Genomic DNA, 144,179 nt, shown 5'->3' with positions numbered 1-144,179 from the left:
CTGCTGCTCCTGCTCCTGTAACAATGCAAATGGAGCTGCTGCTTCCAGAGTTGGGTCGGACAAGTGTTGCCCAATCTGAGATGGGTTTTGGTAATCGAAAGCAAATGAAACGTCGGAGTGGTCCATAATATGATATTGATGGGTGGAGGAGAAGTCTTGAGAATAAATATGGGTTGCAGAAACAGAAACAGTCGGGTAGGGTTGTTCATAAAATGATGATAATAATGATGATGATGATGATGATGAGAAGAAGAGGGGGGCAGCAGAGTTAGCAGGGAATGGAGAAGAAGTCGACAACAAAACAGAAGAAGAAGAAGAATATGTAGTAGTACTAGTAGTACTACTAGTAGTAGAAGAAGCACCTTTCATAAAAGGTTCAAGTGCTTCCATGAGCTCATCTCCCATGAAATGGGTTGAATTATTCCAAAAGTCCATTGTTGCTGCCATTTTTTATGAAGAAAAAAAAGAAAAGAAGAAAAACTGCTTGTTGTTTCTTATATTAAAAAAAAAAAAACAAGATTTTTAAGGATCAAAGTGGATTTTGTTATAAAAATATAAATCCTCCAGAGATCGATCAACCAACCAACCTAGAGGCAACAAAAACAAGCCTCTGAGGTGATTTTGATAATAAAAAAATTAAGAAGAAGAAATAGCAATACTACTACTACTATACATAATGATAATGATGGTAATAAAAGAAAACATGGTAGCTAGCTAATTATTAAAATGAAATACTTTTTCTTTTATATATATATATATGTTACACCTGAATTCCTCCTTCCTAGAAACCTTTGTCTAATTTTGTCCCATTTCAAATAATAATTAAATGTTTTGTTTTGTTTTGGGTGAGTAACAGATGATTTGCAGAGTAAGATGTTTCAGAACAGAACAGAACAGAACGGGGATTAGAATCAAAGAAGAAGGAGAAGAAAGAAAGAAAGAATGAAACACAATAATAATATTAGAAATCAGAATAATATCGGAATTGGAGCTCTTTCTCTCTCTCTCTCTCACACACTCACACCTCTATCTCTCTTATCTCTTTCTCACACCTCCCTCTCTCTCTATTTCTCTCTCCCTCTCTCTCTCTCCCTCTCTCTCTTTCTCTCTTTCTCTTGTTTGATCAGGTGTGGCGAAAGGCTGTCCCCATTAAGTGCCATATATAGAAGAAGAAGAAGAACCCAGGTTCATTATTTATTTATTTATCAAATCTCTTTCCCGTCTCTCTCTTTTTCCATTTGCATTATTATTTTTATTTTTTTATGTCCAGTCAGCTCCAATGGGTTGTGACGTCACCCCATCCATGCTGGAAATAGATCACTATTATCATTATTATTATTATTATTATTATTATTATTATTATTGATTGCATATTCCGGCTTTATGTTTACAATTTCCTCTATCCATGTCTAACTTATTTCATCTTGCCTTATTTACATTTTTTTATATTATTTCATTAAAACCTAATTAAATTTTATTTTCTTTGAATTATTTTCATTTTATAAAAATAAATTAATTATTATTTTAATTAATTGAGTGATTAAATAGTTTGAAAAAATTAAGACATCATATATATATATATATATATAAAAAAAAAATTTATATTTTAAATATTAAATTTTTTCCGACAAGACTATACCTAGTTCTAACGGGGAATTAATTAAGATGGTCTTAATTAGGGTGGTGGTTAATTAGTTGGTTTATTTTACATTCTAATAATTAGAAAGAAAGACGTCTTTCTAAAATTAGGTGCTCTTTTTATCTAATAATAATAATAATAATAATAATAATAATAATAATAATAATAATAATAATAACACTCAAGTGATTTTGCAAATTTTACAAAAGAATGTTGTACGTATGTTCAGAATGGGTAAGAGCATCTCCAGCGCCTGTGCCCGCATGGGACAGTGTGGAAAAGAGTAGGTCATTGATTTTTTTCATTTTTTGCATTGTAGATAAAAGCAAAAAGAGGGCAGTGCCCTCTATGCCGGTCATGCCCTCCTCTGACTTTTTCATCATTATATAATATAATATATTATATAATATAGGAATATTAGTTATATATTTAATTATAATATTTTTTCTTACTATTTTTAAGTAACATTATAATAACATTAAATAAATATATATTCTAAAGTTTTACTATAAAATAGGAATATTAATTATAAATTAAATAATAATAATATTAATTATATATTTAATTATAAAAATATTATAATATTTTATTATAATATAAAAATATTAATTATATATTCTCAAATTTTCCTATAATATAGGAATATATGTTATATATTCTCAAATTTATTCGTTTTTAATATTATAATATATTTTAAATTATAAAAATACTTTATATTTTCTATTAATTATATTAATATGTCTTAAGGGTGAAATTTTAAATTCTCCTATAATATATATAATACAGGAATATTACTTATAAATATATCTAATTAATAAATATATTTTTTAAATAAATTAATATATTTTTTATTAATTATATTAACACGTGAGTTTAAAATCTCAAATTTTCCTATAATATAGCTATAATATAGGAATATTAGTTATAATATTCCTATATTATAAATTAGTTATTTATTTAAAATATTATAAATAAAATTTATTATTTAGATAAGAGGGCGGGCGGGTGGAAGCATTGGAGTGTTTTGGACAACTACAATGTGTGTCCGTTTTCTGCTGATGTGGAATATTGATTTCACAAAATAAGAGGGCAGAGGTCCTGTGCGCTGTTGATGCTCTAATAGTTTGGTTATTTTGGGATTATGTAAATAATAATAATTTTGACTGTTTTGCCCTAGGAGAACCGTAAGTAGATCTTGTTATCCACGTAACATTGAGATCTTTCTGATAAATTAAATGTTCAATCATAGCTTTCCATATATATATATATATATATATATATATATATATATATATATATATATATATATATATATATTTTAATTTTATAGCTTTTGGAGTATATAAATATCTTATGTAATTTCTTTTTGATGAACTTCTATTATTTTTGTCATCACTTAATTTGTAATCATTCTAAGATGGCATATCACATATGTGATTTTTACATTATTGTCGTTAATGACAAAATAATTGTTTTTATAAAATCAAAATAATAATAGAAAAAAAAACAGAGAGTTTGAGGTGAAGAAAAATGTTGATACTATAATTGTTCTCTTGAAAAACATCGATTTAAACTTATTATATTTTGTTTTCACTTAGTGGCAATAAATAATTCTATAATTTTTTAAAACTATTTTTATATATAGAGTATGATCATGAGAATTGGGTTCCATCACAATATCGTTCCTCTTTCAATCTCTTAAATAAACAACCAAAAAACATACTGTCTGTCTCGTGCATTTTGATAATTTTTGTTCGGCTAGATAACACATAGATTTATTTAGCGTCATTGAATTGACCCGAACAAAAAAATTAATATTCTTTATTCATTGATACAGAAATGCAAACAAAGATCTCTTTTATTTCGGATGAAGCATCCTTTTTTATGGCATTCGTAGAAGATATTTATGCAAAATGTTGTGTTTGTCTCAAGGTTAGGCCCCTTCGTCTCTCTTAGATTGTTTCATTATGTCTTTTCATGGGCAATCATTAAGGCCTCATCTTGACTATGCTTAGTCTTGCTTGGTTTAATTTAATTTCCTAATTTAATTGTTTATGAGATGGATTGATTTATTATATGTAATTGGAAAAGAATTATCAGCATTCTCAAAAATCTTGATCTTAATTAGACGAGCTTAGACATCATTAACCCATCTTTATATATGACTAGCATGAATCCCGTGCATTTGCACGGATGAGAATATATATAAAATATTATTTATTTATAAATATTTTAGATAAAATTAAGTTTCATTTTAAACTTAAGATTAACTTATATTTATCCGTTCGACACTCACTTAACCCCTCAATTGACCATCATATTGTGACCTCACACTTTTTAATACTCGTCAAATCAACCATTAATTTCAACCTCACACTCGACAAACTACCCACCACCCGACCTCCATCTCGTGACCTCACACATTCAAATGCTCATCACACCAACCTTTAATTCCTACCTCACATTCGACAAACAACCCACCACCCGACCTCCATCTCGTGACCTCAAACTTTCAAATGCTCACCAAACCAACCACTAATTCCGACCTCACACTTTCAGATGCCCAAACCAACCACTAATTCTGACCTCACACTTTCAGATGCTTATCATTTGTTTAAAAGTTGCGCCACCATATATTATAGTCAAGAATACATCGTTGAAAATATAAATTTGCATATTTTGGGATTCGAAAGTTGGTCTTCCACATGAAATGTGAATACTTAAACCGCTAGATTACTTAAGATTGTTGAAATAATTTTATTATTTTGTGTATGCATATATATTTTGTATTTAATATTTATTAACAATTAGTTAACCACCACCCGACCTCCATCTCGTGATCTCACACTTTTAAATGCTCGTCAAACCAACCAATAATTATGACTTCACACTCGACAAACCACCCACCACCCGACCTTCATCTTGTGACCTCACACTTTCAAATACTCGTCAACCCAACCACTAATTCCGACATCATACTCGACAAACCACCCACCACCCAATAATTTCGACTTCACACTCGACAAACCACCCACCACCCAATAATTCCGACTTCACACTCGACAAACCATCCACCACCCGACCTTCATCTTATGACCTCACACTTTCAAATGCTCGCCAACCCAACCACTAATTCCGACATCACACTTGACAAACCACCCACCACCAAATAATTCCGACTTCACACTCGACAAACCACCCACCACCCAATAATTCTGTTTCACACTCGACAAACCACCCACCACCCGACCTTCATCTTGTGACCTCACACTTTCAAATGCTCGTCACCCAACCACTAATTCCGACATCACACTCAAAAAAACACCCACCACCCAATAATTCCGACTTCACACTCGACAAACCATCCACCACCCGACATTCATCTTGTGACCTCACACTTTCAAATGCTCGCCAACCCAACCACTAATTCCGACATCACACTCGACAAACCACCCACCACCAAATAATTCCGACTTCACACTCGACAAACCACCCACCACCCGACCTTCATCTTGTGACCTCACACTTTCAAATGCTCGCCAACCCAACCACTAATTCCGACATCACACTCGAAAAACCACCCATCACCCGACTTCTATCTCGTGACCTCACACTTTCAAATTCTCTTCAAACCAACCATTAATTCCAACCTCACACTCGACAAACCACTCACCACCCGACCTCCATCTCGTGACCTTACACTTTCAAATGCTTGCCAAACCAACCACTAATTCTGACCTCACACTCGAAAAACCACCCACCACCCGACCTCCATTTCGTGACCTCACAATTTTAAATGCTCGTCATACCAACCACTAATTATGATATCATACTCGACAAACCACTGACCACCCAACCTCCATCTCGTGACCTTAAACATTTAAAATTTTGCATGTTCTGGGATTCGAACCCTGATCTTTCGCATGAAATATGAACACTTAAACCGCTAGACCACTTATGATTGTTGAAATAATTTTATTATTTTGTGTATGCATATATATTTTGTATTTAATATTTATTACCAATTAGTTAATTTTTATATTAACATAAAAATTATTTATATTATTATATATATGATGAGTGAAAAAATGTATGATAAAAAATAAAATGTATTTATATAAAATTAATGATGAAAACTAATATAATATATATATATATATATATTTATATATATATATATAAAAGGTAACCAATAAATATAAAATTATGAAGGTAGGTGCATTTATAAAAATATAAAAAAGTTGTTTATATTTATATATAAATAAAATAAATATAAAAATTATGAAGTTAAGATTCATTTATAACCAATTTTTTTTTTATATTTTGAATTAATATTAATATAGATAATGTTTTAGATAATATCTGATAATGAAATATATATTATATATAATATATATAATAATAGAAAAACAAAATTTAATTAAGAAATGAAGAGGAAGGAGAGAGGAGAGAGAAAATATTTAATGATATAGATTATATATGGATTAATGTGGTGCTTGACTTTATAGATTATTATATATATATATATATATATATATATATATATATATATATATATATATATATATATATATATATATATATAGATAGAGATTGTTATTATTAAATATAAAAATAAATATGTTATATAATATTATATATTTTAATATAACATTATTGATAAAAAAAATATTTTATATTATTAGTGAAAAAAATATAAATATTTATTTAATAAGAGAGAGTAAAAAATATTTAATAATAAAATTAAGGGAGAAAAATATATATATATTAAAAAAGAAACTTTTATATATATATATATATATATATATATATATATATATATATATATATATATATATATATATATTAAGAGAGAGAAAATAATTAAGATAAATAATTATTAGCAAAGAGAGAAATTATGAAATAAAGAGAAGGAGAGAAGAGAGATAAAATATTTGATAATGTGGATTATATATCTAATGACGATGGATTAATGTGGTGCATGTTGACTTTAAACATTATTATATATATATATTGTTATTATTAAATATAAAAATAAATATGTTATGTAATATTATATATTTTAATATAAAATTATTGATAAAAAAATATTTTATATTATTAATGCGAAAAAAATATAAATATTTATATGGTAAGAGAGAGTAAAAAATACTCAATAAATAAATTAAGGGAAATATATATATATATATATATATATATTAGGAAAGAAATTTATATATATATATATATATATATAATTATTTGGAAAGAGAAAATAATTAAGATAAATAATTATTAGGAAAGAGAAATTACCTTATTTGTTAATGATGGTGGAGAGAGCGTGTGTTACACCTCCAACATTTTAAATTAAGCGTTATTAGATATATATAGATTAGGTGAGAAAAGATATATATATATATATATTATTATTATATATATGATTAATATTTATGAAAGAAAATTGTAATTTTATATGGTAAAATAATTTGTAATTTTATGATGAGAGTACATTAAAAATAGATAATAAAAAAACAATTTATTTGAATTAAAAAATTTAAAAAGTACAATCTAATTAATATATATATATATATATTTTCACTAAACAAAGAATCAAAATAATAAACCGAAAAAAAGTTTCTTATACAAAATTTATTTAGGATCGCCTCTAGAATTGACGCCATCACCAAACCTTCTCCCCTTTCAAAGATGCAACCTTTATCGTTGTTATCTGAAATTTTACGCATTTTCCAATGTAATTGGCCAGAATCGAAGGATTCAATCGTGCTCAACAATCCATGGGGACTCTGAGTTGAATATTCTTGTTGAAGTTGAACTTTGTTGATGTAAGATTATTTATAAGTAGAAAAATATTTGGGTGGAGAAGAAAATGAAAAGTCTGATTTAATTGGTTAAATTGCAAGATTTTATAATTAATATTTAATACTAAATTAATGAGAATTCATGTTGTTGTGGGAGTTTTTATAATTAATATTTTATTATACGTTTTTTTTTGGAGGTTTTATAATTGATATTTAATGAAAATTTTGAATTAATATTAATATAATTTAATTAAGAAAAATAGAGAAAGAGAATTATAGTGAATTTTTATTGTTAATTTAATAAATCATATTAAACGTTATTATATATAAATATAAATAAATGTTTATTAATATAATAAAAAAATATTTTATATTATTAGTGTGAAAAAAAATAATATAAATATCTATATGGTAAAGAGAGAAAAAAAATATTGAAATATATATACATATTAGAAAGAAATTTATATATATATATATTAGGAGAGAGAAACTAATTAAAATAAATAAATTAGGAAAGAGAAATTACCTGATTTGTGAATGATTTTGGAAAGAGCGTGTAATACACCTCAAATATTTTAAATTAAGCGTTATTAGATATATATAGATTAGTAATTAGTTAATTTTTTTATAACATAAAAATTATTTATACTCATAATGAAAATATTAAATATATATATATAATAGAAAAAATGTATAAAATACATAAAATTATTGATGAAAAATAATATAATATATAAGGTAACAAATAAATATAAAATTATGAATGTAAGTGCATTTATAAAAAAATTGTTTATATATATGAATGTAAGTGCATTTATATATTAGGAAAGAAATTTATATATATATATATATATATAATTATTTGGAAAGAGAAAATAATTAAGATAAATAATTATTAGGAAAGAGAAATTACCTTATTTGTTAATGATGGTGGAGAGAGCGTGTGTTACACCTCCAACATTTTAAATTAAGCGTTATTAGATATATATAGATTAGGAGAGAAAAGATATATATATATATTATTATTATATATATGATTAATATTTATGAAAGAAAATTGTAATTTTATATGGTAAAATAATTTGTAATTTTATGATGAGAGTACATTAAAAATAGATAATAAAAAAACAATTTATTTGAATTAAAAAATTTAAAAAGTACAATCTAATTAATATATATATATATATATATATATATATTTTCACTAAACAAAGAATCAAAATAATAAACCGAAAAAAAGTTTCTTATACAAAATTTATTTAGGATCGCCTCTAGAATTGACGCCATCACCAAACCTTCTCCCCTTTCAAAGATGCAACCTTTATCGTTGTTATCTGAAATTTTACGCATTTTCCAATGTAATTGGCCAGAATCGAAGGATTCAATCGTGCTCAACAATCCATGGGGACTCTGAGTTGAATATTCTTGTTGAAGTTGAACTTTGTTGATGTAAGATTATTTATAAGTAGAAAAATATTTGGGTGGAGAAGAAAATGAAAAGTCTGATTTAATTGGTTAAATTGCAAGATTTTATAATTAATATTTAATACTAAATTAATGAGAATTCATGTTGTCGTGGGAGTTTTTATAATTAATATTTTATTATACGTTTTTTTTTGGAGGTTTTATAATTGATATTTAATGAAAATTTTGAATTAATATTAATATAATTTAATTAAGAAAAATAGAGAAAGAGAATTATAGTGAATTTTTATTGTTAATTTAATAAATCATATTAAACGTTATTATATATAAATATAAATAAATGTTTATTAATATAATAAAAAAATATTTTATATTATTAGTGTGAAAAAAAATAATATAAATATCTATATGGTAAAGAGAGAAAAAAAATATTGAAATATATATACATATTAGGAAAGAAATTTATATATATATATATTAGGAGAGAGAAACTAATTAAAATAAATAAATTAGGAAAGAGAAATTACCTGATTTGTGAATGATTTTGGAAAGAGCGTGTAATACACCTCAAATATTTTAAATTAAGCGTTATTAGATATATATAGATTTGCTGTTTTACTTTTTTTAATCGTTTTTGAATTGTCATCTTTTGTCACATGTTTTAATTTGTTGCATTTTATCCTTTTTCTTTTTATTTGTATTATTCTCTTTTATTAATATCTAGTTATTATTTTCTTAAAAAGTTATATATATATTTTCGATAAAGTATGATCATGATATCAAGGATATTATCATGAGCTGTCTATAATTAATAACTATCTCATTATTTAAAAAAAAGAAGAAAAATGATTATAATTTACTCTTGACTCAAACTCCAAAATGACCTAATAATACCTCAAGAGTCATCAATCAATTCTTGTAAGTTACCAATAACTAATATATATGCATTGGAGCATTCAACGAAATGATAAAATAATAGAAATGTGGAGTATAATTAATACGTTGAATAATGAACATTATTTGGTAAATTATATAAAGATAATATTATTATTAATAATGTGATTAATTAATTAATTAATTAATTATGAGTAGTCTGAGTGTGCGCGTGGTGATCATGCATGCACATGATAATGTATGTTCTAGGTTAGCTAATTAATTAATTAATTAATTAATCCGATTAGCTAGAGTAAGACATGATGATCGTGAAACCCTCCTCCTAAATTACTTAATGCAGTTGACCATACGTCTAGATTACTTAATTAATTAATTAATTAGACTTTCATTTCTTGAGCATCGATCGTGAAACCCTCCTCCTAAATAATAAAAATATATATGTAGTAATTAATTTGATACAAAACCCTAGTAACACATTATAATTAGCTAGCTAGTTGATGATTTCCCAAATAAAAAGAAATTAGTTGAGATCAAATGTGATTATCAAATTATTCATAGGGTAATTGTAATCTAAGTTTGAGCTACCCATGACTTAATTAATTGTTATCTTCCGATCGACTAATTACTAATTAATGCCTAGTTCTCCAAAAGACGGCATTTCTATTAACAGCTGTACTGTAATACAAGAAACTCTAATAATTAATTAATGGTTGTTTATCAAATTAAGAAAATAAATGTGGTCAACTCCTCTTAATTAGTTTTTTTATATCAACTTATTGATAGATATAATAATTTATTTTAAAGGGCAAATTACCTGGGCAGCCCTCAAACTATCTCAATCGTTCACTTTTGGCCTTCAAATTAATTTTTGAAACAAATCGCCTCTTTAACTTTTATAAAGGTCACCAATGGCCCTTCCGTCAACTTTTTGGTTAAACCTAACGGTTTAAGTTTAAAATATTATTTTTTTATATATTATCTTTAATCTTATATTTTATATTTTATATTTATATATATAATTATTAAATCGCTTATATATAATATTATATATATTATTATTAAATTTTATATAATTATTAAATCTTTTATATAATAAATAAATAATATATATTATTTATTTTTATCTATATATATATATATAATTTATATATATTATCTTTAACTAATTTATATATAATATTTATATAATATATATTTTAAAAAATAATTTAAGTGTTACAATTACTTTTAATAAATTATTTTTAATATATATAAAACAAAGTTTAAAAATAAATTATATGGATTATCCCTAATCATTAATTATATATATATATAAATAAATTTATATAATTTATAGAATATATATTTTACAAAATAATTTGAAAGATTAAAAGTAATTGAAACCTTCTAACTACCCAAATACTTTTAACACTTAAATTATTTTTTAATATATATATTATATAAATATTATATATAAATTAGTTAAAGATAATATATATAAATTATATATATATATATAGATAAAAATAAATAATATATATATATATATATATATTATTTATTTATTATATAAAAGATTTAATAATTATATAAAATTTAATAATAATATATATATATAATATTATATAAAAGTGATTTAATAATTATATATATAAATATAAAATATAAGATTAAAGATAATATATAAAAAAATAATATTTTAAGTTTAACTAAAAAGTTGAAGGGGCGATTTGTTTCAAAAATTAGTTTGAGGGCCAAAAGTGAGCTATCGATATAGTTCGAGGGCCGCCCAGATAATTTGCCCTATTTGAAGTTAATCAACAAACACCACAATAATCTCATATGTATTTTCTCTTTTCTCTCTCCTATTTTATTTTATTTAATTAAATTTTAAATTTTAAAAATTATAAGTATATTTTATCTTATATATTTTTTTTCTAACTATTTTTCCCTCATTAATTATATGAGGAGTGATAGAGAAGGAAAGTTGAGGGAGGAAGAGGAATGAGGATGAAATCACTAGTAGAAAAATGATAAAATGTGAGGAGAGAGAGAAGAGAGAATTTTTTTTTTGTTAAATTGCGCCACATCATTCACTCACTCATTTCCTCCATCAAATTCCTTTTTGCCAATCATTTCTCTAAATATATAGATATGTATATATATATATATATTCTAACTAATCATAATATATATATATATATATATATATATATATATATTTTATTAATAATATATATATATATATTAATTAAATGTAGTTACCTTATATATATATATTATATTATTTTTCATCATTAATTTTATATAAATATATTTTTATCTTTTGTTATAATTTTTTTTCTCTCATTAATTATATATATATATATATATATATATAATATTTTCTTTATTAACATAAATAATGTTTGGTTCAAATAAAACTTAATTAATTGGTAATAAATATTAAATACAAAATACATATACATACACAAAATAAGAAAACTATTTCAACAATCTCAAATGGTCTAGTGGTTAAATTGTTCACATTTCATATTTAAGACAATGATTCGAATTCCAAAACATACAAATTTAGATTTTCAAGAATGCATTATTGATTATAACATATAATGACGCAAGTTTTAAACAAAGGATACGAGACATCTGAAAGTGTGAGGTCGAAATTAGTGGTTGGTTTGACGAGCATTTGAAAGTGTGAGGTCACAATATGGAGGTCAGGTGATGGGTGGTTGTCGAGTATGAGGTTAGAATTATTGGTTGGTTTGACTATCATTTGAAAGTGTGAGGTCACGAGATGGAGGTCAGGTGGTAGGTGGTTAGTCAAGTGTGAGGTCGGAATTAGTGATTGATTTGACGAGCATTTGAAAGTGTGAGGTCACGAGATGGAGGTCAAGTGGTGGGTGGTTTGTCGAGTATGAGGTCGGAATTAGTGGTTGGTTTGAAGAGCATTTATAAGTGTGAGGTCACGATATAGTGGTGGGTGGTTTGACGAGCATTTAAAAGTGTGAGGTCACGATATAGAGGTGGGTGGTTTGTCGAGTGTGAGGTCGAAATTACTGGTTGGCTTGACGAGCATTTGAAAGTGTGAGGTCACGAGATGGAGGTCAGGTGGGTGATGTGTGGTTTGTCGAGTGTGAGGTTAAAATTAGTAGTTGGTTTGGCGAGCATTTAAAAGTGTGAGGTCATAAGATGAATGTTGGGTGGTGGGTGGTTGTCGAGTGTGAGGTCGGAATTAGTGGTTGGTTTTGTGAGCATTTGAAAGTGTGAAGTCATGAGATGAATGTTGGGTGGTGGGTGGTTGTCGAGTGTGAGGTCGGAATTAGTAGTTGGTTTGACGAGCATTTGAAAGTGTGAGGTCACGAGATGGTAGTCGGGTGGTGGGTGGTTTGTTGAGTGTGAGGTCGAAATTATTGGTTGGTTTGGTAATTATTTGAAAGTGTGAGGTCACGAGATGGAGGTCGTTGTGGGTGGTTTATTGAGCGTGAGGTCGGAATTAGTGATTGGTTTGACGAGCATTTGAAAGTGTGAGATCACGAGATGTAGGTCGGGTGGTGGGTATTTTTCGAGTGTGAGGTCGGAATTAATAGTTGATTTGGCGAACATTTGAAAGTGTAAGATCACGAGATGGAGGTCAGGTGGGTGGTGAGTGGTTTGTCGAGTGTGAGATGGAAATTAAGATTGGTGGTTGAGTTTGACGAGAGATAAGAGATGTGTCATCAATTGAGGTCGACTAAGATTAGTGGGTGGTTGGTTCCCCGATGGGGTAAAAAAGGCATATGAAGAAGTGTGAGTCACAAGATGATGGTCAATTGAGGGGTTAAGTGGAGTGCCGATGTGATAAATATATGTTAACATATTAAGTTTAAGATTAAAATTAATTTTACAAACTAAAACTAATTTTAAATTAATTAGATTTGAATAATATAAATTTTATCTAAAATATTTATAGATAAATAATATTTTAAATATATAAATAATATGGCTTCGTAAGTATAAATGTAAACCGAATTTAAAAAATCCAAAATCAGGACCCGTATATATTGGCGAGTCAAGCAAAACAAGTATTCTACGCCCCTTATATGTCAGCCCGACCCGGTTGGAAGATTGTGACAAAAATAAATCCGCGGTTTACCAATATATAGTTCATATTAATTAATTAGGTAGATTTATGTTTTTTAATTTATATTCATTCTTATTACTACTTTATTTTAAATTATTCGCTCATTTATTAATGGTATACATTAAAAATTTCTGAATGTCCGAAACTACTTGGAAGAAAATGAAGAAAACACCCAACAAACTATCTAAGACATACCAGAACCTACTAGCACAATCAGAAAACTTAAGGCTCCGAGAAGGGTCTTCTAGAGATCAACCACCATTAACTGTGTACCCGTTAGCTACTACTCCCCCAGCAGGTACACATGACGAGGATATTGATGTTGAGGTTGAAGAGTTTGTTGAGAGTACGTTTGTCTAAAACATACCAGAACCTACTAGCACAATCATAAAACTTAAGGCTCCGAGAAGGGTCTTCTAGAGATCAACCACTATTAACTGTGGACCCGTTAGCTACTGCTCCCCAACAGGTACACATGATAAGGATATTAATGTTGAGGTTGAAGACCCAACAAACTGTCTAAAACATATTAGAACATACTAGCACAATCATAAAATTTAAGGCTCCGAGAAGGGTCTTCTAGAGATCAACCACCATTAACTGTGGATCCGTTAGCTACTGCTCCCCAGCAGGTACACATGACGAGGATATTGATGTTGAGGTTAAAGAGTTTGTTGAGAGTACGTTTGCTGATATGGAGGATGACGATGAGGTTGGCGACGAGGCTCATGAGGAGGATGACGAGGAGGATCATTCCACTCCTGACCCATCATTGACAGGTAACTTGTTTACACTTAGTTATTGTTTGAATTGATTTACATATCTTATTATGAATTTAATAATTTTGAAGAATCTTCCGCCCGCAAGAGACGGGGGAAGAACAAGAATATCGCGCTATTTAAAAGGCCACCAAGGACAAAGATTGCTCTGACTTTTAGAGCAGTAGATGGGAGGCCCGACGGTGTCAGCGACGGAAGAACAATGTGGTCTAGACATTTGGGGTCAGTTGTACGGGACCCCTCAGTTGTCTCACATCGTCTCCTAAAGTGGAAGACATTAAGTGTTGACCAATTGGATTCACTTTGATTTGTTATGCCGGTAATCATTACTTAATTATACATTAATCATTCAATACTTTTTTTTATGACATTTGAATGATTTATTTTTCAGGATCCGTTCGAGTCTACTGATGGTTCTATTGATCAATATCAAATGTTCGGAGTGGCACACGCCAAATATATATGGGATAGATGACGCTCGGATTTGAACATGGATTATATCGCATTCATCAAGGAGATGAGGCGGCGGTACTGGCCAATCCTCCATTAAAATACGATCGAGATGATTGAGAGTTTGTGTGTCACAACCATTACTTCACGGAAAAATTTAAGGTACGGTTTCATAATTCAAATAAAATTTGATATTAATTATTCTAACTTCATTTTTATTTCAAATACAGCACAATAGTCGTACCAATGTTGTTAACAGAAAAAAGCTAAAATTTTCACATCATACTAGAAGTAAACCGTTTGCTCAAGTGGAGGAAGAATTGGTATGTACATTATTTCTAATAACTTAATATAAAGATTGTTATTAATTTTATAAATCATTTATTTCAACAGGCGCTTGAAATGGGGTGGACTCCCTTTGTCGTTGAAGTATTCAAGATGACCTGTACCCCAAAATCTACGAAAGAAAACCCAACCCTTGTCCCGGACGAACGAGCGCAATAGAAAATTGTAAGTTAATTGAATATAGCTAATTTTTTATTATGTAAATGAAAATTTAAATCAAATGTGCAGGTTGAAATAAAGGAAGTAAGAAGTAACGAACCAGAAATATCTGACTTTGAGTTGACGGAGAGGGTGTTCGAACAACAAAAATATGGGGGAGTGTTCTATATGGGATCAGACATCCGGCCCACACACTTTCGTGAGGATCGTCGAAGTGGCAACAATTCACAACGATCCACTGATCGATTGTTTGAAGAGAATCAAAGAATGTTGATGAAACTGGAGGAATTGGAGAAGAGGGATGAAGAAAGAACTCGAACAATTAATGAAATAAAAGCGGAAAAACTAGAAATTGTGACAAGAATGGAGAGGGAGAAGTTATAAATGACCGAAAGAATAGAGAGGGAAATGTTACAAATTAATGCAAGAATTGAGAGCTTTGAAATGTTTATGAGGCAACATCAACATCAACAACCACCTCCTCCTCCCCCCACCAGCTAATTCTAGTACGTTTTGATTGGTTGTTTCGACTGAAAACATGTTTATGAATTGATTGAGTACGTTTTCATTTGAATTTAAAACAGATTGTTTGGATGATTAGTTTGGTTGAGAATTTTGGAATGATAATGACAATTTTCTTTATGAATGTCATTTGTTTTATTATTGATATATTGGTTTAGCTGAACAAGTTTTGGTTGCGCACAAAACAATCGACCTATTTTGTACATTTTGTAGGGAAAAACGAAAGTTAAATGAAAAATTTTCAGTTTTTCTTCAAAAGAAAAACCGAGAGTTATATGGAAAGCTTTCAGTTTTTCTTATAAAGAAAAACCGAAAATTAATTATAAAACTTTCGGTTTTTCCCTTTGAAGAAAAACCTAAAGTTAATTGGAAAACTTTCAGTTTATCTCTCGAGGGTCTAAACCAAAAACTCTACGATATCTCTCGGTAATGTCCAATTATATTTATCAAAAGAGTCAATACCGAGGAATGGCGAGAGTCACCAAAACTTTCGGTATTAGGTCAATACCGAAAGATATAGGGTCATTACTGAGAGTTTTTATTCTCGGTTTTGACCCCTTTTTCACCAGTGAACCCATCTCACTAACTCTAAACTTAATTAGAATGTGTATATAAGGTACATACACAACAATCTACACATTGACTAATATTCCATCTCATAGGAGATAAATAAAATATCTACACATTCGAGAAATTCAAGCTTTCTTAGAAGATAACAATAAAGAGTTTCAGACACTCCAAGTGGACTGACCTACCACCATTCCCTTAGAACCTTGAGACATTCAACAAGCCCAAATAATGTTTGAACTTGTCGGTAGTAATTGGATTCGTCAACATATCAACTACATTTTCACTAGTATGAACCCTTTGTAATAGTATCTCATTAGATTCGATCAACTCTCTAATTTTGTAAAATCTCACACCAATATGCTTCGTTCTAGCATGGTACACATGATTCTTTGCCAAATAAATGGCGCTATAACTACCACAAAGTAATTAAACTTCACTTCACAACACTTACTTAGCAACTTCAACTTGTAGACATTCTATCATCCATATCACCAGCATAGTCTGAATCCATATATCTAGCAACTACAGAATCATCTCGTTGATCACCAAAACAATACCATAACTTGAAGTGTCCATCAGATACCTGAAGATCCATTTGATTGATTTCCAATGTTGTTTACCCAGTTTGCCATAAACTTACTAACTTGACTCACAACTTGCATATGAAATATGGTCGTGTATAAACCATCAAATACATCAAACAACCAAGTTTACTTGCATATGAAATATTTGTCATGTCTTCAATATCCTTGTCCGTCTTTAGACATTATTCAGAATAAAACTTAAAATTATTCGCCAAAAGAGTGGCATTGACACTAGTTTCAAATTGTTCATCCAAAATTCGTCTCGTATTTCCTCAACATAGCTCCTTGAGATAACCACCGATTTTTTGAATTTCTATCCATGTGAATTTTCATTCCGAAAATATTATATGTAACACCTAAGTCTTTCATATCAAACTCACGACCGGACAAATATTTCAATCTAGCAATATCATGAGTATGTTGGGTAACAATCAACATATTATTCACATAAACTGTCCTGGAAGATATAATGTCTTTTTACTGATTGACTTGTGTATGGATTTTCCTTTTTCAAAACGCTATTTTTCCTCCCTTCTTCCACGACCTTGATTTTATGTAACACATAAACTTTTTGATTGAGAATTTACCCATACATTTTGTTTATGTTGGTTTTGGGCCAACAATGCTACAGTAATTTCTTCAATTTTGATAGTTTATTTCCCATATGTCAGAGTAGTCACTATGTTCTCATAGAAAGACGGTAACTAGCACAAAAGAATTATTGCTCTGTCTTCATAATTATTATTCACATCAAACTGTGCTAGATCCATGATTATCTGATTGATTATATTCACATGTTGAGCCAAAATATGAACCTTCGTGCATCTTCATCCCATATAACCTCTACTTTATATACAACTTGGTCGTCAACAATCTAAACATAAACTGACCTTCTATTTTTTGTTTCTATATCTCAATTGGAAATTGCAGATTAATCACACGATTAGGGCTGCAAATGAGTCAAGCCGCTCGTGAGCCGCTCGCAAGCTGCTCGGTCAAAGCTCGACTTGAGCTTGACTTTGATCGAGTTCGAGTCGAGCTCGAGCCGACTCGTTTATTATTCGAGTCGAACTCGAGCTCATATAAAACTTGCTCGATGGCTTGTTGAGCTTTATCGAGTCTCAAAATAATTAAATATTTTTTTATTTATTTAATATTAAAATTTTACAATTTTTTTTATTTCTCTCTCTCTTCAAAGCCAAATATGAAAACCCATAATCCCTAAAGTAAAACCCTAAATTATAATATATATATATATAGTTCATTCATCATATTCTACCGTCACTCTTCATCTCTTCTTCTTCATCTGTTACTCTTCATCTTCTTCATCAGTTACTCTTCTTCTTCAAGTTACTCTTCATCTTCTTCATCAGTTACTCTTCTTTTTCAAGTTACTCTTTATCTTCTTCATCAGTTACTCTTCTTCTTCAAGTTACTCTTCATTTTTTTCATCAGTTACTCTTCTTCTTCTTCAAGTTACTCTTTATCTTCTTCATCGGTTACTCTTCTTCTCCAGTTATTCATCTTTCTTCAATAACTCTTATCTCTTCTTCTTTAGTTATTCTTCTTCTTACTCTTTAGTTATTATTCCTTTTCGTCATTCTTATCTCTTCTTCTTTAGTTTTTATATACTTCTTATTCAGTTTTCACAATTTCTTTTACTCTTTTTTTTTCTTCTTTCTTTAATCTTCACATCTCATTAATTCACACAATCTTATTGATAATTAAATTTGTTTTAACTTCTCTTTTATAGTTATTGTTTTTGCTTTTTGATAATTTTTTCATGTATTAGGAGAAACTTATGTTTATATAGATAGAGTTGAATAAATATAAAAAACACTGATTTTCAATTGTTGAGGATAAAAAAAAATTGACAAATAATATTGATAGAAAAATTAAGTAGATTAATTTTCAAACCGGCCACACATTACAAGTTTTGAATATTTATTCTAAATAATCAAAAAGGGAGAAATTGATAGAAAAATTAAGTAAATTAATTTTTGGAACCGGCCAGACGAACTAAACAGAAGTTAACCTTCATGTGCAGGTACAGATCAAAACCGTATGAACCGGTTGGCGTATCAAAACCGGTTGCTACCATACTTCAAAGAAACCAGTTTCAAGTGATCAAGTCAAAGATCAGAGGAACCGGTTTTTACTTTCTCAAGCGACCGGTTAGCCAAGACAGAAACTTTCATTCCAACCGGATCATATTACACAAGACACAAAAACCGGATGGTTTCGAACAAAAGTCAGAAGATTCAAACTTCAAGAGTGACGTACCATGACGGAAGAAACGTGTCTTGAAAGAATAAAAGAAGATCAGATCCAATCGGAAGCATGCGAGGAAAGCAATGATGCTTTATTGATCTGAAGTTGACAACCGGAGGTGCATACCCAACACGTGTCCAAATCTGAAAACCGGCTTCGTCGTCTTCTGCTCAGAGCTGCCTGCATGACTGCCAAGTGTTAAGGAAAATGAAGCGTGCAAGCAATCTTTTCTGCACCGGCGTGATAACGATCAACCAATCCAGAAGAGAGAGAAGAAAGTAACCGTTGGCTACTTTCAGCTATAAAAGGAAGATCAAACGTCTTCATTTAATGCAAGTTACGAACACAGTTGAAAAGTCACGGATTACGAAAAGCATTAAGTTCTAGAGAGATAAACTGTTTTATTCCAAAACCGGTGTGTCTAAAACCGGAAGCCTTTTTGTGTTGTTGTGTTGAGTTGTTGTATTACATCAAAGAGTGAGTTTGGTGTAACCGGCGAGTAGCGAAGTTGGGCTCGACCGACAGTGTTGTTGTAACTCTAAGAGTTAGTGGAGATCCTTCTCATAACCTGAGAAGAAGGGGTGACGTAGGAGGGTTTGCTCTGAACATCCATAAACAAATCCTTGTCTCGTGTTCTTTCCTTGCTTTCATTTCTTGCTTTCTTAACGTAAACCTCAAACTAATCATACTCCTAAAACCGGTCACTCACATCCATAAAACCGACTCCTCCTAAAAACATCATCTAAAGTCGCAAACGTTGCTTCAACCTAAAACAGACATTTCCGCCCTTGAACCCGGTTCAAGAGTCCGTGACAGTTTGTGTAGTGCTGAGAACGGTTTTAGTCTCTAACCGGACTATCACCAAAATGTAGTGTGTGTTGTAAGCGGCCACCCTTCCTGAAACCGGAAACACCCCGGTCCTCCAAAGGTGTCCCCGATCCTAACAAATATTAGGGATTTATAATTAAAAAATGTTAATATATTATACATATAATAAAAGTATATTATAAATAATAATGAAAGAGATAAATAAAGATTAATATATGATATATAATAAAAATAAATATTATGATATAATAACTAATATGTTATATATAATATTAAAAATATAAAAATATATATTAATATAATATATATATATATATATATATATATAATAAAAGTAAATACTAAGGAGGTAATAATGAGTATATTGTATATAATATTGAAAAAGATAAAAAAAAACCGTTAATATATTATATATAATAAAAGTATATAATATATATAATATTAAAATATATATATAAAAAAAAAATTATTATATATAATTCAATTTTGGTTCAAGCTTTCGAGTCGAGTCAAGCTTTTGGGTAATATAGTCGAGTCGAACTCGAGCTCAAATTTTTAAGCTCGAGTTTGAGTCGAGCTAATAAATACTTAATCGAGTCAAGTTCGAGCTCTAACAAGCTTTAGTTCGGCTCGGCTCATTTGTAGCCCTACACACGATACATGATTTCATTTGTTAAACAATGCCGTATGATCTTCGATGTCCGTTGTTGCAACTCTTCCCAATCTTTGTCCTCCATTCCTGTTCATATTTCAGCACACAAGACTTTCAATATTCTTTGTTGCGTCAATAGATCTTTAACTCTTGTTTGCCATAGATAAAAATTACATGTTCCATTGAACTTTCCAACTTCAAATCTGGTACTAAAAAAAATCTCAACACGCTCAAATATTCACTTTGAACGACAAGCCAAACATCCAACAAAAATCAAACAAGTCCAAAATAAAGCTAAACTAAGCCTCAAGAACTTGTTGGATTCTGGAATCAAATAAGCTTTTTGCTTATTTTGACACACAAACATGACCTAAATCATGGAAGCCCTAAGCTTTCTAATTTATTTCTCTCTCGTTTGTCGTGTTTTGCTGCTACTACCTTCTCTCTTTTTTTAAAAAAATATATCTTCATATATCTATTTTTCTATGGATTAAAAAAATAAATTTAAAAATCTTCCTTTTTCCTTCAAATTATGTCGATCTATTTCCAGCAACAGAGAAAAATTAAAAACCATATTTTTTAGCTTTTCACCGACTAACAAAGAAGATGCCAACTTTTTCTTACCGTTGCTGAAATTCATCTTCGTCTTGAAGCTTCGACTAGTTAAACAAGCTTCATAATTTCTTCTCCACCACCGCTGTCGATCTATTCTGAAAATCAAAACCCGAACGCAGAACACATCTTCCTCTCTAATTAGTTTAGGTTATATCTCAATAGCACTTTGATACCACTTGTTGATTCGAGTAACCACGTAAACAATTAACAATAAAAAAATAAAATACAAGATATAATGAAGTTCGGTCAAACTACTTACATACTCGGGAGTGTCGTTAAATATATTATTTCACTTTTAGTGTTAAAATCCTATATTACATGGTATTTATAGAGTAGCCCGTTAGTCACAAAGATTAAACTACTTTAAGCCCAACCCATTAACTCTGAACTTAATTAGCATGTGTTTATAAATCAAATACACAACAAATCTCGTGAAGCCTCAAACTTTTAATGAGTGGTCAAATGAAATGTGCAACTCTTTCTCTCATCTACCAAAGGAGCCATTTGAGGTTCCCAATATGGAGGAGCACCATGTCGAGGAACATGAGTGTATCCTAAAATAGATAAATTATGGAGACCCCTACAAACTAATTCCCAAATATATATAGTGGAAACTGGAAAACCTTGAGGTCAACCCTTGGTCTGTTCCCGGGTTGGGTTAGGGGAACATTGAAACGATTACCTTCGCGGATCTAAACATGGGTTCTCTAGTTTATCAAGCACATTTTAAAAATATATGTTATATTAAGAATTTATACAAAATTTGACTTCCAAAATGGACCACACTAAATTAATTCATTAGTAAAAATCATCTTAAGAGATCAAAATGTCACATATTCGATTTTATTTAAAAACGTTTTGAGTTTAAATGAGAATCATGCTTATAAGATGTCAGGCTAGTTCTCTTATATATTAAAATTTGACATTGATAATTAATTATATGAACATTTTGGATTTCACATTAGTGCACCCACACGAGAAATGCCTCCTGTGTTCCTTGTAAAATGATTTAATATATGATAAATTAGAGCGTCCAAACAATTAGAAGCACCTTGTTGGAGTATTTATTTGATGTATGGGTGAGAAGTGAGCACATGGTGGGGCCACTTGATCTGTATCTTGACTTTACGGTTTGCGACGCCACTTTAGCAGGCCAATTCCCTCCTCCCAACTCTCTTTCCAAGCGCGTCATTCACACATCACTTTTTTTTCTATATTATATTATTATTATTATTATTTCAAAGTATTGAAAATATATGGCTATTACAAGGTCAAAACTTTGGGTAAGCCAACAAAGCCCTCGACTAGTGCAGCTGATCTCATCGCAGCCTACTTATTAAAGTAACTAAGGTATTTAGTTAAATTTATTATAATTTTAAATATAAAATAGTATAGCTTAGTAGTTAAAAATAAAATATTAAAATTTTTAAATAGTTATAGTTCAAATTAAAAAAAAAAAAAAAACTAATAAAATTAGACTTAGGATAAAAAAAAAATATATATAATTTTTTTTTATCATGAATGGGACAGTCTGAAATTCAGGGCCCACTGTGCTAATCACCACAACCCTTAGCAAAAAAAAAAAATTAATAAGTTTTGAAATATAAGGTTTTTTTTCTTTATTCTGCAATAAATTACAATAAACTAAATTAAACTACTTAATTTACTTTTTTTCAACCCAATGCCTTTACAGAAGAAACAAAGTATGCTGGCCAAATAAGTCAGATCTTGATTAATATGTTTATTTTACACTAAAATCAAGTATTATAACCAACTGAATTGATGTAAGGGTCATGTCATTTAAAAAAAAATATGAGATCACTTTTAATTTAAAAAAAAAATAAAAATATAATTCAATATTTTGTTTATTTAATTATTAAAAAAATAATAAAACTTACTTTTATTAACTCATTTTATCCAAAATATTCTAGTTATTTTTTTAAGTCAACTCTAAAACTTTTCAAGCTCATCCCAAGTATAAGGTCCGTCCTAATTATAATTCATCATACATTATTTTGATTGACATTACTTTTCTAACTAGAATCCTTTTTACAAAATCTGCACATTATACTATATATTTATATTTATTTACTTGTTTATTTGTTTTGTTAAGTCAATTAAAAAGATATTTATTTATTTTTTAAAATTATTTATTTATATTATAAATAATAATTATGACACAAAATAAAAAAAATTCGGGATCGATTTCTGAATAATTGAATTGAAACATTTCTGAATAAGTAAATCTAAAAAAACATCCGCACATATATTCTAACGGGACAAATCTAAAAACATAATATATTTTAAAGGGACAATTTCAAAAAACATCATTGACAGGGAAGGGGAATTGTAGGAGAAAATAGAAAAGAAAAAAGTGTAAGGAAAATAAAAAAAAATTATTTTATTTTTTTAATCAATATTACGTCCAAAATTGTTTTCTTTCTCATTCCTTTTTCAAATTCAATCTTCTCATCTTTCTCGCATTATAAATGATACTAAAAAAAATTGAAGGTTCAAGATTTCAATTTAAAAAATATTAATAATCTCAATTCATATTATGTATAGGCATCATTCTAAGAACTTGTTTCATGGTTGATGGATTTTTTATTAATTAAAAAAAATCTTATTGGATAGAAAAGGAGAAGTTATTTATAATTTTAATTAATTGAATTATTATAGTATTTTATTATTAAAATTTATAAAATAAGAATAAAAATATTTAATATTTTAATGGTTAAACTAAATAATTAAAAAAATATGATAAAATTGTGTTTTATTATTTTTTTTTGACAAAGGTACGTGTATATTAAAAATAATGAAAATCGTTTAAACAAAACGACAAAAACATGACATCAACATAAAACAAAAACTAAAAAATAAAAAACGTTACTCAATAGGTTATCAAACTCATAAGTCCTCGAGAAGAACGATTAACTCCCCGACGGATTCTATTGACTTTCCGGAATGAATCTGATACAAGGGGAAAGAATATTAGAGTTATTGATAGAGTAGTATAAATAGAGTATTGATTGTTTAGAAATGTTATGAAATAATTTAGTTAGAAATTCTATCTCTTCCTTATTGTATTTATCCATATCAGTTAGGGTTCTTTCTCCCTTCATCAATTCATCACTCCTTATCTCAATATAATTCAAGATTTATACCTAATTCTACTACAAGGTATAACATAATCCCAGAAAGCATAATAATAATAACATTATGTGAAAAATAATGAGAGAAAAACTCTAGAGATACGATCGGCACGATCGACACGAACGACACGATCGACACGAACGGCACGATCGTCACGAACGACACGATTCGCAAAAATGGCACGATTGACATAGCCGCGGAATCCCCTATTTCGCAAGCGCTACTAGGGTTTTAATCGTACAGATCGCGCTTCGTTGTATTCGACGCGACACGAGCAACACAGTCAATACCGCACAATCGAAGTCAAGATCGACACAAACAATACAATCGCAACGAACGGCACGATCGGCAGTGTCGCAGAAACCCTGTTAGATCATTCACAAGCGCCGCTAGGGTTTTAACCGTTCTAATCGCGCATCGCGATAAACGCCGTTGTTTGAATCCATCTGCTTTTGTCATTTCAAATCAGGAAACATGGAAGCTTCAGCAATAGAGAATTTTTCTTCTTTGTCAACCTTTGGCTCAAGCCTGGCCAATTCTCTTAGACCATCTCCAACCGAAAAACCCATTTTCAAACTCATTTTGGTGTAAATGTCACATTAAACAGTAATTCTACTCCAACCGAAAAACCCATTCTCAAACCCAAAAGAATATTCTTATAATATTCTTTCTTACATCAACTTTTACAACTTTTTAATATCACCCATATCTTTAACAAACTTATAAATTACACCACAATATTATAATATCATCCAAATATTTTAAACTTAAATATAAATTAATTATAAAAATTTATTAAAATAATATATATAATATATATATATTAAAGTAATTTTTTTTAATATTATTATAATTTTTTTAATTATATTATAAATTTATGTTATATAAAAAATATTATATAAATTAAATTAATAATTATATAAATAAACTTAATATAAAATATAACATAAAAATAAAATATAAATAAATAAAACATATAAATAAATAAAACATGTAAACAAATTAAAATATAAATAAATTATATAAGTAAGTTTAATATATAAAATTAATTAAGTAAAAGTTAAAGGACTAAAATGCAAAAAATATATGCGTTTGTGAACAGTAGCAACGCATATTTGCGTTTTTTGAAAAGGGAAAATGAGAAATCTCATTTTGGGTTTAGTTTTGCAGTTCGGTTGGAGGAGAAAACCAATTTTGGGTATGCGTTTCCAGTTCTGTTGGAGATGCTCTTAAACAGGCACCTAATATATCAAATTCATGTTTCACTCATCCAAAGAAAGTCCAAGATGCAGATAATCAACATAAAGGAAATATGGGCACATACCCCATTACGTCTCATAAAAACAAAGACACTCTGGCTAAAGAAGGAAAAGATGGAACCCCTGAATTCGTGAGCAAGAGAATAAATGTCAACTGTGGAAAAGCTCCAAGTATGCCTTCTTCTACTATAGCCTTCGATAATTCTGTTAAGATGAATGTCAACGGAGATAAGAGCAAAAATGAAATACATACTGATTGCCCAAATAAACAAACATTTTCAAATGAATTTGTTGTTGATTCTTTTGGGAATCAGAATCAATCCGATAAAACTGGTAAGTCACAAAGGAAAAAAGGAAAGCAAAATAAAACAGAGACGACCAACAAGAATAAAGAAATTACAGAGGAACAAAAGGAAAATAGTGTTGGTCTAGAAGAAATCAGGGTTGGAAACAAATGTCAGAATAATGCAGTAAACAAGAAAGCAATAGAAACAGTGGAAACCGAAGAGAAGGCAAAAGGCAAATGGAGGGTTAGTTTTAATGAGAGGGAAAACCTCAAAGGGCTGAGAAACCAAGTTTTAAGGATGTTGTTGCAAGCTAAGAATGAAGAAATGATTCTCAACAAAGAAAGGGTTCAACAAATCACTATTTAGGTAAATCTGCACTACCTCCAAGGTTGGAACCTTCTAAAAAAAAGGAGTATGACATTATTGTTAGCTGGTCCATCAACACAATGAAAGAATTGGCAAAATGTACCAAGACAAAGTTTTATACTCTGAAAAAGAACCCAAATTGTGAGGTTGATCAAGTCTGGAAAAAGAATCCAGACACAAAGCAGGGTCAAAACTTAGCAAAAGAAAGTGAAAACAAAATCCCAGAAAATGGACAGATTTTCCTAGGTGCGTTTAAAGCAAAGGTGGAAAAACTCGAAAATCCATTTGAGTTCAAGCTACCATCAAACGTGGAAGAAAAATGTGTTCGATCATGGGAACAGTTGATAGTGGATAATTATATTGAGAAAGAATCTGCCACTTTTGATGCCACCAAGGAAGAACTCATCAAGCAATGGGGAAAAGAAGGTCTAATGAAGGTCATATTTCCTAAAATTCAATCAAGAGGCTAATCTTGAGAAAATTTTAGAGTTGGGACAAACACACGTGGGGAAAGAATGCATGAAGATCGAAAAATGGAAGGAGGGTACGGACTATGACAATATTCCAAAAGAAACAGTGCAAATCTGGTTCAAGTTGCAAAATATCCCTCCCTACATGTACAACGCGGAAGCCTTAAGCTATTTCGCTAGCCTTCTAGGAAACCCGCTATACATGGACAAAATTACTGAGGAAAACAAAATTCTCACATATGCTAGGATGAGCGTTGAAGTTCAACCCAAAAGCGTTCTCCCCAACGAAATTACAGTGGTGAATCGAAAGGGAAATGCTACCAAGATGGGAATACACTATGAATGGTGACCGTACAGATGCGTGAACTGCAATACTTTTAAACATTCTATAATGAGATGCCCTAAATTAATGGCCAACCAGAAAGCAAACCAGAAATAACAAATGAAGAATGGAGAAGCTAAGAAACAAAAGATTCCTAGTATAAATGAAACAGTTGTGAAAAAACAAGCAGCAAAAGAAAGCAATGCCAAAGGGAAAGATATTCAGAATTCGGGTGAAGGAACAAAATGAAATCAAACTCAAGAAGAGGGAAGTAAGAAAGGAAATAAAATTGATGAAACAAGGAATTCTGAAGAAGATAAACTTAAATGTAAAGAAGAGGAAGATGCAGAAGATTAAAGCAAAGATACAACAGAGGAGAAGGAAACTAAGGTTGTTGATCCTCAAACACGGAAAACTGAAGCAGAGAAAAGTAGTGACAAAAATCTTGAAATCCTAAAAAAAATACATTTTATTATGTTAGTACGAGTTCATATAGAGGAAGATTAAACAATAAGAGCAAACATACATCATTATCTGCTTCAATTCAATCTCACTTCATGAAGAACGAGAGAAGATTGGACGTGGAAGAAGGCAATATGGTCAAAAGGAAGATATGGAGACAACATAGGTTGAGATAGCTAGATTGTAGTCTTTATTCATTTTAATTTGTGTTTTGTAATGTGATTTGACTGCCACCATTCAGAAACTTTTGGGTCTTTTGTTTGTCATCTTACAATCAAAACTAGGGTTTGTCTAGTTTTGATTATTGACCCCTCCCACTTTTGGGTTTTTTTAATTAAATGGTGTTAAACCGTTTTCCCAAAAAAATAATAACATTATGAATGATACGCATCGGACGACTACGATCAGTGAAAGTTCGACAATTTCTCTCTAACTAGGTAGCCCACCAAAAAATAATTAGGATGATAACCCGATTATGTATGTTGTTATATTAGGCGCATCAATCCAAATTTCTCAACAGCTACCCAAAGACTCGGGCATCACCCAATGAATCCCAGTGACACTCCACAAAAGACTACATATACTAGTCACCCATCGACAATGCAAAAGTAAGTGAGTTGTCGATTCAACCCTCTCATGACACATACGACAATGACTAACCATAATACAACATTTTTTATGCACATACCATCCTTAAGAATTTCTCCGTGAATAACGCTACATCCAAAGAACGAGATCTTAGATTAAATATTTGACTTCAAAAGTTTCTCCCAACAAAAATTATATGAACTCATCTTAGCAAACAACTTGTAATATTGTCCCACATAAAAACTATCAATGTTTTGTCAACGCATAACATTTTGTTTAGACGAACACTTGTGTTTTATAAAAAAATTCAACAACAAAAGAGCTACAAATGAGATAAAAATAAGAGAGAAATAAACTTTAATAAAAATATAATGAATCTCATCAGTAAGGGTTAATGTCGTTACTGAAAAACCAAAAAGTTGTTATTGATACTATAACGGGTTATAGTACTATTACCATTCGTTACCAAACGAACGTTACTATATTAAATAATATCAGTAACGACATTAGAGAGTTGTTACTGATACATATATCGTTCCCAATAACAATGTCGTTACTCATATATATCAATAACGACTCTCCCAATAGCAACGCCGTTACTTATATGTAATATATTCCGTTTTAATTTCGTATTATTAATATTTAACCATGTGAACAATATTAAATAACTATTTTTCAAAAACATTTATATAAATAAAAATGCTAATCAAATAATATTCAAAAATTATATTCAATCATCTCAATACACATTAAGTAGGAGGGGAGGGGAGGGCGGGATAATATCATGGTCATCTGTTCCCTCATCTCAATCATCTCATTCTACATTTGATCACCCTCTACCCGTGACTGATGTCTCTCAGCCTCACGCTCCTCTCGCATCTTTAACATCCCCGCTTCATGCTCCTCTCACATCTCTTCCTGTAGAGCCCGATTCTCATCACGTAACTGATGTGTGTCAATGCGTTGAGTGCTCAAAGAAATCCCCCGAGCATCTGCTCTAAAAGATGTAGGTCGTACGCCTGACTCCATACCCACAACTCAACCATGTCCTTGAGACCGAACACGTACTCCGTCAACTGTAGCTCAATCCTACTCGTACCTTCTTCTATAGTAGTGTGCAACGCAGACTACAAACACAATTAAATTTTGATTAGTACAAACACAAATTAAATTAAATTTATAAACACGACTTATCACTTTCTCAAAAACAATAGCGGGGACCTCCGGAGTTGGATCTTGCATAGTTGGTTTCTTTGAATGCGCGTGGAGAAATAGGTCAGCGAAATTAGGGGAGTGTCCAGTATTCACTGACTTTCAAGGAATGGAATATTTTCAAGCACCTTTCACTATTTCGGATAGCTCTGCAACCCTTTCATCATAGTTGAAGGTTCAACTGGGCGAATCAGCCCCACTATTTGTCTCCGTCCGGTAGTCCTCTCCTGTACAAATTCAATAACAGACATTATAAAAAAAACGAAAAAATATTAGAAATTTAATATTAAATGATAAAATGCACCAGTTGCCTCTTGACATAGAACCGTTATAGAAACTTCTTTACTACATGTAACGACACTCTCAAAAGCCGTTACAAATACCCACGTTTCGGAAAATGAATCGACAGAAGTCGTATTTGTAACGAGTTTTTAAAGTGCCGTTACATATAGTAAAGAAGTTTATGTAACGATTTTATTAAAAGCCGTTAAGAATACTCAAGTTTCAAAAAATGAATCGACAGACGTCGTATCCATAACGACTTTTTAAAGTGTCATTACACATAGTAAAGAGGTTTCTGTAACAGCATCTCTTAGTGCCGTTACCGATACCCTTGTTTCGAAAATCGGACAGAAAATTGTGGTATCAGTAACGACTTTTTTTAGCGCCATTATAGAAACTATACATCAGTAACAGTCCTATAACGCCGTTACAGATACTATGTATCAGTGACGGACTTATAAACTCGTTAATGATACTAAATATGTGTAACGACTCTATAAGCTCGTTATTGATATTCGTTACAAACAGTCTTTCTTTTCTTTTTTTTGGTCAAAACAAAAATAAAGAGCTTGATAGAAGGGGGAGGAAAACATTACATAAATGAGATTCAAGAAATTAATGGAGAGCCCAGCCAAAATTAGACACCCTAAAATTAAATGCATTGTGATTGGTGATAAAAACACAAATTAGTGTTCAATTAATTTTTGGTTGTGTTTCCTTTCTTTTCAAATCATGTTCCAATCACACCTATAAATACAGGGAACACAATATTTATTTGTAAAAAATTGTATTTATTTTTTCAAACAAAATATATGTATAAATATTTTATGTATATTTTAACTGTACAAAGACATTTAGATTCTTAAGGTTATTTTAATTTGTTGTTTCACCAAATTAAAAAAATGTTTCCAATCAATAATAATCTTCTTCAGCATTAAATAAACTACTACTTGTTAAACTTAATTACAACTGGAACTAACATAAGTTCATTAATTGGATCTCCAGATGTATAATATATATTCTCAAATCTCAGATGTACCTAAAATATATAGTTGTCATAATATTTGCAATTGTTAAAGATAGATAGCCGGATAGATATTGGGCTTGATCAACTTATTATTATATATACTATATCTTTGCTAGAGAAGACGACGGTGTAGATACTATAGATACTAGCCTCTTAAAACAACTCTTACAATTTCAAGTTACTTTTCAAAAATAAAATATAAACATTTATAAATAAAGTTTGAATCTCAATTTGAATATGAATATATTATAGGTCAGGTTTTAAATGTCTCATTAAACTTATTGTACTAATTTGATATTTTAGAGGAAGAAAAAAGTGAATTTTATTATTATAATTTAAAATAATATTTCATTAATTTGTAATGGTGATAAAAAAGGGTAATTAAGGAATTATGTTTTGATTAAAGATTTAATTTAAGATGATAAATAAATTCAAAAACAAAAATCCATTATGATGATCACATGGCTTTTGCCCTATGGTAGGTGGGTTAATATTTGTCATCGTGTGTGTGCTGTGTGTTGTGTGTGTGAGAGAGAGAAGAGCAGCAGCAAGCATCAATCCAAGCTTTTTGTGGCGGCATCTATCTATTTATCTATCCAGTTCTCACTCGACTTGGGGGGGTTGACCCGATTCTGATGGAATTTGTCCACTGATATCTCCAAGAACTCGTCGTCTCCTTCCCCCTCAAGTCAGTCAGTCAGTCAGTCAGTCTGTGTGTACCAAGGTAAACACATCTTATGTGGTTATTCCTCCGTCTTCATGTTTTCTCTCTCTCTCTCTCTATATATATATATATATATATATATATATCTGATATCTGCTTGCCTGATGATCTAAGAAGAAGTACTTTACTGAAATTATTGTGCTTAATTAATTAGGATCCAATTGCTAGACTTATTAGTGTTCTTGTTGTCAGATCAACTTGCAGAGGGAGGGGTTTATAATGTCTGCCGCCCACCTGTATTCTCTTTTTCTTTTCTTTTCTTTTCTTTTTTTAAAAAAAAAATATATATATATTTTTCTCAGTTAGTTAACATGATCAAATTATCATCAATTGATTGAAGGGACAAATCTACTAGAAAACTGATAGGGATGGCTGATTTTTATGATTCTCTTCTAGATCTTTTTAAACAAGTTGTAATCTCTAAGTTTCTCTGGTTTGTTTTGTTTTGTTTTGCTTGACAGACGACAGAGAGAGATTGTTGTGATATTTAACTATGAGTTCCTTGACATCTGAAGAACAACAACAAAGGGTATGTTATATGCTGCCACTGCCAGCCAATCTACGTACTTTATTTATTTAGACAGAAACACTCACTCCTAGCTTCGATTTGTGGATTTGTTTCAAAACAAATTGGTGCAGATTAATGAAGTGAGGAAGTTGCTAGGACAATTGCCAGATAAATCATGGGTTGCTGCATACTGCTGTGATGCCTCAATCTCTAGATACTTGAGGGCTAGGAACTGGAATGTTAAAAAGGCTACTAAGATGCTTAAAGATTCCTTGAAATGGAGGCTGGCTTACAAACCGGAAGAAATTCAATGGGTAAGAAATAAAATAAACCATTCAACTGGAAACAACAAAACTAATTAAGTTTATACAATCAATAATCATCCCTGATCCAGATCGATTATCAAAAACAGAAAGAACCCTTTTCCTTTCCTTTCCTTTCCTTTTGATTTATTTAACCTCACAATCGAATGAGTAGGATGAAGTTGCCCATGAAGCTGAAACGGGCAAAATCTACAGGTCGGACTATGAAGACAAGCAAGGGAGAACAGTTCTAGTTATGACACCAAGTCGCGAGGTTCTTCATCTTCTTCTTCTTCTTCTTTTTCAATTTGTTCAATATAATGGGTATATAGGCTATGCTATGCTATGCTATGCGTTAATTAGTTTTTGCCTGTTGTTGATGTGAATTAATGGATAATATATGCAAAATGCAGAATTCGAAAACAGTAAAGTCAAAGATCAAGTACCTTGTATATTGCATGGAGAACGCCATCATGAATCTGGCGGAGGAGCAGGAACAGATGGTCTGGCTAATAGACTTTCAGGGCTTCAACTTATCAAACGTGTCCCTTAAGGTCACACAAGAAACCGCCCATGTCCTTCAAAGCCATTATCCCGAAAGACTGGGTATTGCAATACTGTACAACCCTCCCAAGTTCTTCGAACCATTCTGGAAGGTAAGCTAATTTTCTAATTCCAATCCTATATATATATATATATATATGTGTGTGTGTGTGTGTGTTGGAGTTTGGAGATGATGGGAATTAAAACTTGTGAAATTACAGCTGGCAAAACCATTCCTAGAAGCAAAAACAGCTAATAAAGTGAAGTTTGCTTACTCGGACGATCCCAACAGCATGAAGCTAATGGAGGAAGTATTCGACTTGGAGAAGGTGGAGTCAAGCTTTGGGGGGAAAGTGGAGTCGAAGTTTGACATTGGTAAGTATGCAGAAAGGATGAGAGAAGATGACAAGAAGATGTCCTCTTTTTGGGGGGGAATTAGATCAACACTAGGGAATGATGATAATAACACTCACAAAACCACAGAGCCGGAGGAGGAGAAGGCAGTAGACATATTATCATCGTCTAATTCTCAAGACGTGCCAAATTAAGTGTAAGAGTTAAATATGATGAATTCCATAGACCTGTATTTGTAAACTGTAATTCAGAAATACATAATTATTGATCATTCTTCTCTGATCGATATCAGATTATTGCTGCTGAAGCTAGTTATATATAATAATAATAATAATTATAAATTTTGAAATTCTTATTTACTTCTGTGGGTATATGTAAATGTAATAATAATTGGAACTCATATTTCCAAGGGAGGGGGGGAATGAAAGGTGAATAATTTTAATGTGCTTGTGTACATCATATAATAAGCATATGGTGTACCAATAGTATAAAGAGAAAGAAAGAAAAAAGATGTTTGAAGAAGACGAGGAGGAGCATGAATGGATGGACATTAATTAATAGATCTGACCGTGGACCACAACCCTTTGAACGGAGGATTAGGCCAAGGGGATCAAGATGATGATCTAATGCAATTTCTCTTGCACTATTAATAATAATAATAATAAGCAATTGATGATGCAATAATTGCAGGGGAGATAGCGCCTTTTGCAGTGAGTGCAGACTGCAAACAACAACAACAAACAAACAAATGACACAAGAAGACAACAACAAGAGAGAATCCAAACCCTTACTCTAGAGACTCCTCTTTTGTGCTCTTTTCTTCTATATGGAATATCAATTCTAATTTAACCCCTCCAGGCTTTTATTTTATTGGATTGGCTCACTTTTGATGAATATATATACTATACTATACTATACTATACTATACTTAACACAAAACTACATTCAATATGGAAATTGTAATGTACTACTACTATACTCTATCTGAATGATGTCAACTACGTACACTTGTCAATAAGTGATTTGGAATTATAAATAAAATTAGACATAAACAATAATAATAATAATAACACTTGTCAACAAGAGTTTTGGAATTATAAATAAATTACACATACACAATAATAACTGTATGTACTTACATAATACATACCAGTTACTTCTTCTAGCCAGCCGCTATTATTTCCCTATACAGAATTTTCCGAATATGTTGGACAAGATTTCTTCCGATATATCATCTACCCCGCTTATCTGACCTAGTGCTAATGCAACTTCTCGCAGATCAATCGTCCAGAAGTCAAGAGGCAGCTCCTCCTCCATAGATCTCTTCAACCTCACTAGGGCTTCCTTGGTTCTAAGGAGTTGCTCCATTTGTCTCTGACATATTATTTTATCACCATTCAATTCCTCAACTTTCAAATTTCATGTTTAACAACAACAACAATAACTACGGAATTATAAAAAGATAAGGATTAATGATTTTCTTGTTAAGTTTTCTTTTCGAATAAATGGAAGCTAACCTGGTTGACAGTCCACTTATGCCCTCCAGAAGGAATACTATTGTTCAGACCTGAAATTGCTCTCTCCAGTTCATCTAGTCCTTGCCCAGAAATAGCACATGTGAAGACAGTCTTACTGAAAGGAGACGCCTCTCCATGTGCAGAAGAAGAAACAGTCCAATCAGACTGCCCGCACGGACCGGCATCTATTTTGTTGACTACAAGCACTAGCGGAGCAGAGGATCCAACTGCATCCTGTTGTTGTTGTATAAGTTAACAACGTAACACTACTGAACTCTCAACAAAGTTCAAACAGGAAAGATGTAGAAATTGTAAACAACAACAACAACAAAATAACTTGTGGACCTTATTTGCTTGAATCCTGTTGAGAAGTATAGAATCTTCACAAGTCCAGCCATCAACGGCACTTACAGTCAATAAGATAACATCAGCACCCATAGCAACAGCTTCCGACCTCTCAACCCCTGGGAATCCAATTTTAGAGGTGTTGAATGAATGCAGACATCACAAAAGTGCCAGTTAAGAATAGTAGGATTTTCAAGAACTCACCAATCTTCTCTACAATATCATTAGTTTCTCTGATGCCTGCTGTATCGAGAAGGGTAACAGGGATACCATGCACAGTAATGCTGGCTTCTATTACGTCCCGTGTGGTTCCAGCAATATCCGTAACTATTGCCCTCTCACTCTGCAAACTAAAACATATATAACCTTACCTTTTAAGAAGCTAGCTGATAACATGATGAAACTGCACAAGTGAAACACATACTTTGCTCCAAGCGTTCAAAAGACTGGACTTTCCAACATTTGGCCGACCAACTATTGCTATCTGCAGCATTATCAACATGAAACAAGTTAACATATCAAAATTGCTGGCGATTACATGCAGGTAGAGAACCGTTTACATCTTCCAATCTGGATAGAATATTCAAATCAAATGTCTGCTATAATTAACCCCATTGTTGGCAAAGCATGGCATATATGTTATGAGTAGAGGAAGAAGATGCTGGTTAACAAAGACAAGAAGCAAGATAATGAATGATCCATAAGAAAAAGGTAGATTATACACAGACAATAATACTAACTAATTTTTATGTGTTGATTACATTTCTGTGTATTTATACTATTATTGATCTCCATGATACCTGCAATCCAGTTTCTAGAAGTTTATCGTAATTGGCTGTTTCCAGTGCATTCTCAACATCTCTGGACATTGAATCGATTGTTTGCGTAAGCTGTTTCGAATCTAATGGTGGCATCTCGTCATCAAAATCCAAACGCGCTTCAATCTCCGTAAGCAACTCTATGCATTGCTTTCTAAGTGATTTAACTATAGAAGAGAATCCACCCTGTTATACAGAATAGATTAGTAGTCAACAACGTCCTGGAGATAACAGAAGCAGAAAACTATAAGCAGCATTTTCTTTGTTGGCGATAAAATACAGGAGGAGAAATGCCTGAATTCCCGCCAAAGCAGCTTCTGCAGCAGCCACGGATTTGGATGAAATAAGTTTCCCAACATTCTCAGCTTGAGAGAGGTCTAAGCGGCCGTTTAAGAAAGCACGAAGAGTGAATTCACCTAAAAAATTACACAAACAATTTTTTTTGATGAAGCGGGGGTATGTATACTACTACTAGTAGTACTACTAGACATGTATGTCGGGTGGCAATTCGATGAATAAAATACATATTGAAGACAAGGTTGGGAGTGGTAACCTACCTGGTTCTGCAAGCCTAGCACCAGCTTCGAGACAAGCCTTGAGCACGCGACGCAGGCACACGTCACTACCGTGACATTGCAACTCGACCACATCTTCCCGTGTGTAGGATCTGGGAGCCAACATGGGCACCAACAAGATCTGAATGAATGAAGCCGTAAGTTTTGCTCATTCTTAAATAACAAATAAATAATAGATGGCTACACTAACTATAAGATATGCTTGCTGCATTTGAGAGAGAGTGTGTGTGCGTGGACCTCGTCAATTAGATTCCCGTTCTGATCCAAAACGACGCCGTATTCCACAACATGGCTAGTAGGTTTCCAAGAAGCAGATGTAGACACGTTCGTGGTTCGGGCAGGACGAAAGAGACGAGCTGCAATAAGTAGGGCGGATGGACCGGACAAGCGAACGATCCCGACGGCGCTTGGCGGACCACCTAAAGAAGTGACAATAGCTGCAATGGTAGTAGAGCTGGGAAATTGGTCAGAATCTAATAATCGGAATCGTTCATCTCTGGTGAGCACGAGAGTCTTGTCTGCATTAATTTGAAATGAGAGACGATTAGTATTGGAATTTGAATAGAGGAAGAAGAGTGAGAGAGAGAGAAAGAAAGCAACCTTGAGAGGAGATAATAGGGGATTTAGATAAATGCGTTTTAGTGGTGGTGGAAGAAGAGAAGAGGAGGAGAGAAAGCCTTTTGGAAGTGAAGACAGAGAAACCGGGAGGAGGAAGCAGAGAAGAGCATAACAAAGTGTTGTTGGGTCTTGAAGAAACGCAGCAGCAGCAGCAGCCGCGGAAGACCACTTTTGAGAAAAGACCCATTCCCGACCGACGAGTACCTATAGCTGCTTCTTCCCCTCTCCAACGCACAATTCCAATCCAAGATAGAACGAACTCACCCTTCTTCTTCTTATTATTATGATTAGGTTTCGCTTAATGTTTTTATTTTTATAATATATATTTATTGCCATGAGATTTATGTACTTAGGGCATTTCCTAAATTAATTTTTTTTTATTTATTTTTAACTAAAGTGAAAAGAAAAAAAAAATTTGTATGTACCAATAGGTAATAGGGTTTAATAATTTAAAATTTAAAAATATTAATAAGGGTAAAATGACATTTTAAATAAAGAAATGAAGTGATTGAAAAGATTGAAGTGATGGGGAGGAGGAGAGAAAAAACCAAATTTAATAAAAAAAAAAATAAATAGGACATGCACTTAGTTAATTTTAGGAATTAAAAAGATATTGAATCATTAATGAGAACTAGCATGTATTGCATTTGCACGAGTAATAATATAAAAAATCGTGAAAAAAATATTACAGTAAAATTTTTATGGGCGGGTCAACCCACAATTCGACCTAAGTATTCAATTACTCTCACATATATCCAAATTAACCACAACTCTCGACCCGGCAATCCGGACACTTTAAAAATTAAACATCATTATATATATAGAGAGAGAGATTAGTTAGTTAAAAAGTTGAATATATATATATATAGATTATTTAGTTAAAAAGTTGAACTTGTATTGTTAAAATGTCACGCGTTTATCAAATTTTGGGTTGAATTTAAAATATAAAATGTTTTAAAGCCTAGTTGGTTAAAAGATTGTATTTGTTTTGTTAGGTTGCAAGTTCAAACCATACCTATAGCATTTTTAATTTTATTTTTAACCGTTTTAAGTTTATGGGCGGGTCAACCCACAATCCGACCCAAGTATCCATTACTCTCACATATATCCAAATTAACCACAGCTCTCGACCCGGCAATCCGGACACTTTAAAAATTAAGCATCATTATATATATATATATATATATATATATATATTAGTTAGTTAAAAAGTTGAACTTATATTGTTAAATGTCACGCATTTATCAAATTTTGGGTTGAATTTAAAATATAAAGTGTTATTAGCCTAGTTGGTTAAAAAGTTGTACTTATTTTGTTATGTTGCAAGTTCGAACCATACCTATAGCATTTTTAATTTTATTTTTAACTGTTTTAAGTTTATGGGCGGGTCAACCCACAATCCGACCCAAGTATCCACTTATTCTCACATATATCCAAATTAGCCACAACTCTCGACCCGGCAATCCGAACACTTTAAAAATTAAGCATCATTATATATATATATTATTTGAATAATGGAGGAGGAACATAATCCTTGTTGTTATGTTATTAGAAGACACATTATCTACACTTATAATAAATTTTATAATAGTTAATTAAAATTTATTGAGTTTATATTTGGTTTAGACTAGTTAATTAGAGTTTATTGAGTTTTGTATTTAGATTTATTGAGTGAACCACTATAAATCTGTCTTCTTGTGTTCTTATTTTTTTACATTTTTACAGATCGTTTCAAGCCTGTCAAATTTAGGGGATTCAAATCCTAACAACTGGTACCAGAGTTATTAGGCTAGATTTGAGCATTGGAAACGATGACAATCAAGAACAGTATAGGACACTGCATTGGAAGATTCGATGGAACAGATTATGCGTTCTGGAGGATAGAAATTGAAGATTACCTCTACGGAAAGAAGCTTCATGTTCCTTTGAGTGAGAAATCAGAGAATGTGGATGACGATGAATGAAAACTCATTGATAGACATGTTTTGGGAGTTGTCCAATTGACGTTAGCCAAGACGGTTGCTCACAATGTAGCAAATGAGAAGATCACCATGGGTATGATTAAATCTTTTTCTGATATGTATGAGAAACCATTTGCTAACAACAATGTACATTTAATGAAAATACTCTATTACTTAAAATGGTTGATGATACTTCTGTCACTACTCATTTAACACATTCAATACAAGTTTGAATCAATTGTTATCTGCTGAGATTTACTTTGGGATTAAGTTAGTGCCCTAATTTTATTAGCATCTTTACCAAATAAAAGAAACCTATAAGGGCATTAATTAGTAATTCAGTTGGAAATGCTAAGCTGAAATTTATTGAAGTATTTTTACTGAATAAGTTCGTAAAATTAATTATGGTGAAACGTTCAAAGGTTTTGTTCAGAATGTTGAAAACATGGGCAAATGTAATTATAGAAATTTCAACCGCGGTAAAAGTAAATCTATGTCGATGAATATGATGAGTCATTACATGTATGGGCGGACAATTTATTGCTGGAATTGTGATCAACAGAGTCATTTGAAGAAGAACTGCAAAGCACTAAATAAAATGATGATGATAAAAATGATGCAGCAAACGCAATTACAAAAACTATCACTGATGCGTTACTTCTGTCGGTTGATATCCCAATAGATTAATGAGTTTTAGACTCAGGAACATCTTTTCACACCACCCTCAATCAAAAATTAATGGAAAATTATGTGGCTAGAAACTGTGGAAAAATTTATCACGTAGATAGTGAGCCACTAGATATTGTTGGCATGGGGAATATCAAATCGAAGATGACAAACGGTTCTGTTTGGAAGATTAATAATGTGAGACACATTCCAAGTTTAATGCGCAATCTGAATTTTGTTACACAATTTGATTAAGAATGTCACAATTTTAGTTGTGGAAATGATACGTAGAAGGTGACCAAAAGAGAAATAGTCGTTCCTCGAGATCACAAAGCTGGAACGTTATACACGACTTCAACTTTTAGAGAAATAATTGTTGTTGTAGTTGATAACTCGAAGAATAGTGAGCTATGACATTGCAGGTTGGGCCATATGAGCGAAAAAAGGATGAAAATTCTTTTGAAAATGGTCAAATTACATAATTGAAGTCTGTTGAACATCAGTTATGCAAAAACTGCATTCTTGAAAACAGTAACGGGTAAGTTTCTTAAAAATTGGGAAGAAGCTCAAGAAAAAAAATGTTAAAGTTGGTACACACTGATGTGTGGGGACATGTACATATTTTTCTATTGATGAATCATACTACTACGTGACTTTTATAGATGATTCGACAAGAAAAGTATGAGTTTACTTTATGAAACACAAGTCTGGAGTATTTGTTATTTTCAAGACGTTGAAAACTTTGGTTGAAAAGTAAACAAACCAAAATGTTAAGTGTTTGAGATCCGACAACGGAGGTGAATATATCAATTCAGATTTTAGAAAGTATTGTGATGTTAATGAGATTAGTATGGTGAAGATTGTTGCCCGAATACTTCAAGAGAATGGAGTATCTGAACGGATAAATCGAATATTAAACAAGCGTGCTATAAACATGAGATTGCATGTTGGGATTCCTAAACCCTTCTAAACAGAAGTTATCAACATTGTTGTCTACTTGATAAATAGAGGACCTTATGTTCCTCTTGAATTCAGAATTCCTAAAAAACCTGAAACAACAAAAAAGGAAACATTTCTTATTTTAAAGTGTTTGATTGTTTATCATATGTTCATATTAATGAATGTGATACGAGAAAATATGATCCAAAGTCTAATAAATGTTTTTTCATTAATTATGGTGATATCGAGTTTGGTTATCGTTTCTAAGATAATCAAAATCGGAAGATTATTCATAATAGAAACATTATCTTCAATGAACAAGTTCTCTACAAAGATTGTGTTGGGAATACATCAGATAATGATTCCAAATTGGAAGAAACTGATATTGTCGATTTGGGAGATTTTTCTATTGAATATATACCGACTGTCGAAGAAGACCAATGTGATGTTGAAGACGAAATCGTTGAGAATGTGGCACTAGCAACAAATCAGCAAACACCGGTTATACAATTGAGAAAATCGTCAAGAAATCGAACCAGTTAAGAGGTAATCCCATCTTTAAACTATATCATGTTGACAGATAGAGGCGACCTGAATGTTATGAGGAAGCAATATAATATGATGAATCAGTTAAAGGGGGGTCTACAATGAAGGATTTGGGTGTTGTAAAACAAATCATTGGGATGAGAATTTTCAGGGATGAAGAAGTTCTCAAACTTTCACAAGAAGAATAAGTGAAGAAAGTTCTTAGTTTATTCAACTTATATGATGCAAGATCAATTACTACTCCCTTAGCTAGTCATTTCAGACTATCTAAAAATTAGTCGCCTTCAACAAATGATGAGAAAATTACATGATCACCGTTCTGTATGCCTTTGACATTGGTTGTATGCAATGGTTTGCACAAGATCAGACATAACAAATGCAGTGAGAGTTGTTAGTAGATCATGAGCAATCCGAATAGACAACATTGAGAAATAGTAAAGTGTATACTACGATACTTGAGAGGAAGTACATATCTCGATTTGTGTTTTTGAAAGTCTAATATGGGCTTGGAAGGATATGTTGATGCTGACAATGATGGTAATGAAGAGCACAACATGGTACATTTATATATACTTTGTAAAATACTGTAATCAGTTTGTTTCAAAATTGCAGAAGATTGTTGTTTTTTCTAATTGTGAGAGGCAGAGTATATTACTGTGATAGAGACTGTTAAGGAGATGATGTGGTTACAACACTTTTTACGAGAATTGAGTCAAGACTATGAGAGAAATATGTTACGATGCGACAGTCAGAGTGAAGTGACATTCATTTCGTAAAAAAATCATGTTACTATGGCAAGACGAAGCATATACAAGTTCGTTATCATTTCATTCGATCAACTTTAGAAGATGAAGTGTTATCTCTTGAAAAGATTCACAGGAGTGAGAAATTAGTTGATATGCTGACGAAATCTGTGACAAACAAGAAACTGAAGTTGTGTGCAACTTCCATTGGTCTTCTTCGTTAAGACACCAGATAGAAACCGCTAACGATCGAGAGATGATGAAGTTAGTCTTCAAATGAGAGATTGTTGAGTTATGAAGTCTACACTTATAATAAATTTTACAATAGTTAATTAAGTTTTTGGATTTGTATTTGGTTTTAGGGGGCTTTGGCCTTACCAAGATTTAAGTTATTACTTGAATGTTACCCTATAAATATGTTATTATTAAAGATTTAAATTATAAAAAGACAAAATTCTAGAGAGATAAAATGTGAAGCAAAAACTCTGTATTCATTTTTCTTACTAAAATCTAATGGCGACTAAAATGGACGTAGCTAGCTCATTTGAGGGGTTGTTTTTGTGTTTTTTTTTTATTTTATATTTTTATCGTTTTAATCGGGTGAGATTGGGGGATCCAAATCCTAACAATTCTATTCCAAGAACAAACACACCCTTCTTATTCTTATTATAAGTTTTTTTTTTTTTAATGTTTTTATTTTTATAATATATTGTCTATCTAATGTTAACTTTGGGAGTTAAAAAATATTGAATCATTAATGAGAATTATATGAATAGAAAAACAACAACTACTACTATTGAGTAAGTAGGAGGAGGTTATTAATAAAAGTAGAAACATAATCAAAATTCGGATGATGAGAGGAGGGGATCCTTGTTGTTATGTTATTATTAGAAGACACGACACCACTGCTGCTTTCTTCTTTCTTTCTTCATTATTAATGGCATCACATGCATGCATGCCCCCCCTCCCATCAACCATATGTATATTATATCTAAAGTAAAAGTTGTTTCCTCTTTTCATCTACATTATATATATATATATATATATATATTAAACCTCTTCTTCTTCTACAACTTTTCGACAACATGTCATAACAGCGTCTGCTACCGTCAGAAAGATCTTGTCCTGCCCAATTATGTCTGGGAAACCCGACGCGTGTAGCTTGTCCATCACAACCCTACTAGGATTTGCAAGAACCAGCTGCAACCAACCAATCAACAACACATATCATCAACCTATCTATCTATCTATCTCCAACTACTAATAAATAATTATAATAATAATAATAATAAAATGGCAGGCATACCTTTATTTCTCTCTTCTCCAGACTTCTGTTTAGTTCTTCCAAAGCATGGATGCCACTCGTGTCAATGTCCGTAACAGCTGCAAGTAAGGTACTCATCATCATCATCATCATCATCATTAATTGCCTAAATCATTTACTCTTCTTCTAAAACTTACGTGACATTTCCACAATCAAGAATTCTATTTTTGGAAGGAACTCTTGCTTCAATCGTTCTTCCTCATCACTCAACCATCTAAGTGTCCTGCAATGCAAACCAACAACTATTATTATTATTATTATTATTATTATTATTATTATTATTATTATTGTCAAATCTCCCATTAAAACTCTTCAATATCACACAAACACAAACCTACCTTTCCCTTATATAGTTGGAGTTAGAAAAGTAGATTGCAGAATCAATTCTAACAATCAAAACTCCAGGAACCTTGGAAGCTTCCGGGTATTGCTGTATATTCCTATAGACGTTAGTCCTGGGAATCTTTCCCAGTAGTGCAGTTCGAGGTCTTGTTACTTGTAACAGGATCTTCGCAAAGGATATCGACACCTGTTCATTTTTTTTATTTATTTATTTAGTGAAACCATCTAACTTAATATGAAAACAAAAACAAAAACAAAAAAAGTGCTTTACCGCAATTAAAAGGCCAATCTCAACGGAAACAAAAATCACTCCAAAGAAAGCCCCCATACAAGCTACAAAGTCAAACTTATCAATCTTCCATATCAAGATGGCCGCATCGATGTCTATTAGACCCAGGACTGCAGAGATAATGATGGATGCAAGGATGGCATTTGGGGTGTATTTGAATAAGGGAGTGAAGAACATTAACGTTAGAAACACAACAAGTGACATCACAATGTTGGAAATTGCTGTTTGGCATCCGGCCATGTAGTTTACTGCTGATCGAGAGAAGGAGCCTACAAAAATCAAATCAAATTATTTTTACATAGGTTTTCCTGTGCGATGATGATGATGATGATGATTCCTTACCTGTGGTTACGTAGCAAGAGGTCATTGATCCAACTACATTCATGGCTCCTAACGCCACCATTTCCTTGTTGCCATCCAGTTGGTAGTCCTTCATTGAAGCAAACGTTCTTCCTATGGCCACAGCTTCCTAAAAAATATCCAAACAAATTGACAACATTTTCCAAGAAAAAGGCTCAAGTCTGAGTCTTAATCAGGTGCGGATTAACTCACTGTTAAAGCTATCATTCCAGCCACCATGCCGATTCTGAAACCTTTTATAAGATATTCTCCTCTGAAATAAATTTGGTGGAAAGATGAAGGGTTGATTCCTTTCTCTATGTGCTTCACCTGCACATACAAGTCCATAGCATAGTGTGATGCAGTGTCTTTCCTTGTATAATACGAGTCGACAGCATAGGAAACAAATACATACAATTTGAACTCCTTGCTTATCCGCACGTGTAATATACACAAAGAATGTCGACAAAATAACAGAGATAAGTGGTGCAATTGCAGGCACCCAGAAATATTTTCTGTTTTTCTTTCCCTGCACATCAAATCAATTAAAAATATCAGAATCGCCTAATATTTATAGTGTTTGCAGGTTTGTGCATAATATTTTTTTAACAAATTGTTTGTCTTTACTATATATCTGGCAAATAGGAGGAAACTCAAGAATGTTGCCCCAATGACTATCGTCTGCCAATTCCACTGCAAAACACAGATTGGAAAACTTAAGCTTCAGTCATAGCAAGTTAAAAGTAGTCAGACATCTTTAAAATCTTCAGGATGTAAAATGACTTACTCCATGGTGAGCTGAACTAAATACTGAATCCATTACAGAAAGTATATCGGTTTTCTTAGTGAATTTCTTGATACCAAGAAAGCCTTTGAGTTGTTGCAATGCTATGGTAATGGCAGCTCCACCCATGAACCCCACAACAGCAGCATGGGATAGAAAATCAATCAAGAAACCCAATCTGAGAATATGATAGTAATTCCAACATTAACAATAATAATATTTTCATAAAACAATAAACATGTCATGGTATAGTGGTTTACCTGAGACAACCAAGAGTAGCCTGCGTAATTCCAGCAAAAAAGGTAGCTGTAAATGCAAGCCTTCGATACTCAGCTGGATTTTTTGTAGGATCAATTTCATTCTGAAGCAAAGTCCCCAAGAGAAGAGACACTACAGCAACTGGCCCTATGGCTATATCCCTCGAACTGCCCATAAATGCATATATCAATGGTGGAACAAAGCTAGAGTCTGCAGAATTTGACAGGGAAAATCAGAAAAGCAATAACTTTTTTCTTAAGGAGATTCTCACAAGAGAAAGCGAGAGAGCTCACATAACCCATATTGTGGATCTAAATTTGCTAGCTTTGCATATCCAATATCCTGTTTCGCAAACAATAAATTTTGGGAAGAGGCGTCAAAATACCAAAATAAAATATGTACTTTATATGGTTCTTATAAGGTTTTAAAATACTCTTAATCTACCTGAGGAATGCAGAGACTTGCAATAGTTAATCCAGCAATGAGATCCCTTTTAAATTTGGAGAAACTGTAATCACGGCCCCATTCAAGGATAGGGAAGATGGCCTGCAAGCCCAAGACAATCTTTCGAGATCTAGATTGGTCTTTGAAGGTACGCAGAGGATCATCAGGAAAGAAAGTCTCTTTCACGGACGTTGTGAATTCCTTGAAGAGGTTCTGCTGTGGGGGAATTCCAACTTTGTGGATGTATGGCTGTTGGCTCTGTCCCTGTCGTTGAGATGATGACAAGCTTGTCATGTCCATTTCCTTAGTTTCCAATTCTTGGTCAGAGGGATCAGCCATTAATACTGCACAAGAGGATTGTGGAGATTAGAATAAACATAAAATGCACCAAACAAGATTGATTATTGAATGAGAAACACAATAATGTTACTAAAGCTAACCTATGCGAAGTGAAGTGAGAAATGCGAAAGAAGAGAGCTAGATAAAAATGAACCAAGGGATATCACTGCTTATATACATACATCCAAAAGAAAAAGAAGTTCAGTTTTGATAATGCAACTAAATTGCAGCAGGTCAAAGCTGTCCAAGAAGATTAGTGGTAGATATTAATGAGGTAATGAATATGGATCTTCTTACTTGTTATATTCAAATCAGGTCAAAGAAAAAAAAGGAAGGTTTCAAGTTCTGACAAGTCATAGGAAGGAACTGTATACTATTCAATTACTGGTTTTATTGTATGCAAAGTTGTCACCTTTTCCACTATTATATTGTAAGATCCTTTCCAAAGAAAGCACTAAGAATTTAAGGAGTAAAAAAGAACAAGAAAGTGACAGGAAAATATTATATTAGTTAATAGTATGAAGGTGGGTTATAATGTAATATAGACTAGTAGAGTATGTATTGTGTAGGGTTATGAAAGAAAATATGGTATAAATCTGAGTTTATCTACTACTACTACTACTACAAATCCTAGATCTCTAGAATGGTACATAATTTTCTTAATGTGCACTTGTCATTTATTTATGAAGGACTTGAACAGAAAAAGGCCCTTGTTTTTTCAATGAAATTTCGTTAATAACTGCAGAAAATGCAAAGATATATCGCATCATGAGTCGTCCACCAGAGCAGACAAATAAGTAACAACCAATATAGTGCAAGAAGTCAACACAAATGTACAATGAGAACCCTGTGGAAGCTAACAACTAATGTGAAGCATAGGAAAAAAGCCAAACCCTCCCTCCCGTCACTATAGTTGTAGTGAGTTAAAATAACATTTTATTCTATGACTAACTTTTGGTAATTGTGAAAATATTGTTCCATTGATTGGTAGTTTGTTTGTTTGTTTGTTCCAATATATAAGAGGTGCACAAATCTAGTCCATCCATGATTCGGTTTGAAGTGATTTTCTTTCTTATTCCTTTATCCCTCCTCCCTCCCTATTAGAGTCCAAAAATTGGTTTTACATCAGTAATTGTATGTAAGCCTTTGAGACAGCACAGACAGTACTGGGGGAGTATATATATATAATGAGTAGTGATTTCAGAATTTATTTCAAAATTAAAAGTGAGAATAATCGATATAAACCATTAAACCCTAGAGCAGAAATTAATTTAGATAAACCATTTTTTTTTCTTTCTTTTATGAATTGATATCGACCCATGACATGTGTTACCTCCTAAATTGATTATGCTGGTAGTTTGATGAACGCCATTGATAGTGGCGTGGGACACTAGAGTAGTACTACTAAAAAGTAAAGAAAGAGAAAACACTTTAGGAACCCTTGTCGATCGATCATCGATCGATCGATCGCTGGCTCCCACCAAAAGCCCAATCGAGAATTTAATTTAATTGAATTGAATTGAATAATAGTGTTACAGTCAGCTGAAAGAATAATAATACAGTACAGCACTAATAAACTAGAGAATATAAAGAAAGAAAGAAAGAAAGAACCATACCCGATGGCTCAGGAGTTTCTGGAATAAAATAATTTGTAAAGCCCTCCTCCTCTTCTTCTTCTGTCAACGCTGTCGCTGATCGATCTCATGATAAAAAGGGACGGTGCGTAAAGCCCTGTCCAAGTTCAATGTATCAGGAGGAGTAACCATTTTGGACAACAACAACAAAAGTATACTTCAGTTTCTGGTATGTAATCATTCAATTTTCAAGGTGAGAAAAAATTAAGGACTTTTTCTCCAAAACGTGCGGTTACCGAGAGAGATCTCAACATAAATGCAAATGGCGGGAGAGAGAAATATTTTAACAAAACAAAACAAAATACGTATTACCATCGTTTTACGGCTAGGTACTTACTTGGCTTCTTTATTTCGGATTTAAATAATCTATAGTTATTTACGTAATTTTATTATTGGACAGTGTTATAATAAAGAGTAATGATAGGGAGCGGGAAGAATCTTGACAAGAATGGGTAGGAAATGATGTGTCACATTCTAATTGGTTTGAAAATCTGGAAATTCTCTCTCCTATTAATTTTTCAATTCAGTTAGAATGTGACACATCATTTCCTACACATTCTTGTCAAAATTTTTACCGCTCTTTATCATTACTTTATAATAAATTAGAGAAAATGAGACGAAATGACTTTAAAGATGACTTTAAATGCGGTAACCGGCGCATAAATTATATTGCAGGTGATCACTTAAAATTTTTTTTTGACGAAATTGTCCCTATTGCGAGATCCAGCCCGATCTCATGTGAAAGTCCTCGATGCCTTTACTATTTAATATATTTTCTCTCATTTCTCCCATTTTTTTCTTCACCGTTCTCAATCTTCTCACTCCTTCTCTCTAAAACCCTAAACGCCGAACATTCAGACGACCGAATCCTAGCAAAGGCAACCATGAGCACAATGATGATGTCCGGTACTGGTATACTTTCTTATCCTTGGCTCATTGTTGTTTATTTCTTGTTTGAACGCATAATAGGGTTTAATGTTTTTTTAATTGATTCGTCTTGATTGAATTCAGATGTCGATGGGGTCCCTGTCGATGAGGTTGGATGCGGTGGTGCGGTCTCATGTTGATTCGCCTTGCGGAGCGGGCGCGATTGTTGATCGCTTGATATATAGTTGTTGATTGCGTCTCACGGTTGGTGGCGTCTCGCGAATGCGTCTCGCAACCTAAATTACGTCTTTTGACAATGATAAAAGTTTGGACTATGATTTGTTTTGATTTTGTTGTTTATGCGATCAAAATGAGTGAGAATGATGGCGAAATAATTGTATTTGTAATTGTTGGGACAACTTGTTTTGATTCTCTTGTTAATGTCTAAACTTAAGGAGACACTAAACTTAGTTGTATCTAACCTGTTTTCATAGTTTCAATCTGCACAAAATGGTAACTTTATTTTATCAAAAACACTTTACCAAGAGCTTGAGGATGTATTCAAAGTTCACAATTCACAATTACAGAGCTATACGGTATGCCAAGAGTTTACCATAGAATACTTTGTTTTATCTTTGTTCTATCAACACAGACACATCTATACAGAACTGACATATTTTTTCTTCTTATGATCATTCAATATACACTACTGAAGTTGCAATTCTTGGATAAGGAATATGAAAGAAACTAATTATTGCATTTCATTGTTTTTTAATAAATTCAGGAATGAAATACCATCACATTTACATTATTCTGCAAATGGAACATACATAGACATGTTTATTTAATCAAATGCATGGTGCAATAATTTACATAAAGAATCACATGAAAAAATAAACACATTGCTTAATAATAGTCAATGAACATTTCGTATGATCAAACCCTCGAATACGCATTCGCGAGACGCAACCAACCGCGAGATGCAATCGATAACTATCAAGTGATCAACAATCGCGACTGCTCCGTAAGACGAATCAACATGAGACCGCACCACCGAATCCAACATCATCAATAGGGACCCAATCAACACCTGCATTCAATCAAGGCGAATCAATTAAACACAAAAACATTAATCTATAAATGGCATAAAGGTTAAAGAGAAGAGAAGAGAAAGGTGGCTCCTCTTCGTCGCAGTTTAGTTCGCAGTTCGCAGATGTCTTCGCCGTTGTGTTCGTGTTCGTCGTTCGCATATGAAGAGAAGAGAAAGACGGCTCATCATCTCCGTCTTAGGGTTTAGGGCGGAGAAGAGAGAGAATGAGAAGAAACAAATGAAAAAAATGGTTTTTGTAAGAGATGGGTTCACGTGCGGTTTGCGTCTCGCAAAAGGGCAATTTTGTAAAATAAATAAATAAATATGAAAATAGTCACCCGCGCATTTAACATTTAAGGCATTTTTAGGGTCATTTGGTCAAATTTTCCATAATTAGGTTATTGATACAAATATTTAAAAAGTATTAATATTTATTTAAAATTATAAATATATATATATTCAAAGTTTAACCCTAAACACTTAAACAAACTAACAAAGTAATATTACTTCAATCTATTTGAATAATATTATTTGAGATAGGAATGTTAAAATGAATTAATTTTTATTGAAAAAACTTTTATTTTAAAAAATAAATAAATAATAATTTAAGTTATAAATTAATTGATGAAGAGATATAATAATTAATTAACTATATAAATTTTAATTTTAGTTTTAGAAATTAACTGGAAGTTTATACTATCATAGAAATCAATCAAACTAAATTAATACAAAAGAGATAATCATTTTTTAAAATACATATAAAGAAACAGTAAAATATATAAAAAAATAGATAAATAAAATTCAATTCAAATAATTAGGAATCCCTCTGGCTCCGGCTCTCCCGCTCTTGTATGAGAGAAGGAGTGAATAACTAATTCATAAAAGAGGTATGATAAACACAACGAATGAGTAGCGAAAGCAAGGCCACGAATCCTACGTGGCCTTGCCAGCTAGGAGAGAGAAAAATAAAGAAAAAAAAAATTCTACATATCCTCTTTCACCCAATAGGGTTTCATATTTCTGTATTTCTTTCTCTCTCTGAAACGCATAATTTATTTCTCTTCTCCGGCTCCGACTGCATTTATTTCTCTTCTCCGGCTCCGACTGCATTTATTTCTCTTCTCCGGCTGCATTTATTTCTTTCTACGGCAGCATTTACTTCTCCATGGTATCCTTTTTAAGGATCTTTATTTTTTTGAATAGATCTAGGGTTTAGATTTTATAGATCTAGGGTTTAGATTTTACAGATCTAGGGTTTACATTTTACATAAGTATTTATGGATTTAAACTGTTTGAATTTTCAGGAAACCGAAGCACCGAACTTGAACAACCCAGTAGATGAAGAACTTAACCTGAACAGATCCACCCATGTTGAACCCGAAAGGTACCCTGAACAGATCTAGTGGTTTCGGGACAAGAAATGGTCCTTCCTTGTCCCGAAATGGTTGGTTTCGGGACAAGAAATGGTCCTTCCTTGTCCCGAAATGGTTGGTTTCGGGACAAGAAATGGTCCTTCCTTGTCCCGAAATGAAATGGTTGGTTTCGGGACAAGAAAGGGTCCTTCCTTGTCCCGAAATGGTTGGTTTCGGGACAAGAAAGGGTCCTTCCTTGTCCCGAAACGGTTGGTTTCGGGACAAGAAAGGGTCCTTCCTTGTCCCGAAATGGTCCCGAAATGGTTGGTTTCGGGACCCGAAAGGTGGTTTCGGGACCCGAAAGATGGTTTCGGGACCCGAAATGGTTGGTTTCAGGACCCGAAAGGTGGTTTCGGGACCCGAAATGGTTGGTTTCGGGACCCGAAAAGGGTGGTTTCGGGACCCGAAATGATTGGTTTATGGACTTTTTTCTTACGGTTTCACTTAATTTTTGCAGTCACATTCCTAGTGTTGGAATGACATTTTCCTCCGAAGAACAACTTCTTGAATTCTACACATCATATGCCCACTTAACGGGATTCGGCATTACCAAATTAGGGAGCAAAAATGTAGGTGGTAAGAGGAAATACTTCAACGTTGGTTGTGCCAAGAGTTTTCTGAAAGAATCGAAGTCAAAAAACAAGTTTCATCAGCCTAGACCAATAACGAAGACAGATTGTAAAGCAAAGATTAATGTTGTTGTTCGAAATGAAGGGGAATATGTGATAACAAGTATTTTTCTTGAGCACAACCATTCTTTAAGCCCTAAGAGAATACGTCATGTTAGATCCTACAAAGTAATTGACGGAAATGTAAAGAGAAGATTGGATACAAACGATGAAGCTGGAATAACTGTGGCCAAAACATTTCAATCACTTGTAGTTGAAGCTGGAGGGTATGAAAACATGTCTTTCGATGAGAGGACATGTAGAAATTACGTTACAGAAGCACGACGGTTGAGGTTAGGGATTGGGGATGCTGAAGCACTCACTAATTATTTCTTAAGAATGCAAACCAGGAACTCAAACTTCTTCTACCTTATTGATTTGGACGAGGAATCCCGAATTAAAAACGTGTTTTGGGCAGATGGTAGGTGCAGGGCTGCCTTTGAAGATTTTCATGATGTTATCTCTTTCGATACAACATATTTGACAAATCGCTATGACATGCCTTTCGCTCCGTTTGTTGGTGTTAATCATCATGGTCAATCCATTTTGCTTGGATGTGGGTTATTGTCAAGTGAAGATTCAAATTCTTTCACATGGTTGTTTAGAACTTGGTTGGAATGTATGCATGATAGACCTCCCAATGCCATAATCACAGACCAATGTCGATCCATGGCGATTGCAATTGAGAAGGTATTTCCTAAAACGCATCATCGATTTTGTTTGTGGCATATAATGAAGAAACTTCCTATAAAACTTGGAAGCCATACTGAATACCATCTAATAAAGAAGAGGCTGAAAAACATTGTATACAATTCCATAAATATTCAACAATGCGAAGAGGATTGGAATAGACTAATTGAAGATTATCAGTTGGAAGATAATGTTTGGTTGAAATCTTTGTATTTGGAAAGATCTAAATGGATACCTGTTTATGTCAAAGGACAATTTTGGGCCGGGATGTCAACATCTCAACGGAGTGAAAGTATGAACGCCTTCTTTGATGACTACGTGCAGTCTAAAACATCCCTCAAACAATTTGTCGAGCAATATGATAGGGCTCTGTTGAGAAATATCGAGAGAGAAAAGAAATTGGATTTCCAATCGTTTAATTCTTTGATACCAACTGTTAGTGGATTTGCCTTCGAAAGGCAATGCCAAAACTTATACACTCCAGATATATTTAGATTGGTTCAAGTAGAAGTTAGAGGTTTGATGTTGTGCGACATCTCAGCCATTGAAGAGGAATGTTCAGTTTCTATATTTAGAGTTGAGGAAATCATGTTGGGGGTTAATGGAGAACATCTAAGAGATGTTTCTTACAAAGTACATTACACCGAAAAGGATTGCAATGTGAAATGTGAATGTCGATTGTTTGAGTTCAAAGGTATTTTGTGTAGACATATCATGGCTGTGTTGAAAAAAATGAGGGTGAATGAGGTACCAATGTATTATATAATGGACCGGTGGCGTAAAGATATTAAGCGTGGGTATCAAAATATCACCAACATTTATGATTTAGATATGTCCGTGGAAGAAAAAAAACGTCACAATAGTCTAACTCGATTGATGCAAGAGGTTCAACAAGTTGGAGTAAAATCGGAAGTAACTTGTTCTTTTTGGATGAACGGAATAAAAGGCTTGATGGAACAGTTTATGTCACTTAACCATGGAAGCACTGAAGCATCTAAAGACCAAAGCACAGAAGCATCTAAAGACCAAAGCACAGAAGCATCTCCATCTCCATCTCCATTTCAATCTCCCGCTACATTCATTTTGATACACTCTCCTAAGAAAGTTAGAAGTCGAGGACGACCACCAACAAAGAGGAAATAATCTTTAATTGAAAAAATTCCCAAGACTTCGAGATCAAAAAAGAAGGGAAATACGGCCACAACATCTACAGTTTTGGATTCAACACAACAACAACAACAATGGAATGATCCACTTTCAACTCAATTATCCTTCACATCACTTTTGTCCTCTCAAGTATATGTCGAAGATCATGCGTGTGGTGATAACATTCAACGAAGATAGTACTTATTTTGATCATGTTATAACTTTGAATATTTCATTTTTATCATTATTGTCCTTTCATTTCTAACGAAGATAGTCCAACCAAGTTAAAGCAAGTTAAAAACCAAGAGAAAACAAGTTAAAAACCTAATTTCGGGTCCCGAAACCACTTATTTCGGGTCCTGAAACCACCTTTCGGGTCCCGAAAACACATATTTTGGGTCCCGAAACCACATATTTCGGGTCCCGAAACCACCTTTCGGGTCCCGAAAACACATATTTCGGGTCCCGAAACCACCTTTTAGGTCCCGAAACCACATATTTCGGGTCCCGAAACACCCTTTCGGGTCCCGAAACCACTTTTTCGGGTCCCGAAACCACCTTTCGGGTCCCGAAACACCTTATTTCGGGACCCGAAACACCTTATATCGGGACCCGAAACACCTTATATCGGGACCCGAAACAACCTTTCAGGTCCCGAAACCAACCATTTCGGGTCCCGAAACCACTTATTTTATACTTGGTTTTTAACATACTTTATACTTGGTTTTTAACTTGTTTTAACTTAGTTTATACTTGGTTTTTAACATACTTTATACTTGGTTTTTAACTTGTTTTAACTTAGTTTATACTTGGGTTTTAACTTAGTTTATACATGATTATAATTGAAGACAAAAAATGTACTAAATTAATTAAGAGTTATCATACAACTTATATGTTTCAGGACATTCTACTTTTAAAATGTCTACAAACTTCTTTAAGATGTTCTGGATATTTTTGTTTAAGTTTGAACGGATGATCATTGCAGTGTATTTGACTCGCAATGCTTCAAGCATTCCCCTTGCCTGTAGGAAATTATAATTCAACGGTTATTAAAGATTTGTAAGACAAATGAAATGTGAAAATATGTAACTTACATTTTCTATCGTTATACCACAATTCAAATTTGTTGTATCGCCCTTGTACCAATGAATATGTCTCATACAGTATATTCCGCAATCCGTTTTATTTGAACTGTCTTGCCAAGGTAATTTCAAAACATTGAACGGGAATTGAGCAATTTTATCCGCGATCCCTTGGTCGATAGTTTGGAAGTAGTCCACAACGTTCTGTACCTGTTTTACCAAAGAAGTTAATAAACACTTTCAAAGAAGTCAATACATTATGTGTAAAAAAGACTTCAACGTTACCAGTTGCCGAGTTGTGACATATTTATCATCCCATTCAATATCTGGGTCCAGTGGGAGGTTGTCGAGGACTTCAATAGCTTGGTTTCGCATATTGATGACAACCACATAATAGTGATTTTCATATAAAATTGGGAAAAATATCTGCAAGAATATCACCAAGATTCACATATAATCAAAAATCAGATAATATAAAAAAGGACTTACCAGCTTAGCAGTTTTCATGTGTTCGGGAGTTAATTCGAAAATTCTCATTTCTTCAACCAATCTTTCAATGAAAAGGTCTTTCATTCTCCAAAAGTCCTGCAAATGAAATCAACATCAGAATAAGAGATAATTGGTTTAAACAACAATGAAAGATATAGAGACTTACAGAAACGACTGTCGAAAAAACTATTTTCGAGTCGGGAGTTGATTTGCAGTGAAGAGTGATCATGTTTGCCCACGCATAAATTATCCCACTTTCAACATGGCATTCATTTTTCATTGATTGAAATTGCTCTATGTTGATATTGGTAAGCTCGGATACATAGAATACTTCCTTGCTGAAACCAGATAAAGAAGAAAACAAGTTAAAAATCAAACTTTCGGGTCCCGAAACCACCCTTTTCGGGTCCCGAAACCACTATTTTCCGGTCCCGAAACCACCATTTTCAGGTCCCGAAACCAGATTTCGGGTCCCGAAACCACAATTTCGGGTCCCGAAACCACCATTTTCGGGTCCCGAAACCAGATTTCGGGTCCCGAAACCACATATTTCGGGTCCCGAAACCACACTTTCGGGACCATTACTTCAGCCAAACAAACATGATTTAACAAACTATGAAATATTGATTTACCAGGCATTCAAATCAACTGCATAAATGAATCTCACAACGACTTCATCTCGGTATTCCATATTGACATAATGATAGAACTCTAGATTTCTTTGCTTGTTCTGCTTCATATATTGAGATTGAAGGCTTGCTGGAAGTTCCATCATATGTATGGGATATTTCCGTATGGGATATTTCTTCTGTTTTTTGGAAGCAACCAATTCTTTTCCCACAACATCATGAGTTTGAGGGGCAGGCTGGATGATCTTCGTCGGCTTGTTCTGCGTCATGTATGGAGATTTAAGGCGTGCTGGAATTTTCATATGTCGCACTGGATTTCTCCTTCTTTTTCTTGGAGATCTATCTTTTTCGGGTACTTCATCTTCATCTTTCTCTTCGAGAACACCCACCTGAGTGTGAGCTACCTCAGTTTGAGCCCCCTCACTGTGAGCACGCTCAGTTTGAGCCCCCTCACTGTGAGCACGCTTAGTGTGAGCCCCCTCAGTATGAGCCCCCTCAGTGTGAGCACGCTCAGTGTGAGCCCCCTCAGTATGAGCCCCCTCAGTGTGAGCGTCCTGATCGTTTACCCCATCATCCTCAGTGGGTGTTCGATCTTTGAAATATCTGTGCATGGCATCCCTAAAAGGTTTATTACTGTCCATTGCTCTATAAATTACGTGGATGGCGTTGTCATACATTGGTGAGGCATCCCAGCCTGAAGTTAAAGATTCCAGTCTTCTCGTGGCTTTTTCAATAAACAGCGTACATTTAGCAATCCACGCCAAATTCTCTATAAAACTCAGTTTATCAACGTCCGGACCTGCCGTGTTAAGAGGTGTTATATGCATAGGTGGTAGGCCTTGATTCGTAGGTGTTGATTGCGTTGGTTCTGACCTCATCCTAGGTGGCCTCATCCGAGGTGGTGACCTATTCCTAGGTGGTGACCTATTCCTAGGTTCTGCTGCTGCTGCTGCTGCTGCCGCCGCCTTTGGGGTCTCAGACACCCCCTCATTCATATCCTCCTCATCATTATCCCCCACATCATTATCCTCCTCATCGTTCTCCCCCCACATCCCCGGTAGTGGAATTCGTCCCACAACGCTTCCTCGTCCGAATCCTCCATTTTCTAACTTCGTATCCAGTCTAAACTTCAAAGTCGTGTCATTCCAACATGACAGTATTGGAAATCGACGGTCATTAACTCCTCCCAGTTGTGGGTTGCTCACCCTATACACGTAGCACAACTGAAAACAAACATATGTTAATTAAAACCAATTATTTTTGCAAACAGAGAAATTAATTAACGGATAACTTACAATAAGGAACGTCTGTGGTCCTTGGAAATGTCGTTTTTCATTCTCCTTCACTTTTGCGCATGATTGAACTAATCCTTGAAGTACAAATTTGCACCAATTGAACTTCTTGATATTTTGAACATCTGAAATAGATTTCAGAATTCTATACCTGCAAGGGGAAAAAACATATTTGAGGATTTGTTGATGCAAATGAAATAACAAAAATGATAGTACCTTGATAGTTGACCTAGGTGATCACACCAGAGAAAGCAGCTGACAACAAATAATACGAAGTCTATCTTAAAATTGTTGTCAGCAGCTTTGTTCTCAATCATTTTCGTCGGCATAGCAGTCACTAAAGGAGCGCCATTAATAGGGTTACCCCATCGAGTCCTAAATGCCTTCAGCTTGTCATCAGTCTCGTTATTCTGATATTCTACAATGTCCAACTCCCCTCTGGGGAGACCCAATACCATTTCAACATCTTCTTCTTCGATTTTCACTTCCTCGCCATTCTCTAGAGTGAAAGAACATTTATCACAGTCAAACTGCCTCACTAGATAACGGGATATCTCCCTGGGGCATTTTGAAAGTGATAATGAAAGTAGATGGCCAAAGCCTATTGACTTCACAGCCTCCTTTTGATCATTAAACAGAAGTTGGAGAAGATTGAAAAGGCCAAAAGAAGATGTCCTAGTTAAAAAAAGGTTGTGTGGGGCTGCTTTGGGAGCTGCTGCTCTGGGGGATTTCGGAACTAATTTGGGAGCTTTTGGGGATTTGTGAACTGCTTTGGGAGATGCTGCTTCTTGGGCATTCTTTTTACGTTTATTTGCCCTACAAAAACAAAAGATAAACATTTAAAAAACATGAAACAGATAATCTAAGAGAAACAAAGTTAAAGCAAGTTAAAAACCAAGAGAAAACAAGTTAAAAATCTAAATTTCGGGTCCTGAAACCACCCATTTCGGGTCCCGAAACAACATTTCGGGTCCCGAAACTACCCATTTCGGGTCCCGAAACCACACTTTCGGGACCCATAACAACCAAACATTACAAAATCCGATTTATGGGTCCCGAAACCACCCATTTCGGGTCCCGAAACCACACTTTCGGGACCCATAACAGACAAACATTACAAAATCCGATTTATGGGTCCCGAAACCACCCATTTCGAGTCCGGAAACCACCTATTTCGGGTCCCAAAACCACACTTTCGGGACCCATAACAGACAAACATTACAAAATCAGATTTATGGGTCCCGAAACCACCCATTTCGGGTCCCGAAACCAACCATTTTGGGTCCCGTAACCACCCATTTCAGGTCTCGAAACAACACTTTCGGGACTCATAACAGCCACACATATCAAAATTCAATTTTGGGGTCCCGAAACAACACTTTCGGGTCCCGAAACCACACTTTCGGGACCGTTCATTCAAAAAACATATCAAAATCAAATTTCTGGACTATGTAATCATACTTTCGGGTCCCCGAAACAACACTTTCGGGACCCATAACAGCCAAACATATCAAAAATCACATAAATCATCACATAGAAGCAAATAAACACAAAATAATCAACCATTTCTATCGTTAAAATCATTAGAATCAGCAGAATCATAAAAATCCATAACCCTAACCCTAAACCCTAACCCTAACCGCAAAAACCTAAACGGTCTTCAAATCATCAAAATGTTTTAGGATTCTAAAGGAGATGTTATTTACCTTGTCCTTGGAGATTTTGGAGTCTTGCTTGGAGATGTACCTGGACCACCAGCCTGAAAAAGAGAAAAGATATTCACGAATACAGACAGTGAAGTGAACGGAAATACCCGAAGGAAAAGACCTACCATTTTCGATCAAAAGAAAGAAGATGAATAAAGTTGAAGAAGTCGGGGATGCCGCCGCCGGAGAGAAAAATCGCCAGAGAAGAGAAAAATCGCCGCCGGAAAGAATAAATGAAAAGAAGAAAGAGAGAGGAAAGAAGAAGGGGAAACTGAAACGTTTTTCTTTTTTTTTTCATTTTTTTTTTCTTTTTTTTTCTCTCTCCTAGCTGGCAAGGCCACGTAGGATTCGTGGCCTTGCTTTCGCTACTCATTCGTTGATATTATCATTTCTCTTCTTAAAATGTTACGGTTACACATTCAATCAGTTGTCCATTTTTTATTTTTTATTTTTTTTATTCTTAAAATGTTAAATTAACAAATAAATTAAATGAGTTTTATTTTTAAGTATATATATATATATATTATTTTATTTTTGAACATAAGAATATATTAAAGAAACAATAATAATAATAATAATATTTTTTTGTGTGATAAAAAAATAAAATACAACTATAGATATATAATTGAGTCATCAATACAAAAAAATAAGAAATTGAAATTGTTAATGAGATGTAAATGTATATTAATTATTTGTTGTTAGGTGTATAATTAATTAATATTGGTTAATTAAGAGGAATTAATATTTTGTATTTAAAATTAAAGGAGTTTAGTTAGTAATTTTCTGTATGTAAATAATTTGGGTATTGTGGGATTAATTAATTAAATAATTAATATAAATATATAAGTTAGATATAATAGGGTTTAATGTTTGATTTGCTTTAATATTGTCCATGCATGGTGATATATATATAATATATATAGCTAGGTTAGGTAGCAATAATAATATTGATGCATGGTAGCTATTAATAGTGAAAATTGTTATTTTTTTTGTTACATGGGCATATGCATGCATTAATGAATGTATGATCATACTATTCGAATTTGGGTTTATGCAAATTTAAATTTTGGGTCTCTAAAATAATAATTTTTTTTCAAATTTAATAATATAAACTGAGATATAAATAGTTAATATATTATAATACGAAAATAAAAATTAAAAAAGAGATAAAAAAGTTATATATATATATTGTATAATATATATTTAATATTAAAGGAGAAAAAAAAAAATAAGATTAATAATATAATAATGATTAAATATTAAAAAATAGAATCTATAGATGTGGAGCCTATGCAAATGCATAAATTGCTTTATCCATGCCCGATTCTGAACATATATATAATGTAGAAAAAAGAGGTTAATTAGATATAACAATTGCTTATGAATTAATTAACAGTACAAGAATTAAGAAAAACATGTAGGATGTAGGATGTAGCTAGGTAGAGAGAGTAGGCGGAGTGGTTAGACTTAGATGGAAGGGACATGATAGTATTTGCCGTTACAAGTGCACCTGTAAACCATGGGGCAGGACTCAACGGCAGAGCATTTGAAGCTAACTGTGACTCTCTTGCAAGGGAAACATGGTCCGCATGCGTGCGAGCAGTCTGGCAACCTTGATCCTGTTAATGTTGGCTCGGTCGTCATTTCTTTTTCTTTTTTCTCCCTTGAATCATCCTCCTCCTCCTGCATGCACCAAAATTATCTATCAATACTTTTACCTACCTACCTACCTACCTACCTACCTACCTACTGTTTTAATTCCTCCAGCAATTAATTAATTAATATCCTATTTATCTGTCTAGTAATTAATTAGGCCCACTGTCTCACAAATCTATCTATCATCTATCTATCTACCTTCAATTAATTCAGATTGAATTAATATATGTATATATATATATATATATATATATAATAATTAATTAAGGAAAGACGTACGATAGAAACCTGATGATGATGTTGCTCTCCTTTCCGAAGGTGGTGGTGTTGATCATGATGTTTGTTGATATCTGATGATGGATGGATGAGTGGATCGATGTTAATTGATTATATAATTAGTTATGAGGAGGAGAAGAAGAATTATTAAATAAAGATATGGTTACGTACAAATAAGATGAGAGCGTAGTAGTAGGGTTTGTGCTGATGAACAACATGACGACGAAAGTAGTAGTAGAAGTGAAATTAGGACGAGAAACGGGTTGTTGTAGTACTCAAGATGATGTATGAGTGAACAACGACGTCTACTAGTACTTCTCTTCATGTTTTCTTTTCTTCTCTTCTTGCTAGCTAGTTAATTAATTCAAATAATCTTTATAGGTAGTTTTGAAATTAATATGAGAGAAAATAAAGGAGTTACGAGAGTAACAACATATAAGTACGTAACGTACCTAGCTTGTCATATATATTGTGAATATATATATATATATATATATATATATATATATATATATATATGCGAAATAATGAATTAAGTAGTAGTAGTACGTACAATAAATAAATAATATCGAAGTCACATGATTCTTGGCCTATATAATAAAAGCTATATATAATAAATTCATTTCAATGCATCTTCATTTCCTCAACCATATACGTACGTACATATATCACACTTCACCCACTTAATTAATAAAAACTATATATATATATATATTTGGATATTTGTTTATGTATCTTAATTTTTATCCAACTACATAAATACAAATAAATGTCTTTTGTTTCTCATTAAATTTAATTTCATTTTCTAACGTCCATATATAGAGGGATATTTCTACCTAAATTTAACAATTACTAAAGTCATGTATAATTCATTAACATAATGCTTGGTTTTTAACCTAATAATTGTATAAATTATATTTTAGAAGATTTATAACATAATTTTCATGTACTTAAAAAAACTAGGAATGGGTTTAATTTCCTAATTTGGCTGCATGTTTTAATTGATAAGAGGTGGCATAGTGCTTGGTTATCTCTACTCATCCCTCGAAATGGTATCTATGCTTTCAAAAATAAAACGACACATCTATCCTAACCTTAACTTAATTAGCATGCGAATTAAATTTATTAGAGGTTAAGTTGGTGTATGCACGTACCTTTACCTCAAGAGAAATTTGATGAAATGGCCTTACTAATAGCTTTAATTCCAAAAAAGTCCGCGCCTGATAATGTTTGTAAAATGAGTCTTTTTGTCCTGCGAAAAGTCTATAATACCCCTTGCGCGCCTATTTTACTGCTCAATTACGAGAAATGTCATTCACGCATTTTCATCTAAAAAGCGTGAGTTGATTAACGCGTTTTAGATGAAAATGCGTGAATAATATTTCTCGTATTTGATATTTCTCGTATTTGGTATTTCTCGCATTTGGTATATTTCTCGCATTTGATGTATTTCTCGCATTTGATATTTCTCGCATTTTGAGGTGAAATTGGAGATCTGAATCATCGAAGGAGACAGGTTCTTCAGAAGTTACAGATTTGTTTTGGAGGGGGAGGAAGACAAGATAATAATAATAATAATAGATCTGTATTGGGTTTTGATTCTGTTTCTTATTTGCAGATGTTCTATCTGATTTCCATGTATTATTGTTTTACATTCGATAAACCATTGATTCCTTCTCAATCGTTTAATACTGGTCGACCCATTTGAGTTTCTGATCTTAAGGGTTGTTTAGAACATTATCAAACCATATCATTCTTAGCCAAGATGGCGCAGTTTCAGACTGTGGCTTTCGTTCCTGTCAAATCAGGTGTAGTTGAATTGGGTTATTCGATGAGATCATTTCCAGAAGATTAGAGTATCATTCAATTGGTTAAATCTCAATTCAAAGCTTATCACGCCGTATAGGGAAAAGCTTCGCCGAGGATATTCAGACAAGATCTAACCCTTGGGAAATCACTTCTTCCAACCACGATAAGCTTTTCGCCTAAGGTAGAAGACGACTCTGTTTTCTCGCCGGAGATTGTTACCGGCGGAGTAGATCACGGGCATGACGAGTTATCGTCGTCTTTACTAAATCCAGACGATATGAAGCCAAGGAAAAGAGGAAGGAAAACTGCAAATGCGAGAAATATACCAAATGCAAGAAATATATCAAATACGAGAAATATATCAAATTCGAGGAATACCAAATGCGAGAAATATACCATTCACGCATTTTCATCTAAAACGCGTTAATCAACTCACGATTTTTAGATGAAAATGCGTGAATGACATTTCTCGTAATTGAGCGGTAAAACAGGCGCGCGAGGGTATTACCGACTTTTCGCAGGGCAAAAAGGTCCATTTTGCAAACATTATCAGACGCGGTCCTTTTTTAGAATTAAGGCTATTAGTAGGGCAATTTCATCAAATTTCCCCACCTCAGGGCCCATTAAAAATATATTTGTGGCCCACAGTTAAAAACAAACGATAATAATCTTAATTTTAACAAAAATTAAATATATAATTATAATATCGTATTATATAAAAAATATTGATAGAAATGTATTAATTGATTTATTAGAAATTTGAGAAATTTTGGCTTAGAGAGAGGCCTATATATGCCGAATTTGTGAGAGTGAATAAGGGAGAGAATGATGTGTTACCATATCAGTGTGAGAGAGAAAATTTGTTACGTTATTCCTTTTAAAATTATCTCTCTAAAATTTTCTCTCCGGTCATTTCTTATATGTAATTATTGGTTAGATCCGAGGGAATGATGTGTTACTATATGTGGAAAAAGAATAAAAGGTGAGGAGAGAGAAGAGAGAGAAATTTTATTATTTTTTCAACCAATCAGATTGCGACACGTCAATCCTTTTAAAATTCACTCTCCAAAATTTAATCTCCCAATCATTTCTCCTCTTCTAATTATAAAGTTATTGTTTACGTACTAGCATAATTATAAAATATAAGAAAACAGCTCATTTAGACGTATGTACTTGTACAATTAGCTTACTTAGACGTATATACTAATAAAAGGTCATTTAAACATATATACTATCAAAAATTGGCTCATTTAGCCTCTTTAAATAACCATAATTAATTTTTATTTTTAAATTTATATATTTAATAATTAAATATTAATATATTTTCTCTCTCATTCTTTTATATTAATTAAACCAGGTAATTTATTTCTCTTTTAAATTTTTTATTCTTTTTATATCAATTTTTTTATTTCATCTTTTTTTTTTGTCTCGTAGATCTTAAATTGTCAGTTTTGAAAAAACTTTAACAACTTATATATGAATTTTATGTTTTATTGTAATATTTTTTAAAAGAATTTTTTCTTATTTTAATTTTTTTTTTTTTGGGAAAAACGACTTAACGTTATTTCATTAGAAATTCTCAAAAATGGGAAAAAAAACCACGAGTTTAAGAGATCATTCTAGACAGGCCTAGAATGATTTTGAAGTCGTAACATTCTGAATAAAAGCTAAAAAGTTAAAAACGTAAATGAATTATCTGATTACAATGCTTTCAATTCTAATGAGTTTAAAAAACGGTAAATTCCAGTTCCTATAGATATTCCACTTCTGATCCGTGCTTGGAATTCTTGTCCACGTTCTCACGAGGGCGCTGCAATCCAATACAATATCTTTCCATAACTCTTCAACGCTCCTGCGGGTTCTGCCATATACCATTACATTCTGTTCTTGCCAAATGTTATACACCACTGCTCTAAAGCCGCACTTGAACACGCTTGTTGCAAATCTATTTCTCTTGGCTTTAAGTAGTGCTGCATCTTTGATTTCATTCCATTCACTCGGGAAATTAATTAGCTCTAGACTTTTATAAAATATGTCCCAAAGCTCTGAAGCAATACAATAACTCCCGAATAGGTGATATATGGTTTCTTCATTTCCTCTACATAGAAGACAGTTCGTGTCCGGGATGCTCATATACTTGCTGATACGATCACGAGTGCTGAGTCTTTCCTAGAAGGCGAGCCATAGGATGAACTAGTGTCTATGGATAATCTTCGTTGACCATACAAGAGGAGCCCATTCTACTTTTTGTGCTTTTTCCCGTGTTACCTCTCATTCTTATTTAATTTAATATGAACAAAAATGAAATTAATAATTTTTTATTTAATTTTTATTTAATTTAAGTAACATTGTTTTGTCTAATATTTGATTATTACTCTTTTTATGTTTGATAAATAACTTGTTATTATTATTTAAATATTAATTAATTTATTTTTGTGTTAAATAATTTTTATTGTTAAAAGTATAAATCATTGTTATATTCAATTATTGGGATTAAACAATTTTAAAATAATTAATAATTAATGTTAATATAAGAAAAAAACATAAAAAAACATAAAAAATATAAAGTTAAAATAATTAATGAAAAATGCATATATATATATATATATAATTAAATTAAAATAATTAATAATAAATACTCATATAATAATAATAAAATATTTATAAAAAAATAAAAATAAAAGTTCATTTATTAATAAAAAAGAATGAGAGAGAAAATATATTAATAAATATATAAATTAAAAAATAAAAATTAATCACGATTTACTTAAAAAAAAAAAAGACTAAATGAGCCAATTTGTATAGTACTAGGTTTAAATGAACTTTTATTAGTACATAGTTGTACAAATACATACGTCTAAGCGAACTTTTTTCCTAAAATATATTTTATAAGATATTAATTACCGATGCATGACGTCTAAAGAGTTCTCCCTCATCCTGCGAACCACCTCTATATCACTTGATCGAGTTAGGCATGGCGCGCAGCTGTGTCCCGACAGTTCAGGTACCCGAAGGAACCGAATCGATCGATTGGTATTGTTTTTGCATTTCGGTTCGGGGCTATTTCGGGTTAGAATAGTTCGGTTCCGGGTACTCGATAGAAGAACCGAGACCCGAACCGAGACCCAATAATTAAAAGAAACTGTTTCGGTTCCTCTTGTATCGTTTCGGTTCCGACGACTTCTGTTTCGGTTCTTCTAGCTCAAAGAAGACCGAAACCGCCATTGTTGAAGAAAAATGCTATGTTTCAGTTTAGAGCCTAGGAAGAGAGTACGTCGGTAAGATTTATAATTTTTTATTCTTGTAAATATAATAATAAAGATGTATGGAAAGTTTACAACTTTATAATTAAATGATTTTTTTTTTCAATCCTTTAATAATTCAAAATTTAAGTTTGATAGTAATATTTTTTTTATTACTCTTTAAAAATAATATAATTTTAATATTATATATATATATATATATAATTCTCCTTATTTAAGTATTTTATGAAATTAATTTAAACTTTTTTAATAATATCAAATATTATAATATTTATATTTTATTTATTAAAAAATAATTATTTATTAAAGGGTTAAAAATAATATTCAAGAAGTCAAAAATTCTAAACATTATAAAGGTATACAAATTTAGTTCAAAATTATAAAATATATATTTTTAAGAAAATAATTTTTTATAAATATTTGGTTCTTAAATTATGCCGGGTATCAGTCATACAAAAAAATATGAATTATTTGAATACTCAATTTTTCAAGACGATATCGGGTCCAATTATGTTCCGATTAAAATAATTATTTCATACCAAAAAATTTGTCATACCTACATAGATAGAATTTGCCAGATAAAATGAAATAAAAAATATACCGAGTAAAAGTAAAATATCCTCTCATACATATACCATCAACCAAAACAATTTAAAACAATTTATTGAAAATTATTTTTTTACTAATAAAAAAAATAAATATTAAATTATTAATTATATAAAAGAAATTAAAAAAAATTAAAAATTCTGGGATTATTTTTTTAACGGGTCCGGGTCGGGTCAGAACCGGCCAAATTCGGATAAATCGTGGAAACGTTTTTTCGGGGCAGAATCGGGTCAGGTTCAGGTCCCTCAAAACCCGAAGTTTTGCCATTCCTAGATCGAGTTCAACAGCCACTTAAACCTGATGTTAAAGGACCAAGTCCGTGAGTCAAACATTTGATCACACAAAAGTTTCTTTCTGAAAAATACAAAAAATCATACTAAAAACTAATAAATGACATAATTTTTCTGTAGCCGCACGTGCCAGAGTCCACAAATACAGTATTTCCACCCTCCATCCAAAACCAATATTGGAATATTAAATGAACAGATCCACCCTAAACAATGTAACATATATATATATACACTTAATAGCACAAATTAAATACAAGTCACAAAAATAATAGCACTTAATTTGAACAATCTCTAAATCTGTAAATTAAGCCCTGTACAATACGGTAAAAAGTAACCTCTAGCTAGTATATATTTAGTTGTGACCTTAAGAATATATATTAATTAGTCAGTCAACTTCTTTTTCGTATTGTAAGCATCAAATTAATTTCCAAATTAATTTATTTTATTATTTAGTTTCAATTTTTTTTTCAATTTTTTATATTTAAATTTATTATTAAATATATATATAATTTAAATTGTTATTTTTATTAAAATATTTAAATTATTATTTTTATAAATATGATCATTTATATTTTGATATATATACATAAATTAATATTTTTATAAATTTAATTATTTATATTTTAATATATATTTACTTTTAATTATTATTTTGTATAAAATTTTGTTTTTATTTAAAAAAATTAATTCAATATTATATAAATAAGAATCGTTTAAATATAATTACAAAAACATTATAAAAAAAATATAAGATATTCAAAATATCACCAAACAAAGTGGAAAATAACGAGATTAAACATTTGAAAAATAATAATAAAAACATAATTCAGCCAAAAATGTTTATCAATGAACAAACCTAACATGAAATATATTGTTAACAATTTCAGATATGCTCAAAAGAATCAATTTTGGAAGTTCTCAATAGTACAAAATTAGTAGAAATATGATAATCTTATTCCCAATAAAATTTTGAAAAAGATGAAAAACTAACGAAGTCAAAGTCAGCGTATTCGAATTAAGATAGATAACTAAAAAAAATTATAATTTGTGGGAGGTGTGACCAAGAAAGTTATACGAGATGAAATTAAAAATGTATTAAGTAAAATCGTCAATAACTTAGGGAAGAATGATTGTAATTATTTTTATAAATTATTAAATTATTATACATAATTATGGTTAAAATATTTTAAATTTTATTAGTATTTATCAATTATTTATGAAGATGATAAAGTGAATATTTATTATATTATATAAATAATAATTGAAATGTAAATATATATATATATATATATATATATTAAAATTATAATTATAATATTTATAAAAATAATAATTTAAAATATATATTTTAAAATTTAAATAATAATGTAAATATATACCTCAAAATATAAATAATCTAATTTATAAAAGTAATAATTTTAATATTTTAATTAAAACTAATAATTTAAATATATATTTATTAATTAGTTTAAATATAATAAAAATTAATTAATTAATTAAATTAAAATATGATAACTAAATTTGAATAGTAAAGTATGTTAGTTTGAGAATAATGAACAAGTATGTTAGTTCAGGAAGTTAAACGATAAATAAAATTAGTTTGGAAATGGATTCTCGCACACATTAAGGAGAGACCATTATAAACAAAAACAAACCAGGAGGAGGAACATATTATGTATTTTTTAAACATGATTCATGCGAGCAATAATAATATTATGAAATTAATTGATAGCCAAAGGGCAATGACATCCGGCCAAATCTGTTTCATATTATAGTGAAGGATTCGCACGGTAGAATTGAAATTTTTGAAGATTATATGATTTCTCCACTAAAAAATAATAAGAAATTCACATTTTTCAAATACAAAATGTATGAACCTATGATATATACTAATTAATTTCTTTTTGTTTAATTCAAATAAAAAATTACACATAAAAAATTAATTAATTTACAAAATAACATGTATGAAATTTAAAAATTATAATCTACCTGTTAAATAATATTAGGACAAATATAAAATATTATATATATATATATATATAATTAAGTGGATTAATCAAACAATCATGTTATGCGACTTTAACTCATTTTGTTTAGATAATAAGAATTATAACAAACACGAAAAAAATATGCGGTTTTGCAATAGTACCTGTAAGCACTAAAAATTTATATTCCAATTTATAATATTAAAATAATTATTTTAACTTATTTTTAAATAAATAAAATCAAAATAATTATTTTTTCATGACCAAAAATCAATTAAAACAATTAATTAAGTTAATTATTATCATAACAAAAGCTTAATTAATTAAAAAAATGGTCAAAATAATAAAAATAAAATTATTCGGGAAAAATGTTGTACTCATTTATCTAAAAATAATTTTAAGAAAAATTAAGGGACAAAAATAAATAATTTAGAATTAATTGCTTTATCCATTTCACCTAAAAATAAATATTTATTTAACCCTAAAATTAAAAAAAATTGGTAAAATATTTGCCATATTTATTTTAATATTTCGTGTATTTAAAAATAGGGTGAAAGAAAAATCAATTTCAAACAAACCCTTAAGGTTTTAAAATAAAATTAAATATGTAATCGGGTGTAGCCGAAAACAGAAGAGAAGATTATAGTAGGAACCGCGTCTATCGGATGAACGCAAGAATCACATCCAACGCATTAGAGGCTCAGAGCGCTCAACGTAGCCCGTTGTAGTAGAAGCAGCGCGCGCCTGAGACGCAGGAGAACAACTAACGCGGATGTTGGCTCCGTCTACTCAAGTGCCAACGGAATGCCATGAGTTAACGAAACACCAATGGAACGCCTAAACATACCTTAAACGACGTCGTTTTAGCCTCCACTCTTCTTATTCATCGCGGCGCCGCGATGATAAAGATGAAGAACCGTTGTTGGTTTTTTCAAGTTTGAACTCAGCCGTTAGTCCACCTTGGTAATGTTTCAATCATTGGTAATGTTCTAATCACCCTCTAATTCATATTTATAGTTTGAATTTGAAATTTTTATATTTCAAATTGAATATGCTTGTATGTTTACTGTTTATGGTGTTTTATGAATGGAAACTGATACTAGAATCATTTAGAAATTATTTGGATATGATAGAATCGATCAATCGATCTAAATAACAAAAACCCAAATTTAAATTTTCAAAATAAAAGAAAAACAGATTTGCTGTTCTTGGGTTAATTTTGTTGAATCATAGCCCATAAAGTTTTTCAACATGATTATAATGATATTGGACAACTATTTAGATCATGCTTGATCCATCTCGATCATTTTGATCAAAATCAAATTTTCAAAATAAATTAAAAATTTTGAGTTTTTGATTTGGTCAAAACGAACATCGAGTGTTCTTGTTTTGGTACCAATCAAATATATGTAGTATAAGTAAGCTATTGGATAACTCATTACATTTCAAAAAAACTTTAAAATCAAAAACGCAATTTTTTTTATCACAAACTGTTTTGAACAAATTGGTCATCATCTAGGTCGATTGATACCTTTAAATGATTATCAACATTTTCATGAGAGTTTTGTGAAGCTACCCAAACTCTTAGATCAAAGAATTAGAGCTAAAAAATGAATTTAAAAACTTGCACTTTTGTGTTCTTGAGAACCGAGGCTTATTAGCCTATGACCAAGAGGTCTGACCAAGGATCCTCGGTCCGGACCGAAACTTAAGACCGAGAAATTTGAACTTATGACCGATGAGCTATGATCGAGAGATCCGACTGAAGATTCTCACCAAGGACCGAGAGGTCCGACCTTAGGACCGAGAATCCCAAACCAAAGGACTGATAAGTCTAACCTTGAGACTGAGAATCCTAGGCTTGGGACCGAGATCTCCCGCACCCAAGACCGAGTAACTTAGCCCTGAGTTATCCCATAACCAAGATGTTTATACACCTCGACCGAGAAACTTAGTCCCGGGCTAACCCATGACTGATAGGTTCATACACTTAGACCGGTAAGATAAGCCAAAGACCGTGAGTCCTTAGAACCTCGACCGATGGACTTTAGTACTTAGACCAAAGATCCCGAGCCTCGACTGAGAGGTTTCTCGACCCGGCCCGAGGGTTTTTTGACCTCGACCGATAAAAATGAACTCCAAGCTTAGGACTCCGGTCCTAAAGCCTATTTGGTTCCACTTTTCAAAATCCAAAATTATTTTTATAATTTTGGGACCTAAATCATTTTCTAAAAATCCTAAAAAATTAGAAATGTATTTAAAATAATTTTTGGGATATTTCCACAAAAATATTTCGACAAAGGCTTGTTTGGTTTTTATTTATAAACCCTCATGCCTTTAAAAATGAATGATATTCTTCAGATATTTACTCCATAATTATCATCAACAACATGTACCAGCATTTTTAATATTGTTGTTTCAATATTTTAAATAACGCTAAAATCTAGAAGCATGACTAGGACCGTAAAAATAATCGGTTAAAACTCAAACGTTATACAACCGATTTTTAAAAGTCAACTTTATAAGTAAATACCGTTTTTAAAATGGGTACGGAGGATGAAGCGCGAAAGTCCTTTCCCGAGTGTCACCAAACTACGAACTAAAAAAAACTTTGATCAATACGTTTGTATACATATGACAACTTTTATTGATTTTTAAAATTTAATTGACGACTTTATTTAAAATATAAATAATTTTTTTAATTAATTATGTTTAATTAATTTAAATTAAAAGATTTTAAAAAAATCATGTGATTTGATTATCGTAAATCCCCTAATTATTTAAAATTGAACTCTAAAATTAATTATTTTAATTAATTTCAAAAACGGTAAGGAATAAATGATTTTTTTTAAATAATATTTTATTTTAAAAAAAAAATTGACACGTAAATCGATATTGAATTTCTCAAATCTCACGCTTTTCATGAAACAATAGATTTTACCGGGGATTACAATGCTCTCTTTGAAATAGTATTAAAATAAGTATTTATTAATATGTAATATTACAAAAACTAAAAGCTATTTTGAAGTTGTAAATTTTGGAACGTATGTTGTAACTATTTTTACAATTATATTTGTAGTCAGAACTTAGACATTTTTATTTTAAAATATATTATTTAAAATATTATAATAGATATTACAACATTATTTGCATTGCAGATTTTATTTATGCTATTTGGTATTTTACAACTTATTTTATAATAATCATTATAATATTATTTATTAATGACTTGTTTAATAATGACTTGTTTAATAATTATTTATTTATTTATTTCAACAAAAATTGTATTAACTGATAAGAAAAATTAAGTTAATTTTCAAACCGGCCACACATTACGATTTTTGAATATTTATTCTAAATAATTAAAAAGGGAGAAATTGTTAGAAAATAATTGTTATAACTTATGAAAAGTTTAATGAATAGATAAAACTAAGTTCAAATATATATGTTAAACCGTTAAGTTATATCAAGTATATTAATTGGTTTAAATATAACAAGAAGTTGTTGTAGCGTAGTGTTAAACACCTCTGCCTGCCACACAGGTGACCAGGGATAAAATCTCACTGACTGCAAATAATATTTAAAGTTTTGCTATTTCAGGGAAATTGAGCAAAATCCATTCGGTTGGAAATATATATATTGTTCGGTTGTTTGACTTCGGTTTGAAGTAAAAGCTCGGTCAACCGGTTTGGCCAAGAAGTTCAGTCAGCCGGTTGGTCAACTAGAGTTCAGTTAGGAGATCAGTCAAACAGACAATTAATAAAAGAAGGCTCCGATCAACCGACACTTAATGCAGCCGCTCGGTCATAAATGTTCCGGTTGATTAAATGCAGCCGCTCTAGTCATAAATATGCTCCGGTCATTAATTGCCCTCAGCTCCGACTAATAAATACTCTCAGGTTTGAGACGACTAATAAATACTCTCAGGTTTGAGATGAAATCCGGACAAGTTCAACCTTTGTGCAGAAATCCGGAACAGTTCAAGTTCAGGACCGGTTGAGTTGCAACGGGCAAATGATTCAAAAATATGAATATCTTGAAGATAACGTGTTAAGACAAACAAAATATTCCTTGAGAATATGTAAGAGAGAGAAGAAACTAGGCATGGGGCTAGATAATGATTACAATATCCTTGGAAATATGTAAGAGAAGAAACTAGGCATGGGGCAAAATCATTATTACAATATTCCTTGGGAATATGTAAGAGAGAAAAACGAAGGCTTATGCATGTCTGCCATGTGTCCAAACCGGCTTATGCATGTCTGCCATGTGTCCAAACCGGCTTAGTGCATGTCTACCATGTGTCAACCGGCACGACTTCTAGTGACCAAACTCCTAGAGAGAGAAAATATGACCTTTGTCATCTTTTCACTATAAAAGGAAGCTGAATCATTTCAAAAAAAGAAGCTCTCGCGCGAACACGCAAATACGCGTGAGATTTCTACGAAAAAGCTCATTCAAGAGAGAAGAAACAGAAAACGAAAGATCTTACGCATAAGTGATTGAAATCCCGAAAGTGTTTGTGTATTGTGTGTGTATTTTACCAAGTGTAAAAAGTTATTGTATTACATCATAGTGAGTGGTGTAACCGACGAGTAGCGATTAAGGCTCATTCGGCATTGTGTGAGTGTTGTAACATTCAAGTTAGTGGAGATCCTTCTCATAATCTGAGAAGATTGGGTGACGTAGGAGGGTTTGCTCCGAACATTCATAAAAAATCTTGTCTTGTGTCATTTTCTTTATTTTCCGGCTTACTCACTCTAAAACCGAACTATCACTCACTTCAAACGAAACCGGAACATAATCCTCTTTATTAACCAAACCGGTCTATCCATCCTCTCTAACCGATTCCTCCTAAATACTCTCCAAACCGAATCGTATTTGTTGCTTCAGATTGAAACGGACATTTCCGCACTTGAACTCGGTTCAAGAGTCTGTGACAATCTGTGTAGTGTTAAGAGCGGTTTTAGTCTCTAACCGGACTATCACCAATCAGTGTGTGTTGTGTGGTGTAAGCGGCTACCCTTCCTGAATCGGAAACACCCCGGTCCTCCAAGGGCGTCCCCGATCCTAACATTAACATTTATGTTGGTAAACATATTATTTTAAAATGCTTTAAATTATTATTGCAACATGATTTATATTAATTTATAAATTATTTTTTTTATATTTTACCAATATAATTAGTCAAATGTTTGTATTTTACAATAATTTCATATCTTAATAATAAATATAACATATTTTACAATACATGCAATTATATATTTTAAATATCATCAATTAATTTTCAAACTTCTCTTCCAATCTCATTTGTAATTATCTATATATTATTGTTACTTTAAAAGTTGTAAGAATTACTTTTTATAAGAAGTTGCACCATTTTAATTAATAAAAAATTAATCACTCTTCAGTGACTTATTAAACAATAATCTATTTATCAAATCAAAAATAAATAGCATGATCCTTGAAAAAATCTTAAGAATCAGAGAAAAGACAGAGAAAAGACATATCAGATGATTAGGTTCAGAATTGGTAATGAAAGGGAAATATTATTCTAGCATGATCAATGGCTAAAAAATAATCCTATAATTATTCGGGAGGAATTTTAATCTATCAGAGTCAGAATAAAAAAAATTGTCTCTTGCACTCAGTTAGAGATATTCAAGAAGGAAATGCAGCTATATTCTGAAGAGTATTTCAAGAAGGAGTCAGATTATGAATATGGTCAATAATATGCAATTCAATGAAAACACTAATACAAAAAGTTGAGATACTGTTATGAATAGAATGTTTATGGCAGGAAAAGCACAAGAGATCAATAGAACAAAGGAGGTGGTGATCGATTGGCATAAAATAGTCTAGTATTCAAAGCGAATATTTCAGACGTCAATTGCCCAATCTGCGTAATAAAAGAGGAAATCGGTGACCACCTATTTGGGGATTGCACATTTGTATCCAAGTTGTGGATCAATTTTGCTCAGATAATGAATATCACCAACTTTCCAGGTACATGGAACGAACTCATAGAGCTGTAAAGAAAAAAACTAAGGGCGATAACTTCTATGCAAATGTTTTCAAATGCTTTTTTGGAGACCTGATCTACAACATCTAGAGAGAAAGAAATATAAGAATTCATAGCACGAATAAGAGAACAGAAGGAAAAGTTTGGGATGATATTGTTTCTGATGACAACGCTCTCACACATACATGAAGGGGGATTCCGATTAATGAAAACAGTTAAAAGCTCAGTCAAAGATGGAATATCCCCTATAAATTCATTACAAAGAAAGGAAGGTTCAAATAGTTAGTTTTTGTTTGATTCTTTATTTGAAATTAATTGTTTGTTATTCTATAATTTAATTATTTAAAACTCAGTTAATGTTTTCAACAAAGTTATGGTCTGTCTAACTTTATTTCTTGAAACTCATTTTTCTCTTTTGGGGTATTTTAATGAAATGACACTAAGTCATTTTTCAAAAAAAAAAAAACAATCTATTTTAAGCGTGTGTAAAAAATATTACAATATTTCTAATATTTAGAATTTATGTTGTAATTTAAGTTACATATTTAAAAAAAAAAAATATATTAGTTATATTTCAGTTGCAAAAATAAGTTACTAATGAACCGTTTTTTTTGTAGTGAAATCAAATAAACAATGTTAGAAAAAATTATATCAAATATTTTTATCGACGTTTAAAATTGTCTGTATCGACGTCGAAAAATATTTTGTTATTGGTAACATGTCATTTACATATATGGTTAAAATATTGAGAAAACTGTATAAATAATAAAAATATACTTATAAGAGAACATTTATATTATGAATATTTTTTTTTTTTTTTTTTAATTTTCACTATACAAATGAACATCATCTCATTTGTTAAGTAAGAAGAGGACGATAGCACAATATAAATGTTTGAGCATCAAAACAAACTAACAAATGATTTTGTCTTATTGAGCTTAAAAATACGTGCAACGAAAAATTCAAATGTATACTGGATATAACAATAAACACAAAATATAAAATTAACTCAAACATAGATATTATTCTCTTATTTATCATGTTAATTTTTATATTTAATATTGATTTGATTATATATTTATTTAAGTTCTGCACCCGGTTAAATGATTAAGTATTTTTACGGGTTAAGTATTTAATACGTGGGGAATAGTCGCACTTCAAAAGAGAAACGGAACCCAACATTTTAAAAAAACATTCATAATTCTATTATTATAACGTTTTATGAAAATCGTTCGGAAAAGCGCCGATAAGTCGATTGATTAGTTAATCGTTCTTCACGAAGACCTACGAATTCCTATTAAGTGTTTATTTTTTTTTATTTTTTTTTCATGTTTTTTCGTTTGTGTTCTTAAACGACTTATATTATTTTATTTAATATATATATATATATATATATATATTTAATATATATCCATATGCATAATACTTTAACAATTAAATATTGTCCTTATTGAATCATCATACTACAGTAATGAGCTTATTTAAATCCATATATATGATCCGATCACGTTTGATCGATCAATTATATATCTTAGCTGTATTTTTAATAAATTTAATTATTTCAAACTTAAGGCCATTATTACCTTTCACATGAGATGTCCTTAAATGATATATAATTAAACGCACCCTTCACACAAATGATATGTTATTCTTTGTGTGTGTTTATAAAAAGTTGTAAGCTAAACTAAAATTTATTTCTAAAAAAACAAAAATTAAATATTTGACTGTCAATTAAAACAACTTAAATACACAAATTAAATTTATTATAATTAATTAATATTAAAACAAAGAAAAAGAGAGAAACAAAACAGATTGAAACCAAAAAAAAAAAAAAAAAAAAAGACAAATTAATTAAGGAAAGCCATGACAATATTAAAGTTTTTTTAGGTTTTACAGAAAGTTCACAAAGAGTGTTAACGTTGTTGTTGAGAGTACTATATATGTACTAGGGGAAGTTGTTTTTAATTAAAACTCCAAATTAGAAAAGATACCATTAATATTAATATTTCTATATTACAAAGGAAATCAATTCCGACTGACTAAAGCTTCTTCTACAAGGCATTTTCTGATTCGCTAGCTAGCTTAAGGGTTGGGTTGGTGTTAATTATATATAATCTAAGTTTAGAGGCATGAATGATCTCTTTCAAAATAATTTTTGTAAGAATAATTATTTTATATATATATATATATATGTTTAATTTGGTTGATATATAAAAATATTTATGTTTCGATTCATATTATTATTATTTTATAAAAGTTAGATTATATAATCTATTTTAACTTAATTATCATTTTTTTATAATTTATTAATATAAAAATAATTCAGATTCTTATATAAAAAAATTTTGCTTACATGTTAAGAAATAAAAATAACTCTTTTAAACGCAAGTGTAACGCTCGAAAATCATTTGTTCCCGGAAAAGTTCAAGTTTCGAAAATTTTCTACATTGGTTTACGTGTTGAAAAATCTTTAACAAAATTTTTTTGATATTTAGAAATATAATTAATTTTTTTTATCAAGTTTAAATAACCTTTTGAATTTAAAATAATCAAATTATAATTTGATTAAAGGATTTCTTATTTTAAATTAATTAAAAAAAATATTTATTTAAATAAAAAATTGTCTGTTGATCCTCCATACCCGTTAAAAAAAGTCTCTAATTCATAAAATTTTGACTATTTACTTGAACTATTACTTGAACTATTTACTTGAACTATTTACTTGAACGTTTGGTTTTATTGTGTTTTATTTAATTAATTACTTTTCAAATCCTAGATATGCATATGTTTTTATTATATTTAAAATTATAAAATAATATTTAAATGTTGGTACATGTGATTGATGTCGAAAATTATTTTGGAAAACACCTAAAACAAATATAAGCTGGAGGCATTAGAATTTAAAAATAAATTTAAACAGACCTTTATCAAAATATTATTTTATGAATATATTCTAAAAATATTTTGAAATCGTTTTATATTTTCATCGAATTTTTTAAAAATAGTTTAGGGCTTTTAATTGTAAAAAATATAATTAAAAATTAAAAACTCCAAATAAACAAGCCCTTATACAAGTGTTCGAGTCGCGAATCGTGTCAAATACGCGGGTCTAAGTCGGTTTTAACCCAAAGTCAGTAGATTGGGTGTCCGGTCAACATGGAGGTTGAACATCAGTCGTGTGCGTTTATTCTAGGTTGAAAATCGTGTTTGGCTAGCTTTCTCGGTCAAAAGATTAGTGCTGACTTGTTTTCTCGATTGAAAACCAGACCAATGCGAGAATCTTCAGTCGGGTGCAGGGGATGAATGTTTTTTTTTGTCGAAAACCAGGCCAAGGTAAAATCCTTGATTGGACGCCAATAACATAAATGGTAGGTTTGATGATTTTACTATACACATCATTCTTTGATCCGAAGACATGTGAACTTCATTTCCCCGTGTGGAAGACGATCATCATTATATTCCCGAAGCATCATTTATCGGGAAGATGATCAAATTGGGTGTGGACAGTTCTTGGACAAAAAATATATTTTTGGTTTTAAAGTTTAATCCGGTATGATAAGTTTACCAATAGCTTCCTTATCAATGTTAGAATCATATATAACCAAAACATGAACACTAGGTTTTGATAATTCAAAAATTAAAATATTTTTAAATTTTTAGTGTTTAAAGAAATATGTTTAAAACTGATTGCTTGTGCTCTAGATAGATAACTAGCGTATTGTACCCGTGTTCAAATAAATTTGTTTATATAAATTATAATTTTGTTTCTTATATTTAACTATTTTCACTAAACAAGACTAGTAGTATAATTCTGGGCATGATAAAAAAGATATATATATATATATATATATATATATATATATATATATAATATAATTGAAAAAAATGAGTGTGACCGGAATGATTAATTATAGATTTCGTATCTTAAGTAATTTAGTATTAAAATACTTGGTATTAAACTTATAGAGAGAATCATGTTGGACAATAACCAAATATTTGAACCAATAAAATAACAAAAGTCTTATACCATATTATTATTATAATGCGTGCCTAACTAGTGAAGGTTGCTTGTGGGATGGTTGTGCATTATTTTCTATTCATTATTATTATTATTATTATTCATTTGCATTTCATTAATTTATTAAACTTATAATAATACCATCACGATCAATAGCTAACAATAATCTTTGACTTGAAGGAAGGGCTTATTTGATGAATGAGTTATTTAAATAAAATTTAATTTTTATCTTAAAATACAAATATCATATAACCATCTAATCAATTAATTTTATTATTTGAATACTAAAACTTCCCTCCATTTAAATTTATTATTATTTTTATTAATTACTATAAAATAAAAATTAAATCACAATATAAATTCAACTATAACATACCATATTATCTAACATAACATTTAAATTTTAAATAATTCAAATAAATAAATAATTATACTAAAAAAATAAAATTAATATATTTGAATAATAAATATTAATTAATTTATAATATACCTCATCTAAATTAAATATTTTAAAAAAAATTATTCTAATTTTTTTCTTATATATAAACTAACTCTAAACAATCAATTTAAATAAATATTAATTAATTTAAGTTAATATTTTTCAATTTAATAAAATAAAAATATTGTAATATAATTTAAGAAAAAGTTATAGACAACCGCATATAAAATTATCAATCATTTTATTAATTAAAATACTAAAATTATCGTATACTTATATATTTTATTTTATATTAATAAAAATTAATATTAATATATATATATAACATTTATTTTATTATATTATAAAATTTATTTTAATATAAATTAAATTAAAAATTATTTTATTTAAAAAAATTATATTAATTAAAATAAATTACAATATAAATAAAATTATAACACACTATATTATTTAATATAACATTTAAAAAAAATATTTAAAAAAAACTCAAAATTAATCCAAATAAAAAAATATATATTTAGAAAAAACCCAGAATTTATTTAAATAATTCATTAATCAAACAAGTCCCAAGGTGATATTTGTTTTAATTTTTTTTAATAATTTTAATTTAATTATATATTATTTTATTTCATTTTTCATCCATTATCTTACTCAATTCAATTCAGTAATAAAAATATTAAATATTTATTATTATACATTATTACTCTTTAAATTGATAAAAAAAAAAATCTAATTTTTTTAAAACAAAATTAAGAAAATTGCCAACAAAATTATAAAATAGGTAGGCCGGCCCCTAAAGAATGAATTGACATGGACTGCTCGGGTCAGATGGTTAGAATTTAATATGTCCCCCAATTCAACGGACGAAAAGGATGGATTTACAAAATTGTGATGTTTTAAAAATAATTATCAATACATTTATTAATTAAAATATATTTTATTTTATTATTATAAATTATAAATTTTTATTTTTATTTCTTTTAATGATAGTTTTTTAAAATTACCATAAATTAATATTTTTTAAAATAATTGATGAATTATTTAAAAAACTGATACCAAACAAAAATCTTTGAGTTTGTTTGATCTTGTTTTTAAAAAATAATTTTTTTCAAAAGAGGAGTACTTTTTAGGGTTTTGTTGGACTTTGTTTGTATTATTTAAATAACTTATTTGAGGTTATTTAAATAATATTATTTGATATGGGATCATGAAAAAGTTAGGTATTGGTGAAAAACTTATAAATATTAACCTTTAATAAAAAATTATTTATTTAGAAAAATATGTAAATGTATTTTAATATTTTAATTATTATTTTTAGAATTAAAGAAGAATTAGTATAACACCCCACAGTCAATGCCCCCGCTTAAACTTAAAGTGTTTTCAGATGAAATTAAACCTGCGACATTTTGGTCTCTTAAGTCGGCTCTTAGTTTTTTACCACTAGACTACTTTGGTAGGGTAAAAAATGTGAGCACAAGAAGTTAAACACATTGCCCGCAAATAATTAACCATTTAACCAGACGCATAATTTGATTGGTAGAGTGATATGTGAGAGAATGGTGAATTGTTTAAATAATCAGTATATTATCCAAAAAAATATCGGTGTGTTTAAATAATTTTAATAAGAATCGAAACCTAAATAAAATTATAGACGTTTAGCTATTCTAAATTGTTTTTTCGAATCAATATGTTAATACAATAGATAATATATTTTTATTTTTTATACAAAACGACAAAGCATGATATTAAAAGAAAATAAGAATAAACGGTACTCAATAATTATCGAACTCGTAAATTTTCGAGAAGAACGATTAACTCTCCGACAGACTCTATTGGCTTTTCTGAATTAATCTTAAAAAATGTCATAATAATAGTATTATGAATGATACGCATCAGACGACTACGATCATTGAAAATTAGACAATTTCTCTCTAACTAGATAATTCACCAAAAAATAATCTGGATGGTGACCCAAATATGTAGGTTTATCATATCAGCCGTATCAATCCAAACTTCCTAGTAATTACCTAAAAACTTGGACATCACCCAATTTATACCAGTAATACTCCATAAAAGACTCAAAATACTAGTCAGTCATCGACAATGTAAAAGTAAGTGAGTTGTTGATTTAACTTTTTTGTGACACATACGACTATCCATAACACAACTTTTTTCACGCACATATCATCCTTTAAAATTCCACAAATCAGTTATTACCCTCTTAACTAGTTACTTCAGACTATTTAAACATTTGTCGCCTTCAACAGAGGATGAGAAAAATTACATGGTCACCGTTTTGTATGCCTCTACCATTGGTTGTATTATGTATGCGATGGTTTGCACAAACCAGACATAACACATGTAGTGAAAGTTATTAGCAGATTCATGGACAACCCGGATAGACAACATTGGGAAGTAGTAAAGTGGATATTATGATACTTAAGAGGAAGTACGGGTCTCGCTTTGTGTTTTCGAAAGTCTAATATGAGTTTGGAAGGATAAGTTGATGCTGACAATGTTGATGATGTTGATAGTGGGAAGAGCACAACATGGTACATTTATACTCTGGGAGGTACTACAATTAGTTGGGTTTCAAAATTATAAAAGATTGTTGTTATTTCTAGTTGTGAGGTAGAGTATATTGTTGTGACAAAGGTTGCTAAGAAGATGATGTGGTTACAAGACTACGAGGGAAGTGTGTTGCGATTCGACAGTCAGAGTGTCAATCATTTAACAAAGAATTCAGTTTATCATGGCATGACGAAGCATATACAAGTTAGTTATCATTTCATCTGATTAGTTTTAAAATATGGAGTGTTAGCTCTTGAAAAGATTCTCGAGAGTGAGAATCCAACTGATATGTTGACGAAAGTTGTGACAAATGAGAAACTGAAGTTGTGTGCAACTTCAATTGGTCTTCTTCGTTAAAACATTATATGGAAAGCTACTACCGATCGAGAGATGATGAAGTTAGTTTTCAAGTGGGACATTGTTGAGTTATGAAGGTTACACTTATAATAAACTCTATAATAGTTAATTATAGTTTATTGAGTTTGTATTTGGGCTTAGGCTTAGGTCTGACCAAAATTTATTTAGGTTTTATTACCTGAATATTTATCCTATAAATATATTATTATTAAAAGTTAAATGGATAAGACAAAATTCTATAGAGATAAAGTGTGAAAAAAAACTATGTATTTCTTCTTTTTCATAGTGAAATTTGGTCGCGGCTGAAGTGGACGTAACTCATTTGAATGAACCACTATAAATTTTTGTCTTCTTGTGTTTTTCTTTTTATTGCATTTTTACATATCGTTTCAAGCAGGTCAAATTTGGTATCCAAATCCTAACATTATCTACGATAATATGACTTTTATAATCTACATGCAAGATTATTAAAATATAAGAATGTAGTCTTAATTTTTATTTTCTAAAATTATTATTTATTTTCTATATTTTGTTTTAATTTTCACATAATCCACCCTTCAAACATTTTCTTAATTTAATATAATATAATATATAGACATGTGAATGATATGTATAAATTTTAAAATAATGAAATAGGAATAAATTAGTAAATGAGGGACGTTGCCAACTTTGAAGACTATAGTTTATAATTGAAAACGTGTAAGAGTAGTATACATGGTTGTGTAGAAGTAGTCCATGTCAAATTACACATAATTAATGTTCTAATTTAGCAAATTATTTAAATAAACAAATAAATAGAAAACAAGTAGAGAACTTAATGTCATATATTGTGTAATTTGTTCGTATGTCACAAATTAATTAATTAATGTCCTCTACAATTAATATATACATTATAACCCTAATTAATTGACAGTTGTTTCACAATTAACATATGTATTATCACCATATAGGGAAAAAATTATCATTCAAAATATAATTATGCTTTCTGTTGATCGATCAGAGTGTGAATAATTATATCAGGAGATATCTGCCTGCATAACGGCATTGAGATTTGGCAGATGTCATGATGAAGTCGGATTTGTTGATGTCTTTGGCAGGTGTTGTGTTGTTGCCTCCTCCTCCACGTCGACCAGAACACCGATGGATTGACGAGCTAGGGTGCACAAATCGGTCTTTCATTTGTAGTCCTCCGGAAAGTTGGCCACTTATTGTCTTTTTAATGTTTCTTTATTAATTATTTTGTGAGAGTTAATAATAATATTGTCAAGTAATTTTTCTTCTTCTATGTCTTTTCTTTTTTTGGGTTATTTTTCACAACAATATATATATATATATATATATATATATATATATATATATATATATATATATATATAAATGAATTAGAGTTTGACATCTTATTTAGGAAAAGAAAAATAAATTATTATAAACAATCAATAATATTTGCCCACCTTGTATTAAAAAGAAGAAGAAGAATATTAGGATTATGAGCTGCTTTTCTTTCACCAATTCGTGCATATATATATATATATAAATTTAAATACATGATCTGCAAATGAATTAAAAAAACAAATACAGGGAGAATAATAAGAAATACCCCCAACCACTTGGCCACCTATATAGCTAGCTAGCTTGCATTAATTAGAAAAATAAATAAATTAAAGAGCTGCTTAAATAATTAATTAATTAATTCATTCATTCATTCTTCTTCCTCATTTCTTTCGGGTATAAATAGCAGGTACTAGCTCATTAATTAATATCCCAAACGATCAAAACATAAAGGAATTGATCAAAATTAGGCATATAATATATGGGGAATTTGAAGGCATTAATGTCTTACATTTTGGGGTTTCTATTCCTGATGATCAGTAATGGGAAATTTTCACTTGCTATAGCTCATTATAAGTTTGTGGTAATTATTTATTAATTAATTTGATACAATGGGGAAGGGGGTGTTTTTAATTTTGATTAATAATAATAATAATTATATATTTATACAGGTGAAGGAAAGCTCATACACTAGACTATGCAGCACGAAAAAGATATTGACCGTTAACGGGCAATATCCTGGGCCAACCATTTACGCGAACAAGGACGATACGGTGATGGTGGATGTGTATAACGAGGGCAACAGAAACATCACTATTCACTGGCACGGAGTTAAGCAATTCAGGAACCCATGGTCCGATGGCCCCGCCTACGTAACCCAGTGCCCCATTCAGCCAGGAAACAAGTTCACTCAAACACTCGTCTTAACCAACGAGGAAGGTACCATATGGTGGCACGCCCATTCCGCTTGGGATCGGGCCACGGTCCATGGCGCCATCGTGGTCTACCCCAAGATTAACGGCACCCCCTATCCCTTTGCTAAGCCCCACCAAGACATCCCCATCATACTAGGGGAATGGTGGAAAACAGATATCAATGCTATTTTAACTGATTTTGAAAAGTCAGGGGGCGGCGCTAAGATCTCCGATGCCCTCACTATCAACGGTCAACCCGGGGATTTATACCCCTGTTCTAAACAAGACACCTTCACCGCCAGGGTCAAGCGCGGCTTCACCTATCACCTCCGCATAATCAACGTCGGCATGGCCGAGCCAATGTTCTTCGCCGTAGCCGGGCACAAACTCACCATTATAGGGACGGACGGAGGATATTTAAAGCCCATAAGATCCACCTATATAACCATAGCACCCGGTCAGAGCATTGACGCCCTATTAACGGCCAATGCACCCAACAACAACAGCTATTACATGGCGGCCAAGATATACTCTAGCAACGTCGGTGGAGAATTCGATAACACCACCACCACAGCCATCCTCAAGTACGAGGACCACGACGACTCCTCCTCCTCCTCTGCACCCCTGCTCCCCTCACTCCCACTCTACAACGATTCCGGTGCGTCTGTTTCCTTCAACGGAAAGCTGAGGAGCATCGCCAGCCGGAACCACCCGAGCGACGTCCCGCTCAACATTTCCACCAAGCTTATTTTCGCCATTGCCATGAACCTGGAGCCTTGCAGTCCCGCCGGATCTTGCTCCGGGCCCAACGGATCGCGTCTGTCTGCCAGCGTGAACAACATTAGCTTCGTGTCCCCGACAATTGACATTCTCCGGGCGTACTACAACAACATAAGCGGGGTGTTCAAATCGGATTTCCCACATAACCCTCCTCAGGCGTACAACTATACGGCGGATTATCAGCCACTGGAGATATTGAGGCCGGAGAAGGGGACGAGTGCGGTGGTGCTGGAGTATAACTCCACGGTGGAGTTGGTGATTCAGGGGACCAGCCTTGTAGGGGCAGCGGATCACCCGGTTCATCTGCACGGCTACAGCTTCTATGTGGTTGGTTGGGGTTTTGGTAATTTCAACAAGACTCAGGATCCTCTGCATTACAATTTGATTGACCCTCCAATTCAAAATACTGCCACGGTGCCTAGGAATGGTTGGGTTGCCATTAGATTCAGGGCCAATAATCCAGGTATTTTAATTTATTTTATTTTATTTACTTATCATTATATAACTCTCTGTGTGCGTCTTAATTAATTCTTCACAATAAAAAGGGGTGTGGTTCATGCACTGTCACCTGGAGCTTCACTCGAGCCTGGGAATGGACATGGTTTGGATAGTAAAGAATGGACAAGGACTAGAAGCCCAAATGTTACCTCCACCAAAGGAGATGCCTCCATGCTGAATTTACACTTTCTTTATTCCTTAATTCAAATTGTTACACTTTCTTGTGGTGTTTGCTCAAGTATTTTGTTATTTTAAATAAACAACTTTTTCTTTTTCTTTTTTATTCTTTCATTACGAGTTCATGTACGAGTTTAGTCAATTAATAAATATATATATAATATTGATACCTTACAAAGATTTTAAGAGACACAATAATTATATATATATAAAAGAATGATAAATTTAACGAAAAAATCAACGAAAGCAAGTCTACGAATTCGGCGTGGCCTGTCAGGTTCTCAAGTCCCGAAAACGTTCATTTCGAGACAATTTTATTTTTCATGAAATGTCCGTTTCGAGATATTTTTAATATTTTCTCTCTCCTACCCAATTGAAGGGAAATTGGACGAAATGACCCTACAAATAGGCCTATTTGCATCCGTGGTAATGTTTAATAATTTTTGATCTGATGACCACTTATTTTTTTTTGACTAATTTACCCTTTTCGCGTAACGCGAAGGGAGTTCGCGTTTCGCGAAGTGAAACAGTATTGATATATATACTCAAATTTTTTCATTTCTTTCATTTTCTTTCTCTCTCATGCTTTCTTTCCTCCTGAGTTTGTCGCCGGCGGCGTAAACTCCGGCGACGGCGACTACTATGAACTAAATCTACAAGATAAGAAACCTAATCCCCGAATCTATGTTTATATAACAGATTTATGTTATTATTTGTATTTCTTAATGAAACCCTAACCCTAAATATGTTCTTTTTGGTGATATTGGTTAATATTGGTTCATATTGAATCATATTTGTTCATATTGGGTTATATTTGTTCATATATGTTCATATTTGTTCATTTTGGTTTATTAGTTTGTTCATCTTATTGATTGTTCTTTTGGCTGTGATGATATTTGCAGATGATATCGTTTCTGCTAGTTACTTAACGAAGCGTTAAGTACTTAACGAAGCGTTATGTACTTAGCGAAGCGTTAAGTACTTAACGCTTCGTTAAGTACTTAACGCTTCTGCACGCGCGCGTAGGAAGACGAAGAGGCGCGCGTATATGCACGCGCCATACCATATATTTTAAAAAATAAAACATTTGGACATTCATTTCTTCCATTTTCCCTCTTCTATCCTCTCGATTCCTCTCTCTCTACAACCGTCACACTGAAGAAGACATTGACAAGGCCGATCTGCCCGTCCCCCTCGTGTCCTCCCTCTCTATCATTGATTCCCCATAAATCTCAGGTTAGTTTTAGTTTGGTTGTTGCATGTCTTTTTTTGGTTATGGGTTTTCATATTTGCATGTTTAGTTTTAGGGGTTTTGGCTGTTTCAGTTTATTGGTTTAATATTGGTTAGGTTTAGCGTTTAATGTTTGTTTCTGGTTATTGATTATTGCATTATATTTGCATGTTTGTTTCTGGTTGTTGGTTATTGTTTCTGGTTTAGGGATTCGTTAAGTACTTAACGCTTCGTTAAGTACTTAACGCTTGATGTGGTCTATGTATATGATCTTACATTTTTGTTGTTGTTCCTTTTGTAGATGGCAGAAACCACCGTTCCTGATTTCCCTGGACGGATTTCTTGGAAAAGCGCCCTCTGCCTTAAGAAGATTGTTATGAAGTTTGAGGAAATGGATCTTGTGGAGAAGGTGTACAATACCCAATTCAGATATATAGTCTCTGCGCCAGTGTTGCAGTTCTCAGGAACTATTGTACATCACATGTTGCTTAGGAAGGTAACCTCAACCTCCAAGGAGATTACTTTCAATATCAATGGGCAAGAACTTGTGTTTGGTATGAAAGAGTACGCCTTGGTGACGGGCCTAAACTTCGGAAGGTTTCCTGAGGTGAACGAAGAAGAATGCCGAGGTTGTCCACCTCTGTTGGTAAAATATTTTAAAGGGAAGACGAGTGTAGTAATTCAAGACTTGGAGACTGCTTTTTTGAAATGTAGAGATAAGGAAGATGCCTGGAAGATGGGGCTGGTATGCTTAATTTGCCAGTACCTATTTTCATTTGACCCAAGGAGGGTGGTATTTGCCAAAATCCTCCACATGGTCGAAGACGAGGAAAGTTTCCTCCGATTTCCTTGGGGGAAGGTGACCTTCAGAGCCACCCTCAAGGGTTTGAACAAGAACATGAGACATCTCAGTCACAAATATTATAAGAAGAAGAAGGAAAAGAGTACTGATCCTTATGCTCCTTTTGCTTATAACATTTATGGGTTTGCACTGGCATTTCAAGTGTGGACATATGAGGTCATCAAAGGTTTTGTTCCTAAATTTGCTAGAAAGAATGAGCTTAATGATCCTCTACGCCCAAGGTTGTTAGTCTATCATTCCAACAGGAAGAACACCTTGATCGAGATAAAGACTGCCCTGGAGACAACGGATCTGACTGAGATGGAAGAGTCCTCCATGGAGAAGAGGTTATACAGTGGTGAGGACTTTGAACAAATAGATGAGTCAACTGATGAATTTTTTGAGGGATTTACAGAAGGGAAGTTAGTGAAGGAGGATTATGATGATGAAGAGGAGGGAAGTGAACCTGAGGATGAACATGAAGAACCTACTTCCAAACCAAACACCCGGAAGAGAAAGGCTGCGCTTAATCTCAAAGAAGCCGTAAACCTGAAGAGGAAGCTTGCTTATGAATCTAGTCCTTCCAACATTCCTAGCCCCCCATCCGCTACTAGTCCTGGATTACCTCCAACATCTTCTGTTGGATGTAAATGTGAAGAGCTGAAAGAGAAGGTAAAAGCGCTGAAGGAGGAGCTCATCAAAGAGGTGAAGGAGGAGCTCAAAGAGATGAAAACAGCTTACGAAGAAACTCAAACAAATCACAAGGCTTATATGAAAAAGTTGGTTGTTAGTATGTGCGAACAGTTATTAGCCAAATCCAACCAAAGGATGGCCACTTTAATTGTCAAATTAGATAGTATGGAGGAGGAGAGGAAGAAGAAGAAGAAGAAGAGCAAATTGGAAAAGAAGGCCAAGACTGAGGTAAGATGAAGATACTTATCGCTTCGTTAAGTACTTAGCGAAGCGTTAAGTACTTAACGAAGCGTTAAGTACTTATCTTTTGTTGTTCTTAACTGACCACACTGTTGTTTTATTTTTGCAGGAAGGGAATGTGGAGGAGATGAAGACGAATGACATGGAGATGAAAGATGGGAAGGTGGAGGAGGAGAGTGAGAAGGTGGAGGATATAACTGAGGTAAGTTCTTGTTAGGATCGGGGACGCCCTTGGAGGACCGGGGTGTTTTCCGGTTTCGGGAAGGGTGGCCGCTTACACAACACACAACTCTTTGGTGATAGTCCGGTTAAAGACTAAAACCTTTCTCAGCACTGCACAACCTGTCACAGACTCTTGAACCGGGTTCAAGGGCGGAAATGTCTGTTTCAGGTTGAAGCAACGAATGCGACTTTTAGATGATGTTTTAGGAAGGAGTCGGTTTAATGGAGGTGAGTGACCGGTTTTGGAAGTATGATTAGTTTGCGGTTTACGTTAAGAAAGCAGGAAATGAAAGCGAATGAAAGAGCACGAGACAAGGGATTTGTTTATGGATGTTCGGAGCAAACCCTCCTACGTCACCCCTTATTCTCAGGTTATGAGAAGGATCTCCACTAACTCTTTAGAGTTACAATTACACTTCCGGTCGAGCCCAACTTCGCTACTCGCCGGTTACACCAAACTCACACTTTGATGTAATACAACAACTCAACAAAACAACACACACAAAGCTTCCGGTTTTAAGCACACCGACTTTAGAATACATGACTTTATCTCTCTCGAATTTAATGCTTTATGACTTTCAGAGTTTATGATGCTCACAACTACAACTACCGAACTGCATTGAATGAAGACGATCCGTCTTCCTTTTATAGCTGAAAGTAGTTAACGGCTATTTTCTTCTCTCTCTTCTAGATTGGTTGATCGTCATCACGCCTGTTTGCAGAGAGATTGCTTGCACGCTTCAACTTCCTCAACACCTGGCATTCATGCAGGTGACTCTGAGCATATGATGACATAGCCGGTTTTTCAGATTGTAACACGTGTTGAACATCCGCCTCCGGTTGTCAGCATCGGATTAACAAAGCATCATTGCTTTCCTCGCATGCTTCTGATCGGATCCGATCTTCTTTTATTCTTTCGAGACACGTTTCTTCCGTCATGGTACGTCACTCTTTGAATTTTGAATCTTCTGACTTTTGATCTGTACTATCCGGTTTCTGTGTCTTGTGCATTATGATCCGGTTGGAGTGTAATCTTTTGTTCTTCGTTAACCGGTTGCTTTGAAAGGTAGAACCGGTTCCTCTGATCTTTGACTTGATCACTCGAGGCTGGTTTCTTTGAGGTATATCAGCAACCGGTTTCTGATGCCCCAACTGGTTCATACGGTTTTTAGAAGTACCTGCACATGAAGATTAACCTCTGTTTAGTTCGTCTGGCCGGTTCCAAAATTAATCTACTTAATTTTTCTATCAGTTTACTTAGTGAAGTCAAATGTTGTTTCGGGAAGTAAACGCTGACCACACTGTTGTTTTCTTTTTGCAGGATGGGAAGGTGGAGGAGATGATGACGAATGAGATGGAGATGAAGGATGGGAAGGTGGAGGAGGAGAGTGTGAAGGTGGAGGATAAAACTGAGGTAAGTTTTGATTAGCGAAGTCTAATGTTTCGGGAAGTAAACGTTGACCACACTGTTATTCTATTTTTGCAGGATAGGAAGGTGGAGGATAGTGTGGTGAAGGTGGACGAGACTGAGAATAATGTGAAGGTGGATGGTGGGGAGATTGAGACTGATGTGAAGGTGGATTGTGGTGAGACTGAGAATAATGTGAAGGTGGATGGTGGGGAGATTGAGACTGATGTGAAGGTGGATTGTGGTGAGACTGAGAATAATGTGAAGGTGGATGGTGGGGAGATTGAGACTGATGTGAAGGTGGATGGTGGTGAGATTGAGAATGATGTAAAGGTGGATGGTGGGGAGATTGAGAATGATGTAAAGGTGGATGGTGGGGAGATGTTGCTCTCCGATATGATGCAAGAAATAATTGAGAAAAAGAAGGATAAGGTCAAGGTTGAGAAGGTTGAGAAGGTTGAGAAGAAAGCCAAGGTTGGGAAGGTTAAACTCAAGGTTGGGAAGGTTGAGAAGAAAGTCAAGGTTGAGAAGGATGCCACGGATGGGAAGGATGAGAACGATGGGAAGGATGGGAAGGATTCGAGGGATGGGAATGATGAGAACGATGATGATGATTTCCAATTATACAACACTCCACCTAAAGGAGTAGTTCCCAAAAAAAGAGTGAGGAAGCAAAAGAAAGATGAAGACTACACCAACCCTTCTTTGTCAAAACAGCCAAAGACGAATGATCCATTAACTATCAATCCCCTTCAAAAATTTGATGATGAGTTGTTGGTTCAATTACAGAATTGGTTGAAAGATGAAGCTACCAATGATGAGACAAAGACTGTGTTTACTTGCGAAGCACGAAAGAAGTTGTTTGTTAGAGTTCTAACAAAGTGCACATGGCTTAAAGATCCTGTAAGTTTTGCATTTCATATTAATTCTTTAACTTATGAATAAGGTTTTTGATATATGCTGTCTTTTCCCCCATTTTGTAGGAAATCGACGCAGTCTGCCACTTGTTGCGCAAAAGGATTGAGCAATATCCCAAGACATATAAACATTGTAAAGTATCAATAGGGGATTGCTTATTAGCAGATATGATGAGGCGAGAGTACCCGAACTATAAAAAAGATCCTGAAAAATTTCCAATAGCAGACGTCTTTTCTCAGTACTTCTGGGGAGCGCCTCATAGACATATGCCAGAATGGCCACTAGTAGACGATATTTACGTGCCTTTGAACATTGGCAACAAGCATTGGGTACTGTGCGTCGTTCGTCTACAAGATAATCACATTGACGTTTATGACTGCGACTCGAGTATTTATAGGAATCTCGATCCATACATGAGACCTTTGTGTGAGATGTTTCCACGAATATATGCAATGGGATCCAGTGATGTTGAGCTACAACGGTATCCTAATTTCAATTTCCAGAAACTGACATATAAAAGGTTGCCACACCCAGTCAAAAATGCAGTCGCCAAAAATGGGGAAGTCCCTAGAGCAGCAAAAAGTGGGGATTGTGGTGTATTTATGCTTATGCACATGGAATACTTGACTGTTGGTTTAGGTGTAGAGAAGGTGACTTCCAATGAAATGGAGTTTTTTCGACAAAAGATGGCGGTCCGGTTATTTCATCAAATTACAGAACCTTAGTTTGTATTGTAATCGTTTATTGATTTTTGGATAGAACTTGACTTGTGCTTATGTATTCTGAACTTGTATTACTTTTTGGGTAGAACTTCAACTTAAGTTACATTTCATGTTAAAATATTTGTAGTTTTAATGTAGTCTGGTTGGTTGGTAGTCTGATATTTAAAAACCAAAGAATTGAACATATAAATCAATGTACCAAGTAACTAACTTAAACTCACTTAAACCAAGTTTTACTTAACGAAGCGCTTAACGAAGCGTTAAGTACTTAACGCTTCGTTAAGTACTTAACGCTTCGTTAAGTACTTAACGCTTCGTTAAGTACTTAACGAAACGATAAGTACTTAACGAAATGATAAGTACTCCTTCAGTACACAGATAAACTAGATACAACATACAGATTACAACTTATCCGATTACAACTTATCCGATTACAACTTATCCGAGTACAACTTATCCGAGTACAACTTATCCGAGTACAACTTATCATAATACAACTTATCCAAAACACTTATACAACTTATCCCAATCAATCTAAAGGCTCATATTGTTGAGATGATGGCTCGTGCTGTTGAGAAGAAGAGTCATGATGCTTAGATGATGATGCTTTTGCAGTAGATGGAGCAGGCATGACTGCTTTGCATGTGGCCCTATTATGTCCTAGTCCACCACATGAGCTGCATCGTCTCGGAGCCTTACGTACCTCACCTTGAGATGACCTACGCTTTGTTTGTGGGCGCCCTTTCTTAACCTTGACAGGTGGTTTTAGACATACGCGTTCCTTGATCATTTCGGGAATATCCCAATCGTCTTCATCACCAGCAGGGTAACATGTCTCCGCATATGCATTCATCCAAGATTCAGTTGTGTAATATCTGTAAGAATGGAAAATAAAACGATTAAACAATTGGTTAAATAGATTGAACATGTGAGCTGAATAATACCTTGAACAAAAGTCATAACAAACCAAATTGCGGTGACGGGCAGCAGCCATTGCATGAGTACAAGGAAGACCAGAAACTTCAAATACCCTATAAGTGCAGTTCATGTCTTTCAAATTGACTTTAAAATGAGACTCATTGTCATGCACATAAAACTCGAATCGGTTAAGCGATGATACTGTATAGAATCTAGCCTTCTCGAATCCCTCACGTAACCACTTTTCATATGTTGGAGATAACACTTCTTGGTGGTTGGACGCTCTTTCTCTTCTCTCATTAAACCAACCTTGTATTGTCAATCTTAAATACTCGGCCATTGAGGAAATGGGGTACTTTCTGGCTTCCCTACTCTGACTATTAAAACTCTCAGCATAATTGCTTGTTAGTTGATTGTATCGCTTACCGGGGAAAAATGCTCTACTCCATCTTTGAAATCCAATTTCTTCCAAATAGGCAGCAATCCTATTATCTTTAACCCTTATCTTGTCAAAAAAACGATTGAATTCGTGGACGGTGTACGCACGAGAAGCCATATCAAACTCCATATGACAATTATCAGTTTTGAATTTCGCGTTGATATTCATCTTTATGTGATATGTGCACGCACCGTGGTATGCTTCTGGAAAAACAGCACATAAGGCATTAGCGATGCTTGGGTGTCTATCGGATACGAAGACGAGATCATCAACTAATCCAATTGCTTCTCTCAATTTTTGCATAAAATAAGTCCAAGAGTTATTATTCTCTGAATCAACAACTCCGAATGCGACAGGATATAATTGTTCATTAGCATCTAATGCAATAGCCACCAATAGTTGACCTCCCACCTTGTGCTTAAGAAAACTGGCATCAACACACAATACGGGACGACAAAATGCTTTGAAACCCCTAATAGAGAGGCCTAGGGACATGAACATATACTTGAAGTGCCCGACCTCGTCTGTTTGGATGTCTGTTATGGTACCAAGATTATGCTTCTCCAACATGTATAGGTATGAGGGTAATTTTTCATATGAATCCTCAACCGTTCCTCGCACCGCCACTAATGCCATTTTCCTAGCCCTCCAAGCCTTATTATAAGTCAAATTTACCCCATAAGTTGCCTGCATGTCTTCAATTATTTTCTTAGGCAAGTGATTATGGTGATGGTCCATATACTTACTCTTCACGCACTGCCCAATAACCCATGCTGGTGTTTGCATTTTTTTCTCTAGCCTAGATAGAACTGAGCATGAGTGTTGTTGGTCGAATTTCCGGATCTCAAACATCTCAGATAATTTACCTTTCACGGCACGCAATCTCCACTTGCATTTCTCATCCAAACATTTTACATACCAAAGATGTTTTCTTGACTTCTCCACCTTGAATTCAAAATGATTAGCCATCGCATATTTATATAGCATCAGTTGTAGTTCTTTTTTATTTTCAAACAAGGCACCGACTTCCAATACAGTTTTAGTAGTTAACGCCAACGCAAATGAGGGGTCTGTCGGTGATATGTCTGTCGGTGATATGTCTGTCGGTGATATGTCTGTCGATGGTGTACCAAATGATGATCTTCTTGCACTACATGGTGTACCCAATGATGATCTTCTTGCATTAGTAGGTGTACCCGTTGATGCTCTTCTCGCACTACGTGGTGTAGGTATCGATGCATGCAAGTCCTGAGTAAGTGGGATGTGAGGCAAAGAGTTATCTCCGGCTTCATTACTTTCAACAAAGACCTCCGAGGGTAAAGCTTCTGGTACAATTTTCTAAGTAAATTGTGGGAGAATACTTTCTTGAGTTGGGTAGGTAAGTAGTGGTATCTTTTCTTTAGTAAATTGTGACTTCTCTACTACAGACACACACAATGGTGACACAGTTCTACCCAAAATCAAGCGTGATAAATATATGTTCAGATCCTCATCATCTTCAATAAAAACGGGTTTAGGATTTGTGATATTCGGAATATCATACTTCACTTGCAGCACTAAATCATAGGTAGATTTCTGCACTTGAAGTCTTTCATGGAGTTTATCAATTAATTCAGCATAACGAGTACTTTGGGGTAAATCCAATGTTTTGATTGAAGAGGCATCAAAAAACCATATTCCATTAGCATCAACTTTCCACTCTCCATTATAGAAAACGAAAACTTCGGCTGCAAGAAAAATTGGAAACGGGATAATTAATATTGTGAAATGGAAACCCTTCGCGAAACGGGAAGTACTTAACGAAACGGGAAGTACTTAGCGAAACGAGAAGTACTTAGCGAAACGGGAAGTACTTAGCGAAACGGGAAGTACTTAGCGAAACGGGAAGTATCATCAGATGAAACCCTAAACAACACAGTGATTCGAAAATGCATAAATGAACAACAATAAACTTGAAATACATAAACTTACCAATTGTTACAGTGCTTGTGCTCATCGTGGAGCTCATTGAGTGCCGCCGTTGAACTCCGCCGCCGGCGAGATTAGAGAGAAGGAGGAGAAAAGCGGAAGGGAAGAAAGAGAAGGGAAGAAAAGAAATGAAAAAAAGATGGCCGGATTTTATTATATAGTAAGGGTATTCTGGACTTTTCACAGCGTCTCACTTCGCGAAACGCGAAGTCCCTTCGCGTTACGCGAAAAGGGTAATTTCGTCCAAAAAAAATTAAGTGGTCACCAGATCAATTTCAATTATCTGGTGACCACGGAGGCAATTTCCCTTATTTGTAGGGTCATTTCGTCCAATTTCCCCATGACATGGCACGTTGATTCATTAAATTGCTTTCACTGATTTTTCAGTTGAGTTTATATATATATATATGAACAAAACTTATTCATGTGCAGGCTTTGGAAATGTTAATTTGGTAGCTTTAGCAATTTTAATTGCCCTGTTTTCACCTTTATGTTAGTTTGGTAGCCTTGCAATTTTACCGTTGGCACTATATATAAATTTTTATTATTTGAACGGAACCTACCCTTAAAACAATCAAATTTTTATAGAGAATTTAAATTAGAAGGTTGTCTTTTTAAAATTATTTTTAGGTTCTAGATCGGATAAATTTATTAATTTAGAAAGTTATTAATTTATCGATTAATTAATAATTATTAATTTACCGTATAAAATAAGTAATTATATATACCAAACAAAAAGACAAATTAGTCTTTGTCTTTTAAAATTACATTGCAATGAATATTGAGACTCTAAGCTTAGCACTATTAATAACTTCTGATGAATTCACTTTGATGAAGAAACTCAAGACTTTGAAACTATGATAAATCAATGTGGCTATCATAATAAGATGGATATCGACAATCTAATGAACTATCCAGGTAAAAATGAAGCATGTTCGAAGGTTCAGAGCTTAGAAGATATTGTGAGTACCATCATTGAGAACAATGCAAAGGATAACGGAGAAGATGATACATGTCCTTGTAGCCTATTACGCGAAAGGAAGCACTTATGGCGTCGAACACTCTTCGCAACTTTATGATACAATACAAAAATACAACATCTGAACTATTGGATGTTATAAGGCCTTGTTCGGTAGTAGATTTTTAAAAAACTAAGAGAGGAAAAAATTAGATGTGATTGATTATTTTAAGGAGGTAATGATTATTTTTGGTAAAACGACTTAAAGAGTATTAATATATATAAATAAAATAAAACATAATAATTTAAAATAGAGGGTATTTTAGTATTTTGGGTAATAAATTGAGTGATGTAATTGATAAGAGGGAGTGTAATAATTTTTTATTTGTATGAGTTTTTAAAAATATTCCATACAAGGCCTAAGAAAAATTATAGATGAGCTCCAAATAGCTTTAAGGGAACTAGACAATTATTGAATCATATTTTTTTAATAAAGTATAATATATATGTTATTAGTTTATATGAATTATTAATTTATGATTTTCTTGAGACCGAAAATTATAAAGAGATCTCCCGAAAAAATATAATCTTATTATTTTATCGATTTTTTCAATTTTTTACATGGACATAAATCGGGACAGAATACATGTATTAATTTAGATAATTTATTAATTTATCGAATATTAATTTAAGGAGTTTTTACTGTTAGTTTTTGTTGTTTTTTTTCTTCAAACCAAAGATGCTTTTTCTAATTAAATGTTTTAATTAGTTTGGTATATCATATTCTCCATTAATTAGGTACTCAAAGTAGACTCCATTGATTCCAAATCATTATCATAAGAAAACAATTCAAACTATTAAAAAAGTTTTAGATATACGAAAGTTTAACTAATTTATTATTAAAAATTTGACTTATTATCTGTGTTAATTATACTTTTTACAAAATTAATTATTTAATTAAAAAATATATTATTAAAAAATAACTCATTTAAGTTATTATCTTTATTTTAATTATTTTTACAAAATTAATTAACAAAAAAAATTGTATTTTTACTTATCTTATTCTTTTCCATCTTCTTATTTTTTTTAGAAAACAGTTAAAACCATTTCATTAAAATCCCAAAATTGGAAGGGTCAGTGATCAAAACTAGACAAACCTTAGCTATGATTAAAGGATGACAATCAAACGACCCTAAAGAAAATGATTAGTAGCAATCAAACATACAAACAAATATTACAAACAAAGATTATACACTGTATCAAATCCTAATTATCTCAATCACCTCTTACCCTTCCTCTTGCAATGAAAAGGGGATGAACTGAAAATGTTGATGAATACTGCATATTCTCATTTTGATTTCTTTCTTTATATGAACCCGTTCTGATTTGATAGAAATAATTATTTTCCAGAATTTTCGGGCTCTTCACCTTGTTGTTCTCAACTTGAATTTTTAGATCAGTCTTAGGATTCTTGTCTTTTGCTTCCTTCAGCTTCATCTATGTTATCCTCTACAACAGTCTTGGTAACATCTACTTCAGCTTGATTATTCTAAGTATCCTACTCTCTGATTTCATGTATTATAGCTTGACTTGTTTGAGAATCAACTTCTTTCATCTTCTTCATTCTTTGTTTCATTGCTACATTTATTCTCTTCTTCAACAAAAATCTCTTAATATTTTTTCTTCAATTTCATTGATTTCTTCATTTTCAGAGTCCTCGTTGGTTTCTACTTTTTTCTCTTCATCCATATTTTGTTCTTTGCTTTTAGACTCCCCTATTTCTTTTTCCTAATTTTTTGCTTCTGGACCTTTTAGCATCTTTTGATCATCTTCCATAGTTTGAGCACATTTCGTGCTGGCATGTTGGAAAGTATTGCAGAATGCACACCTATTTGGTCTTCACTCATAAGTGATTCCCATGACATTAGATTTTCTTTTCGGTTGACCACTGTCATATTATTCGGCAATGTGCTACGAGGATTCACCTCTATGCTAATTCTAGCAAAGGATAAATGCTCTCCTCCTTCTGTTATTGAGTCAATGTATAATGATTTTTCCCAATAACCCTGCAAAATGACTAATGACTTATGTTTTGTACATGTGTGTAGGGATATTCCAAAGCTTGAATCATATATGTGATGTCTCCTTAGTTTTACTTAACAGGTTCAAATCTTCAGACCATTTTTCTAACTTCATGCAGTTGGATCCAATATATGTATGCTCGTGTTCCATAATTTCATCCAGATTCGACCCATTTTTGAATTGAAGAAAATAGAGATCATGAATATTTGTAGTGATCTTCTCCAGCTCATTCTTTTCTACTATTTCATTAAAGCTTCTTTAGTGATTCTGAATGATACTCTGTTTTTTCCAATATAATTTTCTACCACCACATTTTTCCATTCCTTTTTGCATTTTCGTCAACTTCATTGGAAAGTTTAAATTCAAAAGGAGAATTAAGTACCTCCACTTTTGTTTTAACATCCCCCAAGAAGATTTTCCCTTTGTAGGCATGGTCTTTAACTTTTTTTCTGCATTTTTATTCCATACCTCATTTACTTTCCAAGTACGTAGAGTTGCTCTTGATATTATAGGTCTTCGATTTATGGGCCTTCATTAGCTCCCTCATTATAGCCACTGACCAATTTATTATCTCTTCATATTCTTCCTTTTAGCAAAAATCCAGTCCTGAAAATAATAAATATTGAGTTGAATTGTTATATGCTGGACTTTCTCCTTATTAAGAACAATCTCTCAGTTTTTAGAATGCATCAGAAGCTTGGTGATTTGGTTTTGAGGCCAAATAGATTGTCTCTTTCATTGTAACCAACCTTCCAGATCCCTTCATTCTTTCCTTGTTTTCCTGCATTATTTTTTCTTTAGAAACCTTCTTCCCCTACTTTCTTGCACTATTTTTTTTTAGAATTTTCTACAACATTTGATATTTCTTTGCTTTTGTCATTTTTTCTTGAATGACTTCTTCAACAATCTCCTTGAGACCTTCCATAACAAACTATTTGATTTCCTTAGCTTTATTACTTTTCTTTTTTCTCATTCTTGAAGAGTAGAACAAAATAATAAAGCAGAGTAAATGCAGAAATAGAAAAATTTAGAAACCCTAATGATTTAGCGTCAAAATCGTTTCAAAAGGCAACCACCGAGAACACCAAAAATTAGAGAACACACTGACGCTCGCAATTAGGAAATAAGCATCCAGAAAAGCTACCAACGAAATTTTGAGAGATTTAGGGTTATCGGCACTTACTTTGCGAATCGTGTCGTTCGTGTCGATCGTGTCGTTGATTGTGATGTGTCAATCGTGTTGATCGTGTCGTCGATTGTGTTGTGTCAATCATGTCAATCGTGCATATCGTGTTTCAGTCGACGAACGACGTTCTTGCTTTTTCGGTGATGCGATTGAGTTTCTGATTTGTTATTATTGCTGAGTAGAATGATGTGCAAGTTCTTCTTATCTTTTTAGTTGTTTAGTTATATATATTTTTTAATATTGAACTCAAATAATAATTTAGAATAAAATAATATATATATAGGAGAATTATGTGTTACTCCAAATAAGTAATTTTATTTTTAAATACTACTCTACACGGTTTTTAAATCCCTTACAAACATGTATCATTACTATTTTTTATTGTGGATTTGACCACAACATAAATGTATAATTTTTTTAACTGAAAAATGAGTTTTAACATATTTATATAGATTATAGTGTTATTTTGTGGAGTATATCCTTTCTTTTTTAAAATCTTGATATTTTGTTTATAAATAATAATTTTGATAAAACTAAATTGAAAAGTCAAATAAATACATTAGTTGACAAAGATATACTAGCTAGTAATTATAATGTTAAATAACAAGTTATACATTTCATGTTTAATTAGGAAAATTAATGTGATTTGGAGAATTATTTAAGAAAATTATATAATTGTTGAGTTATTTTATTATTTATTTTAAAGTATTTTAAACGACAATTGACTTAATTTCCGAGCGACTAACTTTGTATTGTTACATATTTGTTGTTATATTATTGATGGATTTTGACTTAATAATAACGTAGGTGTAGGTGTATTAATTTTGTAAGATTGTCATCTACAAATACAAAATTGAGTTTTTTTTTTTCAATATTTAAAACGATTTGGTGTTTAACTGAATTTTTGTTTTTGCTTCTCATACAAAATAGTCTAATAATAATATATAGATTAACTCTGCAGGACTTAGCTAGCTTGTTCAATCAATCTTATAAAATGTAATGTGTTCAAATATATTTATAGCTAATTAATTTAAAGGATTCCATTTGTAATATTTTAATTCTTTTGACTAATTGATTAAACACGCAACTTCGACCCGATCTGCATAAGATATACCGATCGAGGACAGAGCTAGCCAAATGAAAATGATTGATTAGAGTAATAGGATATGTAATTAGACAACAACTTAAAGATTTGAGGCATTAAAATAACACAAAAGTCTTCAGATTATATAAAATAATAATAATAGAAAAAAACAAAATAAAATAAAAAATTTCATGTCTAAATTCATTTTCTCACTCGTTATCGTCATTTCGTCTCTTTCTTTCATCACTCTTCGGTGAAAATCGTTTTCAAACTCAAAACCCTAAATTTATTCATTGCGTGAACTTAAAAATTACAATTTTTTGGCCGAAATTCTAAGTTTTTCAGATTTAGTTATATAAAAAAAATTATTTATTTAATTTTGTATGAATAACAAACTTTTTCAAGTTTTATGTTGTTTAAGAATACAATCGAGACAGATGTACTTATAGGCGACTTAAGTCCATCCCAAATTCTAACCAGGATCTCAAGAAGAGAAATCAGTTAGCTTATCAAATAATGGCATAGAGTAATTAAGGTTTGAGTGAGAGAGAGAACTAATTGATATTTGAGTCAGATGAATAGAAAGAGAGGGCTGGTTTGATTTATTTATTTATTTATTTTTAGTTGAGTTTGATAAAATAATTATATGATTTAATTATAAAAAAAATATTTTTTTAAAATTGATTGATCATTCTACCCTTTAAATATATTTTATATATTAAAGAAAATGTAATTTATTATTTTATGAACAAAGTAATAATGAAATATATAAAGTAAAATAAAATATAAGAAAATATTAAATTTAGGTAAAATTTTAAAAAAAACTATTATCAATCAAGCTCGATATTATTATTATTATTATTATTATTATTATTATTATTATTATTATTATTATTATTGATATTTTTTTTTTTGTTAAAGTTTGTTTGATTATGATTATTTAAATTATAGTTATTTTTTAGGATTGTTTATTCGGTTATTTGAGTGTTTTTATAATTTATAGATATTTTATCTCTCATATTGTGTTTATTTATTTTATCTCCCAATAATATTTTACAATAAATAACTATTTTTTTTTAAAATAATTAACATCATGGCATTACCGTTGCAACATTTAAATAATAATAATAATAATAATAATAATAATAATAATATTTTTTACTGATTAATATGATATTTTTTTTCTTCATTTAAAAAAAAAAAAAATAAATTTTAAGCTCACCCTAAATATAGTTTTTAGGTTAGTTCCTAAACAGAAATAATCTGAAATGTATCGTTTTTATTACGTTTATAGTTTAATGGATAGATTTCAGTGATGTGATACTGTTTTGTTAAAATTTATACTTTGTTATATTATTTAGTTAGATTTAATATTTTTAATATCTATTAAAGATAATTGTAATATTTAGCTAATTTATTAGCTATTGTACATCAAATTACATTGAATTATTATTTAAGCCAATTAAAAATGAAATTACAGTTCTGAAGATAATATAATAATAATAATTAAGTTGCTTTGGAATGATTATTTCTTTTTTTTACTTTTTATTTTTATTTTTAGAGAATGATAAAATTATAAATATATAAAAAAAAAGTATGTAAATAAAATTTATTATCAGTATATGTTTGGACAGATTTTCACAATGTTTTTTTATTATATTTATAAAATAAATGATTTTATATAACAAATAAATTCATAAAAATTAATAAATTTAAAATAAAGTGAAACAAAAATGTGGTGTAGCGAAATGATTTCAGGATAGTTTGAGAAAAGTAAAAAATTGTAGAATAGTTGGGCGTCTTGGAGAGGAAAGAAAATAAAATTGGAAGCTTTTATAATGTTAATTATGTTTTAGGGTTTCTAGCAACTGAAAACATTCCCTTCCTAAAGCTCATTATATCATCATTTATATTTGTTGGAAAAGACTATATTCGGTTTTCCATTTGATTGAAAAACTAATGACAAATAAAAATAGAAGTTAATAACACAATGAATGCTCGATATTTTATGCAGAAAACCTCCTCAAATTAAGGAGTAAAATCACTGGACTTTATGTCCAAATCAAGCTTCACTATAATCTCAGATGTCAATCTCAGATGTCAGGTATACAATTAATGTATACCATTTTTTAATATCGCAAAAAACTATAAGGACGTAACAAAAAAGATACAAACTTTTTGGTCCAAAACAAGTCAAATAAAACTCAAACTAGGCATAAACTTTAAAGCACACACAGAAAATCAAACTTTGAGACGTCTAAACCTTGATCCGACCGTTGAAAATGTAAAGAAATGAGTTATCAACCTCTTGACAAAATCTCAGCTCAATCGGACTCTGTTTGAATCTCTGATCATCAGTTTAATGAACACTATCAAACTATTGACGAAAATCTGTTATAATTTCTCTATCTATCCACCTCCCTTTTTTTTACTCCTTTTCTTTTTGAAGACTACTCTATTAAATACTATAACTATTAGAGATATAACTAACCATTTAAAATAATATATTATCTTTAATGAAATTTAAGTAAACTTAACCACTTTTGGGCATTTTTTTATAGTTGGGAGCCCAAATAAAAACTCAACAAACTCCCAACTATGAGAAGGATGTTGTCAACCCGACGGTTGTACAACAAAACTTAAACTTGTTTTGTGGTAATGTCTTAGTCATCGCATTATCGTATGTATGCACCTTCTCTAAAATCAACAAATATCCCGTATTCAATGATACTTTACATCAATTTGTTTAGATTTAGAATGAAACGTTTAATTTTTCGTTAGATAAATAACGTTTTGACTATCACATAGAAGTATGTACCTCTCTTGCATAATACTAAGTTCAAATAATAACTTTTTAACCCAAATTAGCTCCTTACAAACTTCTGTTGCTGCAACATGTTCAACCTCCATGGTTGACAATATAACACAATTTTGTAGCTTCGATTGCCAAGAAATAACTCCCCCTAAAAAAAAATCAAGTTGACTCACCTATCAAATCTAAGTCGGTATAACCAACTAAATTCGAACTCTCATTTCCAAGGTAAAATCTCATACTTAATGTGTCTCGGAGATACCTCAATATCCACTTCACCGCTTCTCAATGTTATTTTCCAATATTTGAAAGGAACCTATTCACATTACCAACAACATAAATTATATCTCGCCTAGTGCTAACCATAACATACATAAGACTATCAACAAAATAACCATATTGAACATTCTTCATATATTCTTTCTCATCATCGTTTGAAGGACAATATTCAAAACTTAATTTAAAATTTCCCGCTAAAAGGTGTGTCAACACTTTTAGCATTCCCCATATTGAATCTTTGTAACACTTTCTCAATATATATTTATTGAGATAACCATAAATTTTTTATTTTTCTTTCACGAATGATTCTAATTCAAAAAATCTATTTTGCTAGTCCAAAATCCTTCATTGCAAAGGACTTCCTTATGTCTTGTTTCAGTCTAGCTATCAATTCTCACAGCACTTTGACTAACAATAAATATATCATCAACATAAAGTAACAGAATAACAAAATAATTATGAGAGAATTTTTGCACAAACACACAATGGTCGGAAATAATCTTTTTATAACCGCGCATGTTGTTTCATAAACAACTCATTTTTTTTGTATCATTGTTGTAGAGCCTGCTTCAAATCATACAAACTCTTATTCAACTTGAAAAATTCTCTTTACCTTTGACCTCAAAACCATCAGGTTGATCCATATAAATTTCTTCCCCTAAATCACCATGAGGAAAAATCGTCATCACGTCCATCAGTTCAACTTCCAAATCAAGACTAGCTATCAAACTCAATATAGTTATGATTGAAGTCATCTTAACAATAAAAGATAAAATTTCATCAAAGTCAATTCTCTTTCTTTGACTAAACCCTTTGACAACCAAACGAGTTTTGTGTCGTGAAGATGAAGTATGATAATTTTTCTTAGTGTGTATACCCACATGTTTTTCAATGATTTATTTCCTTTTGGTAATTTTATCAACTTAAATGTATGAATATCATGTAGAGATTACATATCATCTTTCAAAGCATTAACCCATTTATGATTGGATTCACTATCCATAGCCTTTTCATTTGACTCTGGTTTTTCCCCATCAGTTACTAACACATATTCATTAATAGAATATTTCGTAGAGGGTTGTCGATCTTCTAGTTGGAATTGTAGATAATTTCTCTTGCTCGTTACTAATATTATTCATTTGAACATCATGAGAATCATCATCTTGTAGCTGATTTTCTGTTGAACTAGGTGAATGAGATAATTGAACTGAATCTATATTTATCCAATCGTCTTTTTTCTTCAACTCACTATTTTAGCTTTATCAAATATTCAATAGTCTCATCTTCACAAAAGATGACATCACGACTTCTGACAAACTTCTTTGCAACTTGATTGTACAATCTGTAACCAAATTCATATTGGTCATAACCCAAAAGATGCACTCTCGACTTTCACATCCAACTTTGATCTTTCATTCTTTGGAATATGAACATAGCACATGTATCCCAATACTCGTAAATGATCGTAAAAAATATTTTTATGAGTCCATACCTTATTTGAACTTCACTGTCCAAAACTACTATAAGACTCAAATTAATAACATTTACTAATGCGAGTAATGTTTCACCCCAAAACATTGAGGTGACTTTGCTTTTGAAAGCAAACATCTAATCATTTCAATAATTGTTTTGTTAATCCTTTCTACAAGGTCATTCAATTGAGGAGTCTTTGATGATATTTTTTAATGTCTGATCCCTTATTGTTTGTAGTATACATCAAATTGACCATAATATTCACCACCATTATCACTACGAATGCACTTGATCTTATTTTTAGTCTCTCTTAAAACAAGATAATGGAATTTTTTAACTTGTCTAAACCTCATCTTTAGACTTCAAAACATATACACAAAACTTCCTGGAATGATCATCAATAAACATTATAAAATAAAGAGCATCACTAAGTTTGTACCTTTAAACGACGTCAATGTATAATACTCTTTAATAACACAAAAAATTATAAGGGCGTAACAAAAAAAATATACAATCATTTTTGTCCTAATTGAGTAAAATAAATCTCAAACTAGGCAGAAACTTTAAGCCATAGAAAATCAAATTTTGAGACGTCTAAACTTTGATACGACTGTTGAAAATGTAGAGGAATGAGTTACCAACCTATCGACAAAATATCGACTCAATCGAACTCTGTTCGAATCTCCGATTGTCAGTTTGATAAACAATGTCAGACTATTGGCAAAAATTTGTTATACTTTCTCTATCTACCTCATTTTTTTTTACTCTTTTTTTTACGACGCTCTATTAAATACTAAAGTTATACATAACTCTTTAAAATACTATATTATCCTTCATTAAGGGATGCTTATGGATCCAACCTATCTCTTTAAAATAGTATATTAAAAGTGAATTTTAAAACACTTTTTTTTAGTTGGGAGTATAAATAAAAATCCAACAAATCATATATATATATATATATTATTATTATTATATATATATATTATTATATACTAAGATATAAAACTGAGAAAAAAAAAATTACGGTTAAAATGTGATAATATTTTTAATTTACTCTCACATATATATCTAAATTAACCACAGTTCTCGATCCGATAATCCAGACACTTTGAAAATTAGTTAGTTAAAAAGTTGAACTTATATTGTTAAAACGTTATGCGTTCATCAAATTTGGTGTTGAATTTAAAATATAAAGTCTTATTAGCCTAGTTGGTTAAAGAGTGATATTTATTTTGTTAGGGTGCAAGTTTGAAACATACCTATAGTATTTTTACTTTTATTTTTAACCGTTTTAAGTTTATGGGCGGGTCAACCCATAATCCGACCCAAATATCTATTTACTCTTACATATATATCCAAATTAACCACACCTCTCGACCCGGCAATCCGGTTACTTTGAAAATTAAGCATTATTATATATATAAATTAGTTAGTTAAAAAATTGAACTTAAATTGTTAAAACGTCCCGCGTTCATTAAATTTAGTGTTAAAATATAAAGTATTATTAGCCTAATTTTTTAAAAAGTTATATATATATATATATATTTATTTATTTTGTTTATTAGATTAAAAGTTCAAAACATATCTTTAGTATCATTGTGTATATATATATATTTGATAATGATACCGTTTACGCCCGTTAGTGATTCATTTTGGGGACTTTTGAGCCTGGACAGACAACGGATCACCCCATCATTTGCACGGCTACGATGTATTTGGTCATTTCAAAAACATTAATTAATTATTATTTTTTTTCCATTAATTAGAGCTTCATATTAAATTGAAATATCTAAAAATAAATAAATTATCCATTTGAAAATTTTGGAGAACAATTAATGTCCTTCACACGCACGCAAGCAAGCAAGCACCGGCATTGAGAAAATCCATCCGGATAACAGAAAAAGGCCAGCCAGCCAGCCACCTCCCTCCCTCCTTCCTTTCTTCCTTCCTTCCTTCTCGTCTTCTTCCTTTTCCTTTGTAAGTTGTAAGTGGCAAGAAAGAAAAGAAAAGAAAAGGCAATAATAATAATAATGATACTACTCCTACTACCTCCTTCTCCTTCCCTTCCCGCCAATTCCTTCTCCTCCTCCTCCTCCCCCCACCGCCGGTCCTGCCGCCGGTCTATCCCATCCCCCATCACCCACCACCACCGCCTCTTCCTATTCAGACTAAATGCGATACCAGCAGCAGCAGCAGCAGCAAGCTCACCTACTACTACTACAGCTGCTGCTGCTCCTGCGCTGGATGATGATGACTATTTTACCAAGTATTCTGGTTACCTATTTGACCAGCTCACTGATTCTTCCTCCCTCCTAACCGACTACAACATCTCCACAATAGCTTCTATCTACAATAAGAAGCCCCTTCTACTCCTCCGCCGCCTGCTTCAGCTTGCCTCTACCATCGGTATTTGGCTTGCGAAACGATATCTCGACGCAGCCCTCCTCAATCACCGCTCAGACCAAATGTTTCAGGTCATCAATTTATCCATTTATTCACACTTTTACTCACTAAATCTAATTCCTAATAGTATTAATTTACTCATTTCAGGTTAGGGCTGCGGAATTGAGAAATATATTGTTACAGCTTGGACCGGTATATCTTTTTAATTTGTTGGACCCCATCTCAATTCTCAATTCTCAATTCTTTATATATTAGGCTCTGCACTTCAGCTCTCTAACACTCAACACATTTGCTTCTAATTCTTCCTTCCTTCCTTCCTTTGTTACTCTACTGTATTCTGTAGGCATACATCAAAATTGCTCAAGCTATTTCCTCTCGACCAGTAAGTTTTTACTTATTTAGAAAACTTTAAAAAATTTCTTCTTCAATAATAAAAAGCCATTTCAATTTGTATTTCTCAACTATATGAATAAATATCTTCTAAGGGGGAGAGAAAAATAAAAATTTGTAAAAAGACCTTGATCAAATATGTCTAATGGAAACACCTTACATACAGGACCTGATACCGCCTTCATACTTGAATGAGCTTTCACTATTGCAAGATAGCATATCACCATTTTCAGACGAAATCGCATTCAACACAATAGAAAAAGAACTTGGAGTTCCAATTGATGAGCTTTTTTCAGAGATTTCACCAAATCCTGTGGCAGCAGCATCCCTAGGGCAGGTCTATATTGCTGTCTACTAGTTCTTCTCACTTATAATAATTCGTGTCACTTAAATGTAAATGGGATGTGAAAATAGTCACTTTTCCATTTGAATAGGTCTATCAAGCTAGACTACGGAGAACTGGACGGGTTGTTGCTGTCAAAGTACAAAGGCCTGGAGTTCAAGCAGCTATTGCTTTGGACATCTTGATTTTACGTTTTCTTGCGGGGATACTAAGGAGAGTTGGGAAGTTTAACACTGACCTTCAGGTAATTGAACATGCAAGTTCTGGGTGTAAAGAATTATAATGGTTTAGGCAGGAAAGTTGAATTTCTTTAGGTTCCCCCCTCCCCCCCCCCCCCCCCCCCCCACACACACACACACACACACACACACACACCAATTGGCTGAAGGGAGGGCATTGTCAGTTGTCACCGTTCAAACATGGGAAGGGTTTTATTCTTGTTTCTATTGTAGTTGTAATTATCTCCTTGTGTCTTTGGTTTTGAATGCAGGGAGTGGTTGATGAATGGGCATCAAGCCTTTTTCGGGTATCAGTGATATCCTTATGCTCAACTTTGATAGCTCATTGATACTTGCGAAAGAAACTAAATGCATTTCTTTCCTTTATTTTCTGAAGGAATATTCTTATTCTTCATACTGAATACATGTAATCATGTTGAATTCAGGAGATGAACTACAAGAATGAGGCTAAGAATGGGCTTAAGTTCAAGTAAGAGGATAAATTTTATGCGGGACTTTTTTTTGGGGGAAAAAAAACGGTTAGAACCATTTCATTAAAACCCCAAAAGTGGGAGGGTTAGAAATCAAAGCTAGACAAACCCTAGCTATGATTAAGGATGACAATCAAAAGACCCTAAAAAAAACTGATTGGTAACATTCTAAAAAAAAAAGATTACAATCAGAAAAGACTACATTCAAACTTTACTATCCCAGCCTAGCATTTTCCCATGCCATCCGTTTTCATTGAGAGACCTTCTTCCCCTTCCTCATCCTTTTTCCGTTAGAGAATTTTGAGTATTTAATGCGTTACTGGAATCAAAAGAAAGTACTGGTCTCCTGTAACGCCTTTGTGGAGTGGATTTAGTATTTGCAAACTAATAGATGTGTGCAAGAAGTGTCTTAACTTAGAAAAAGAATTTACCATCGGTATTAGCATGTTGCACGGAATTTAGTAAATAGCTTGCTCCATTGTAAAATTTCCAAGCATCCCATTACCTATATAGTATATAAAACTAATTTTGTGGTTGACTGATATGCTTGTCACTTGTAGATATCTCAGTAATTTCTTGTGGGTGTTGAAATATCTTGCTCACTTTATTGTTTTCAGTATTTTCATTGAACTCCTAGCACATTTTAGTGGGTTCATTGGGAAAGAAAAAATTATCTTTTAAGGTCAGCATAAACTTGGAAAGACAAATATTTGGAAATATTTTCTTATTATCTGTTATTTTTGTTTCATCAGAGAACTATATGGTGGTATAAAAGATGTTCTGGTTCCAGAAATGCTTAGTGATCTTACAACTCGTAAGGTTCTCATTATGGAGTGGGTGGAGGTACATATCAAGTTATTTACTATCTCCTTTGTAGCTCCTCCTTCCTATCAATGATGATCTTAGAACCATTGTCTGAGAATTGGCTGTATAATTTTCATGCTGATTGTCTGTTGTTAGTATGAACTCCATTATTAAGCTGTATAAAATACAAAGAAAGAACTGATAATTTATTTCTTGTGGAAGAACACAGGAAACACGAACACAATACTCTAGTTATTTCACTTGGAAGTTCATGTATGGTGGCTATTTTCTTACATTTTGTTAGGGGTTGAGGATACAAATCAGTTAAATGAAAAGGTAGCACAGAGTGCAGATTAAGTACAATTGTATGACCGAAAGCAATCAAATGGTATAAATGGAAGCTTTGCATAAAGATAAATTGTGACGGTCTTTTCAAATAGATAAAGATGACATTAAACTAATTTTGAAGTTTGAACTGCAAATGAATATCAGTACAGCAATTGTCATCCTTTCTTCTTCTTTTGATTTCGTTCATATATTGAGTATGCTATTCACCTGTAGGGGGGAAGGTTGTCGGAAGGGAAGGACCTTTATTTGGTTGAGGTTGTTGTATATTAAGAGTCAAAACTTATTAATTAAGTGAAAATTATAGCACATTAATATGTGATCTATAGTAACTGAAATAGAAGCATGTTACCTTCTTCTCTATAGGTTGGAGTTTATTGCTCATTTAACCAACTTCTCGAATGCGGCTTCTACCATGCAGATCCACACCCTGGAAATCTTCTCCGTACATATGATGGAAAACTAGCTTATCTAGGTACCTGTTGACGCACATGTGCTAATTTAATTCAGGAATCAAGATAGTTAATCATTTTATTATGCCGTTTAATGCCTATTTCTTCATCTTCTTCACATTTAAAAGAAGCAAAATTCTTATGGAGCTGTTATGACTTGAAAAACAATATTCATGCAACTAATTGTATAAGATATTGTAGGTGATTTTGCATTAGTGAGTAAAACAGTGTGGAGAGAAAAATTTACTGGATGGATTGTGATTCATGCTAGAACCAGAAACCCATATTCTTGCATTTCCTCTTTATATATCACAATTTGTTTATAAATAAATAATATATATATCACAAGATTTTTATAAAAAAAAAATATATATATTTTTTGAATTTAGAGAGTTAACAGAACCCTCAGAGTTATGAACTATCACTTCAACTTAAGGCATTTCTAGTGGGACCTTTAGTCTATAAGACAGACTCTTTCTACTTGAGTTATCCTAGTGAGTTATATATATCATAAATACTTATTAATTTTTCATGTGACTTGGTCTTATTGAGGGTCTCTAGTTGATTGATACTAAATTAAAAGATGGTCTCCATTCTAATACATTATCTGTGCATTATGTTTCATCTCACTATATGCCAATCTAACTTCCATATATATAAATGCAGATTTTGGAATGATGGGTGAATTTAAACAAGAACTTCGTGAAGGTTTCATTGAAGCCTGTCTTCATCTCATAAATCGTGATTATGATGCATTGGCAAAGGACTTTATTACTCTTGGGTATTTAGTTATTCATAACTACTTTCTCCATATTTCTCCACTTTCATCTTCTTGTTTAATTCCCATGAGATTTTACATTGATTGCACTTATCAGGGTGGTTGCTCAAAACTCTACAGGCTTCTTCCACCTACAGCAGAGAAAGATGCTGTTACAAAAGCATTGACAGGTTTTGATTTGATTGTTTATGATGAGTATTCATTGCTACTTCATACTTGCTAGTAAATAAGGAATTTGGGGCCCTTACAGCCTATGTCTTCCAATTCTGCTTAACAAAGTCTGTTGATCTGCTACAACAACATCTTATCTGTAGGTGTTTTCCAAAATGCTGTTTCCAAGGGGGTCAGCAATATAAGCTTTGGAGATCTTCTAGGGAACTTGGGAACAACCATGTGAGTTCTCTATAGTCATATTGCATGTTTGTGGTCAGCTGATAATAACTTAAAATATATCTTCAGTGGACTTATCTGAATAAACAGTTAGCTCCTGTTTCCAGTTCATATATTTGAAATAAAAGTGGCCAAGTTTGATACTGATCAATATTGGTGCAAGAGTTTGGTACTAAACAGTTCAAACTAATGTGCTATCTTCTTGAAGGCTTGTCTTTCTTTTATCTATGATAATTTACTTCCAAGTTCCATATGTTGTTCACAAGAAACCTAGTGCTTCAGGGGGCTGTTTAATAAACCCTAAAATTAAGTGCTGAAAATTAAACACCAAAAATTAAGTATTAAATCTATTATAAAATATTATATCAAGTGAACTTCATATAATTTTAAGTTTAATTCAGCTAATTAAGTGTTCAATATTAAATTAAACTAATTGAAATGATTTATTTTTTGTTAATGAAACAGAAATCCGCCTAGTTGTTAAAAAAATGTGGAACGACAAAAAATATATTCAAAATATTCTAAAACAATACAAATTCATCAAAACACAACATATACACCCTATTATTCACAAAACTAATTCAACCAAAACACTTGAAACAATGCAACTCAAACAAAACACAGCATATCAAGTCATATCTGAAAAACTAAAATGATAAGGCTATCAACTACATTGATCCTTCCACTTCAATTTCATGATCCCACTGTCCCCAATCTTTACCATCCCATCATTATCGGATTCTGATTTCCTCTTATAGGTCAACATTCTCTCTAGACGATGAATAAGGAGCCCCTTTCTTAACTTCAGTCAATGTGATGAATATAACACCTATTTTCAGCTCTACTTAATGAAATAAATTAGTTGATCAGATTTGTTGTCAAAACAGCTTTATTAAAGAATATATTGGACATATATAGATTTAAGTGATAAGGCTATCAAACATATCCATACTCATTGAAGTGGAGATTTCATTTGCTATTATCACTTTCTATGCTTTTACATAAGATTTTTTTTTATCTTTCTGTTCTAATAGGTACAAGTTCAAATTCCAGATACCATCTTACTTTTCTCTTGTAATCCGGAGGTAACCGATAATATGGGATGACTTTCTTGCTTTATTTGCAGCCACGAGTGATTTCTCTATTCGGATATTTACTCAATCTGAAGGCTGAAATATATTTGTTTCCATCTTTTAGTCTTGCTGTATTGGAGGGAATTGCTATCAGTTTTAATCCAAATTATAAAGTCCTAGGAAGTACGTACCCTTGGATTGCCAGGAAAGTGCTGACTGACAGCTCTCCACAACTCCAGGCCTCTTTGCAAGCTCTTCTCTATAAGGTAAGGTATATCCATAGGCAGAGTCTTGTTTTTACTATCAAAGTTCATTTAACAATTATATATGTAATATGAATTGTCTGGCCTTGTAAATCAACTCAAAAATCGTAATGGCTCAACAGGATGGCATATTCAGAATTGACCGGTTAGAGTCTTTGCTGAATGAGGTAATTATTCTCTATGTTTTGTTTCTTGCATCACTATTCACTACCAGCAGTTACATCATGCAGAAGTCACATGAACTTCCTGTGAAAAGAGTAAACAACCATTTATGCCCCATTGAATATATCCAGTGTGACTCAGCACAGTTTCATTTCTTTCCTCGTGAAATCAGATTCTTGATAGATGAAATGAGTGCAATGTATTAAGTTTTAAATAGTAGTATGCATTAGCAATTTATGGCAAATTCTTCAGAGTTGTTAATGTCATTTAATTTATGGGATCTCCTTCCTCTCTAGGAGTTAATGGATTTGCAGTTTTGGGGCAATCTACATCCAACAGTAATTCTTGATCTAACCAAAAATAATTATCATAAAGCAAACGAGTTGCCACTAGCACATGAAATTTTGTTAAAAAATGTTCCACAGAAAAACAAATTCTTCAGTTTCTCGCTGCTTTATAAATTTTCTTTGTATCTTTGGGCGTAAGAGTTAGTTGAATATCTGCAATGTTACTATCGGCAGTCCCTTCGTGCCAAAACAGAGCGGATCACAGTCCAAAATCAACTAGAAGACTCTCGAATGACTATCAAGCAAGTACTTTCCTTCACACTGACAGAGAAGGTATTATTGTTTTTGGCAATCTGTATGTTACTATAAACATTCTTTATGTAGGCGATTCTATTGATGGAAATCTTGGCAGGGTACATTTGTAAGAGAGATCCTTCTTGAAGAACTTGCAAAGGTATGAATTTTGGTTGGTGAGATGGTAAAGGCCCTTCTATATACTTTGATGAGCCTTTAAAAAAAGTAGACCCAAAACGTAACCGCTCTGAGTTTCCTTGGACATATCCAAGCTCAGATGATATAACTATCAATACCAATAGAGAACCCGAGTATGTTTCAGGCCATATCTACCAATGAATAGTATATGACCTGCCAAAATATGTAAGATGACAGTGTTAGGTTGAAATATGTAGTAATGTAGATGGTTTCTGGTAAAAAAAGAAGATTAACATTACTGCTAATGATGATAGGGTCTGGATGCTCTTGGTTTATCAACATTTTCATCGTCAATAACAGAGGAAGATAAAATGAACTTAAGAAACATGGAACGCATTGTGCTTCTATTATCAGGTCTCAGAGAGAATGGAACCTCTGGCAAAGTAAGTTGATTTATGATGATGAAACATGCATGCATGCATAATAGATAGATAGATAGATGGATAAATAAATAAAGAAATCGCTTCTTTGATGGTGGGGAGCATGATGTCAATTAATTGGTTGTGAACAAGTTAGTTCAATTAATGGTTTGTAGGGTCTTGAAGAGGAGGTATATCCAAATGAAAGACAGAGACTGCCTTTATTATTTCTACGTCAAACAGGATCAATGCAGGAAATACTGCCTCTTCTTTCTTCCATTATCCCGGAGGTGAAAAGAAATAAAATGCTAAAAAGTTGAAAAATATTTGAAATTTGTTTGTGCTGCTGGTGGTGGATTTATCATTATATAATGTTTTGGCAGCTTCCATCAGAAATACAACAGAAGTTACTTCTTCTGCCGGCCGACCTGGGTGGGAAGTTAATTTCCCGAGCAGCTGCAAGGACAATCCGAAGGTTTTTTCTTATAGGACCCTAAACTGTTAAAGGGGGGAGAAGCGGACTCATCATCAGCTTTCTGCTGCTGTTTTTATTTAATTTTTGGTGAAGATTATTATTATTATAACACAATGGGTATTTTTACCAGTTTTACTACTGTCTTACAGGTTCAGTCTCTCAACTACTCTCTGTGTGTGTAATTGTGTTCATATTTTTATTCAATAATGGTCAAATTTAGTAAGTTGTATTTATGGGTAGGGTAATGGATGGGTTACATTCAATCTTAAAAAAATAATATTGGTAAATTGTTATAGGGTTTGAGTTTTAGAACTTAACAATCAAAATAATTTGAGGCAAACAAATATATACCTAATTATAGTAACCCGGCGGCACCATGACCGTCAACTTGATTGTAAACAAAGAAAAAAGAACAACTGAATGATCTGCTTGCTTTATGTATCATCAAATATTCCAAGATCTATAAAAATATATTTCATACTTTAATGTTTTAATTCAACGTGGCTTCTTTTACACCTGTCTATCAATTGTATTATTGAAAACTTAATTTTATTTTTATGTATAAAAATAAAAGATGCAAATTTGCTCATTTTGAATTTACGTAGTGAGTTATAAATATTATAATAATTAATTTATTTGAGGGGGGAGTAAATTTAAATTAAACCCTCAATAAATAAATAAATAAATAAATAAATAATAAAGGTTTTTCCATGGTATGGTGTATGATATGATATGCTGTCGTGTGTCCATTCGTATAATGATCATCGATCGGCAATGGATCTGACGGGGCCGGCCATATATATATGAATATGATGATCTACCTGTTGTTGCTGCTGCTGTGAAACTGCTGTGAAACAGTTTCAATCAGAATCAGTGAGTGAATGAGTGAGTCGCCAATGTTACCAATTTCCCAGCCCTAGATCTGATTCTCAATCAACACTTGATTCATTCATTCATCCGCCCCCCTCCTCTCTAGATTATCCATCCATCCATCCCCTCCAGCTCTACCTAAATATATATGTTTGCATCTAATTATGAGGAGGAGTCATTGAGTCGTTGCTCTGACCTCGGAATATTTCACTTTCACTTTCACTTGGACCATCCAACTTACTTACTCCTCCCTCCGAATCATTTATTTTGCTTGCCCGATCGATCGATCGCCTTTCTCTTCCTTGCCTGCCTTCTACAATGGTCTTCTGGGAAGGCTACGTCACCGATGAATCCATGGGAACCTTTGCGCCAATTGTGGTCTACTGGTTGTACGCCGGTTTTTATCAGCTGCTTCCTCCTCTAGACAACTACCGCCTGCACACCAGGAGGGAGGAAGATGAGAGGAACCTCGTCTCTCTGCCCTCCGTTGTAAGGGGTGTTCTTCTTCAGCAGGCTGTTCAGGCACTTGTTGCTCATTTGCTCTTTCTGGTCGGTCACCAACTCTTATTACTACTATTTCTTATTATATAATAATAAAATGATTCCTTCAATTTTACGATTATTACTTCTTCTGCCTGCTCGGACATCTAATACGATTATTACTTAGCTCATCTGTGATGACAACTCATTTTACCTGTGCTGCTGCTGCTGCTTCTGGGTTTGTTGTTCTTAATTAACCACGACTTCACATAATAAATAATTCTTAGACTATAGGCAATTCTCTCCTCCTCCTTAATCAGTTCGGATTTCCTTTTGTCATAATACTGGTTGAGATATGAGATGGAATTTTGAACCAGAGTATTACAAGTGGCTGCGATCAGTACTTGTAATAAACTTCATTTTAGACTAGTTAGTAAGTATGATGGAAGAAGTTGTCAACTGTTGAATCAAAAGTTTCCTTGCTTTGAATAGTGTAATTCATTGCATAAGAGCTTACAGAATTTGTAGAAAAAAAAAAGTAAAAAAAAAAAAAAAAGAGGAATTAGTTTGAAGAAAACTTTTATCGCACTACCTAGACAGAAAGAAATGGTAATTTTGTATTTGGAACCTAGTACTTTCTATTTGTAGTTGGTTTATGAATTGTTGTTATGCTAGGGAGCTAATTGTTTGTATGAGTCCCAGCCAGTTGGTGGTATGCTTTAATTAATAAATATGAACGTGAAGAGTGAGCGAATAAATGGTGTTGCAGGTAACTTCAGGTAGTAGCAGCAGCAGCAGCAGCAGCTCCTCATTGAGGGTTGATGAAACAGCTCAGCCGTGGGTGGTTGTGCAGATGGTGCAGATCTGCGTGGCAATGGTGGTGATGGACACGTGGCAGTATTTTGTACACAGGTACATGCACCAGAACAAATTCTTGTATCGTAATGTCCATTCTCAACACCATAGGTTAGTTGTACCTTATGCAATTGGGGCCCTTTACAACCACCCGTTGGAGGGTCTTCTACTGGACACAGTTGGTGGAGCTATTTCTTTCCTTGTGGCTGGAATGACTGCTCGAACTGCTGTTTATTTCTTCTGCTTTGCTGTAATCAAGACGGTTGATGATCACTGTGGACTATGGTTGCCTGGTAATATCTTCCACCTCTTCTTCCAGAACAATACTGCATATCACGACATCCATCATCAAATCCAGGGATTAAAATACAACTATTCTCAGCCTTTTTTCCCTTTTTGGGATAAGCTACTCGGCACGCACATGCCTTACAGGCTTGTAAAGCGGCCCCAAGGAGGTTTTGAGGCAAAACTATTCAAAAAACTTTAACAATCTTCTCACTTTCTTTATTTTAGTAGTAGCAGCAGCAGCAGCATCATCATCATGTGTACCACCATCACTTCAGCTTGTCTTTTTGTATAATAATATTTACTGCCATTTCTTTTTCTTCTTATATTGGCTGGAGCGGAGGCATCTACTACTACTACTATTACTTACTAGTGGTGGTGGTGGGGAAATCCTAAATTAATTATTATTATTATTATTCATTCAAGAATCAAGAGTATCAGTTGGTTTGCCACAGATGTTGGTTTGTTTGTTTGTTTGTTTTGTTAACTCCTTCTTTCAGTAACTAATTGGTTCTGTCATATTGAGTCTGTGTTCATTTGTCTAGTCTGTTGGCATCCACAATTTGGGGCAGTTCTTTCTACCTATTATATTAGTAGAGGAAAAACTAACCTCTTTTTGATGGATGTCAAATGCTAGTATGTGTTGCAGGTTAAGTAAGCTTCATGCTTTTTTTTTTGTTAGTAATAATAGGCTTATTTGATTATGGATTCTCAACATTAAATCCAATTATTCACATCTAATCTCTTATCATTTGATTTCACTTTATCAAATAATCTAGTAAAACAATATTATTTGAAAATAAATAGCTGGTATTACAATCCCTAAATCTTGTCTCATTGATGAAAATAAACATGGCCAGGCCAACAACCAATTTGAATAAAACTGGAAAAGAAGAAGAAGATCATGATTGATTTCTCTTTTTATAAAAAAGAAAAACAGTTAAAACTATAAAATAAAACAAGAAAGAAGATCAAATAACACCTAAAATTACACTAATAAGTTTTGATTTCAAAATCAAAAGACATAAATCAATTGAGCTAGAGGGAGGTAAAAAGAAAAGACCTTGATATGATATGGTTGAAGGTTCCATTCCATACACATTTGTAACTCTTTTTAATTAATTTGATCTGTTGTTAAACTTGTTTCTAGGTTTTAGGGTTTAGTATATATTTAGATATTTATTTGAAAATTTATAAAGCTCGAGGGAGGGAGGGAGGGGGCTATATACCTAATCTTAAATCTAATTATATTGAGTGGCATTTGTTTTTGTTAACTTCATCATCTTTTGTCAGAAGCAATTCAGAAGACAAAACCCCGAACCACCGAAACAACTAGAGAGATGGGTGGTGGCGGGACTGCTCGAACGCTCCTTTCTTTATCCTCCTCGTGCTCTTCTTCTTCTTCTTCACTATCATCTCGCTTCTCTTTCTCTCTCCTTTCCCCTACAATTTCTCTTCCCCTTCGCAGGATGTTATCCCAATCTTTAGTTCCTAGTAGGTTTTTTTTGAGGTTTAGCCCCCTATGCTCTACTTCCTCTGCTGTCGCCTTCCCCACCTCAGAAACAGAAGCTGTATTGCAGCCCACAAAGCATTCAGCCCTTCTCGAGAAACTCAGAATAAGACACCTCAAGGATGCCACACTCCCCGCCCCCAGAAGGACGGCACCAGTCACTATTTCTTCCACCGATGACGGGGCGGATAAGAAGAAGAAAAAAAATGAGGTCTTGGCTTCGACTTTCCAAGAGCTGGGATTGACTGAGGAGGTTATGGGCGCTCTGGGGGAAATGGGTATTTCTGTGCCGACTGAAATTCAAAGCATCGGAATGCCTGCTGTTCTTCAAGGCAAGACTGTCGTTTTGGGCTCTCATACTGGCTCAGGAAAGACCCTTGCGTATATGCTGCCTCTTGTTCAGGTAATAATTATGTTAGTTTATTCTCACTCACTGAAAAAATGCATGACTAAATCTGGACTCCTATTATTTGTATTGTGATCTTGGTCAGACCTCTAAAGAACAAATATTTCATTATATTTCTTTTTTTTTTTCATTTTAATAGAATTGAAGAGGAAATGGTGAAATCTTTTGTGTTTCCATTAGTAGAAATCTTCTAGGAGATTGATGATGATGATGATGCTCTTTGTAGCTGCTGAGACGAGATGAAGTTTTGCATGGAAAAGGGATGAAGCCCAGGCGTCCTCGAGCTGTTGTCTTATGCCCCACAAGGGAGCTCAACGAGCAGGTTCTTACAAACCTTTTCTTACTTTAAGAGACATAATAGTGACAAAGGAACTTCTTGTCATGTTCATTTGTTATTGTCTGCAACATTTTTTTTTTTGGATTCTGTAGGTGTTTCGAGTTGCAAAGTCTATTTGTCATCATGCACGATTTAGGGTTACCATGATAAGTGGTGGTACTAGCATAGGACTTCAAGAGGATTCATTAAATGGCCCAATTGACATGGTGGTTGGAACACCCGGTCGTGTACTTCAGCATATTGAAGACGGTAACATGGTTTATGGTGATATCAAATATGTGGTAAGCATAATGTTAACTTCAACCTTTCATTAGTTTCAATCTCCTCTTAAACATGTAAAATAAAAAAAAATATTGGCATGGCAGGTCTTGGATGAGGCAGATACCATGTTTGATCGTGGATTTGGCCCCGATATTCGCAAATTTCTCGCCCCTTTGAAAAACCGTGCTTCTAAGTCTAATGATGATGGATTTCAAACTATTCTAGTCTCTGCAACAATGACAAAGGTATATGAGTTAGCCTTCGAATCATAATTTCAAAATTGGCATATTTGGGTTAGAAATGACTTGTGAGTTCGCACACTCAGCCGGGCCTGTTTGTTTATTGGGTTTCTTGGCCTAGGGTTGAAAATTGGCATACTGAAAATCTTCCTTTGTCCTAATAAAAAATAAAAATAAATGTGTGGATTTGTTTTGTAACAGCAGAAGCTTCAACTTTTAGATATTTTCTTTTTCAGGGTGTGCAAAGCCTGGTTGATGAAGAGTTCCAAGGTATTATCCATTTGCGCACCTCAACATTGCACAAGAAGATAGCATCTGCCCGCCATGACTTTATCAAGCTTTCGGGCTCCGAAAACAAGCTGGAGGCTTTGTTACAGGTCCATTTAAGTTAGTTTAGGTTTTTACAAGTCATTTTGAGTTTGTAACACTGAAAGTATGGCATAATTCTTTCACAAGTTTTTATTTTTGCCAATGTTAAGCTTGCATTGATATTTGATAACGAACAGTCTTTTTCTGGATAATCGTGAGAACTATTTTCACAGAATTCATTGGTGTTTTGAGGAGAGAAGGTTGCACATTTGAATAATACAATACCAATGCAGGTTCTAGAGCCAAGTTTGGCAAAGGGAAACAGAGTGATGATCTTCTGTAATACACTTAATTCCAGTCGTGCGGTGGATCACTATCTGACTGAAAATAGTGTCTCAACTGTAAACTACCATGGAGAGGTACCTGCTGAAGAAAGGTAAGAAGCATATATAATTACTTACATGGTATATATTTTAGGCAACTTTTGGGATTCTAGAATTTCTTTGCCACAGTTATTATCAAATTAGTTTGTTTCTTATACTTTTATTGTTTTCCTTTTTGTACAGGGTTGAAAACCTCAAGAAGTTTAAGAGTGATGACGGAGATTGCCCCACATTGGTATGCACAGACTTGGCAGCTAGGGGATTGGACCTGGATGTGGATCACGTTATTATGTTTGATTTTCCAAAGAATTCTGTGAGAATCAGCTTCTTGAGTCTCATCTTTTATAATTATATGGTACATTTATTCTTCAGCATGAATTGACGTTTGACCTCTTCTCATATTTGTTGTCAGATTGATTACCTCCACAGGACTGGAAGAACTGCTCGGATGGGTGCAAAAGGTACTCAATTTCTTTGCTGCTTCTCTGAAAATTCAGACAATGACATTTCAAAAATGACAAATTACTAGTTTCGTTGATTTAAGCTGCCCTGTCAGCATAAAAACTTGGTTTCACTGTATAATTCTCTTGGTATTATACAACATTTTCTTCATTTAACAGGAAAAGTGACAAGTTTGATTGCCAGAAAGGACCAATTGCTGGCTAAAAGAATTGAGGAGGCCATAACAAAGAACGAGAGCTTGGAATCCCTCAGTGTAGATAATGTGAGAAGGGACATTGCCAGAAGCAAAATAACCGAGCAGAAGAACTTTAAAGCCACAAAATTCTCAATGGAGAAAAACAACAAAAAAGTTTCACCCACAAATTCATCAAGTACAAAGGGGCGCAATGTTATAGCTTCTTCCAAAACAAAATCAGCAAAGGTTTCTGTTCCCCTAAAGAAGAAAGTCGAAATTAAAGTGTCAAAGTCAGGGTCAGGGGGGAGCTTTTCAAAGCCAAATAGTTCAAAGAAATCTACTTTGGGTGGGCAGAAGCAGAAGACAAACAGAAATACTGGAACTGCCCAATCTGGCGAATCAAAACTGAATGTTGTTGGGTTCAGGGCTCGAAGTTCATCGGCTGCTAAGCCATCCAAGTTCAACTAAGACTCGGGTCTCTTCAAGTTTCAGTCTCTTTTTTTTCAGTAATTAGTCAATCTTGTTACTTGTTTTTATTAACTAGCTAAAATGGGAATTGTTCACCATCTTTGCTTATTCTTTTTCATGTTGAGACAAGGAGGTGTCGAACATCAGAGAAAAAAAGTCATTTTTTTAAGGTTATCTTCTTAGGGAAGAAGTTTTAAAAATATGTCAAGCCATTTCTATTGATGTTATACCATTAAAATCTATGTATGATGTTTAATTTCCTCTGCTATTATTGTTTGGTATTGAGGAACGCTGTCCTTGTTAGAGTGTGTTGGGGTGGAGTAATGCAAGGTAATCAGTCTTCATTGGAACGTTTGCTTTTCAAATAACTTACAGAACTTCTTTTCATTGTCTTCTTCCCCCCATTGTTGCAACTATTAGTGTTACTTTTGTGCTTTTTCTCTTTTCCCTATTGTAGTGTCTTGCACTTTATGATGTGGGTTTGTGTGACGGCAGTAGGAATTAGAATATGTAGTAGTTTCTGTTTGATTTGATCCCTAGGTCAGTTTCTTTTCATTCACATTTTTTCAAAAAAAATCCAAAATCTCTAGGCTAGGGGAAATTGGACGAAATGACCCTAAAAATAGGCCTATTTGCCTCCGTGGTCAGGTTTAATAATATTTGATCTGGTGACCACTTATTTTTTTTTTGACAAATTTACCCTTTTCGCGTAACGCGAAGGGAGTTCGCGTTTCGCGAAGTGAGACGCTGTGAAAAGTCCAGAATACCCTTACTATATAATACAATTCAGCCATTTTTTTTCATTTCTTTTCTTTTTCTTCTCTCTCTTCTCCCCTCTTCTCCTCCTTCTCTCTATAGGAGGCGGCTTCTGTGGCGACGACGAGCACCACGACGAGCACGAGCATCCCACTTGGTACGTTTATTCTCTTCAAGTTTCATATCTTCATGTTTTTATTGTTCGTTTATCATCTTCACATCTGCATTTTCGAATCACTGTTTTTGTTTTTGAATCTGCATCTGCACCACGATGAGACTTAGCGTTTCGCTAAGACCTTCTCGTTTCTTTCTTAATCATCAATCACATCTATTTACCCCGATCTGCAGTTTTAGCTAAATCTTATGCTGACTTTTATGGCCAAAAGCAGAGTCTGGATTGAAATATTGTTTATTCAATTAATGTGTCAGTTGAAACCTGAGGAAGGTCCAGATTATGAAATAAATGTGGTTCCTTTAATTGTTTCTTCAACTAATACCTTACCAGTTTTTTTTCTTATGCTTTAGATGATGTCTTACTTTCCTCTTTAGAGAGATGGAAAGCTTCAAGTGGTATGTTTTATAGGGAAATCTTGTGCTTTCTTGCATGATTGAATTGTATCCTTGTTCAGATTGTTATATGTACTAAACCATTTTGAGATCTTATATGTCACTCTCTTTGTTTTCTATGGGGTCTTATATCTAGAGTGCTCTTCAAGCCTCGATAAATGGCAAATAATGAGGTGGAATCGAACGCACTTCGTGGAGTAGAATGGGAAGTTGTTTCACCTACAACATCGGCTGCTGCTGCTGCTCCTAGTACACATGCTAAAGACACAAATGCATTTTGGTCATTATTGGACAGCAATGGCAGAAGGAAAGGTGGCAGGTTTTATCATTAAGATGGTGAAGGGACATCAATATTGCTAGTAATTTAAAGGGTGGAACTAACTATTGCACTTGTTAATATAAATTGTAGTAATTGGTTGTGAATTGTGATACAATTACTTTGATCATATGCAATGTTTCAAGTTAAAAGTTTTTTCTTTGCATACTTTCATTACAATCATAATGATGTTTTAAACCAAACTTTATTCATAGTGTTCCTAATGATGTTTTAAACCAAACTTTTAAATATATGTTATATTACTAAACAAAACTTTCAATTTTCTTATTGCTATTTTACTAGCATCTTGTCTTGGTGTAGCATTCTGGATTGGAATTCAGTATTTTTTTCAGATTAACAAATAACAACTCTAGATATAGTCGATGTAATCTTTGTGTTTAGCATTGTTTTTATGAAAAAATCTTTTTAAAAAGAAGCATATTTGGACACTGTTGGACACAAAATTACAGAGGTTATATAACTACCTATATAAGTATATATAATGAGAACATGTTCTAAGAGTTACATCAGCCTAGTAGTAGTATTCTCATTCGTGGTTAGGAATGATCTTTATTGAGAGGTTTCAAGTTGATGGTGTGGGCAAGGCCTCTCCGGTTCTCCTCTAGTCCACATGATTATGAGATCTCCTTGTTTTCTTCCCAATGTGAACAAAATGCCTGCATAGACAACAACAACCCATAAATTATGAGGTATCAAATGAAGTAAAAAAGGAAAAACTATAATTTAGATCTTGATAAGAGAAAATAATTGGTAATTTTCCAATAAGATCTTGATTATGAAAGTACAAATAAGCTGAATGAGTATAACCAAATGAAGTAACCAAAACTACACTATCTGGATCATAACCAAAGGAAGAAAAATCACTTTTAATTTTATGTTTGGTAATTTTCCAACAAGATTGTGAATTTGTGAGTATGATGATAGAGATAGTGACAAATACCTAATCCATATGCAATCATTGCCCATAAGAAATATCCTGCTCTGAGATTCTTCTTTGATAACCAGTCAAACCTCTTCATATGCGCGCCTTAGCGTTACGCTAAGTGCTTAATGAAACGTTAAGTGCTTTGCGTAACGCTAAGTGCTTAACGAATCGCTAAGTGCTTAGAGAGACGGGAGACGCGAATCTTCCCTGAAACGGAACTCTAATGAGCTGCAAATATCATCATGATTAATAATGAACCAAAATATCAACCAATATGAAGAATAATGAACCAAATATCAACCAATATCAACAAATATCAACAAATACCAACCAATATCAACCAAATATAAACAAATATTAACCAATATGAATAGATTAAACGATTTAGAGTTAGAGTTTGGGTTTGAAACATGGATGTGTATGATGAAAATCGATTCAGGTTAGGTTAAGTTTACTTATCTTTCATTTGATGTTGTTTTCCGTAGGCGCCCTCGCCGTCGCTTCGCCGCCACCGTCGAACAAGAGAAGATAGAAGAGAGAGAAAAGAAATTAAGGAAATGAAAAAATTTGAGTTTTTATATAAAACCTAATCCACTTAGCGTAACGCTAAGTGACTTAAGCGTTACGCGAAAGGGGTATTTTTGTCCAAAATTTTTTAAGTGGTCACCAGCTCAATAAAAATGAGAGAGTGACCACAGAGCTAAATAGTTAAGTTTTTGGTATCATTTCGACAAATTTCCCCTAGGCTAGTTTGTTTTTTTGCGTTTAGAATATGTAGTAGTTTCTGTTTGATACTAGGTCAGTTTCTTTTCGTTTACATTTAAAAAAAAAAAAAATCCTAAATCTCTAGGCTAGTTTGTTTTTGCATTTACAATTGTAAGTGTTTTTTTTTTTTTTTTCTAGAAAACATTGCAAATAAAAATATAATCATAAAAGAAAATAAAACAAGCACAATGTGGTAGGAACGAACATTATACTAGATAGAATACACGTGACTTGAGACAGTTTGTATTTGCCAATAATGACCGACTGTTGTTCTCTGATGCTTTTTTGAGCATGGTTTATTTAGTGGTCTCAAAAACAATCATTGATATCATCATCAGCAGCATACCACCACCAAGGTTCAAATTTGATAGTTCATTTCATTATTGCTTAATATCATCACCCTTTTCAAATTTGAACCATTTCCAGTTTGAATAGAAGTTTTCTTCGTCATGGAAAGGCAGTGCCTCCTCCGTTAACAACACCTCCTGATCCACAGAATAGGCTGACAGTTTCTGCCTGTACTTCTTTGCCATTTCTTCAGCTTCACTATATACTTTCTAAGGAAATAGAAAATAAAGGGTCGATGTTTTTGACAAATAATAACTCACGGCATGGACCGAATCATATTATATTTTATATTACCTCTTTATTTGACAAGAATAGGCCAGGCTCGCTTTCCAGGTCAGCAATACTAAAAATTGATAATTGTTATAAAAAAAAAACAATTGCGGCAAATTGGGATTTCAACAAAAGTGCAAATTGAAAACCAACCTCAGCGCTATTTTGTCTGGAAACATTGACTTGGCAACCATAACCTTAACCTTTTCATCTACAGCAAGCAGGTCACTTACAGAGGTCACTCTGTCTCTACTAATGTTTGAGATATGCAGCAATCCACTGTCGGTTTGGTTTGGTTTGAGAGAAGCAATCAATCATAGGAAACAGATATAATAAATCTTTGGCAATGACAATTAAGAAAGAATACTACTAATGAAGCTAGCAGACCTTCTGTTGGTTTCGTCTATCCTTATTTGAGCACCATATGGATAGATCTTCCTAACCGTACCTTTGAGAACTGATCCCTCTCGAAGATTTAGCTTTTCCTACAAAAACACATAATATATATTATATACCAAGGGAGAGAGATAATAACAACAAGGAAGCTATTAACTCACCCAAGCATCTTTCTCACTGAGAATCAAGTTATTACTGGCGTCGTCTATTCTTGTAACAAGTACATGCATTCGACGCCCAACCTGCACTATCTCAACACAATTGAATGTAATATAATATAGTATATAAAAAAAAGTTGCTACCATTGTTGCAAAAATGGCATCACACCAAATTAATATCAACTTACATTTTCCTTCAGATCAGTGAAGTTGTTAACTCTAGCCACTAGCTCGTTCTTAGGAAGAAATGCTCGCAGACCCTGCCAAATTTCAAGAATCAATTCAATGTTGAAAGATGGTTGCACATGAATATATATTAATCCAAATAAACCCAAGTTGTTAAGAGTGATCACCTCTATTCTAGTGAGAAGGCCACCAGTGTTCCACTCTGTAATTCTGACCTCAATAGGTTCATTAAGTTGTTTTATCTGGCCAGATTGAATCAAGAATGTCAGAATGAATGATAGAATGAATGATTATCAAAATTGTGGAAAAAAAAGTGAGAGAAGTGGACCTGCCTGACTCGGTGCCAAGCCATCCGGCGGAAGAGCCGTCTGGTGGAGAGAAGTGGACGGCCACTAAGAGTTCTTCCAAGGACCTGAGCAAACAAGACTGTCCCAGGCTCAAGAACAGGCCGTCCAGGACCCAATCCTCCTCCGCTGCTGATGGCATCCTTATCCTTGACAATACCCACCTTCCCATTCACCATAAACTCCTCAGCGTCCGTCTCTGTATCAAACAGCAAGTAATCCATCTCTTTCTCATACAAAGGAAGCACTTCTTTAGTCAACATTGTACCCAGCAGGTCTGCGCCTATGTTCACATCCAGCTTGTTCTCATTCCCAGAAACTATAACACCTATTACGAACTCACCTGGTTTTGGATCATAATACTTTACAACAACCTTTTTTATCTCCTCCTCCTCCTTCTTTACCGATGACTTACTATAATAATAATAATCATCATCCCATTGCTGCTCTAATGGGTCTCTGGGCCTGAAGAACTTCAAGAATGGCTTCAAGGCTTCATCTTTGTCACGTTTTGGAGGCTTTGGAGGTTCATCGTCTTCATTTACAGAAAATCCACTGCCAGTTTGCTTGGGACAGGGCGTGGGTCTGCCTATCAATCCTCCAAGCTCTTCGATCTCTTCTTCTCCTTGGGGAGTGTGGACGTGTGCGTAGGAAACCTCATTTTTGGAGCAAAATTGGAGAAATGATCGTCTTCTGCGAGTGGAAGAAGCTGGACAGAAGAGAGCGGGGGTGAGGGGTCGGGAAATTGAGGATTTGGAGGCGGCGGCGGCGGCGACGAGAGGTGGTTCCTTGAGTGTAACGGTGAAATGCGAAAGGGTGAAGTCGGAGGGTGGTGGTAAGGATGATGAGGAAAGGAGAGAGAATGAAACAGTGGGATGGAGCAGGAGGAGTGGCATATCTTCCTCAGCCTGACCGTGAGCTTGCCCACCTCACCTCATATGGCGCACGCCGACCGACCGAAAGTTTTTGTTTACGTTTTTGTTTCTGTTTCTGCTTTTTGAGAGATAAGACCGACGTGTCTGGCTGAGGAAGGAAAGTAAAGAAAGAAGAAGGATCGATCGATCATGGCTTGGCTTCAGCTGCTGGGCTTTTCTAAAGCAGGCCCAAATACTTAGTTACTTTTATATATATTTTGAGAAATGAAAAACTACAGAAAAAAAATAAAAAAAATATAAATAGGATTGAAAACGTTTCACTTCCCTCTTTTCTTTTTCATTTTTCATTTCCGGCAATCGGTCTTTTTCTTCTCTGACGATTTCGCTCTCCGGCATTCATCCGCGACTTCTTCTCTTTTATTCATCGTCGTCAGATCGAAAATGGTAAGTTTTTAAGCTCTCCTTTGTGTATCTTCACTTTAGAATATGTCCAGGTTCATACTACTCTTCTTTTCAGGATGGTGTTGGCCTAGGTACATCGTCCGACAAGACTCCAAGGACTCCAAGGTAAATAAGAAATTTTTAACTCAATTTAGGGTTTAATTGTAGAAAAGTATATAGGGTTTAGGGTTTAACGTAGAAACATTTTTTATATCCATATATTGGCTGCATATTGTGTCTCGAAAGGTTTATTATCTGCATATTGTCCTGAAACAACCCTTTCGAGAAGAGAAACCATCATTTGAAAAAAGAAATGATGATTTTTCGACCCGAAATAGGTGGTTTTTCAACCCGAAATGGGTGGTTTTGAGACCCGAAATGGTGGTTTCGGGACCTGAAATAGGTAGTTTCGATACCCGAAATAGGTGGTTTCGAGACCTAAAAGGGTGGTTTTGGGACATAATATGATGGTTTCGGGACCCGAAATGGTGGTTTCAGGACACAATATGATGGTTTCAGGACCCGAAAGGGTGGTTTCGTGACACAATACTATGGTTTTGTGACCCGAAATGGTGGTTTCTCGTCCCAAAAGTCTGATTTCGGGACAAAAATGATTCATTTATTTGATTATCTACTTCATGATTCATTTAGTTGCTTATCTGCTTCATGATTTTTAAATGTTTATCTGCTTCATGGTTTTTAAATGTTTATCTTATTCATGATTTTTGTTTTTTTAGAACAAATAAATGTAAAAAGAATGCTGTCCAAGAAACCAAAGCAACCCCCCACAACTTGTTTTTAACAAGGACCTCATCTTTTGGCATTTTCAATCTTCTTCAACTGTTATCTAATAAACAAAAAGAGGTTATGAAGTCAATAGTCGTGATCTCTCGTTATCTCGTCAAACAATTTGAACCTAGTAAATGTGCATGCATAGAGAGTGGCGAGGAAGTAAAAATCGAAGAAAGAGGATATTTAAATCGTATTGGGTCTCCCCAGAGGGGAGCTAGACATTGTAGAATACGAGCATAACGAGACCGATAACAAGTTGAAGGCCTTTAGGACTCGATGTGGTAACCTTGTTAATGACGCTCCTATAGTGACATATATGCCAATAAAAATCATGGAGAACAAAACAGCTGACAACAATTTCAAGATAGACTTCGTATTATTTGTTGTCAGCTGCTTTCTCTGGTGTGATCACATGGGTCAACTAACCAGGTATATCTCAAAACTTACATATATGTATGGTATATGCATTATTAATAATGTCTCAAATATGTTTTTTTTCACTTGTAAGTTTAGAATTCTGATATTTATTTCAAATGTTCATAATATCAAAAAGTTTAATTGATGTAAATTTGTACTTGAAGAATTAGTTCAATCATGCGAAAAATGGAAGGCGCATGAAAAATGACATTTCCAAGGACTACAGACGTTCCTTATTGTAAGTTATCACTAATTTATTTGTGGTTGCAAATGTAAATGGTTTTAACATATGTATGTTTTCAGTTGTGCTACGTGTATAGAGTTAGCAACCCTGAACTAGGAGTTGATGAACGTCGATTTCCTATATTGACATGTTGGAATGACACGAAGTTGAAGCTTAGGTTGGATTCGGAGTTGGAAAATGGAGGATTCGAACGTGGAAGCGATGTTGGACGCATTCCACTACCACCTCTTCAAAACGAGGAGACAGATAGGGATGAGGGGGAGAACGATGATGCAGATATGGCAGATAGGGATGGGGGAGAACGAGGATGCAGATGCGGAAGATAGGGATGGGGGGAGAACGAGGAGGTAAATAGGGATGGGGGAGAACGAGGATGCAGATAGGGGTGTGTCTGAGCCTTAGAAGGCACCGACTCGCGCCTAAGAAGGCAGCACATCTGAACGCAGCACATCTTTCTGGAACGAAAGTCGCTAGAGCGACATTCACCGAGTTGAAAGCCACCAAGATGCTAAATCGACCGTTCGAAGAAGACCATCGGCTCTCAGGGAGGAAGGATATTATCGGGAGCATTGCTTCCCATTGTAACTGTCGTTGTAATCATGCTCTTTGCTTTGTCCAATGCTCCTACTTCATGAGGGTTATGACCCGTGGCCTACACTTGATATGATATATGCTATGAATCTTAAACTTTCTTAAAGAAATGCATTTTGAACGAGTCTCGTCGAATCAAGGGTATTGAACCCTCTAGTAGGACGGTCGCCCTCCTTAAACCAATCATCATATTAGTCTCTAAGCCCTATTGCTGGAAAGGCTCGACTTCAAAACCGTACTAGGGTCGGATATTCCTAGAGTCATCTGCCCTTGCCAACTCTTTTAGGTCAACCGGCGTCTTTGTTTGAACGAATTGTCTTTTAACCGGAATTTGGTTTGCATTTCTAAATGTATACTAATTATTCACGAAGCCACACAAAATTTGACAAATATAAGTGCTGGCTGGGACACATCGCCATTATATGACAACGCGATCCATATCTTATACAAAGTCATGGAAAATGATAAACGTTTTAGAGAAGCCATGCACAAATACTTCAAAAATCGAACACCCAAAGTGGGGGTACCCAAAGTGAGGGTACCCGAAGTGGGGGTACCCGAAGTGGGAAATCGTTTAAAATGATGGTTAGTGTTGTAAAAAGACCAGAAGTGGTGCCTAAACAAAAAGTCAGAAACCATCCATTTCGGGTTCCAAAACCACCCTTTCGGGACGAGAAACCACCATTTCTTAAAGAAATTCAAAGTTACAAAGGTATCTTAAAGAAATTCAAATTTACAAAGTTATTTTAAAGAAATTCAAAGTTACAACATGATCATATAATTACTATCTTCGTTGAATGTTATCTCTACACGCATTATCTTCGACATATATTTGAGAGGACAAAAGTGATGTGAAGAAAAATTGAGTCGATAGTGGATCATTCCATTGTTGTTGTGTTGAATCCAACTCTATTAATGTTGTGCCCGTATTTCCCTTCATTTTTTATCTCAACAACTTCTTGGGGATTTTCTTAATTAAAGATTGTTTCATCTTTGTTGGTGGTCGTACTCGACTTCTAACTTTGAAGGAGAATGTATCAAAATGGATATAGCTGGAGATGGAGATACTTTTGTGCTTTTGTCTTTAGATGTGTTTGTAGTTCCATGATTAAGTGACATAAATTGTTCCATCAAGCATTTTATATCGTTCATCCAATAAGAACAATTGTCTTCAGATTTTAATATAACTTGTTGATCCTCTTGCATCAATCGAGTTAGACTATTATGACGGGTTTTTTTTTCACAGACATATCTGAATCATAAATATTGGTGATAGTTTGATACTCACGCTTAATATCTTTACGTCACCGGTCCATTATATAAAGCATTGATACTAGGGATGGCAATGGGGCGGTTCGGTTCGGTGAATGACAATACCATCCCCGCCCCGAATTTACCCGCCCCGCCCCGATCCCCGCCCCGATTCCCAATTTGGTTTTTAAATATAAACCATCCCCGCCCCGATCGGGTACGGGGTTTCCCCGCGGTGCACCGAAACCGAATAACAATTTAAATTTAAAATATAAATAATAAAATAAAATAAAATAATTCATATATTTAGAGTTATAAATTATCAAAATATTAAATACCAAACAAAAATAACATTCAATAATAATAATTTTAAAGTATTATATACCAAAACAAATAAACTTCCAATAATAATAATGTTTCAAAATATAACAAAAATTCTAATTGACTAAATCTCCATTTTTCATCTTCATTCTTCAATCCAATTAAATCTCCATTCTTCATTCTTCATCTTCATTCTTCAATGGTTATGGTTAGGATCACATTCTGTATTAATAAAAAAAATATATTAATAAATAAAATGAAGTATTATTATATATATTACATATTTAAATAAAATCGAAAATATCATCGTCAAGTCGAGAGAAACGTAACAAAGATTGTGAAAGACAAAGACGAATATAGAAAACACCCTACAAAAAGACGTGATGCCATTTTGTTTATATTGATTAGTAAAAAACAGTAAAATAATATTAGCAAAGAGTTTAACTAACCTTCAAACTGAAAACACCTTCAAGATTCAAGAGAGAATCATGGATCATGTATGTAGAATAAAGAAGATGTAACTAAAATTAAAATAAATTCTAGAGAGAAATGGTAATGAGGATTGAGGAAGAGGAAGATGAAGAGATAAAAAGTAAAAAATAATTAGAAACATTGTGTATTAAAGATAGCGTGTAGATGATGGAAGATAAAAAGATTTTCAATGAAAAAGAGAAAAATAATGATGACATTAATTAATGATTTCATTAATTAATATATTTTTATTAAATAAATATAATTATATTTTATCGGTTCGGTTCGGTTCGGTTCGGGGATCGGTTCGGTGCATGTAAATACCATCCCCGCCCCGAACCCCGGTCAACATATTTCGGGTTTTCCCCGATCCGTCCCGATCCCCAGTCAAAGCGGGGAAAAACCATACCAATCGGTTCGGTTCGGCTCGGTTTCAGCGGGGCGGTTTCAAATTGCCACCCCTAATTGATACCTCATTTACCCTCATTTTCTTTAACACAGCCATGATATGCCTACACAAAATACCTCTGAACTCAAACAATCGACATTGATATTTAACATTGCAGTTCATTTCGGTATAATGCACTTTGTAAGAAATATCTCTTACATGTTCTCCATTAACTCCCAAAATGATTTCATCAACTCTAAATATACAACTTGTCCTTTCCTCTTCAATGACTGAGATGTCGCACAACATCAACCCTCTAACTTCTTCTTGAACCAACCTAAATATATATAGAGTGTAGAAGGTTTGGTAGTGTCTTTCAAAGGCAAATCCACTGACAGTTGGTATCAAAGAATTAAACGATTGAAAATACAATTTCTTTTCTCTCTCAATATTTCTCAACAGAGCTCTATCGAATTGTTTGAGATATTTTTTGGACTGCACGTAGTCATCATATAAGGCGTTCATACTTTTACTCCGTTGAGATGTTGACATCCCGGTCCAAAATTGTCTTTTCACATAAACAGATATTCATTTAGATCTTTCCAAAAATAAAGATTTCAACTATACATTATCTTCCAGCTGATAATCTTCTATTAGTCTAATCCAATCATCTTCGCATTGTTAAATATTTATGGAGTTGTATATTTTTCAGCATCTTCTTTATTAAATGATATTCAGTATGGCTTCCAAATTTTATAAGAAGTTTTTTCATTATATGCCACAAACAAAATCGATGATAAGTTTTAGGAAATACCTTCTCAATTGCAATCGCCATGGATCGACATTGTTCTGTGATTATGGCATTTGGAGGTCGATCATCCATACATTTCAACCAAGTTCTAAACAATCAAGTGAAAACATTTGAATTTTCACTTGACAATAAGCCACATTCGAGTAAAATTGATTGACCATAATGATTAACCTCGACAAACGGAGCGAACGGTATGTCATAGCGATTTGTCAAATAGGTTGTATCGAAAGAGATAACATTGTGAAAATCTTCAAAGACAGTGATGCACCTACCATCTGCCCAAAACACGTTTTTAATTCGGGATTCCTCGTCCAAATCAATAAGGTAAAAGAAGTTTGAGTTCCTGTTTGCATTCTTAAAAAATAATTAGCGAGTGCTTCGGTATCCCCACTCCCTAACCTCAATTTTCGTGCTTCTGTAACGTAATTTATACATGTTCTTTCATCGAAAGACATGTTTTCATACCCTTTAGCTTCCACTACAAAGGATTGAAATATTTTGGCCACAGTTATTCCAGCTTCATCGTTTGTATCCAATCTTCTCTTTACATTTTCATCTATTACTTTGTTGGATCTAACATGTCGTATCCTCTTAGGACTTAGTGTATGGTTGTGCTCAAAACAAATACTTGTTATCACATATTCTCCTTCATTCCGAACAACAACATTAATCTTTTCTTTACAATATGTCTTTGTTATTGGTCTAGGCTGATGAAACTTATTTTTGGCCTTCGATTCTTTTATAAAACTCTTGGCACAACCAATGCCAAAGTATTTACTCTTACCACCTACATTTTTGTTCCCTAACTTGGTAATGCCGAATCCAGTTAAGTGGGCAAATGATGTGTAAAATTCAAAAAGTTGTTCTTTGTAGAAAATGTCATTCCAACACTGGGAATGTCACTGCAAAATATAAGTGTAACCGTAAGAAATACGTCCCAAAACCCTAAGAAATACGTCCCGAAATCACCATTTCGGGTCCTGAAACCACTCATTTCGGTCCCGAACCACCCTTTCAGGTCCCAAAACCACCCATTTCGGGTTCTGAAATAACCCTCTTGGGTCTCAAAATCAGAATTTTTTGGTCCAGAAATAACACTTTAGGCCCCAAAACCATCATTTCTTGTCCCGAAACGACCCTCTTAGGTCCCGAAACCAACATTTTTTGGTCTAGTAACAACTCTTTAGGCCCCGAAACCATCATTTCTTGTCCCGAAACCATCCTTTCAGGTTCTGAAATAATGGTTTCGGGACATTTTGAGACATTGAAATGTACATTTTTTATACCAACAATGGAGTACCTTTCGGGTCAATAAGGGGGAATTTGTTTAGGTTAAGTGTTTCATCTACTGTGTTGTTCAAGTTTGGTGCTTAAGTAGTGCTGGTTTCCTGAAAGTTCAAACAGTTCGTCATCATACAAAAACGAAGCACTAATGCAACTGAATAACAAACTGAAATAAATCTCTAAACCCTAAATAACTAGATCTGAAAAAACTAAATAATTAAATCTTCAAAAACTAAAAAACTAAATCTGTAAAAACGATACCATGGAATTTCACTAAAGAAGTTTCAGAGAGAGAAATAAATGAAGCCAGAGAAGTTTCAAAGAGAAATAAATAAAGCCAGATTCGTGTATATATTTTTTAATTTTTTTTTGTCTCTCTCTTCTACCCACTTATCACGTAAGATTCGTGACTTTATTTTTGCTAACATTTCGTTGAGTTTATTATTTCTCATATATTTTTATCTCATGATATACATGCATGCATCATGCGATGCATGCATTAGAAGAGAAGAATGTAAAACCCCTCCCCATTATAAGCTATAGCTAGCTGTCTACTCTAGAAGACGAATTCCGCATCATCAATTTCAATATCATTCTTGAGATAAAAATGCAAGCATCAAGAAGATATATAATATATTTTCAAAAAAAAAGATAAATAATATATCTATCACTGAAATTTCTTTTCCACAACCCCAAACCAATGGAAGATTGTTGAAGATAAACTATTATTAACAACCGGTGAAGATAAATATATATATTGCACAGTATCAGTTGTTAACAACAAGTTCCTCCTCCACCATGTTTCTTGCTTCACTGAGAACACTAGTAGTAGGGTTCATCATCATTTGATGAATTTCTATAGCCCAAATATTTTGCAAAGGATGATGCAGCACCATCTCCATCTCACCCAACTGTTTCTCTACTTGTGCTACACAATTTGGCTCCATAGGACAACCCACAACAACCTGCCAACAATCAAGCAACAATGAAACCAATACTCTCACTGTAAGCACGCACATCATCATATTCATTTTACATATTTTACTTACCCAAGACGCACCGCCGAAGCATGCATTGAATATCAAAAGCTTCAGGAGCTTCTCATCTGAACTGCTAATTGCAACTCCTCCTGAACCGACAGAGCAATTCAGTTCTTGGCATGCCGAGTCAAATAAAGATCCATGGTTTCCCACAACAATTTTTCCATACTTCTTCACAAGTTTATTAAGATGACTTATTGATGAGCTGCAGGACCCATGTAATAATGCATTTTCCTGCAGCCTCAATAAGATTGCTGCTTTATCATAACTTGTCCAGCAACAAAAAGAGGATGACCCATCATCTGCTTATAAAAATAAGATTTTACATTTCACGCAAGAAATTTTGGTGAAAATATGAAAGTGAGCAAGCAATTATAATAATCTATTTGGCCGACATAAAGGATCTGCATCCAAGAGAGATAACTCTCCTAAGATTTTTACAACAATCACATCCATTGCCATAAGGGTGGCGGCGTGCCAGCCTAGTATACAACATACATAGCTAATTCCAGAAAACTATGGACGAGAGAAGAGTCATTTAATATAATTAAATTCTATCAGAAGAGAAACAAAAAAAAAAAGACAGATTACTCTTGAAGACTCCTATAAAGAAGCATCAGCATGACTTGCCAATGCCTTTTTCATTTCAGGCTCCGGCCTTTCTCATAAAATAAAGACAAAAAACAGCTTCTGCTTCAATTAAAAACATTAATCAAAACCTATTTTTGACATAAACTCAAGCAAAAGCTTATGCAGATTTAAAAGATTTTAAGGTAGTACCATATAAGCAGACAATATTTGGAAAATTCAACTCATAGATTGGCAAACAGTGAAAGGCAGTGAAGACAAAAGTGCCCTACGTCAACAATGCATAAAAGGAATAATCTTTTAAAGAATTCATCCAACCAGATCCTTGTACCATATAATTAATCATACCCAGTATGAAACCAGCTAAGGGGATATGAACTGATGATGATCTGGAATGCATCCTGGAATCTGGGTAACAAATATTTTTGTTCTCCAGCAGGAGGAAGTATAGGGCCACAACCTACAAAGACAGACAAATTCAAATCTTAATGCCAATGGCTGAACTAGGATCCATTAATAGTGTTAATAATAGATGTCAAATAGCTGGATGATATTGGAAGCATGTGTAATTTACCCTGCAACGAAACTGCAAAGGGTTATGGCCACTATGCTGCAGTATTTCAGAAACAAAAGCTGAAGGAACATAGTCCTGAAATTCAATGCTACATGTGCCTGAAGAAACTGATTGATTGGTACAATGGTATTTGAATTGACAACTGATAGATTGTATGGCAATACATGAGGCAGGAAGCATCATATATGCACTTCCACAACTGGAAATAACAATTATTTAGCCTGTCAGGTTGCAGGCTAGAATACAAACAGACAACCACTGAACAAAATGCATACCTCAACACTAGTATTCGATGAAAGGTTGCCTCAACACCAACTCCAAATCCTACTGGATAAACAATTTTACTGAGGGAACCAAAGATCCTGACCTAATTGTTGATTGAGTAGGGAAAATGAGTGCACAGTGAAAAATCTAATTCTAAGATAAAGGATTAAGTGCAAACAAAATATTACAATGCGGTCTCTCACTAAAACATGGATGCAAGGACTTGTAGTTGCCTCGGAGTAAATTGGCATATGGAAATTCAATGGAATTTCATAGCCAAAACTATCAGAAATTAAATTATAAACAGCCAAAACATATCCATGTAAAGATATCAACTTTCCCTTGGGAAAATGACTCCCACCATCATAATTTCCAAAAGTTATTTTTGTTGAAGTCTTGATATCGTCAACAACATTTTCTGGCGACAGTGATGTAACCAGATCCTCCAAAAAGTCATACTTCATCTTCAACAATTTCCAAGCATGACTAGAAAACTTTATGCAGATGTCTGGGTTTGTCTTTGGATGTGCAACCTGCAGTTCAAGGACTGGAAAATAAATCTTATGGGAAGGGTTGAAAGGAAGCTCATTAACAACAGAGTCAAAATAAAAATATGAAACAGAAAAAGAGCTATGAGAACGTCATCATAGGAAAAGGCAAGGCTCCAAATGTGCATTGTAGAACTGAAAACAATCTTATGGTTCTCGATGATATCAATGTCCTTGATGGAACAAAACTTGTCTCCTTCATTATGCTTTATGAGGTAATACCCTCCAATCGTCAGTGACTGCAATTTCAATACAATGAGAAACTTTGATTATCTTTTAAAATGAGACCATCAAACACCACACCATCCATATAATGTCAAACAAAGTCTATAGAAGAATGCAACTGACCTCCAGCTTGCAAAAGCTTTCAGGTCCAAACTCCATTAAAACCTTTGGCATAGCTGGTTTATAAGCAGAACCAACTGCTTCTTTAGTTTTCTTGTAGTACAGAACACCTGGACTATCCAGATACTGACCATTAATCTTTTTATCAACAATACATGGAACTTGAATTGAAGGATGTGAATTACAACATCCCTTCATCTTAAGGGAACTATATGCACCAGAAGACTCAATTTTGTGTCTCTTGTGACTTGGATATTCCTGAAAACTTTGTTTCACATGTTCCATGGACTTATTAGATAAACGTGAATCCCCATTCTGCTCAGAGAGAACCAGATCCCAGCACAAGATCTTTGCTTCTGCAAACATTGTTGACCTCTTTGAGGTGGCAGGAGCCCGAAGCTGAGTGGAAAAAAATGAATTTCAGAGAGAAGTTTTAACATATCCGTTGGCTAAAAGATACAGTTGCATCTTACCTTCTGTTGCAAAGGAAACTTATGAGTGACACGCAGCAGGTGAAATCTTCCGCCTTCAAGTTCATCATATTTTCTTTTATCACTCGCACGCTCATGGAAAAGGTCATTTATAAGCTTATTGTTTCTAAGATGGTAGATTAGATGAATTGTCAGCTCAAACGCTCTAGTCAATGGAGCATTACAAAATATACTTCTATAAAAGAAGGATTCACTAAGGTTTGACACTGAATCATCAACTTTTTCATGTAAGCCTTCAATCACAATTATGAAGTCATTTACCTGAAAGTGAAGGAATATAATTCAGGGGAGGGTAGGAAACACTTTGCTCCTGAAACCGGGACAACATGAAAAGATAATGCATTCACCTCATGTATACCATGGGTGCTCCAAGTTGGTGACAGATCTGGAATGCTAACATCAAGGCTTCCAGTTGCATCCATCAATTGTAATCTTCCAGAAGGAGAAATCTAAAATTGTGCCACATAATCTACGTGAATTTTACAATTATTCTACTGAACAAATAATGTTAAGCCCAAGTTGTATAGCTGATATTAACTGCTATGGTGACCATTAGTCATTAAGTGCAAACTTAGCCAATTAGATCTAATTTTTTTAAAGGAGTTATGCTCAACCTGGCACATGATCAGACCTGGTTTACAAATTTAAGCCAATTAACTGGGAAACAAAAATTATTTGCTATATTTTTCAATTGGGTTATTTTCTCCATAGTGATCCAAATAACTCACAAAGTGATAAATTGTTACTCTATCTCATGTATAAAAACGGCCATATTTAGTTTGGGTCCCATCCGGGTTGGTTTCTCAATTCAAGTTGTAAGTGAGAAACTGTTATTGAATATGATGTTGACAAAAGTGAAAACTTCAACTTGAATTTTAGAAATGGATAAGGATGGTATCCCAAACCAAATAGAGACAATATTTAGCAATATTCAGGCACAAATAAATCATCAGATTTCTTGCTCAGGAGCCAAAATGTTCACTTAATTGAGAGATGCATGGATCATTTCCCATCAGGAAATATAGAATGGATATCTAGATAACCTGTAGCATTCCAAGCAAGACAACATCAATATGCTCACTTTGCAAAACCCTCCTTATCGACTGATGATATATCCTTTCATTAGGCGGAATAATAATATCCGTGCCCAGCATAAATCCATAGTCGACTTTCCAATTTGATAGATGGTGCACCCATGTGGCCTCACAAAAGCCAACAAAGTCAGAAATCGGTACCACCTGAAATATGAAATGAAATAACTAAATCTTGTAGACAGCTAGACAGTTGTCAACAAAATGTAGAGGCTAAACCAAAGAACCTAGGGTAAACTGAAGCAAGATTATGTAGCCTTATGCTTACCAGTTTTAGGTTACCATAATTTGTGTCATCGCCACAGCAACAAGAATCATGTTTACAGAATTCTATAAATACCCCTTGCTGCCAAAAGAAACTCAATAATGACCGGAGTAGACAGTGTGAACTGTGAGACAACTCTTTTATCCTTACATAAAGTTCAACCAATTTACCTGAGACCGAGACACTAATGAAGGCAAACAGGAACATGCATATGACTGGACCCAACCTTGCTTCTGGTAAAAACAAGACAAAGCACAAATAAAATTGAAGCAAGATGAAGTTTCAAGAAGTACAATTGGTGAATAACAAGTATTACATGTTGTGTTCCCAGGACCACCTTCTCAGACAAAATCCCAGAGAACTTCTTCCTGAAACTTGAAACAAGCAGTAATACCCTGAAAGAGTTTGAAAAGGAAATTAGCAACAAGAAATTGTGGATGGCATCATGATGAATTTGTAGAGTCGTAAATATTTCTATACCACAGCCTTGCAGAAAGCTTTAAGGAGTCTATGAATTTTCCCAAGAGGCTTTGAGATCGTGTGTATTTGTAACAGCTGCATATACAAATATACCCTGAGTCAATCTTAAAGAATTTGCATCTTACATAGAACAAGAGATTATCCACATAAGTAGCACTTACCCAGTCTCCAATGGGGAGAAGGATTTCAAACAAATGCTGGTTTTAACACAAGCTCCAAGTACCAATATTTTTGCCCAAACAAACTTTGGATTCACAAAATGAGCATTTTTTACTGACACCTAATAAGACCCATGCAAATTATAGTGTAAGAGTTGATCCAAAACTCTATAGATGTTTTATCAAATAAATAAATAAACCCACATATTTGCAAATATAAATTCAATACAAACCAAATAAAATCCATTTCACTTACAACTGAGCCAACCCTCAGGCTGTGCGGCAGTTGGGGGAGCTGATTTGTGCAAATTAGTAAAAGCACATCCTTGTCTAACTCAACAACCATACCATGCATGTAAATCCCTGTCACACTGCCAGTATACATACCACATTCACCTTTACCCTGCACAACCTTTCCAAGTGAATTTTTCCCATGTGGCCACTTGGAAATACAGAAGAAAGCCTTCTCTGTGGTCACATACATTAACTTAGACTCTTCCTTCTCTATAAAAACTAATTTCTTCTTCATCCCAGATAGTACCAGGGTATATCCTAGCAACCTGGTAATTACTGGATGCCAAGATGAAGCAGGACCACAGAAGTAGACAATTACTGGTTTGTTAAAATAATGATCACTCCACTTGTCGGTTAGGACTGACAAAGCTTTTGTGTAATCTCTTAAACAACATAATGTACATTCACATATCAAAAGTTGAAGGAGGAATCCAGATATATTACCCTTCTCATCAGAATTAGTATTAGATCCAGTTGTACATGAAACAACTGAAACAGGGCTAACAGATTCTATCATACCCCAAACAAAAGTACCACTCTTCAAACTATCTTTACCGGAAACAGAACAACCTGGGACCAAAGGGATTGGGTCAGAACAGAAGAGGGACTGTCCATGGGAAATTGTAGGATTTCTCCAGCATATAATTTCCAAAAACCCACCTCCACATTTGAGAGGAATGAAATTCCAAGCAACTACGTGAATCTTCCTCCCAATGATTCGGATGTCTAGATCAAGAACATCGCAACAAACTGTAAATGAATCATCGGAGAAAGATAAGCAATTTGTACTCAGACAGCGGGAAACAACTCTGGTAGTGGACAAGCTGTTGAAGGTAGGCAGAGATAGGGTTCCGACTATGATAGCCGGGTGGTCCAAGGGATGGAGGATTCGATCTTTAGGGTTTTGAGAAGCAGCGGGGAGGCCCGTGGTACCCGAATGCCTGGGAATAATTGGATTGATTGAACTGTTGCATGATAGGGATGAAGCGCCGGAAATTGGACGAGAGAGTCGGATGAGCTCCGCAATGCTGATGATTTTCACGTCATCTTCCATAACCGACACAAGATTCACTTATGCATTTCCAGGGGGAGTGAGGGTTACTGAGTCGGGGAATAAGATTCAGGGCGAAATGATAACTGCAAGAGTTCAATAAATCCCATAGATCAAGAACTTCAAGAATGTCATTCATTAACCAGTAACTATTAAAACTATGAACCCAAATGTTCTGCCGGAGTCGATACAGAAACTTGCAGATGTAATATATAGACTTTTTAGTCTAAAAAGAAAAATACCAATGGAACCATGAAAACCTAGAAGATATATCAAGGACCTAGTTAAGTTAATAGAGGAAATTTGACTAAATAATCCTAATATTTTATTTTCAAATTTAGCATAGGTATAAGGATGGTAATGGGGCGGTTCGGGCGGGATTGTATTTATCATTTCCGTTCCGTTTTTATTTCTAAGATTTTTTTAATATCATCCCCGTTCCGTTCGATTTTGTTCGGTTTCGAGAAATCCCCGGAGCACCATTAATAAAATATTTAAAAAAAAAAATTATTCAATAAAATTATATAAACAATTTTTTTAATATAATATATATTTTAATATATTAAAATTTTATATTATTATAAAAAATAAATTTATTAATCTTATAAAAAATAGTGAATAAATAAATATATTAGTGATTTAATATATTTAATTATATTTATAGTGTTTGGGGGCAGAAATGAGGTGAGATCGGAGCGGGTCGAGGCGGGGGACACAAATACCATCCCCGTACCATTCCCGTTCGGTTTTGGGGAAAAACCGTCCCAAACGGAGCTATTCGGTTCGTTTTCGCGAGACGTTTCAAATTGCCATCCTTACATATGTATGATAAATTTTGTAAATATAACATTTCTCCATGGGCAAAAGACACTTTTACCCCTTAATTAAAAATATGGGTTTCGTTATTTTCCAACTCATTTTCCTTCCCTCTCCTCATTTCAGTTTCCCTTTTTCTCTCATTTGGTATTCCCTTTCATGATCGCAATGAACTAACACATTGATCCTTTCATCATTTCAGGTTAGTTTTCTCGTTTTTCTGTCATTTTCATACTGAAATGGAAGAATGGTTTAGGGTTTTAGCGTTTAGAGTTTAGGTTTAGGTTAGGAGTGGTTGAATGGTGTTAGGGGTGGCTGAATGGTTTTACGGTGGAAGATGCATTTGTCGTATGCGAAGATGCATCTATCGCAGGCGAAGATGCATTATTCGTCTATGACAAATGCATTATTCGTCTGCGACAGATGCATCTTCGTCTGCGACAAATGCATCTTCGCCTACGACAGATACATTTTCTGCCTACGACAGATGCATTTTGCACAACTAACACTCACTTCTGTGAATTTTATTAATTACAAATCACATTTATGTGAGTATTTTTCTCCTCTTTGATGGAGACTAGAAAACTGATGATGGTGGTGTTAGTTATTTTGTCTCAAGTTCATGTCGTGGTGTGAATCTACCCCTAAATGCTATATATGGCGAATTAACTGACATTGTCTATGATATTATTGGTGTGGACAAATTAAGATATAATTTAGTGTTCAAAGTAAGTATAATATGTTTATGATGAATGCTCTCACTGCAACAATCATTCAAGATAGTGATGTGACGTTCTATTTACACGAACTTTCGACTTCAATGCCCCATAATCACAGTCCACTGTGTGTCTCTTTAGTAGAAAAGTCACTACATTCAACTCAAGAAAGCAAAATACCAGGAAATTTAGTTCCATAATGTAATCGTGATATATTCCCGATATTTGACCTGGAAAATGACATATTTGA

General features: G+C 33.0%; 11 protein-coding genes across 16 annotated transcripts in view; 5 read left to right on the top strand and 6 right to left on the bottom strand.

Moving 5' to 3' along the window:
• The window catches only part of LOC124932759 (ethylene-responsive transcription factor RAP2-4-like), a 1,395-nt gene extending 778 nt beyond the window's left edge, over nt 1–617 (bottom strand). The window contains exon 1 of the mRNA XM_047473439.1: nt 1–617. This exon is cut by the window's left edge and continues 778 nt beyond it. Coding sequence (XP_047329395.1) covers nt 1–447 — 447 coding nt within the window. The 5' untranslated portion in view covers nt 448–617.
• A 30,935-nt stretch (nt 618–31,552) lies between these two features.
• LOC124930855 (phosphatidylinositol transfer protein 3-like) lies at nt 31,553–33,775 on the top strand. Of its 2 annotated transcripts, XM_047471222.1 has the most exons (7): nt 31,553–31,782; nt 31,975–32,018; nt 32,244–32,311; nt 32,422–32,604; nt 32,768–32,866; nt 33,006–33,248; nt 33,357–33,775. In XM_047471222.1, exons 3-7 carry the CDS (start codon nt 32,276–32,278, stop codon nt 33,681–33,683), a joined length of 888 nt encoding a protein of 295 aa, XP_047327178.1. In that variant the 5' UTR covers nt 31,553–31,782; nt 31,975–32,018; nt 32,244–32,275; the 3' UTR covers nt 33,684–33,775. The 2 variants fall into 2 exon arrangements, with proteins under 2 accessions (XP_047327178.1, XP_047327177.1); XM_047471221.1 differs by lacking the exon at nt 31,975–32,018.
• A 703-nt stretch (nt 33,776–34,478) lies between these two features.
• On the bottom strand, nt 34,479–37,639 carry LOC124932571 (tRNA modification GTPase MnmE). The gene is made up of 10 exons (XM_047473223.1): nt 37,345–37,639; nt 36,982–37,262; nt 36,727–36,865; nt 36,464–36,585; nt 36,152–36,355; nt 35,776–35,835; nt 35,556–35,694; nt 35,352–35,470; nt 35,007–35,240; nt 34,479–34,863 (listed from the first exon to the last, which is right to left on the bottom strand). Exons 1-10 carry the CDS (start codon nt 37,547–37,549, stop codon nt 34,666–34,668), a joined length of 1,701 nt encoding a protein of 566 aa, XP_047329179.1. The 5' UTR covers nt 37,550–37,639; the 3' UTR covers nt 34,479–34,665.
• Nucleotides 37,640–43,028: 5,389 nt separating this feature from the next.
• Nucleotides 43,029–48,105, bottom strand: LOC124932232 (sulfate transporter 1.2-like). Of its 2 annotated transcripts, none has more exons than XM_047472850.1 (14): nt 47,953–48,105; nt 45,998–46,341; nt 45,847–45,895; nt 45,556–45,763; nt 45,299–45,473; nt 45,139–45,204; nt 44,927–45,040; nt 44,725–44,841; nt 44,515–44,641; nt 44,155–44,441; nt 43,880–44,070; nt 43,679–43,764; nt 43,524–43,600; nt 43,029–43,417 (listed from the first exon to the last, which is right to left on the bottom strand). In XM_047472850.1, the coding sequence occupies exons 2-14, from the start codon at nt 46,334–46,336 to the stop codon at nt 43,268–43,270; spliced, it is 1,986 nt and encodes a 661-aa protein (XP_047328806.1). In that variant the 5' UTR covers nt 46,337–46,341; nt 47,953–48,105; the 3' UTR covers nt 43,029–43,267. The 2 variants fall into 2 exon arrangements, with proteins under 2 accessions (XP_047328806.1, XP_047328807.1); XM_047472851.1 differs by lacking the exon at nt 47,953–48,105 and adding an exon at nt 46,438–46,573.
• Nucleotides 48,106–60,317: 12,212 nt separating this feature from the next.
• On the bottom strand, nt 60,318–61,428 carry LOC124932985 (protein EPIDERMAL PATTERNING FACTOR 2-like). 2 transcript variants are annotated; one of them, XM_047473705.1, is made up of 3 exons: nt 61,145–61,428; nt 60,977–61,047; nt 60,318–60,724 (listed from the first exon to the last, which is right to left on the bottom strand). In XM_047473705.1, the coding sequence occupies exons 1-3, from the start codon at nt 61,296–61,298 to the stop codon at nt 60,509–60,511; spliced, it is 441 nt and encodes a 146-aa protein (XP_047329661.1). In that variant the 5' UTR covers nt 61,299–61,428; the 3' UTR covers nt 60,318–60,508. The 2 variants fall into 2 exon arrangements, with proteins under 2 accessions (XP_047329661.1, XP_047329662.1); XM_047473706.1 differs by having other exon boundaries at nt 60,986–61,047.
• Nucleotides 61,429–62,738: 1,310 nt separating this feature from the next.
• LOC124928734 (laccase-14-like) lies at nt 62,739–86,032 on the top strand. The gene is made up of 5 exons (XM_047468981.1): nt 62,739–62,783; nt 62,880–63,113; nt 84,159–84,245; nt 84,334–85,819; nt 85,902–86,032. Exons 1-5 carry the CDS (start codon nt 62,739–62,741, stop codon nt 86,030–86,032), a joined length of 1,983 nt encoding a protein of 660 aa, XP_047324937.1.
• A 21,366-nt stretch (nt 86,033–107,398) lies between these two features.
• On the top strand, nt 107,399–115,461 carry LOC124929325 (uncharacterized aarF domain-containing protein kinase At1g71810, chloroplastic). 2 transcript variants are annotated; one of them, XM_047469655.1, is made up of 21 exons: nt 107,399–107,979; nt 108,056–108,100; nt 108,252–108,290; nt 108,465–108,635; nt 108,733–108,885; nt 109,132–109,167; nt 109,306–109,349; nt 110,103–110,193; nt 110,716–110,757; nt 110,866–110,974; nt 111,618–111,732; nt 111,850–111,899; nt 112,044–112,122; nt 113,154–113,204; nt 113,317–113,458; nt 113,578–113,622; nt 114,139–114,237; nt 114,317–114,358; nt 114,651–114,779; nt 114,932–115,045; nt 115,139–115,461. In XM_047469655.1, exons 1-21 carry the CDS (start codon nt 107,536–107,538, stop codon nt 115,250–115,252), a joined length of 2,154 nt encoding a protein of 717 aa, XP_047325611.1. In that variant the 5' UTR covers nt 107,399–107,535; the 3' UTR covers nt 115,253–115,461. The 2 variants fall into 2 exon arrangements, with proteins under 2 accessions (XP_047325611.1, XP_047325612.1); XM_047469656.1 differs by lacking the exon at nt 110,716–110,757.
• A 513-nt stretch (nt 115,462–115,974) lies between these two features.
• Nucleotides 115,975–118,264, top strand: LOC124931095 (very-long-chain aldehyde decarbonylase GL1-9-like). The gene is made up of 2 exons (XM_047471485.1): nt 115,975–116,649; nt 117,350–118,264. The coding sequence occupies exons 1-2, from the start codon at nt 116,419–116,421 to the stop codon at nt 117,920–117,922; spliced, it is 804 nt and encodes a 267-aa protein (XP_047327441.1). The 5' UTR covers nt 115,975–116,418; the 3' UTR covers nt 117,923–118,264.
• A 726-nt stretch (nt 118,265–118,990) lies between these two features.
• On the top strand, nt 118,991–122,536 carry LOC124929370 (DEAD-box ATP-dependent RNA helicase 39). The gene is made up of 9 exons (XM_047469714.1): nt 118,991–119,633; nt 119,863–119,958; nt 120,066–120,254; nt 120,339–120,479; nt 120,710–120,850; nt 121,076–121,218; nt 121,349–121,478; nt 121,578–121,626; nt 121,786–122,536. Exons 1-9 carry the CDS (start codon nt 119,061–119,063, stop codon nt 122,268–122,270), a joined length of 1,947 nt encoding a protein of 648 aa, XP_047325670.1. The 5' UTR covers nt 118,991–119,060; the 3' UTR covers nt 122,271–122,536.
• Nucleotides 122,537–125,768: 3,232 nt separating this feature from the next.
• On the bottom strand, nt 125,769–128,346 carry LOC124931379 (protein PIGMENT DEFECTIVE 338, chloroplastic). Its single transcript, XM_047471829.1, has 8 exons — nt 127,307–128,346; nt 127,146–127,220; nt 126,981–127,052; nt 126,796–126,876; nt 126,626–126,723; nt 126,392–126,517; nt 126,263–126,311; nt 125,769–126,177 (listed from the first exon to the last, which is right to left on the bottom strand). Exons 1-8 carry the CDS (start codon nt 128,216–128,218, stop codon nt 126,001–126,003), a joined length of 1,590 nt encoding a protein of 529 aa, XP_047327785.1. The 5' UTR covers nt 128,219–128,346; the 3' UTR covers nt 125,769–126,000.
• A 7,470-nt stretch (nt 128,347–135,816) lies between these two features.
• LOC124929284 (CST complex subunit CTC1) lies at nt 135,817–142,624 on the bottom strand. Of its 2 annotated transcripts, XM_047469606.1 has the most exons (17): nt 141,309–142,623; nt 141,056–141,174; nt 140,895–140,969; nt 140,731–140,809; nt 140,585–140,647; nt 140,418–140,495; nt 140,102–140,296; nt 139,406–139,507; nt 139,041–139,319; nt 138,571–138,966; nt 138,315–138,461; nt 137,863–138,207; nt 137,686–137,777; nt 137,411–137,609; nt 137,185–137,296; nt 136,258–136,550; nt 135,817–136,173 (listed from the first exon to the last, which is right to left on the bottom strand). In XM_047469606.1, the coding sequence occupies exons 1-17, from the start codon at nt 142,398–142,400 to the stop codon at nt 135,976–135,978; spliced, it is 3,864 nt and encodes a 1,287-aa protein (XP_047325562.1). In that variant the 5' UTR covers nt 142,401–142,623; the 3' UTR covers nt 135,817–135,975. The 2 variants fall into 2 exon arrangements, with proteins under 2 accessions (XP_047325562.1, XP_047325563.1); XM_047469607.1 differs by lacking the exon at nt 135,817–136,173 and having other exon boundaries at nt 136,359–136,550; nt 137,168–137,296; nt 141,309–142,624.
• Between the last annotated feature and the right edge of the window lie 1,555 nt (nt 142,625–144,179).

The sequence above is a fragment of the Impatiens glandulifera genome, chromosome 3, assembly GCF_907164915.1.
Source record: "Impatiens glandulifera chromosome 3, dImpGla2.1, whole genome shotgun sequence".
In the NCBI taxonomy this organism is placed as follows: domain Eukaryota; kingdom Viridiplantae; phylum Streptophyta; class Magnoliopsida; order Ericales; family Balsaminaceae; genus Impatiens; species Impatiens glandulifera.
This window is presented reverse-complemented; position numbering and strand designations above follow the sequence as displayed.

Coding starts and splice junctions, on each gene's coding strand:
- LOC124930855 (XM_047471221.1), top strand. CDS start 32,276: ATGAGTTCCTTGACATCTGAAGAACAACAACAAAGG. Junction 32,605..32,767: donor AACCGGAAGAAATTCAATGG/GTAAGAAATAAA, acceptor TCGAATGAGTAG/GATGAAGTTGCCCATGAAGC. Junction 32,867..33,005: donor TTATGACACCAAGTCGCGAG/GTTCTTCATCTT, acceptor TGCAAAATGCAG/AATTCGAAAACAGTAAAGTC.
- LOC124932571 (XM_047473223.1), bottom strand. CDS start 37,549: ATGGGTCTTTTCTCAAAAGTGGTCTTCCGCGGCTGCTGCTGCTGCTGC. Junction 36,866..36,981: donor ACGGGAATCTAATTGACGAG/GTCCACGCACAC, acceptor TCATTCATTCAG/ATCTTGTTGGTGCCCATGTT. Junction 35,241..35,351: donor ACAGGATTCAAGCAAATAAG/GTCCACAAGTTA, acceptor CAACAACAACAG/GATGCAGTTGGATCCTCTGC.
- LOC124932232 (XM_047472850.1), bottom strand. CDS start 46,336: ATGGCTGATCCCTCTGACCAAGAATTGGAAACTAAGGAAATGGACATG. Junction 44,642..44,724: donor CTGGAATGATAGCTTTAACA/GTGAGTTAATCC, acceptor GATATTTTTTAG/GAAGCTGTGGCCATAGGAAG. Junction 44,442..44,514: donor CTCTTGCTACGTAACCACAG/GTAAGGAATCAT, acceptor TGATTTTTGTAG/GCTCCTTCTCTCGATCAGCA.
- LOC124932985 (XM_047473705.1), bottom strand. CDS start 61,298: ATGAAGAGAAGTACTAGTAGACGTCGTTGTTCACTCATACATCATCTT. Junction 61,048..61,144: donor ACTACGCTCTCATCTTATTT/GTACGTAACCAT, acceptor ATCCATCATCAG/ATATCAACAAACATCATGAT. Junction 60,725..60,976: donor ATCATCATCAGGTTTCTATC/GTACGTCTTTCC, acceptor TGGTGCATGCAG/GAGGAGGAGGATGATTCAAG.
- LOC124928734 (XM_047468981.1), top strand. CDS start 62,739: ATGGCGCAGTTTCAGACTGTGGCTTTCGTTCCTGTCAAATCAGGT. Junction 63,114..84,158: donor ATGCGAGAAATATACCAAAT/GCAAGAAATATA, acceptor GGGAATTTGAAG/GCATTAATGTCTTACATTTT. Junction 84,246..84,333: donor TAGCTCATTATAAGTTTGTG/GTAATTATTTAT, acceptor ATATTTATACAG/GTGAAGGAAAGCTCATACAC.
- LOC124929325 (XM_047469655.1), top strand. CDS start 107,536: ATGATACTACTCCTACTACCTCCTTCTCCTTCCCTTCCCGCCAATTCC. Junction 108,101..108,251: donor TATTGTTACAGCTTGGACCG/GTATATCTTTTT, acceptor TGTATTCTGTAG/GCATACATCAAAATTGCTCA. Junction 111,733..111,849: donor AAGGACTTTATTACTCTTGG/GTATTTAGTTAT, acceptor AAAACTCTACAG/GCTTCTTCCACCTACAGCAG.
- LOC124931095 (XM_047471485.1), top strand. CDS start 116,419: ATGGTCTTCTGGGAAGGCTACGTCACCGATGAATCCATGGGAACCTTT. Junction 116,650..117,349: donor TTGCTCATTTGCTCTTTCTG/GTCGGTCACCAA, acceptor ATGGTGTTGCAG/GTAACTTCAGGTAGTAGCAG.
- LOC124929370 (XM_047469714.1), top strand. CDS start 119,061: ATGGGTGGTGGCGGGACTGCTCGAACGCTCCTTTCTTTATCCTCCTCG. Junction 120,480..120,709: donor TCTCTGCAACAATGACAAAG/GTATATGAGTTA, acceptor TTTCTTTTTCAG/GGTGTGCAAAGCCTGGTTGA. Junction 121,219..121,348: donor GAGGTACCTGCTGAAGAAAG/GTAAGAAGCATA, acceptor CTTTTTGTACAG/GGTTGAAAACCTCAAGAAGT.
- LOC124931379 (XM_047471829.1), bottom strand. CDS start 128,218: ATGCCACTCCTCCTGCTCCATCCCACTGTTTCATTCTCTCTCCTTTCC. Junction 126,312..126,391: donor CCAGACAAAATAGCGCTGAG/GTTGGTTTTCAA, acceptor ATCAATTTTTAG/TATTGCTGACCTGGAAAGCG. Junction 126,178..126,262: donor TATTCTTGTCAAATAAAGAG/GTAATATAAAAT, acceptor CTATTTCCTTAG/AAAGTATATAGTGAAGCTGA.
- LOC124929284 (XM_047469606.1), bottom strand. CDS start 142,400: ATGGAAGATGACGTGAAAATCATCAGCATTGCGGAGCTCATCCGACTC. Junction 137,610..137,685: donor CATCGAATACTAGTGTTGAG/GTATGCATTTTG, acceptor TGTTATTTCCAG/TTGTGGAAGTGCATATATGA. Junction 136,551..137,184: donor CTTAGCTGGTTTCATACTGG/GTATGATTAATT, acceptor TTTTATAAGCAG/ATGATGGGTCATCCTCTTTT.